We start from the raw sequence: 137,669 nt of genomic DNA, 5'->3' as shown, positions 1-137,669 counted from the left end.
CTACCTGACCCATCTCTGGGCTGTAGCTAGGAGCCACAATAGGCCATGGCAATAGGTAATTTAGTAGCTAGTGGCCCTATCCAAAGGGTGTAGCTCTGGTTTGTGTGCTTGGGGGAGTCTCTTGGCCGTGGGCAATGTTACTTCTTTACAGAGACATTCCTAGAACAGTAACATTAACAAATGAAGGACCACCTGCCACCCATCGTAGAAGAATTATTATTTAGCATGTTTATTACAGTAGGGAATGAGAACTAACCAAGATGGGGCCCCATTGGGCTAAAACACTGCTGGTAGAAGGTGCTGCTTTGATGGTCCTGGGGACTGACATCCAGTACACAGATCAGGTGCAGCATGGGCAGTGGCAGGGCAAGCTTTACCCATGCTGCTACTCCAGGGAGCCTCAGCCCTTATCAGGAGCATCACCCTCTAGAGAATGAATAGGTAAGTAAATCTTCAGACTAAGAAGGCCCTGATCTTGCAGTGTCCAATTACCAACAAAGCCAGACTTCAGTGAGAGATAAGGATGCACAACACTATGCTCTAGTTCAGAGGTCCCCAAATTGTGGGGTGCGCCCCCCTAGGGGTGTGTGGAGGAACATCCATGGGTGGGGCCCAGGCCAGCCCACACACGGAGGGGGGGTGGGAGTACCCTCCCCCAGCTCTGCTCCGGACTCGCTCCCAGCTGTGTCCCTCCATTCCCAGCCCTGTGCCTGACCCTGTCCCCAGCTTCGGTGCAGCTCCGCATCCAGCCGGGAGCCTGGCTGTCAGCCCCCACCACGGCCTGGTGGTGGCTCTGCTCCCATGCTATCCTCCCTCATTGGCCGCAGCTCTGTTCCCAGCCTGGGGCCGAGGCTGGGAGCGGAGCTGCACCTGGCCTGGCTGCCGGCCCCCACTGCAGCCGGCCCCCACTGCAGCCTGGCTGTGGCTCTGGCTCCACTCCCACCACCAGCCTTGGCTCCTTGCTGCGACCGCACTCCCAGTCCCAGTCCCAGCCCCAGCCCCAGCTGTGGCCTCAGCATTGGCCCCCTTACTCCTGTCCACATTTCCTCCCACTCCTCCAGAGCCGCAGCCCCGCTCCCAGCCTAACTCCAGCAGGGTGGGGAGGGTGCTGACGGGGTAAGAGTGGGCATGACTCTCAAAAGTTTGGGGGCTGCTGCTGTAGTTCAAGTATGAATTATTTTAGGGGAGTTCTGTGGCCAGTGTTATCAGGAGCTCCGACTACTGGATGATAATAGTGGTCTTTTTGTCTTTAGAATCTGATCAGCCCTCAGATTGTTTACTTCTGTGCTGAGGCTGTCAAAAATGGGAGCAATTATATCTTCTGTGGTGGTGTTTTTGTAACGTGGAAAGTAGTCCCCTGGAGACTGGCCACCCATACATAAAAGTCAATTTTGAAAGCTCTAATTTTTTTATGAGAACTCTAACAGTGAACTGGAGAACACAGAATCACAGCTGCCCAGATATTTTTTTAGTAAATATCTTTTAGTACAAAATTTTTAGTTTTAAAAGGCAGTACATTACAGAAGAATAGGGCTTTACCTTTATTAGCAAAAGGATAATTTGTAAGCCGAAATTTGTAAACAGCTGCACACATCTATGACCCAATGTAAATAATAATAAAAAGGACTATTTTATTATTAATCTCAGTAGTACAGTGGGAGGAGGGACTACTTTTTCTTCTCTTTCTCCATTAGTGTCAAAACACCAGCATGACAGCATAATTAAAAACTGTGCCAACTTGGTACTCTAACTCTCGGTATGCTTAAATTAGTCCTGTTCTTACAGTGCTGGCCTAAAAGAGATTTCTAATAATCTCACCTATATAAAGTATTGAAAAAGGTGATATTTTAAAAAGGGGAGTTTTTTTATCACTCGTAGTACAGTAACTATAGCAGCATCATTTCTCTGTAAATTGTTAAACTGCAAGTCATCCAGTGAGACTGCAGCCACAAACAGGCAGTGTTCCCCCCTCCCCAAAGCCCAAATAAGATGGCTTTACAAAGGATTCTCTGTGGGGGCTTGGGGCACAGAATATTCTTCTCAGCCTGTGAAGCACCAGTGGAGTTGCTCTATGGCCACTACTGCTAACCTTGCCTTGCGAGGTTGATCTCTTTAGTCATGGATCTACTCACCATGTCTCCACCTTTTCTCCTGTCTGCCCTTCCCTGCTACCTTGGATGAAACTCCTGCAGAGCACAGCTTCCCTGCCCTCCTCCCTTCATGCCTTGTTTCTGTTGCTCTTCAGTCCCTATACACCTGAGGAAAGGTTAGGCGTTTCCCCAGTATGGCTGAGCTGGAAGTGGAACTACAGTGTTTGGGAGGAAAAACTTTTCTAGCTGACATCTGCATGTGCTATTTAACTTTCAACCCACCCAGAGGAGCGACCAGTTGAGCTAGTTATGAATTTACAGATATGAGCTGTAAACCACTGGTTTACTAGCTAATACTATAACAGATGTTTACACATGTGCCGAAGACCTAAGGATGGATTAAAATTCTAGTCCCATAGGTAAGAAATAACTGACAGGGCATTATTCGCTAACTGATCCCCCATCTGTAGAGGGCCATGAAGTTACTCTGAAAAAATCAGGAATATTTAGAGTGATTAATGCTATAATAGCTGTGAGTTTTGCTTCTTCCCTACCTTAATGTGTTTCATTAAAATCATTCATATCTGAACATGAGATGTCAAAGAGACATGGAAGGTAAAGGAGTATTCATTACAATGTGATCATTTTGTCTGCAAGTAATTCCTTCCCATCATCCAAAAAGATAATTTGATTATGGGTAAAATATATGGTTTGCTGCCTTTCTGGCATCCCTGGAGAAATGTCTGAATAAACCTGGAACAGTTCAAACTTGTTACAAAAACAATGAAATAGTATTTACAGGGGCTCTGTTCTTACTCCTAACTCAGACAAAACTCCTGTTAACTTATAGGGACATGGAAATTGCCATGCTGGATTGGACCAATCGTCTATCTCAGGGGTCGACAACCTTTCAGAAGTGGTGTGCCAAGTCTTCATTTATACACTCTAACTTTAAGGTTTCGCGTGCCAGTAATACATTTTAATGTTTTTAGAAGGTCTCTTTCTATAAGTCTATAATATATAACTAAACTATTGTTTTATGTAAAGTAAATAAGATTTTTAAAATGTTTAAGAAGCTTCATTTAAAATTAAATTAAAATGCAGAGCCCCCCCAGACCAGTGGCCAGGACCTGGGCAGTGTGAGTGCCATTGAAAATCAGCTCGCGTGCTGCCTTCGGCACGCGTGCCATAGGTTGCCTACCCCTGGTCTATCTAGTTCAATATTCTGTCTCACAGTTGCCAGCATTAAATACTAGAGAGGAAGGAAGAGAACTGTAAAATAATTTGCCCTTAGGCAAAGTTTTTTCCTAACCTCCATCAGTTAGTGGTTGGCTTATGCCTTGAAATATTAATATTTATATCCCGTTCAACATTTTTTAGTTCCTCTATTTTAACACTGGATATTCTTATTAGCTATATAAACAGCAGATCCTTTTTGGAAACTTGATATTTTGTAGCAATAAATTCTCCAGACTAATTGTGCATTGTGTAAAAAAAATGATTTCCTTTGATCAATTTTAAATTTGCTGGGAGAAGGCAGAAGAGAAGGGGTACACCTTGGGACCCTTCAGGTCCTGGGATTGTCAGTCAGTTTGTGTATCTAGATTTTCCTAAAGTGCCTCTTATCATGGTATCTAAGCACATGTATGAATCATGATGTTACAAATACCCTGTTTTTTGTCATGGCCAAATCCTCCATTGAGGTTTGGGGAAGTTCCTTTATGTGCACAGAGCATCAGTTTTGTTTTACATGTTACGTTTCTTCTGGAGGTGAGAGAAGCAATCCTCTTAGTTCCTCATGACACACCCTAAACCTTCAGAAGCTCTTAAACAGTGGAAAAAGTAAAATGAATGCTCAATTACATGTTAAATGGTAACTGGGATTTTCAAAGGAGCCAAAGAGAGTTAGGTGCCCAAATCGCATTGAATTTTAGGCTACTTTGAAAATCCTAGCCTAAATGGTTAAACCAGGGGTCGGCAACGTTCGGCACACGGCTTGCCAGGGTAAGCACCCTGGTGGGCCGGGCCAGTTTTATTTACCTGCTGACGCGGCAGGTTCGGCCGATCGTGGCCCGAGCACATTGCTCGCCCGCGCCGCTTCTCGCTGCCCCCATTGGCCCGGGAAGGCGAACCGCGGCCAGTGGGGGCCGCGATCGGCCGAACCTGCCGCGTCAGCAGGTAAATAAAACTGGCCCGGCCCGCCAGGGTGCTTACCCTGGCGAGCCGCATGCCGAACGTTCCTGATCCCTGGGTTAAACCCTCAAATGATGGAAACAGAGATTGTATTAATATGATTTTATTTCCTGTTACCTAAAATAAAATACTACAGTTATCTTAAGTAAGATATTTACTGCTACAGAACATAAAAATAAATTGTCATAAAACACAACCTTACTTATATGCTTAAGCTAGAACTTTAGCAGATAATACAGAAGATACTCCCTTCTCTTCTCTTATGCTTTCTCTCTCTTAACTGGTTTGATATTTTCGGAATGATTCCTTCATCCAGAAATAAAACCCTAAGTTCCCAGCAGTGTAACTGTCAGACAATAACCAGGCTCATCAGCCTAGCCCAAATTATCCTTCCATTACAGTCTCTCTCTTTCTGTACCTCTCAATTCTCCCCACCACCTAGTGGGTCAAGTCTGAGAATTAAAAAACCCAACTCTAATCGTGTGAGCAAAACATTTCAAGAGTATCACAACCATTCCCTGATTACTAGGCAACCTGTCCCTATCACTTAAAGAATGTAGCTATTTCTATTGTTTTTCTGCCCATCAGCTGCCACATTACATTAAAGATGTCTTGGGTCTGAAATTCTTGCCCTCCTATGGCAACACACTTCAAAGCTTCCTGCATGTCTCACCAGTTTGACTTGTGCTGAGATGGCTTCATTGCTGTTTTTAAAGTACCTCACACTCCCTTTGCCTTTTGTAAATCTTTTTCCTGTTGGCTTTAAGAGTGGCACATTCTTACCTGCTGGAATATCTCCAAAAGTATAAACAATGGGCTTAGATATATAACTGTGCACAAACGCACCAGGATGTGCCTACATATATTGACCAAAAATAAGGCTGAAAGAGGGCTGGATCAGTTAGAGTCACTGTTCTAACCAAAAGAAATAGCTCTCTCACTACAAAGGGAGCAGTGATGCAAATGAGTCTGCAATATTTTCCCCTAATTGACAAACAGGGGGCACAGCATTGAATACCCAGGCACCCTTCCCCAGTAGTGGTCTTTTCCACTCTTTTCAGGACACAGTGCAACAGGCCATGGTGCCATAATGCACTGGGAACATGTTGCAAGTTTCATAGTTGCTGGACTAGCTGCACCTCTGTCCCCTTTATGGTCTTTGTCTGAGCGCACCCCCTCAGATGGCAGGCCTTGTGCCTTTACCTTTCCTGGGGTGAAAATTTGCAATTATTTTATTCATAGACTGGGCCCAGGGCTACAATATATACCCTGTGTATCATGTGGACTTACCCAGCAAGTCTGACTGAGATTGGACACCTGTGGTTCTTCCCTTTGGTAGTCTGTGATCAGTGGTAAATCTGCAATCAAGCAGCCTTCTTAAAACCCAAACATTGTTTATTTCCACAGTTGGAACAAAGACTGTAGAGAAAAATTATTTTAAAACCACAGTCTACATATGTCTATCTTACCTAACGCTTACAATCCCCTGATGGTAACATAGGCAGGCCTAACTTCTCCAGGCACCTCCAGTACGATGTCATGTATCTCAGTCTGGCTTTCCCCCAAAACTCCCCCCCTCTTGAAAGAGAGACTTTTAAAACTGCCAAAAGTCTTTTGTTCTTCTGCATTCTGAGTGTTGGCTGTTCTAGAAAAAACTAGTTTTGCAGGTTGGTTAAGGAGATGGTAAAATCTTCAAAGCTAACTGTTCAGGCATTGTCCGTTATGTGGTTGTGGAGGGGCGGCTTATCTGGAGCCATTGTTTCCCCTTTCTGCTTGTTCCAGCCCTTGTTAAACTAAATCAATATATTCAGATAGTAAACATCCCAAATAACCAGGTCAACATACAGTATTTACAAACTATTACAGAACAGCTTCAGATCCATCACAATGTACATTTCAAGTTGGAAATAAATCTCATAGGTTTATTTGGGTTTATATTCTGATTGCTGATCTCTGGGTTTGGCAACAGTGCATCTTTGCCAATCAGGGATAACTGCCACATCAGGTTTCCCTGTGTTACCACTCTGGATTCATCACTAGTTTCTCAACAGGCTGATGATGTCATGGAGCATCCCTAACTGGCAAATTCAGACCATTAAACCTTGCTGTTCACTCTGATACTGCTGTCTAGTAAGAAAAACATTCCTCTGCTCCATCAGAGGAAGCAATAGTTTCTTTATAAGTGCATTTAAACTGTTCAAGTCCTAGCAGTTTACTGATACCTACTAATGACATTCCATTGTCAGCCAATGGAAGGATAGCTCAGTGGTTTGAGCATTGGCTTGCTAAACCCAGGGTTCTGAGTTCAATCCTTGAGGGGGCCACTTAGGGATCTAGGGCAAAATCAGTACTGGGTCCTGCTAGTGAAGGCAGGGACTAGACTCGATGACCTTTCAGGGTCCCTTCCACTTCTATGAGATATTTCCATATATTATTAATGGAGTACCTCTCATGCAGCTGCTGTGAAGAGAAGAGAGGGGACTGAGACTAAAGTATCTGTTTTTAAATGCATATTTTTTGTGTGGAGGGAGGATGAATTTCTGTGTATCTCCCTTAATTGTGATGGAGGGGCAGGTTCTTCAAGTGAATGGTATGTTAAGCACTGAAATCATCCTCACAACCTTCAAAATTATATTAGGGTTTTATACTTTTATTGGGCCTGATCCAAAGTGTGTTGAAGTTAGTGGGACTCTTTCCATTGGCCTGTGGTGCATATATATGCTGCATGTTGGCAACACAGTTGGTTACTCCATTACTATTTACATTTATTATTTGTCTGGCTGTAGTGCCCAAATGTTTCAGTCAAGACTGGGGCCCCACTGAGCTAGGCACTGTACAAACAATTCTTGAAAAGCTTGCAATCTTAAGACAAGATGCAATCAGGGCCGGCTCCAGGCACCAGCGAAGGAAGCAGGTGCCTGGGGCGGCCAATTGAAAGGGTCAGCACTCCACCCGTCATTGGGGCGGCACGGCACGGTCTGCGGCGGCAATTCGGCGGCGGGTCCTTCAGTTCCTCTCTTCTTCTTCAGTGGCACTTCAGTGGCAGCTCAATCACTCCACTTCTCTTCTTTTTTTTTTCGCCACTTGGGGCGGCAAAAAAGCTGGAGCCGGCCCTGGGTGCAGTGAGTGAGTGTAACTAACAATAGGCGGGAATGGGGCAAGAGAAGATGAGGGTAACTAAGAAGTATGTAGTTACATAGGCTGGCAGTGGGGACAATGACACAGTCCTTTCCCATTTAACAATTTAGAAAAAACTCTCCTGCAGTATAAATAAATATTAACAATCCACCTATGTGATGCAGTTATGCCTAATCTTTCTGTTGAGTTCTGTTCGTGTTCTTTTATTGCACCCATCCAAGTGGCCTGTGAGTGCTTATTTTTAAATGCAGAAAGAGAGATAAATCCTAGGACCATCTAGATGGTTTAGCAATGTTACACTCTGATGCATTGTAAAACCTAGCAGTTGATGTGGCCCAAGATCTGCTTACAGTTTGTTCTTATAGTATGCCACTTTCTGTTTATCTACTGTTACCTCAAAAATTCAGACAGGAGATTGGACATGAAAAATTGCTTGTGTACTGTATTAGTGCTGAGAGCTGTTCTGTTCTACTTTACTTGAATTGGTAGGTATTAAAGAATTCAGGCAGCAATTAATTAAAATTGGAATTTTAAAGAAATTGTGTATCTGTGAATCTAATATCAGTCATCCAGATGTAAGATCTGTCGTTATTCTCTCTGTAAGGAGATATGACCATAGGCAAATGCTTAGTAATAATAATTAATAATCAGGAATATTAATACACATCCAGACTATTTTATATGTTAAGTGTGATGCTATATGATTGAAGATGACCATTTATATCAGGGGTGGCCAACCTGGGGGTCCGGAGCCACATGCGGCTCTTCAGAAGTTAATATGCGGCTCCTTGTATAGGCACTGACTCCGGGGCTGGAGCTACAGGCGCCAACTTTCCAATGTGCTGGGGGGGTGCTCACTGCTCAAGCCCTGGCTCTACCACAGGCCCTGCCCCCTTCCCTGAGCCTGCCATGCCCTCGCTCTTCCCTCGCCCCCCCCCCCCCCCGAGCCTCCTGCACGCCACGAAACAGCTGATCGGGAGGTGCAGGGAAGAAGGGGGAGACACTGATCAGAGGGGCTGCCGGTGGGCGGGAGGTGCTGGGAGCGGGGAAAGGGGGAAGCTGATGGGGGGCTGCTGACATATTACTGTGGTTCTTTGGCAATGTACATTGGTAAATTCTGGCTCCTTCTCAGGTTCAGGTTGGCCACCCCGATTTATATCATTGTTGCTACCACTGCTGCACAATTGCACTCAATTTGATACAACGTGTATCATGTAAGGTGTCAATGAAAAAGTTACAATCTGTCAAGTATGAAAACAACAAGGAGTCTGGTGGCACCTTAAAGACTAACAGATTTATTTGGGCATAAGCTTTCGTGAGTAAAAACCTCACTTCTTCGGATGCAGAAGTATGTCAAGTATGATTATCCTGGTTAAATCCCTGTATCATGACTATATCTGAAGTTATGAATATTGACTATGTATTTGTATCTCAAATGTGTTTGTTCTCGGGGTGACACATACAAGGTAGTTTATATCCAGTCTCACCAGCCTATTGTGAATGGACTACTCAAGCTTGATAGGCCATTAAGAAAAATCAACTCTCCAGATAGCTCTTCCTCAGAGCGCCTCAAACAGCAAGGAGCCAATGGCCAACCCTGTGTTTCAGCAAAACATGTAAGGGCATGTGATGTGGACATGTGACCTCAGACTCCATCTTTGTCAGTAACTTTCCATACCCAGGGGGTGTGGGCTTTGTTTGGGACATTAAATATCCATGCTCATGGCAGAGGATATAAAAAGTCTGGGGCATCTCCATTTTGCGTCATTTCTACTCCAATTTTCTGGAATGTGGATTTGCAACTAAAAGGATTATTTTGAACAATGGACTGAGGACCTTCCAATCTTTTGGAAGTTACCAGAGAGACTTTTGCAAGCCAGCAGTCTATTCCATCACTGCTACAAACCTGATCTAAAGACTTTGCAAACATTTGTATGTATATGATCTTTTAACCATTTATAACTCTATTCTTTTTTATTAATAAATTATTAGCTAATTTACTAAGGATTGGCTGACAGCCTAATATTTGGGTAAGATCTGAAATATATATTGACCTGGGGGGAAGTGTCTGACCCTTTGGGATTGGTAGAACCTTATGTATAGTGAATTGGGTTTTCAGTAACCTCTCATTGTACAAGACTGTAGTGGGACGGTCACCCCCCCCAAATTAGAAAGGCGTTAAAAGCAGCCAAGGGAGGCTGGTTGGGTAGTCAGCCAAAGGTGTGGTTGCACCCAATTAGGGTCCAGCTGACTCTGATAAAAGGGCAGGTTGAGAGAGTGAGAGAAGACTCTTGCTCTAGCTGGGGAGCAAAGAAGACCAGGCTGCCTGGGAGAGCAGGACTGGGGAAAGGCAGGCAGAGCTGGGGAGTTCTAGCCTGGTGAGTCCCCAGGCGGAAGCTTTGCTAAAGGCCAGGGAGGCAATAGGGCTGCAGGGAGGCAGCTGGGGCTAGAAAGGCGGCAGGTCCAACCCCCTTGCCAGTGATGAGTGGCCATTACAGACTGCAATTTGCCCCTGAGAGAAGGGTCTAGATGATGAATGGCAGTAGCCACTGAGACAAGGTGGGTATAGGGGGTTGGGGTTCCCCTGCGAGGAGAGATCCAGAGTGTGAGGGCACTGCTGTGGGGCAGCATCCCATGGTAAGGGGCACCAGGAGGGACGTGGGGCCTGAAGTGCTATGAGTGATGGAGATCAGGTAGGAAGCACTGGTAGGAAGACACTGGCAAGCAGAAGGCGCTCCAAGGCTAAAACTGAGCTAATTCCCGGATGACCAGCAGAAGGCGCTGTGGTGGGGCATGCCTGCCATGCTACAAAGACCAATTTGGAGGGAAACCAAGAGCTAGAATGCCTAAAGGGGACTGCGTTTGGCTTCTTGTTAACCAGTGTGCTGCTATAGGAGCTCTTTTGTTACTGGCTTGGTGAATCTAATTATAGAATAAACCACCAGTTTTTGGGGTGTGCTTGCCCTGTTTCTTGCAGTTTGCCCTGAGGTGGCATTCTCTGTGGTGATCCATTCCAGGTACTGGTCACATTAAGTATCTCACTAAATAACAGAGAATTATACGTCAGATTAGGCCTGAAGTAAATGATACCCTCTATTGAACACAGTGGAATTACACCTGCTTACACCATATCTGAATGTCACCATATTTTAAAACACATTTTCAAAACGTTACTACCTGCATGGTTTTGTGCATGAACATAGTCTGTAGTCTTATGAGAACTAGCACATAGCTGAGTCCAACTTGCTACCCAACTAGAATGGTTTGTTTAATCTTATTTTGGTCTAAGGAGGTACTAAAATAAACATTGTGTGTGTGTGTTTGTGTGTATTGATGGATGATGAAAATAGACTGGGGAACAATCTCTAGCAAATTTTGCTTTACAAGCAACAGCAGTTTCTGGCACTTGAATCATTTGTAACTATATGTGTGAAAAGAAAGCAATGTGCAATAAAATTTCAAGAGTGAAAAATGGACGGTCTGAAATGTAACTACCATAGTAAAACTTTTAACAGTGACTTTTCCCACCAAACAACTTCATAACAAGTGAAAGTTTTGTAATAACAAAAATTGCAATTGGCACATTCTACTGCACTGAAACAATCCAGGACTTTCAGTCCATTTTAAACTAAAATCCACTAAAACAATCTACTATCACTAGATTGGCATTTAGATATTGACATGATAAGTAATTTAGGAATTACCTAGGTGAATATAGATAGCTAGAAACTGAGTTTTAATATGTCCAACTTCATTACAAAAAACTTTCTATAAATATTATTCTTATTCCATGATGAAAATATGATCATCAGAAAAGGAATGGCGTGCAGTTGGATGGATAGGACACAGAACTAGGATTCGGGAGACTTGTGGATATGTCTACACTGCAGTGTAAACTCAGATTAGTGGGACTTGAGTCAGCTGACCCAGAGTTAGAAAACTACTCAGGGCTTGAGCATCTACACTGCTTGTCAATCCTACATTAAGTATTTCCTAACACAGGTTCGAACCTGGGGCTTTGTTATCCACACTACAGCACACAGACCTGAGTCAATTCAACCATATGCCACACTCTCTAGCACCTTCCTGAAATGTAGCTGCTGTAGCCCTTTCACTGTGGTGCACTGTGGAAAAACTTGACTCTCTACCCTTCATGTTATAGGAAATTTGAACAACCCACCAACACATCCTGCCGAGCAGTCATTTTGGTCTGTGTGTTCCCAGCTACTTGAGCCAGCAACCTGGAGGAGGTGCCTTTTGAACAACGCTGGCTTGCGCTTTCTCTCCTTTGTCAGGAAATGAGTGAAGCTTCCATGAGATGCTGGTGGACATTTTAGCAGCGTTTTCTGGTCCACGAAAGGCACCTGGAGGAAGAGGAGGGGGACACAGATATGGCAGACTTGAACTGGCTGATGCTACTCATGACATTTGGTACCGCCATTGATGTCCCCTACATAAATGGGCTCTTCTGAAGTAGGGCCACAAGCATGGGCTGGTGGGACCACATTGCCATGCAGACCTGGAGTGAGCAACAGGGGGTCCATGACTTTTGCATGAAGAAAGCTACCTTTCTTCATGCCCCAACCCTCAAGCATAAAGACACATTCACGAGGGCAGCCATCCTCGACCAAAAGCAGATTGTGACAACCACCTGGAAGCTTGCTACTCCAGACTGCTACAGGTCCATTTCCAACCAGTTTAGTATTGGAAAGCTAACTGTGGGTAAAGTTGTGGTGGAGTTTTGAGGCAATCAAGCGTGTGGTTTACCCCAAGGTGGCAGGCATAAAAGATATTCCTGAAGTGATCACTGGGTTTGAGAGAATGGCATTTCCAAACTGCACCAGGGCCATTGATGGGAATCATGTGCCCATAGTTTGCCCTCCTTGAGGAGCATGAGTACATAAACTGGAGAGGGTACTACTCCATTGTCGTGCAGGCCCTCGAGGACCACACACAGAGGGCAGTTTGTGAATAGCAATGTGGGTTACACTGGGAAAGTTCATGATACCAGGGTTTTTTTTGCTGATCGAGAGTCTACTTTCATGGACAGGTTGGGACACTGTTCCCACCCAATGACATTGTCATAAATGGAGTTTCTGTCCCCACTGTTATTCTGGGGACTCCATGTGCCCCCTTTGCCTTAGCTTATGAACCTGTACCCTGATTTCAGAGCCCCTACCAAAAGATGATTTAGTCAATTGTTTAATGACACTCTCAGCAGGTGTAGAATGGTTGTTGAATGTGCTTTTGGGAGATTAAAATCCCATTGGAGAGGTCTATAGACCCATTTGGATTCCATCATCATTTGTGCTGTCTGCATTACTGGAGCTTGCTGTGCTCTTCACAATCTTTGTGAAGCCAGAGGTGAGCCATTTCCCTATGAATGGACCTTTGACTGCAAGGGACTAGTGGATGGTACCCTCAGCCAAAAAGTGCACCTACTGCCACAGCTGGATGCACCCAGGGAATAGGAATCAGGGATGCTTTGTGGCACTGCTACATTATGGACTTGCATGGTCCAATGGAAGAGGGGGGAAATGTGCCTGTGGAGGATAGGGAAGGGGTTCACTGATTGTGGGGATTTTAGTGCTGGGAGAGGGGTTGATTGCCAGGCAATGTATTTATGAATGACATGGACATTTTTAAATTATGGCGGGAGTTGATTCACAGTATGGATTTATATAGATAACTGTAGTGAGAAATAATGTATACATACTAATTCCTAATTGTCCCTGATCATGTGTTCACCTTTATTTTAAATACACATTGTTGATGGGACACAGTGATAGCAATAAATTTTCTTGATGAAATAAGTGTTCTAATGCATGCTTATCAATAAAAGTATAATATTCAGCTGTTGCCTGGCAGGCCAGGTGCCATTACCACACCACACCATTAGTAACAACAGAACCTTAAAGACACAAACAAACAAAAAACCCCAACTGAACAAGTGCAAACAGATAAACCATGTACAAGATAGAAACCCCCTACTGTTCCATGGTCCCTGGCCCCCTATTCTTCTTTCCCCCATTTGCCACACATGATGCCCAGGGCAGGGGTGGAGGAATCCACAGATGCAGGGGTCAATATGGTGGGCTGCATGGGGCAAAGTTGCTCTGCTCAGCTGCTCATTGCATGGGTCACCTACCCATGGAGTATTCCAAGCTGTTTCTGGACTGCATCATAGAGTACCCTGGGGGGGGGCATGGGCCATGGTTGATGCAGCAGGAGCTGGTACTCTTGCTGCCATTAGTGATATCAGCCACTCAAACAGTTTTCTGTGGAGCTCCCTTAGCTGCCATTCCTGTTCCAGGAACTGCAAGCAAGTGCCTGCTGCTGGATTGAAACCCCGCCCTCAAGCTGTGCAGCCAGCCTCAGCCTTTCCTCATGCCTATTGCCATGCCTTTGTCTAGCCGTAAGTCCCTCTGTCGCTTTGGAACTGGACCTGCTTGTTTGCCCCATCCAGAAGTTCACGGAAATGCTTCCTCTTGGAACAGTCCAGGATGGTACATTGGCTCAGGCTTCTGCTGCAGTGTGGGTAAGGTGTGGAGGTACTGCAGCCAATAGGGGTTTAGAGGCCTGGAATAGGACAAGACACAGAGGGATCTCACATAGATCAGTGCAGGAGCACAGAAACAATCCTTGTGGAATTTCCAGGATATAAAATGTTACTTTTCCAACCTGAACTTCAATATATTGTGAGAGGGATGCTTCAGACCACAGAAGCTCACTGGATACAGCCTGGTGCAGAGGCAATGGTAAGTTTTTTTAAAAATTCAAAGCTGTTTTTTGCTTTCTAAAAATGCCAGAACTACTTATGTTTGGGGGGAGGGGGGAAGAGAGGGGCAGGACATAACAGTTCTTGTGGTGCCCAATTGGCAAAAGGAGATGTTATTCAAAGCTGCTGGTGAGAACCCTGCAAAATATGCAACTGAAGTATTCAAATATATAGTGACTGAACAGCACATCCATGAGTGGATTGGGCTGGTCAGCTACCCAAGTGGCCCTGGAAAATACATCCTTCCCCAAAATGTGACTACCTATCTGAAGTTCCTGCTCCAGGAAAAGTTTGCAGCTATCAGCACTTGGGATTGGGTCAAAATGTTGAACAAAACTGGCCCCAAGACAGACTCCGTTTGATACCAGCTGCCAACTAGACATTGAGCCATTGATCATTACCCTTTGAGCCCGACAATCTAGCCAACTTTCTATCCACTTTATAGTCCATTCATCCAATCCATACTTTAACTTGCTGGCAAGAATTCTGTGGGAGATCATATCAAAGGCTTTGCTAAAGTCAAACTATATCACGACCACCACTTTCCCCATATCCACAGAACCAGTTTTCTCATCATAGAAGGCAATCAGGCATGACTTGCCCTTGGTGAATCCATGTGGACTGTTCTTGATCACCTTCCTCTCCTCCAAGTGCTTCAAAATGGATTCCTTGAGGACCTGCTCCATGATTTTTCCAGGGACTGAGGTGAGGCTGATTGGTCTGTAGTTCCCCAGATTCTTCTTCCCTTTTTTAAAGATAGTCACTATATTTGCCTTTTTCCAATCGTCTGGGACCTCCCCCAATCGCCATGAGTTTTCAAAGATAATGGCCAATGGCTCTACAATCACATCAGCCAACTCCCTCAGCACCCTTGGATGCATTAGATCCAGTCCCATGGATTTGTGCATGTCCAGCTTTTCTAAATAGTCCTTAACCTGTTCTTTCACCACTGAGGGCTGCTCACTTCTTCCCCATACTGTGCTGTTCAGTGCAGCAGTCTGGGAGATAACCTTGTCTGTGAAGGGCGAGGCAAAAAAAACCATTGAATACTTCAGCTTTTTCCACATCATCTGTCACTAGGTTGCCTCCCCCATTCAGTAAGGATCCCACACTTTCCCTGACCTTCTTGTTGCTAACATACCTGTAGAAACCCTTCTTGTTACCCTTCACATCCCTTGCTAGCTGCAATTCCAATTGTGCTTTGGCCTTCCTGATTACACCTCTGCATGCTCGAGCAATATTTTTATACTCCTTCCTAGTGATCTGTCCAGGTTTCCACTTCTCGTAAGCTTCCTTTTTGTTTTTAAGCTCACTGAAGATTTCTCTGTTAAGCCAAGTTGGTCACCTTCCATATTTGCTGTTCTTTCTGCACATCGGGATGGTTTGCTCCTGCACCCTTAATAAGGCTTCTTTAAAATACAACCAGCTCTCCTCAACTCCTTTCCCCCCCATATTAGCCTCCCAGGGGATTCTGCCCATCAGTTACCTGAGGGAGTCAAAGTCTGCTTTTCTGAAGTTCAGGGTCCATATTCTGATGCTCTCCTTTCTTCCTTTTGTCAGGATCCTGGACTTGACCATCTCTTTATCTTAGGTTGAAAGAGAAATGATTGCAGTCTTGTTAGCTGAAAACAGAGCTAGAGTGCTTTAGTTTGTTGACTGCTACTAATTTTTCCCCCCACTTGAAAAGTTCAACAAGCATTTTGTTGGGATCTCTACAGTCTTTTGAGGATAAAGTATTCGTAGGGGGCTAGTTTTTTGTTGTATTGTGGCTGCCTATAGTGTTACTGATCTGATAACTTGATGCTGCAGAATAATGAAATGTATAGCAAGATCCATATGTTTTCAGCTGGAAAACTGAGAATCAGTTCCCATGGCAGCCTCTCCAGCTGTAATGTCACAATAGGCTGTCAGAGTGTTATGAATCCACTGTTTGCAACAGCTGGATTTTCTCCGCCTCCTTATTGTGAGCAAGAAAAATGCTAACAAGAGGTTGGCTGCCTTCTATTACTAACCCTTGATTAATGAATACTATAGCAGAGCATAAAAGAGGCCAAAAATAGACCATAAATTTAGTTACATGTCCCCTAAAGCCTAAACTTAAAGAGTTGTTCGTTTTGAAAAAAGTTTCATGACAAAGATCTGTACATATAAATTGAGCTCCATGCACATGAATCTTAATGTCTTTAGGCCAAATTTTTCACATGCATAAAGTCCTAACCATTTAAAAAATGCACCTGCCTATAAATAAAGGCCCCTTAAATTCTCAACCCTCTTTCCCCCCCCAAAAATTCTGATGTGCAAGAGATTTCCTAACCTAGAAGGATAGGAGGAATAGTATGTTCTGGAGGGCTGGGGAAATTCTGTGAAACCCCACTGGCTTGAATCTACGTCCAAGTGTAAATGAGTGCAGAGTCCAGTCTATCAGTAGGAGTTTTGCACAATGACTGAGGGCAAAATAGATTTTTCTTGCCCAGTGTGCAGCAGCAGCTCTGAAAGGAAATAGAATACTTTTCTATGTCAAGTAAATTGTGCAAAAAATATTAGCTTCATTGCAGAAAATGGTTATACATCTTTAACTGAAGTGTTTTGATCAGTTTTGGCCACCATTCCTCAAGAAAGATGTAATAAAGATTAAAAAAGGCCAAGAAAAGCACAGCAATGAGTGAAGTGATATTTATATACAAAGTTAGATGGCCACAATATAGCTTATTGTGATTGGAAAAGAGAAGAAGAGATGGACCTTTTATGAACATATTCTAATTGATGGAGAACAGTTAGAACTGATCTGAATTCTTCCATCAGATGTCACTTAGGACACAAACAAGAGTCCACCAGCCCTGTCTATCATGCTGTTTGCAGGAATGGCTAACTATAGCTTAACTTTTTATGAGGGTAGGTTGTTGGCTGATTAATAGTTCTGCAGGTTGGGAGTAGAGCAGACTGCTTTTCATCTGGTCACTATCCTTTTACCTGTCTGGCTTTGCTGGCCCTACCAGGAGTTAAAACTCCTGCAGACATAGCTCTCAGGGTCATTGGAGCACATAAGCCTTCCCACCACATTGAGGTCCAAGGAAGGAGAACCAATCAGTCCCTTCTTTTTAGCCTGTTACATAATAGAAGAATGAGACAACATTAAATGTAATTAAAGAACAATGTTATATTTACGGTAAATAAAAGGAAATAATTCTTTATGCACTGTATAGTCAACATATATAATACACTGGCACTTGTGGTCATTGAGATGAAGGGTGGTTTTATGGCTAAATGATTGGGCTTGAGAAGACTTGTTTTCTATTCTTGTCTCTGTCACAAGGTCCCTATGATGTTGGGCAAGATGCTTAGCCTTTCTATCCCTCAGTTTCTTCGTCTGTAAATGGGTATAAATAATAATATCTACCTGTAAGAGCTGTTGTGAGGCTTAATTCACTAATGTTAGTAAGTGTGTTGAGTGCCTCAGCTGGAAGATGCTAAAGAAAGGGAAAGTATTTTTATTAATGCTTTTCTCTGAGATTTCAGATGTCTTTAGCTGGTTGTGCAAAATCACTTGTCTCTGTTGAAAGTCATACTGTGGCCAACCAGATATTTTAAAATAAAAAGTCCCCCAATTACTCTGTAGAACCCCTAAGGAATTTATACATAAAGCAGGCCCTTTTCCTAAGGAATAGCCTTGTTAAACTATTTCACAAAGAGAAAGAAAGAGAAAGTGCTATTGACCAAAAAATGTAGTCAAATGTTTGATTATACTCGTGGTTCGTTCAAAAGTGTTCGAGATCAAGTAATCAAACTTGGCCAAATTTATTGTCTAAACACAAAATATTACAATACAAAAAGGAGACATACATACACTCCTTCTGGGAAGCAATTCTTATCTCGAAACGTTTACTTTACACAGGTGTGCTTCAAAGGTACTACCATCCACATTAATAGGTATGTGCTACTAGGTTTAACATATGCACTGTTATATATATATATATATGCACATCTCTCTCTCTCTCTCATGTATGTATGTGTATACACATACATGAGAGAGATGTGCATGTATGCATTTTCTAGTGCTAATAATTTTGATTTAGCTGTTAAACAAGTGTGTCAGTCTCTTGGAACTGGAGATTAGCCATGCCTCAGTGTTCTGCTTCATAATGCAATGAGAAAGTAATTAAGCAAATTAAAAATGTCAGTATCTTTATCAACAAACATCATGTACATGTGTAACTCACGATAATTTACATAGTACCTTTCAGCCAGAGATCTTACATATTTTACATACAGAAATCACTGCAGCCACTTCAGGACTCCATCCTCCAGTGCTGGAAAAGAGACATAAGCAACATGTAAATTCAAACTGTAAAGTGACTCAGACTTATATATGTAAACAGTGGGCTAAATTCAGCAATATGTGGATTGAGGAAAGTTATATGCACTGCATTTCTCCATTATTTCTCAATCACAGAGAAGTATAATCTGGATATAATTGTACCCAGTCCATACATGCTCTTCAACACTTCTTAAAAAAAACAACACAGAATACATATAGTTCAGAAATTTACTACACCTAACGATATACATTGCAGCATGTCTTGTAGCAGGCTGCCGAATTCTAAGAAATGCATTTCACCTGCTGGTTTGTGGGCAGTGGCATACCACGTAGCTGTGACAAGCCATAGTCTAACAGCCGGTGTACGGTGTGCTTTTCACTTCACTGACAGCCATGCCATATGTGACAGTGCTGCGAGCCCTTTGCACATTACAGTTCCCATTCCATTATGTTCTTGCCAACAAAGTGCTTTGAAACAGTTAATAAAATGGAGAACATGATCAACATTGTACTTGTCACAGACGTCAACATTACATTTTGGAGTCAGTGTAATTTATTCATTGCTTTGTTTTCTCCAAGTCCACCAGGGAGTATGTAAAATCCACATGAGTTTGCAGTTAGAGCTCTGATTTATTGTACCTAAAAGTTGTACAGAAACCGTGATGGTGATGCATCTTCTATTTGTCTACACATCTTTTCAAGTACAAGAATGCAAGTTATTCCTCACTTATAATATAAGACCTTGCAAGGGGGCTGTGAACTTATAAGGGATGCCATTCCTCTGGGATCAGAAGCCTCCAGCTGGATGCTTAGCCACCCACTGCACCTGAGCAGAGAGCTGGAACTTAATTAGCTGATCCTTATAGGAGAGAGCAGCAGCAGATGGAGGGTTAAGACTGCAACACCTTCCAGAAAGCTGAGGGCTGTGCTCCCAATGGACTGCTACTGGCGCCACTGCAGAAAGGAAGTGATCCAGAAACCAAACGGATAGAAGGGAAACTGTGGAATCCTTGATTACTGAGTCTCTGAGGTAAGAGCCAGGAATTTTGGGTTGCTGAAGGTATCAGTGTGAGGGAAAAACTTGGGGAAGAGACTACCCAGCATGCTTTGAGATAAGAATCTGTGAGGTCTGATTTGTTAAGAAGGGTTAAAATAAAAGCTAACCCAGCTGGCAACTGCTTCCCTGGATTCTTTGGAGAGATTTCAGACAGAATTCTCCAGGGAGTGAAGCAGCTCCCCAGGAGTGAAACCTGGCCCAGTAGGAGGGGGGTGCAATGCAATAGCTCCCAATGCTTCACAGGAGCATACTCACCCTTGGGGTATCCCCTTACACCTGCGTGTAATGTTGCCAGTATCCTCAGCTCCAGTGCCTACTACAGGGCATCTGCCTTTTGCTGGGTCTTCCATGGCTTGGTCCTCCAGCCAAATCAAAGTTCAAACACCTTCCAGGCTATCGTGAACAAGTCCAAATGAATCTGAATAATACTTCTGCCCCCTTGGGTTACCAAAGTCTTCTGTTTCTAGTTACAAATGCTATCTCAGGGCTCCCACCAACAGAAGTCTACTCTGTTCCCTCTGGGGTTCTCACCCCAGGAGAATCTTGCCTCCTCTGCAGTCTGCCCCTAGGTCTTGCTCCCTTCCCAGGGCCCTCCAAAAGGATCAGTTCTGTTCCCATAGCCTTCCTCAGTCTGCCTTCCCAGAGGGAGGGAACTCCCAGGGTTTTCTTATAAGGCCTAGGTCTGCCTCTTCTGGCCACAAGACAACTAGTTAATTAGGTGCACAACATGACTAATTAGGGTACTTTTTCTTTGCCTTGCAGGTGACAGAGGTTAAACCACATCACAGACCTTTTTGGAATAGACTATTTTCCTGCTTGCTTTTACAGTCCCTGGCACACAGTGGGCTACATAAATTATGAATATTATTTTATTATTTCTTTAAAAGTAACTTGTAATTTACATTCATCAGATTGTCTCCAGATTTATTTATTTCAAACAGTAGACTAGGAATAATATAACATTTAATTTTGCTTCAAACATACATCTCCCAAAGCCACATCACCATTTGGAGATCTGGCACTGGATGTGTAGAAGATGTGCAGATCTGGAGATCCATGTGGATTTAGAATGCCAATCTTTCAAATACTGGAACCATGTATTGCCCTCAGTCTGCATATGGTCCATAGAGCATACATTTTTCCACAACAGAGAATGTAGTAAAGCTCTTCAGGGCAAGGACCTCATGTTTTATGTGTTCTGTAAAATACCTACTATTACTTTTGAATGCTGTAAAAAGAATTATGATGATTAATTCAGAAGCTGCAGTCATCCCCTTAAATGTTCACTATGATGCTGATGCTTCTCCCTGCTATTCAGGAAGAAAGTGCTAATGAAAGACATAGTATGGCTGGGTCAAGGGGAGTGATGGTTATACAGTCTGCTCCCCACATTCTATATTGTAATTTAATTAAAAAATGAATAATGCAAAAATCTGCATAGTCTATAGGCCCTGTGAGAAAATGGAGAGGGTGATGGGGCTGGAGGGAGGAGTTGCACTAAGTGGCATGCTCTATCTCAACATCTGAGTGAAGCTTGCAGTAAAATGTGTGGCAAGGTAATGCTGCGTGAACCAGCATTAACCTCTGCTGTGAACACTGCCCCTTACCAAATCAAAGAATGCCACTGGAGCCCAGCAGCTAGCGGTGGCACGGTTTTGCTGCTATAGTTACTGGGAGCATGGAAGGAGAGAAACATGCACTGAGTTCCTGCATGTAGTTGGCTGAGATCTGTGGCTATGTGGCTTTGGGTACCTGGGCTTCCTTGGCCCTATGTTGCAGCTCTTGGCTCTGTCTCCTGCCAGTGCCACACCTCTGCTAGTCCTGTGGATCAGGAGGAAAACCCACAAACTCCATGATTCTTACAGAGCCCCAGAGTCTTCATAATAGTTTGTTCCCAGCTGTGAATTTTTTTGTGCAGGAGAAGACCATATAGGCCTATAACTTTCAGATATATGCTGTGCAGACCTTTTGGTGGAATTGGGGTCTAATAGTTTGATTTAACTATGTGACGCTCACTGGGTCATCTGAAAAGTGTGTAATTGTATGCATGGTAGGGGCTCTTTGCAGCTTAACCACCAAACATGTGATGGGCATGTGTTACAAAATGTCTAGATTAGATTTACATGCTTGCTGTATTTGGGAAGAAAGGGGGACTTGTGCCAGAAAGGGCATTTCAACCCAAATTGCATAAACTGAGCATTGAGTGCTACAATCTAAAATCACAAATCTAGAGACATTTTCGTAAGATACTACTGACACTGAAAGCTGTAACTTCGTCCCTGATCCCTTCTGTGCCATTACTTGAAAACTATGATGCTCTCACATCACCCAGATTGCAAGAGACTGGACATAAATTATTAATGTAAAGAAATGTCAGAATGGATTATGGTATCCAACTCTTGAGGATGTAGCTTTAGCAAGATTTGATGGCTTTTATCTATATCCAGATCATGATGAAGCTCAGGTTCCCCCATAGTTTGACCATTTGGAGCTTGATTTTACTTTCACTAACACCGGTGTAATTCCAGTGACTTCTGTGAAATTACTCCTGATCCTCAGCAGTGTGAGGTCAGAATCAAGCCTATAATATTTATACATTAGAAGTATTTGTTATGAACCTGTCAAATGTGTTTAGATGGGATTGTGATGCTGACAGACCAGCTCAGATCAGAGCAATAGGCCAGTTCACTTTTGTGTGAATAAAAAAAATGTTGTGTACTAATTCACTCGAGTGTTAATTTAGTTCAAAGGAAATGTGAATGATATTGCCTTCACTTCTCTATAACTTGTTGATTGCTATTGGATTACATTATGTATACCCTTTAATTAGATAACCCTAGACCAGTGTGTGTTAGTGCTAAGATGAGAAGATGTTTGATGTGTAAACTGCATGAAAACTAATGAAATGTTACTTGTATTGTTTTCACTTATCTATGCCTATTATAATGTAATGGCAGGCATTTGCATTATGTATATCACTGAACTATATTACCTGTGAATGAAAAGGAAGTAGAATGCTAACTTCAAGGCAAGGATCATTGTGTTCAACAATGGAAATTCAAAGGTTCAATCTGTATTCAATATGATTCAATCAAAGATTCAATCTGCATCAAGTTTTTAATACGGTCTCCCACAGTATTCCTGCCAGCAAGTTAAAGAAGTATGGATTGGATGAATGGACTATAAGGTGGATAGAAAGCTGGCTAGATCATTGGGTTCAATGGATAGTGATCAATGGCTCCATGTCTAGTTGGCAGCCAGTATCAAGCAGAGTGTCCCAAGGGTCGGTCCTGGGGCCGGTTTTATTTAATATCTTCATTAATAATTTGGAGGATGGCATGGATTGCACCCTCAGCAAATTTGCAGATGACACTAAACTGGGAGGAGTGGTAGATACGCTGGAGGGTAGGGATAGGATACAGAGGGACCTAGACAAATTAGAGAATTGGGCCAAAAGAAATCTGATGTTCAACAAGGACAAGTGCAGAGTCCTGCACTTAGGATGGAAGAATCCCATCCACTGCTACAGACTAGGGACTGAGTGGCTATGCAGCAGTTCTGCAGGAAAGGACCTAGAGATTACAGTGGATGAGAAGCTGGCTATGAGTCGCCAGTGTGCCCTTGTTGCCAAGAAGGCTAATGGCATTTTGGGCTGTATAAGTAGGAGCATTGCCAGCAGATCGAGGGACATGATCATTCCCCTTATTCAACATTGGTGAGGCCTCATCTGGAGTACTGTGTCCAGTTTTGGGCCCCACACTACAAGAAATATGTGGAAAAATTGGAAAGAGTCCAGCGAAGGGCAACAAAAATTATTAGTGGGCTGGAGCACATGACTTATAAGGAGAGGCTGAGGGAACTGGGATTGTTTAGTCTGCAGAAGAGAAGAATGAGGGGGGATTTAATAGCTGCTTTCAACTATCTGAAAGAGGTTCCAAAGAGGATGGATCTAGATTGTTCTCAGTGGTGGCAGATGACAGAACAAGGAGTAATGGTCTCAAGTTGCAGTGGGGGAGGTTTAGATTGGATATTAGGAAAAAAAAATTTCACTAGGAGGGTGGTGAAGCACTGGAATGGGTTACTTAGGGAGGTGGTGGAATCTCCTTCCTTAGAGGTTTTTAAGATCAGGCTTGACAAAGCCCTGGCTGAGATGATTTAGTTGTGGATTGGTCCTGCTTTGAGCAGGGGGTTGGACTAGATGACCTCCTGAAGTCCCTTCCAACCCTGATAGTCTATGATTCTATGATTCATTCCTCACTCACAGCCAACAAAGGAAGGCCTATGTGGGTACAGAAACTGTCAGCTTGCTCTCTGTGTAAAGGAGCTATAAATATGGATTCAAAAAAAGATCCAGCATTTCTGTACTATTTGGACCCTCACAGGGAAGTGGGTATCTCTGTCTTGCATCTGGCCCAAAGTTATTTTGGATAACCCTGAGAGACTTATGGAAAACTAGTAGATTACTACATCTCTGCTATCATTTTGGACTTACAAACGTAGAGTCACCTGTTAATGTATTTTACCTGTTTTAACCTCTCAGTAACTCTATCTTCTTTTTATGAGCTAACAAATCTTTAGTTAGTTTACTAGAGAAATTGGCTGCCAGCATTGTCTTTGGTGTAATATTGATCTTATCCATTGACCTGGGGTAAGTGACTGATCTTTTGGGGTTGGGAGTAATCTAATGTGATGTGATATTTGGTATAGAGACCAGTATCACGAAGTCCAGTTTGTCTGGGAGGCAAGGTAGGCTGGAGAGCCTAAGGGGACTGTTTGTGACGCCATGCTAAGACTAACATCGTGTTCCAGGAGTGCACATTTTTTACTGGCTTGGTGAAATCTAATGATTGAATATACCACCAGTTTGGGGTGTCTGCCCTGTTTTCTGACAGTCTCACCTGCGATTGGCACTCACAGTTGTGAGCCACTTCAGACGGCATGACAGGGATATTAAATGTTGTTAACCTGCACTAGTATTGCCCATCTGAACCATGTTGATGAACATGATCTGAAGTCTAGCCCAGGATCAGTGCATAGTTCCAAATACCCTTAAACACAATGCAATATTTTGTATTAGGAGAACAGAAATATACTTGGGGCCACATTCTCTAGCCTCCTATGCTCCCTTTTCCCTGGTCATCTGGGGAAGGTGGAGCTATATGCCACTCCGTACACAGGCTATGCCTAAAGGTACAACCTATGTATTTCTCTAGAACACTAACTTTACAGAGTTCAACCTTGGAAGGACATTTTCACTTTGTTGATCTTGAATATTTTTGACATATGTCTAGCATTTATTTTGTAGACATGATGATAGGTCTGGCAGATATTTTTCTTTTATGATCCACATGGTATCAAGGCTTATTCTTAATTCTATGGGTGGTCCTGAGAATTGAAAAATAAAGACAAAGAAAGCAGTACTGTAAGCGAATGTGGTAATCCAGGCTAGAAATTGGTTCCTTCTGCTAAATAGATTGATATTTGCTCAGAATACACGATGCATGGTTATTTTGTGAAAGATTCAATGAAGAATGCAATAGGCAAAAGATTAAAAATTAATTTTACGTCTGTTTGTTGCACAATGAAAATACATGCAAACCTCTGAGCATTATACTGGGAAATGAAGAATTGTTTCTTTAAACAATAATTTAAATAGAGAGGAAGAAAGTTTACACGTTTGCTATTGCTGAGCAATTGTTTCATAGGGAAAAAATCATGGAAGCAGCTCTGACTTTTTAGTTCCTCCCATCAAAATCCTCATTTCAGAAGTGCAAGAATACTCGCTGAGAACTGTGAACCTCCCACTGAGGTCAATAGTTCTGTGCATAGAGAGATGGCAGGATTCGTCTTTAGAAATACACCAAAAACATCTGTGGCATCCAAAGTTTCTTTGTTTTTAACTGATGATCAATGTGCGGAATTTCACAGATGTGTTTCTGGAAATCTGAATTATCTTCCATAGCTGATTATCTGCACATGCTGGGATCCTTATCACTAATTGGAGTGGTCTATATTGCTGATATGGTTACTTCAGTGTGCATCATAATGGTGCTTTGGGTACCCATACCTGAGTGTCTTGTGACAGAGTAGATTATCTAAATTAGGGATTATCACCCGCAGCAAATGTATTTTGTTCGCTAATTGACAACTCACCTGCAACAGAAAACACTGTAGCTATACAACAAAATGTTGGTATTCTTAGGTTATAAGAAACTTTATTTTTAACGTCTACCTTTGTTTTACTATAAACTGAGTGTGTTTATTAAAGAGAGACTTTTTCACTTTCCCCAAGAAATAGGGAAAAAAAATAAATCCAACAAACAACATGCAGAGATATCCTGTGACCTTTTAAATGCAATCTGTCAATTTTTTCTCTTTGCTTCTCTCATTGAGAGGCACCAGACTAGAGGAATTTTTTTTTCTCCAAGATCTGGATTCGCTAAAGGCTTACACACTTCATAGTTTGTGTGGGCTGGACTCACAGCACACAACAGGGGCTCCTTGTGCTCTCCATTCCTACACAGACTTCCTGTGTGCCACCTTGCCATCCACATCTCTTTCAGGGATTCCTTGCAACCCCCTTCCTTCCCCTCATGCCAAGGGCTCTGTTTATCCTGTGGTAACAATTGGAGCCTGGAAGGCCTATCTCACTTGTGAGCTGTTGTATTGATATCAAGGGCCAAAAGAGTTAAAGGTGTTTAAACTTTCACAGTCCAATATTAAATCAGATACTAAGGTTCAGAATTTTTTACAGAGACCCTGGTTCCTTGGCAGACAGCCAGAAGCTTTCATTCTTAAGTTGGAAGTTTATTGATCAAATACAAGAAATCAAAACAAGCACTTACACTCACAGTGAAATTGAGTAATTATGCAAAGCAAACTTAATTAAAACCTATTAAAGTCTCTCGCCTTTAGGAGGCAAAATATCAGTCTTTTTATTTTCATGAACAACCTTTTTTTGATGAGAAGGAAAGGGTTAATTTTACTCTCAGTTCTGATATGTGAGATGTATTCACTTCTGTTTTTAACAGGCACAAGGTGGAGGAGAGACAGGACAGAACAGTTGGGGAGAAATATGGCTTTGGTGGTGACCTTAGAACACTGGACGGCAGGTCAGTCACAGCCTGTTGCTTGGATCCAGCCTCACGTTCCAATCAGGGATATTGTTTGGTTGGGTCCTTTCTCCTCAGACAGGGTAGAGCTGAATGGGCTGTTTCATCTCGCTGTGGTAATGCGTGCAGTTGATTTTTGGATCCATTGAAAAGCTGAGGGAGTGAGAGATAGGATAGGAGGAAAAAATACTGTGGCAGAAAGCTACGCAAAAAGGAAGGGACACAGACCCAGATCTTATTGCAGTACTGCCAATTAGGTATCCCCACATATGGGCTGAGGCCTGGATGTCATGATGATATGATGACTTTCAGACTAACAGGTGAAAACGAAGTTCCTTGACCAAGAACAAGGCCTGCTGGCCTTCCTCTTGGGAAGAAAATTTTTCAGATACACAAATGAAGACACCTGGTTGGCACCATCACTTCAGTGGAGACTCCAGCTGTGGACATGTGTGATCCTGCTTTGTTTCTGCTTTCCATCTGATCTGCTCCTAAGTACAACTGTACTACCACACGGCACCAGGATAGGTATGTTCTCAACACAGTCCTTGAGTTATACCAGCAAAGCCCTTTTGTTTAGATGAATGCATTCTTCACATGTAACAGTCTGAGTTAGACTTTTGTTATCTTTTTTCCCATCAACATTTGGTACGGATGACTAAATCATTGTACAAACTTCCATACACTTTCCCACAGTTAGGCGCTCAGCTGAATTAGGCCTTCTAGACCCCAATTATCACAATGTTCCCTCCTTCTCCTCCATGCCAGGGACACTGTGTCCCCCATTACCTCCTCTGCTATATGCCAGGTGTTTTGTCCCCTATGCCTCCCTCCTCCCATACCACAATTGTCCATTTCCCCCCCTTGCCTATGCCAAAGGTTCTCTGTGTCCTCCATTCCTCCTTTCCCCTTACTATGGTCTTCCATTCTTGCCCCCATTTTCCCTTGCCTCCCATGCTAGAGATTTCCCTTGTGACTAATCCCTTTTTAGCCTACCCATGTCTAGAGGGTCACACATTTCATTGTGTCTCTAGGTTGAGCTCACTGCATGCATAGTGGTTCCTTGCATCCCTCCATTTCCACCCCACATCCCTCCCATTCCCTTCCATCCCCCTTTATTTCAGGTATACGTGTAAATACACAAATAGTTAAGTTTGTAGAACTTGTAATTTGTTAAATGATTTCTATCTCTCTGGGAGATAAATCATTCTCGGTGTCAACACTTTAAACTCCATTGGGATGATGGGCAGAGTTGAGATGAGGGTGTTATAGCAGAAGAGTTAATAGCTGTCACCAGCTGGTTCTTTAATCTATAGACAATTAGAATCCTTGTTAAAAGCTGGGTCTGCTAACCAGATGCAAGGAGCTCTGTGTGTACCTGACTTTTTCTCAAAAAGAAGAAGAGGAGTACTTGTGGCACCTTAGAGACTAACAAATTTATTAGAGCATAAGCTTTCGTGGACTACAGCCCACTTCTTCGGATGCATATATGGAATTACACCTGATTCACAGTGCTGTGGGCATCCGAAGAAGTGGGCTGTAGTCCACGAAAGCTTATGCTCTAATAAATTTGTTAGTCTCTAAGGTGCCACAAGTACTCCTGTTCTTCTTTTTGCGGATACAGACTAACACGGCAGCTACTCTGAAACCTGACTTTTTCTGACATTCACATAAATCAGTAGTGTTCTGCCCATTGATGCATAGAACATTCCCCCAAATTTTGAAATTGATCAGATACAGCATAAAAGAGTTATTATGTTACATCCAAACAGATAGACAAAAAGAGAGAAATGACCCCAAGTTGAGTGTAGGGCTTTGCTTAAGGATTGGCCAGTCATGAGGCATGAATGTGCTTTTAACTGTCCAGGGTCCTGAAATACACCAAACAGCTTTTCTTTATTTGACACATACTCTTCCATGATTCTGGCTTTTCCTTTCACATCACAGAAACATTCCTTAGGCATCACTAGAATTTGAACCCCCAAATTCCGGAATTTTAGCCATCTACTAAACTGTGGCACTACATATTGCGCTGGTAAGAAATCTTTTGGAGGAAAATGACAAAAGGAAACAGAATAGTGCTGTAAAGTCAGCTTGTTTTTGTTAATCTAGTTTGCTATTTTCTTTAACATACTTGACTTTGATCCAGTGAAAACTCTCCAGGGATAGTTTTTACATGCTAAGAGCCAGATTCTTATCCCACAGCACTGTGAATCAGGTGTAATTCCATTGAAATCAAGTTACACTAAGGTAAAACAGGTGTAAGTGGGATCAGAATCAGGCCCAATATCTAAGCTGCACAGTTTGTGGCAAGGAGATTCTTGTACAGTACAGAAACTTTCCGGAAAGAGCTTAATTGTTTACAGCAATCTAATAAGTTGAATTAATACTAATACTACTATTGTGTATCCAGTGCCAGATATATGCAGAGTGCATTACAGACAGATATTAAAAGACATAAAATGAGATTCTCACTCTTGCCTGAGCCTCCTGTCTGCCATGTAAAGGGGCTGGGGTGATGTAAAGGGGCTCTAAAAGCCCTGGATCCAGCCAATGGAGACCCTCTCTAGCACTGAAGCTGAGGGTGAAGAAGACAACTACAGGCTGACTCTCAGGGACACCCTTATAAGTCCTGGCATAGGGTGTGTGTGTCTGGGGTGAGGCATGTTAGGGGCCAGAGGGGGATGGAGTTGTAGTGCATACGTCTTGTGGAGATCGTGTGGTACTGCTGCCCCCAGGCAGCTGGGGAAGGCTGCCATAGGCAGTGCTCTAGAGTTTGTTATGCCATGAGCTTCTCCAGCCCCTACAGCAGCCTACAGCTGGAAAGGTGTTATGGTGGCTTAAAGCCACTTTAGCTCCCATTTCCCCTGGCCTGAGTCCTGTGCTGCACCTCTTAGAGATACAGAACAGATTCTCAGCCAGGGTCTCTACCCTAAGCAATTTACATCTAGGGGCTCCATCCTGTAAACACATGCTACAGAAGGATAGTATTTTTTGCCATGAGTAGCATCATTAAGTTCAGTGGAACTATTCACAGCAATAAGCATTAACTTCTGAATGTAATGCTTGCTGGATCGATCCCTAAATGAATTAAGTATGTAACATAACACATAGCTACTAAGAAGATGGGTACTGCAGGGAGATGAATAAGAATAAAGATGTGAGGTTACTCTTTATTGCACTGTATATAGTGGGTTTGATTCTCAGTTACTCTGACGTCCCTGTACACCATTGTGGTAGCATGAAAGGGCCTTTGAGTGGGTATAAATGGACCTCTTAGAATACCTGTACAGAGAGGGCTACTCAGCCAATTTAGAACTGGTGTAAGGGCTTTACACCAGACCTGCTCCAAATCCTAGGCATGGGGGAGGGGAGTGGATCAGTGGCATATCACAAGTGTGACCAGAGTGCACTTCACTGTGCTTATTCTCTGGCCAGAGTGTAAATTAAGAGTCCTGCAGCAGCTCTAATTCACACAAGGGCCCTGCATGGCCCCAGAATATGGGGAGAGCAAAAGTGGCTTAAAGCTGCCCTTGCCCCCAACTGCATCCCTGTTACTGAGAATCTGGTCTCTGATGTTAGCTCCCTTACTCATTTTGTTTTGGTTAAGTTTGGTTAAGTTAAGAGAGAGATTTGAGGAGGAATTTGAAGAATGGGCAATGTGAGGTCATGCCAGTTATGTGGGGAGTACAGAGTAAACTTTTTTTTAAATAGATTTTTTTTTCCTCTGTAGCAATGTCATGTCTCCTTTCCTCTTTTTCCATTTCAGGTTTTTATTTTTTAGTCATTTCATTTTGGATTTTCACAACATGAAACAGCTCAGTGGGATATCAGCAGAAGGTCTAGATGGATTACAGCTTTTCCATGACCAGAGAGAGCAGTTACAGCAAACGTGACATATGGAACAATCTTCTCAATCAGAGATGCCAGATTTCAGAAGGCAATTTTATATTTAGTCTTCATATTTGAAAAATGGGCAGATCATCTAATAGCAGTAGCATGATGTCTTAAAGACTGATATGTATTTTAAATCTAATCATGTCTGGTTTTCTCAATGCATTAAAGAAATGGCAGCATTTTATATAGAAATCAACTGTTATTTGCTGCAGCAATAAACCTTTCAGTATTCTTCTTCCCAAATTCACCCTTTAGGATCTAAGTATGAATAAGCAATATTTATTCACCTGCACCACTGCAAATTTCCATATGTTACATCACAACAGTGTCTAAATCACTCATGCCATATTGTTAATGAATAGTAAAATGACACTTAGGATTGTAATGCCAACCCTGTAAGGCATTGAGTGTCAACTCCCACTGCCTCTAATGGAAGTTAAGGGCACTCAGCACCTCTTCCTATTAGGCCTTAAATGAAAATACAGTTTTAAACCCAACCAACTTGTTGAGCTATTGCTATGGGGCCCAATCCTATATACTCTTATGCAAGTAGTAAGATGGATCCTGCACTACTTGAAATTTTTAAAAGACAATGTAGGTAGTAAGCAGTACTAAGACTGCTGCATTTATAGGAGGTGCAACAGCTTGAGGCACTATGCTTCAAGACACAAGCTTGCTCTTTCCTTAGAAATCCATATCACTAAAGGGTGAAAAGTCTCATATTTACATATGATGACTGTTAAGTTCCTATGCAACAGCTGCATAGGCTGTGAGAGGTGATTTCATTGTGCTAAATTCATCCATGGTGTAACCCCCTTATTTTTAGTGAAGTTACATCCAGGTATCAATTTGGTCCCCTAAGTAGAAATCACAGTCCTGAGGCACTGAAATAATTCAGCAAGATTTGTCTGCTCATAACATGGTAACTAATTGCAAAGAAGTTATATGACATCATGTGGTTCAGTATCTGATTGTATTTTTAAATGAACCTTATTGATTTGCCACAAGTCTCTTAAACCATATGGCTGATAGCAAGACAAATGTTTATATGGAGTTTGCAGATGCTGTTTGGGAAGTGCATTTACAACAGTGAGAGTCAGGAGACAGGAATGTGGTATTATAAAATTAGAGTTTTTAAGATACTGTAAGTCAAAAATATATAGGCACTTCCCTGAGGTCAGTTTTACTAAAACATGAATATGAACATATGAAAATCCCTCTTCATAAGATAATACTGACAATCAGGGTCCAGATGTCTCAGGAGTTTGGTAATGGAGTACATGAAATGTTCACCTCTAGGCTACAGATTTAAATCCATCCCCAGCTGGCAGCAATTGAAAGCTGTTGGTTTTCCAGTAGCCTCTGTAAAATGAGTTTGGTGATCTCAGTCTAGTTCTCAGAGGACAGATGTCCACAGCACAGAATCCACCACAGCAACTGCTGGCAGTCATAGCAGAAAGGTGAAGTAGTAAAGGGGCTATGGAGACTGAGATAGCTAAAGGTGGTACTTCTAGTTCACAGGTGTGGGGGTGAAGCTTGCTGGGTTGTTCTGTGGGGGAAATAAAGGCTTTAATCTCCAGGGGTGTCAAGATGGCATCTTTCATGAGTGCTAGAGAGTAAAAGGTAACAGCACAAAAGTTCATTTAAAAACTTTTGCATGGCATCATTAGTCCTTTAGTGATGTGTGGACACTGGGTTTGGAATTCTTCTCAACAGCTTGCCTAAGCAAGGACATACCTGAATCATCAAAAGTTTCTTATTCATGGTCAAAGTAACACGTTTGTACAGCACAGATGTAAAACCTAATTTGAGTTTTATTTCCATTCAGTTTGCTGAAGTAATGTCAACAGGAATCCCAAAGCCTCTTCAGAATGCAGCAGGATTCGCTTTCCCAGGAAATACTCCCTGCTTCTGGTGTCATCACTGCACTCATGTTAAATTCAAGTCTGACTGAACAGGCTCATTATCATTCTCTCCATGTCTTCCCTCACAGCAACCTCCTCTCCTCTTGTTCAACACACCACAAACTGCAGGGGACTTGAGATTAGGGAAAAGAAAGGAAGTCAACGGCCTAACTCCTTGAAAACTTGCTGCGCTACTTTAAACTAGTTTCTTAAGTCTCATTTTAGGGGCTTTCCCCCCCAGACAGACAAAAGAAACTTAAAGAGGTGCCACACTATTGGTTTTTCTTTCTTCTTGTTCAGTGGTGGACAAAGATTCGGGCATTTACAAATGCTTCTGAAATTGATTTTAAAAAACAAAATTCAGGTTCTGTTACTAGCCAGAACTGCAGTTTGCAGGAGGAGAAAGTTTGGCCGCCACACTCTTCATTAAACTTTGGTTTTCTACAACAGGGATTTCATGTTATCACTTACCCAGGTCTAACCCCGGGCGCAGTAACCAGGGCAGCTTCAGCAGGGCAGCCGCAGAGGGGAATCGTTCAACAACAGAGATGGGGCCAAATGAACAATTTCCAGCTTGGCTCAGGTTTGAATTGGGAACCTCTCTCCTGGCAATGGAGGGCATAGGTGCAGGAACTAGGGGTGCAGGAACTAGGGGTGCTGCCACACCCCCTGGCTTGAAGTGCTTTCCACCATCAGGGTTTACAGTTTGGTTCAATAGCTCTCAGTACCCCCACTATACGGATTGTTCCTGTACCCCTGATGGAGGGAGTGGGGGTTCTGATCCAGCCCCTGGCAGAGCCAGGCCCCTAATGATTGAAATCTACCATGCAGATCTAGATTGCTGAGACACTCACGCCCTGGAAGTTTGAAGGCTTCAGGAAGCCAGCTGGTCCCCCTCCCTATTCACCCCCATTTCTTTTCAGAGTATGACTGTTCCGTGCCAACAAGGGGTCGGTCTCCACTGTCAAAGAAAGGGGACAGCGCAGGGTTAACCTCGCGCATGGAGGGACTCCGATCGTTTTCAACCCCTCTGTGGGAGAGTCCAACACAAATATTGTGATTTTAGCTCAAGATCCAGCCACTCCTTCCTGGAGGTGAGTGGGGCCCACCTATCTTTGGCTGGATGTCAAAGGATTGTCACCTGGAGCAGGGAGAGAGGAGGAAGGATGCAGAATTAGCAGGCGAACAGCAGGTGTCTAGTAACTGCGACAGAAAATACAGCCCAAGAGTCCCCGTCTCCCCACCCCGGGGCCCCTCAGGGCGCTGAAGGGCAAAGGAACACACAGCTCCCATCGAGTTCTGCTCACCTCCTCTTCCCACAGGGCTACTCAAGAGCCAGCTGAACCTCACCGCCTGGCTCTGGCTTGGATTTGGCCGGTGCCAGCGCTTTGTAGGTATCTTAAAATGGGCGGATAGGGGAAGGGTCCTGGATGGAATGTGCTCTGTCATGTTGCCCCTGCTGTGAGGTTCCCACCTAGCACACTGGGCTGGAGGATGCACGATAAAGCCCACCCGTTTGCTGCAAGGACTCCCAACGCTGCTCTCGCTCCTGCCATGTGCTGCTGCTGCTAGTAGCTAGTCAAGCGTGTCTCCGGCTGCAAACTCCACCAAACAACACACTGCAGCCTCCTCCTCCTCCTCCTCCAGGGAAAGAATCTAGTAAGTATTCACCGAGAGCCCTCCCCGCTCCACCCGGAGCACCCTGCGATCAGAGCTCCTGGGCTCTCCTCACAAAGGGAGTCGATTTCCCTTTGCCTTGCTGGCTCCCATTCGAACTCACCGAGCCGCTGCCCCAGCCGGGCAGAGAAGGAGCTCCCCGGGATTCCCACCAAAGCCATAGAGCGCTCTCCTCCTCCTCCTGGCTGCCTCGCCTTGGCCACTCGACGAGCCGCTGCTGCATTCAGATGGGATGGTCTCCCCCACCCTCCCACGAGCCATGCTGCTGCAGCTTCCCACATCAGCCGGATGACTTCTCTGTTTGCTACTAGTGCCTGGCGCAGAGCTGGGCTGGTTCTTGGCGGTGCTGAGGTTGGAGGGAGTGGAGTGGGGGCGGGGGTCTCTGTGTGTGTGCGCTTCCTTCTCACCAGACACAGCAGCTAGGAGGGAACAAGGCTGGCTGTTTTTTCCTTGCCACCCTCAGGTCTGCGTCTCGCTAGCCTGTGATACCCTCACGTGTACACCAGTCAAATGTGTAATGCTGCAGTGGGCAGCCCACCACCACTACCGGAACAGCTCCAAATGGACTGGGCGAGCCAGCTGCTGAAGGACCCCGCTCGGGAGCGAACAACACCTCGGCTCTGACGCCCCATCTCAGTGCAGCCCCTGTATTTCCTCTTTCACTCAGACCCCCTCTCACTTTATTCCCCCCCTCCCCAATCTGGGTGTTCCCCTCCCCCACTTTACTCTCCAACCCTAAAACCTCCATTCCCTCTTTCCACCTTCCCTCTTGTATTGTATGTTTCTTTGCTTGGCAACCACCGGTTTCCCTCAGTCAAACGGCGCAGACTGCCCATCATTTGAAATTAATTTGTTTGACTGCAGCACCGAGACAGGAAGGTTGGGAAATTTATTTAATTCATTTCCCTCCCTGTGCAAAAGGAAGCGATGAAATTTCCAATCGAGACTCCAAGGAAACAGGTGAACTGGGATCCTCAAGGTTGGTGTTCCTGACTTTATGATTCTTGCTGGTATTATTATTCCTCCTGCGTGTGATTGGGAGGAAAGTGTTTGGGTCGGAATTGGAGTAGATGCTTCTTTACAGCCTGCTTCCCATGTGCACTGCTCAGTCTGTCTCATTTAGTCTTACCGGTGTCTTGAAGCTCGGAAATGTTACTAGGATCTGGGGGAAGGAAAAGCGAGATAAACCTTTTTTTCCCGATGTGACCTATTCCCCTTCCCCCCCAGTATTTTAGTATTTCCATTTCAAACTTGTCTGGGATAGCTGGGTTCACCGCATTGGTGCATTGTTTGTTTTATTTTATGCGTGGCTCCTTTGTTGTTTCTGGTGATCATTGTCTCTAGTACATGGGTGGTGTAGGGGTGGACACAGAGGTGACGTCTGGCTCTGGTGTCCTCGGTGGAGAATATCTCTCCGCAGGCAGCTGGGGTAAAAGGCTACTGCAATATGCCCTACAGAGTGGGCAGCAGGAAAGGCATGTTAAATAATGGAGCCCAAAGGGACCTTTCTACGCCTGACTCCATCCTATTAACAATCGATCAGCAGAAGCTGGTAGATTGATTAACTCTACACTTAGTTTTTCAGCGTGTTGGTGTGGGGGGAGGGGAATATGTCTACGCCAGTGCGGTGGTTTGCTGTAAAACGATCCAAGTTGTGTGTGTGGGTTTCTTTTTAAATACTTTCAGCGCCCGAGGCAGTTTGTATACGATCTATTGGCTAAGTGACTGAAAGGGTCCTGATCATTAGCATACTGACGTGCAATCTCTCTATAAACGATCACTAGAGGATCTGAACAACTTGAAGCCATATGTCCAGGTTTGCAGTCAGTAGCTGTTTAATAGCGCTCAGAGGAACTATGAAAGGATGGCATAGACTTGGATTATTGGTCTTTCTTCTGCGGGTCTGGTTTTGATTCTCTGCCACTCCACCCTGCTTAGCTACAAAATGGGACATTCAAAACATTTCTCCTAGTTCAGACCAACCAAAATGAGATCAATATCCTCAGGCTGAAGAGTGATGTAGTGTCTGAATAATAGAACATTAAGCTTTAGTTTAAGCACTGTTACCTGCTTAATATGGTGAAAGCTGAAATAGACACATAAAAACCCACCCTGTGGTTCACAACAGGAATGTGAGCATCAGTATCTCTTAAAATATTTTATCTCAATAAGTCCATGTTTATATAGCATCAGGTGTTCTGAAAGGCAGAATTTGGCAGCGTAAGCACTTGTAGAATGAGTGTAACAGCATCTTTGGTTGTTGTTTATTTGCTGCTGTCTCTTTTTTTGAATTTGATCTGACTGGAAATTGCACCAAAAATTTGAAAAAAAAAATCAACAAAAAATCACATATGGAATTATGGAATGGTGCTATTATGATGGCACCCTGTGTACAGCTCCATTATCTGGCAGTCAGCTCTGGGGGCGTGGGTCCCTCCAACAAGTGGTTGGTCACAACTCACCACGTGCATCCAAACCCTCAATTTGCCAAATCGGGCGAAAACCAGCCAGCACAGATGGTGTGTTTCTTCCTTCCTGAGTTGAATCCCTAGTAAGGACTGCAGGATTGGGCCTATTATTTTCCCCAACTGTACAGACATCAGTCAGGCATCAAGGATGCTGATGTATAACAAGGAAGTGAGCAAAAAAAGGCATGCTAATTTACAGCTTAATGACAAACACAGGAAATAGATAAATGTTAGCCCTGTGAAGGATAATATTAGTAGGGGAAAACATCTTGGGTCCAACCTTTACATGAGTACTCCCATAACATGCACTCTGTTGAATAGTCCCATTGAAGAACTAAACATGTGAATAAGGGATGCAGGTCTGAGTCCATAGGGTTCAGTTTTGAAAAGAAGATAAAATAAAAACTGCCCATACAAAAGCTCTAGGTACCCTAACAATTAATTAGACTTATAGCCACAGATGCTGTATGCAGTGTTGTTGTAGCTATGTTAGTCCCAGGATATTAGAGAGATAAGGTGGGTGAGGTAATATCTTTTATTGGACCAACTTCTATGGGTGAGAGACAAGCTTTTGAATTTACACAAAGCTCTTCTTCAGGTCTGGGAAAGGTACTCAGAGTGTCACAGTTAAATACAAGATCAAACAGATATGCTAAACTATGAGACTAAACTATCTGTTTGATCTTGTATTTAGCTATGACATTCTGAGTACCTTTCCCAGACCTGAAGAAGAGCTTTGTGTAAACTCATAAGCTTGTCTCTCTCTTACCAATAGAAGTTGGCCCTATAAAAGATGTCACCACACCCATCCGGTCACAGATAGATGCTATCCATTTGGTGATCTGCATGCATATATATGCAAAAGAATGGCAAGACTTTGAATACCATAATGTTTGTGGAGTTAAAGATAGCACTTTTTAGGATATGTCTACACAGCATCTGGGAGTGTGCTTCCCAGCTTGGGTAAACAGACATGCACCAGCTTTGCTTGAGCTAGGGCACTAAAAATAGCAGTGTGGCCATGGCAGCATGGGCAGTAATTCTGGCTAGCTATGGGACCTGCTTGACCTGCTGGGTACATACTCAGGTGGCTAGCTTGAGATGCCCCCGCAGCCACAATGCTATTTTTAGCATCTCTCTCTACTTACACTGGGAAGCACATTCCCAGCTGCAGTGTAAACATACTTTAAAGATCCACATGTGAAAATCTGTCAGTAAGAAGGCTGTGAAAGGGATTAAGAGATCTTAACTATTAAAACAGGTGATTGGTGTTCCATCAGTAAGTAGCTTCATATATCTAGCTGCATTTAAATGCATGTCAGTTCAATATGCCTTGTTCTGATTGTCAGACACATAACCCATAAGGACCACAGTTTTGTCTAGCATGAATTTAACCAGAATATTGTACTCACTTGGGGTTAGATCCAAAAAGCGATTTAGGTGTCACAATACCTAACTTTTAGGTGCCTGCTGCCCAATTAAATCCTCAGCCTTGAGCTGGGTGCCCAGGCTCCCGTACGATGCATGAAGCGGGTTAGATACTCAGAATGGGATCTCCCGAAGCCAGGAGCCTAAGTTAGTCAATAGGAGATGGCGAGGATTGTAGTTTAGGCACCAATCTCCTCTCAGCATTCACAGCTTTGAACCCTGTCCTGGAGTTAAGTGCCAAAGCCAGGTCTGTCCTTTCTCATTAGAAATCAGAGAGAGTAAGCACCCATTACAGCCAACAGCCCAGTGGCCAGGGAGCTCACCTGGGATATGAGAGCTCTGCTTTCAAATCCCTGCTCAGCTTCATTTGGAGCAGGGGCTTGAACTTGGGTCTCCCACATTCCAGGTGAGTGCCCAATCTCTTGCTAGCTCAATGAATATTTAATTAGTTATATGAAGTGGAACCATTTCAATAGGAGAGACCGAAAGACCCACCCCAGAATACTCAATAGCATAGGGGGGGCTTGGGCAATCACATTAGAGATGGGGACACCAGGTTCAAGACCCTGCTCCAATCAGGCAGAGGGGGGAACTTGAAACAGATCTCCCACATCCCCGGTGAGTACTATGACCTCTAGGCTATTATTCCTGATTTGTGTGCCCAGTGTCATCTTTCGTGTGAGGCCTGATCCAGTAGGCATGCTCAGAGAACACCTACTGGATTGGGCCCCACAGATGAGATCAGCGGCGAGGGGTCGGGAGGAAATGCCTAGACTGAGATTCCCACCACGGTTTAGCTGTGAGACCAGGTGCCAAGCAGCTTGGCAGCATCAGGATTTAAGCAGTTTCACACATGCCTACCTACAGAAACTGAGGCACTTAGGGAATTTAGGCACCCACAGCATTAGGTGGCAGCTAAATAGGGACTCTGAGGATCTCAGTGGTACCTAAATGTTGGATTTAGGGTCCAAAAGTGGCAGTTAGGCACATAAGTACCTTTATAGATCTACAATATCTGAAGTACACCCATTTATGTTTCTTTGCTAGCAAGCCAGCAATTGGAAGATGTAACATGCTATAATGCGAGTGATGAGCATTATATTTAGAAACATACAGTTATTCTCAAGATAATTTTGTAACAAATGATCCCAGATGATGTTTTCCAGAAATGACATATATCTTCCAAAAGCCAAAGAACTTGTAATGGAGGATTGCATGAATCGGGGGCTGGTGAGGATGCTGGTTTGAATCCAGGTCAAGATATTAATCACTTAAATGAATTAGTGCTCAGATACCACAGCACTGGTTGCACTGCAAATATTTAGATAGGTAAATAAATTACCATCTAATGGCTCTTTTTTGGGCTTATATGAAATTGTTGTTCTCTATCCACACAACAAACACCCCCGGCTCCAAATAATGTACCATGAAAAGACTTTCTGAAAGGGTATACAGTGTATACAGGTGGAAATTGACAGAAGAGAAAGCAAGTGTTTAGCAGACAGCAAATGGGAGGCTGTTCAGTTTCTCAGCCATAACGCCAAAGAAGGAATGAATTGTGGAAACTGAATCATACATTTGCTCCTCCAGGTGATACCTCCAGGGGAGGGATGCCACATAATGGTAGTATGGTGCGGGATATTTGTGCTGTCACTGCCCAGGCTGCACCTTCACGCCTCTGCCCAGTTTTTCACACTTTGGCCCCAGTAATCACTTAAGTTCTGGGAATGGCCCTTTTATTGCTTTGAGGAACTCCGTCCAGCATTCCAGGATTTAAATAGGCTGGCACTTTTAGGGAGCCTTAAAATTCACATTAATGAACACATCAGACACCTTCATGAACACTATTTGCTGGGGAAGAGTCAACATGGCTTTTGTAAAGGGAAATATTAGAATCCTTTGAGGGGGGCAACAAACGTGGACAAGGGTGATCCAGTGAATATAGTGTACTTGGACTTTCAGAAAGCCTTTGACAGGTCCTTCGCCAAAGGCTCTTAAGCAAAGCAAGCAGTCATGGAATAAGAGGGAAGGTCTTCTCATGGATCAGTAACTGGTTAAAAGATAGGAAGAAAAGGGTAGGAATAAATGGTTAGATTTTACAATGGGGAGAAGTAAATAGCAGAGTCCTCCAGGGGTCTGTACTGGGACCAGCACTGTTCAACATATTCATAAATCATCTGGAAAAAGGGGTAAACACTGAGGTGGCAAAATTGGCAGATGATACAAAACTACTCAAGAGAGTTAAGTCCCAGGCAGACTGCGAAGAGCTACACAAGAATCTCTCAGAACTGTGTGACTGGGCAACAAAATGGCCAATGAAATTCAATGTTGATAAATGCAAAGTAATGCACACTGGAAAACATAATACCAATTATACTTACAAAATGATGGGGTTTAAATTAGCTGTTACCACTCAAGAAAGATCTTGAAGTCATTGTAGATAGTTCACTGAAAACATCCGCTCAACATGCAGCAGCAGTCAAAAAACCTAACACAATGTTAGGAACCATTTGAAAGTGGATAGATAATACAACACTAAATATAATAATACCACTATAAAAATCCATGGTACGCCCACACTTTGAACACTGCATGTAGTTCTTGTCATCCCATTTCAAAAAGGATAGATTAGAATTGGAAAAAGTACAAAGTAGGGTAACAAAAATGAGTAGGGCTATGGAACAGCTTCCATATGAGGTGAGAGTAAAAAGACTGGGACTTTTCAGCTTGGAAAAAAGGATGACTAACAGAGGATATGATAGAGGTCTATAAGATCATGAATGGTGTGGCAAAAGCAAATAAGGAAGTATTATTTACTCCTTCACGTAACATGAGAACCAGCGGTCACCCAATGAAATTAATAGGCAGCAGGTTTAAAACAAACAAAAGGAAGTATTTCTTCACACAATGCACAGTCAACCTGTGGAACTTGTTGACCGGGGATGTTATGGAGGCCAAAAGTATGGCAGGGTTCAAAAAAGAATTAGATAAATTAACAAAGACGGTCAGGGACGCAACCCCATGCCCTGGGTTTCCTTAAATCTTGGCCTACCAGATGCTGGGATTGGACAACAGGGGATGGATCACTTGATAATTGCTCTGTTCTGTTAATTTCCTCTGAAGCAGCTGGCCACTATCGGAAGACAGGATACTGGGCTAGATGGACCATTGGTCTGACCCAGTATGGCTGTTCTTGCTATAAAATAAGGAAACATAAATCATGTGAAGAATGAATAAAAAAAGGTAGGTACCTCAGGATCAGGCCCTTAATGTCAGTGAGAATTTGGCCCACTGACTTCAGCAGGAACTTGGCTCTTCTCCCTACTTGGCTTCACTTATTTTTTTTAAAATTACTTATCTTGGCTTTATAAAACATCTGTTACCTATTACTGATAGTTGCTTGTTTGTTTACCACATGCTGTTCTCATTTTGGGCAATCAAGAGCCTGATCCAATGCTCACTGAAGTCAGTGGCAAGTCAGGTGATTGGTCTCACACCACACACATGTAAATGTCTTAGACCATCAAGTTGTACATCTAGCTAGCTTTTGCAGATACTTATCCTTATAATTGCGATTCTCATCCTCCCTCCCCCATTCCTCCTGTTTGTTACATGTACCTGTTGTACCTTGTTTAAATTAGATTGTAAACTCCAATTTAAACAAGGGACTGTATTTTCATATACATTTTTAAAAAGGGCAACACAACAGATCTCTGATCCCATTGAGTGCTACCTCGACAAAATTATTATTATTAATAATTAACAGACACTGCAAGGCAATATTTGTCTGTTTAAAACAAGTTTCCATTGGAATAACTGAAAAAAATATTTCCATAGGAACATTTGTATTGATTTAGGTCTGGTAAAAGATAGTTTTGTTAACCAAATCTACAACTGGAACCAAATTTGACTTGACAGTGCCCCTTTCAGGTATTGATTTTAATGCTCCAAAGTAATTTTCCTCTAAGCACCGAGGATCCCTCTTTTTCCTCACCTTCTAAGAGGGGAATGTCCTTCAGACTGAAGAGGGCTGGATGTGACTCCTTTCAAAACCCACCAAACACATCCCTGAATTGATGATGCCTTGCAGAGTGATGCAAGGTGCTCTGTCCCCTCCAGGGGAAGAATGTGTTTCCTTTGTGATGCTCCTTGTAGTCAGAAGGCCAAGCTCAATCTTGACCTTGGAGCTGGTAGCACATTGTGCAGTCATTAGACTGCCCAGCTTCCTTTGCACAAATAAATATAGTGAAACTATAATATACATGCAAATGACAGGGATTGTAAAAGCCCTTTGAAACTCAGGTTATATGTGCAGTTCCAATGCAACTTTTTGACATGCTGGATCCACTGAAGCTATAGTGTAACTCCTTGGGTTCTCTCACAAAGGCAATTTTTGTGTAAGAGTAGTTCATGTATTTGGGAGACTACAACTCAGTAATAAATCAAGAAGCTGAGAGAGCTCTGTAGAGATTAGAGCAGTGACTGAGAGCAAGGATTCCTTGATTCTGCCAGTGACTTACTGCAGGACTTCCAGTAAGTCATATAGGCCCAGATCCACAGAGATATTCAGGCATCTAAACCCCAGCTGTGGACACATAAGTCCCAGTTTTGGCTCCAGTGTGTCAATAAAACTCCTGCTGGACCTTGTAGGCACCTAAACTCACTTGGCACCTAAGTTTTCAGGGCAAAGGTTCCCTGGGTGCCTAAGTTCCTGCCTCTGGGCATGCGCACTGCTGCCTCACTTTAGGTGGCCAGACACCTGTCTCCTACCTAAGGGTACGTCTATACTTACCTCCGGGTCCGGCGGTAAGCAATTGATCTTCTGGGTTCGATTTATCGCATCTTGTCTAGACGCGATAAATCGATCCCGGATCAATCCCGGAAGTGCTCGCTGTCAACGCCGGTACTCCTACTTCGCGAGAGGAGTACGCGGAGTCGACGGGGGAGCCTGCCTGCCGCGTCTGGACCCACGGTAAGTTCAAACTAAGGTACTTCGACTTCAGCTACGCTATTCACGTAGCTGAAGTTGCGTATCTTAGTTCAAAGTGGGGGGTTAGTGTGGACCAGGCCTAAGTCTCAGAGTGATTCATAAACCGGGTGAAGATAGGCATTCCTCCACCTAAACAGTGTGTGGGGTCTAGTCGGATAGGTGTGTTCAGGGGCTGCCTGCTGGATCAGGTCTCATTCAAAATCTGGCTGGAGGAGGAAGTGGTGCTCATCTTATAACTTTTAGCCCAGTGGTGAAAACACTCCCCTGGGATGTGGGAGACCCACATACAATTGCCACCCTGCCAGATGGGGAGAAAGATGTGGGGCCCCTGTTCAAATCCTTTCAGGTATGTTCTCTAACCACTGATCTATGGGATATTCTGATGTGGGGATCTCTGTTTCTCCTGTTGGAGCTGTTCCACTTTGTATTAAATCATGAAAGTGATTGGAGCAGAGGGACTGGACCATTGGGGAAGAGAGAAAATGACTGAAGTCCAGGGTTGGGGCACCCACCAGGGAGGGAGGTGGTAGCTCCTGGGTCCAGTCTCCATATTCCAATTACTCTATCATTATTGAACCTGGGTCTACCACATCCCAGGTGAATGCTCTAACCACTGGGATAAAAGTTATAAGGTGGGCACCTCCTCCTCCAGAGGTTTTGTGTGGAGCAAGACAGACACCTAAGCCACCTGAGCTCAGGCGCCAGGTTCCCATTTGTAGATGGCTAAGCAGAGATAGGCACCTTCTTGTAGCCTGGACTTAGGCTCCTATCTCCAGGAGAAGGGTGGGGCTTAGCATCTGCTTTTGACTAGTTTAGGCAGTTTCCCACCTAGTGTGCTGTTTTTTGTGGATTGCATTCTCTCCCTGTTCATTGCATAGAGAATCTAGGCACCTCACTTAGGCTTTGTGGATCGCATTGTTGATCCTGTGATTTTCTAGGCACCAAAAGGTTAGGGACCGTGATATTCAGTGTTGCAACATCTAAGTCCCTTTGTGGATCCATAACCTCTCAGTGCCTCTGTTTTCTCCCCCTCTTCATCTGTAAAAGTGGCGCTTCTAATACTTACCTATTGGGCAGGGGTGTTGTGAAATATAATTAACTTTTCTAAAGCAATTTGAGGTCCACAGCTGGAAGAAACTGTATAAGTGAAAAGCAGCAGTATTATGTTCAAATGCTACAACAATTCGGAAAGAGCTAAACAGCCTCATTCCTTGCACACTGGAGCCTCCAGATCACAGCATTTCGGAAGTGGGGTTATCTCAGTATTTTACAACGACAGGAAGTCAGTTTTGTTCACACACGTTTGGAGCTTCAGTTTTTTTGTTGGTTTTCTTAATGCAGATAGGAGGACTGGGTTATTCCTTGATGTATGATTTTGGAAGAAACCTCTTGTATTGTTAGTGTTAGTTAAACTAATGTTGACTCTAGTGTAAGGTACAACGTGCTGTGATTGCTGCTTTTTTCTGACGGTTAATTTTAAAGAGGCTGTCGTGCTGTCTGGAGTGGCTCACAACCATGAGTGCCAACCTCAGGGCAGACTGTCAAAAAGCAGGGCAGACACCCCAAACTGGTGGTATGTTCTACACTTAGATTTCACCAACCTAGTAACAAATGTGAACTCATGAAGCACTATATCAGTCTTACTGTGGAGTTACAGACAGTCCCCTAGGGCATTCCAGTCTGTCTTGCCACCGAGGAAAGCTGGAATTAGTGATAAATGGTCACTTACGCCAAAGATCACAAAATATTCAGATTGCTTCCAGTCACAAGAGACCATTCACTTACCCCAGATCAATTTGTACCTTAGGTCTCACACCAAAGACAACTCTGGTAACCAGTCCTATAGTATACTAACCAAAGGTTTATTAACTAGGAAAAAAAGAGTTTTTTGCAGGTTAAAGCAGGCAACATATACACACAAATGAGTTACAGTCTATGATTCCAAAAGGTGACAGAGATGTAGTAATCTTTCGGCACCAAATGTCTTTTATATGGCCCAGGGATCTCTGCTTTTGTTTCCTAGCTCCAGCCCTGTGAGATCCCAAACAGCAAAGAGATGAAGAATGTTCATGCAGCTATCTTTATTTCCTTCTTCCAGAATTCAAGTTGATGAGACAAGCAGGGCCGGCTCTAGGATTTTTGCCGCCGCAAGCAAAAACAATTTTGGCTGCCCCCCTCCCCCATTTTTTTCTTACCCCGGCCCAGCCTCAACTCCGCCCCTTCCCCAAATCCCCAGCCCTGCCTCCTCCCCACAGGCTCTCAAGCCTGGGAGGGAGGGGGAGAAGTGGCACACGCGCCACGGCCACTCAGAGTCTCCCCCTCCCTCCCAGGCTCTCAAACCTGGGAGGGAGGGTGAGTAGCGGCGCGTGAATCAGCTGTTTCGCGCGCCGCGGCCGCTCGGGATCTCCCCCTCCCTTCCAGGTTTGAGAACCTGGGAGGGAGGGCGAGCAGCGGCGCGTGAATCTGGATTGTACCCTGAACCTATAAGAGTTCTAGCCCTACTAGCACCAGGATATTCTGAATGACCAGGATATATAGCACAGTAACAATAGGGAAGCCCTAAGTGGCCATGCGCTTGTTATATCTATCTATCTAGAACTTCCTGCTCGTTCAGATGCTGGATCTGCTGTTCGACTCTGAAGTTATAGTCAACAATTTTTTCTTTCTCTCCTAATGCTTATCACAGGTTATGCTCATGCTGGCAGGGCTTGGAAACAGCTAGTGCACCTTCTCTGAAGCCACTCTCTTGTTCTGCAGGATCTCAGTATTAATTTAAGAGAAAAAGTAAGGTTTCTTCACACCTATAAAGAAAACCCTTTCATTTAAACACAGCACTGAGCTGGTTTATCCAACCTGTGAGGAAGGCAACATGGAGTCTGGTGGTGAAGGAAGCTCCGTGCTCTTTCTTCCCCCACTTGTTAGCTTAATAGCTTTGTTTACCTAATATGTAAAAAAATGGACCTTCATTGACTTTGCCTGAAGACCAAGCTGGTCAGGGAATCAAATACACATTCCTTTGTCTAGGGCAGACCTGTTTACCAACTCCCCCCAACATATCTGGTTTAAACACTCTTTAGTGATAATTTCAGCATATGTCCATAACTCTTACTACATAACATACATATATCACACAAGAATAATATTGATCAGTGAGTTATTAGTTTTTAAATTATACCTCACAAGGCATATTGCAATAGTGTTTGAACACAGGGGTGCTTAGAGTCACAGACTCAGATCCTCTTGTCCTAGAAATTCATGATCCTAGTGCCTGAGCTAAGGGACAATTGCTGTTAGCATCACAGAATTGAACCCATGACACCCAGTTGAACAGTTTTGGATCTAACCAGAAGAGGGCAGTGGTACATATATAGCTTAGTATTTGCATTACAAATATTTGCCTCTTTTTTCCTGTAGTTTATTTGTGGTGGTTGTAATCACAGCAGATAACCCAACACTATATTGTACCTGATCAATGTGCATTTTATGGAGGGAGCTGAAGGAGGAGAGAGTTACACAGGGAGGAGGCTATTGCAAATATAGAGGACTATGTGAGCAAAGGTACAAAAGCAATAGTGAGGAGAGAGGATGAAAGGAGCAGTAAAGTGATGGGATTAGAAGATATTTAGGAAGCAAATGAGGGATAATGGGGAAGTGACAGCAGTGATACATGTGGAGGCAAGATTACATAGGGCCTTGCAGATGGAGGAACTTGAATGTGATGTGGTAACAGACAGGAAGCCAAAAAAGGAGTTGAAAGAGAGGTTGATGAGGTTGATCAGCAGGAGAGGAAGATAACAGTATCAGCACCTTTTAGGGTAGTCTGGAGGAGGAAGTAATGGGCAGACCAGAGAGGAGAAGACAACAGTAATGAAGTGGAGTGGTGACCAAGGCTTGGTCAGGGTCCATTTTCACAATGGGGATAGTGAGGAAAGGGTTAATGTTAGTTAAAATGAAGAGGGAAAAATAGGACTTAATCACAGACTGGATACTAGGGAAAATGGGGAAAATAGAAATCAAAGGTGAGTCGGGGGCTGTGAGCCTAGGAGACATGGAGAACAGTGGAATTGTCTATAGGGATTACCATTTAAATGAAGAATATTATCCTTATTTTTGCCACATGTAGATGAGAGTAATCCATTAATTTGCATTTGGACTGAAAGTCCCCCAGACAATGTTACAAATCCATACAGTGCCATCTCTGAGTGCTGAAGTTAGCTTTTGGGTCTCTGCTGTAGATGAAAGATATGTGAAATCACATGTAGAGAGGCAGCTCTTGATTCACTGAAAATCTGAGGAAGTTATGTATGTTTATGTGTGGGATGTTGTAGCTGGGCCGTTACCCCACTCCTGAGATAAAAGGAGTGACAGCAGCTGAAGGAGGGTGAATGAGTAGCTGGCCACAGCTGGCCCTGATAAGAGGACCGTGAGTTAGGAGCTGTGAGAGTCTCACTCTAGCCTTGGAGTGGGAAGGACGTAGCTGTCTGGGAGCACAGGACATCTGAAACAGAGCAGTGCTGGGGAAGGGTAGACAGAGCTGGGGAGCTGAAGGCTCAGGCTGAAGCCTTGCTGAAGGCCAAAGGAGGTACTGGGGCTGCTGGGAGACAGGGCCTAGAAAGGCAGCAGGTCCAACCCCCTTGCCAATGATGAGTGGCCATTACAGATTGCAGTTTGCCTCAGTGAGAGGGGGCTAGCTGATGAATGGCAGTAGCCACTAAGAGAAGGTGGGCATAGGGGGAGGGGGTTCCCCTGGGAGGGGAAACCCAGAGTGTGGGGGTGCTGCTGTGGGGTAGCACTCCAAGATAAGAGGGCACCGGGGTCTGGGAGGGATGCTGGGCCTGTGGCAGGTGAGACACTGGCCAGCAGGGGATACTCTGAGGCTGAGGAGCTAATTCCTGAGGCAACCAGCAGGAGGTGCCACGCCGGTGAGTCAGTGACCTGTTACAGATGTATTGTACTAATGAAATGTCCAACTATGCTAGCTTCAAGCAGAAGTATGCAAATACTTGACAATATGACTTTAGGGCTCAGTCCAGCTCCTGATCAGATCAATAGTTGTTACCATTTTCTTCAACGGGAGCAGCATTGGTTCCTCAATTTGCATACCATCAAAATTGCACAGATTACAAACTGCCCTCAAATGCTTTAAATAATAAAGAGTTGCCTGGTGTAAATGACAGAAAATAAAGGTTCACAACATTATATGTGAATAAAGTACTGAGTTGTAAGACCAATAACAGAGAGAGAAATTAAGAGGCTTAAGTGAGAAAGAGACAGATACATTAGAGTTCAGTTTAGTAGGACCTTTAAACCTTTATTTTGTAAAAATCTCAATGAAATGGCAAAAACCAAAACAGACTATACACATTGGGTAACATTCAAATTTTTCATGGGGGTTTGATGAACAAATGTATTGATACAGCGAACAATAAGATGTAAAATCACAACTTTTGGCAAATTTTTTCACTGGATTGTCTCATTGTTCTTTGTATCCCTTTTGCAAGAAATTTAACATGCTTGTCTTGGGACCTGGCCTTTGTCCACCTTGTTACTCCTCACTGCTATTATTTGTCTAGAATGCATGTTATAACATATTAACTGTAATGGAAAATGTGTGTCAAGGCCAAGCCACTGAATTTTACAACAAATCTGCTGTGGTGCTAATGCCATCACTCACTCCTAGGAAACAAAACAAACTAAGCGAGCTCAGCCCTTGATAAATACTGCTGTACCTACGAGACAGTTCCATAAGTTAGGAATGTGGTTGCTAGGAGTTCAAATTAGGGATGTCAAGTGATTAAAAAATTAATTGTGATTAATTGCACTGTTAAACAATAATAGAATACCATTTATTTAAATATTTTTGGATGTTTTCTACATTTTCAAATATATTGATTTCAATTACAATGCAGAATACAAAGTGTACAGTGCCTACTTTATATTTTTATTATGAATATTTGCACTGTAAGAAATACTATTTCTTTTGTTTATATTTTTCAATTCACCTCACACAAGTCCACTCAGTCCTATTTCTTGTTCAGCCAATTGCTCAGGCAAACAAATTTGTTTATATTTGTAGGAGATAATGCTGCCCGCTTCTTTTTCACAATGTCACCTGCAAGTGAGAAATGGTGTTTGCATGGCACACCGTTGTAGCCGGTGTCACAAGATATTTACATGCCAGATTTATATGTCCCTTCATGCTTCAACCACCATTCCAGAAGACATGCGTCCATGCTGATGATGGGTTCTGCTCGATAACAATCCAAAGCAGTGCGGACCAACACATGTTCATTTTCATCATCTGAGTCAGATGCTACCAGCAGAAGGTTGATTTTCTTTTTTGGTGGTTTGGGTTCTGTAGTTTCTGCATTGGAGTGTTACTCTTTTAAGACTTCTGAAAGCATGCTCCACACCTTGTCCCTCTCAGAATTTGGAAGGCACTTCAGATTCTTAAACATTGGGTCAAGTGCTCTAAAGATAGTTACAAATCTCACATTGGTCTCTGCGTTTTGTCAAATATGCAGCGAAAGTGTTCTTAAAACGAACATGTGCTGAGTCATCATCCGAGACGACTATAACATGAAATATATGGCAGCATGTGGGTAAAACAGAGCCGGAGACATACAAATCCCCCCAAGGAGTTCAGTAGCAAATTTAATTAACATATTTTTTTAACGAGCATCATCAGTATGGAAGCATGTCCTCAGGAATGGTGGCCGAAGCATGAAGGGGCATACGAATGTTTAGCATATCTGGCACGTAAATACCCTGCAATGCTGGCTACAAAAGTCCCTTGCGAATGGCTGTTCTCACTTTGTGGTGACATTGTAAATAAGAAGAGGGCAGCATTATCTCCTGTAAATGTAAACAAACTTGTTCAGCCAGTCGCTAAGACAAACAAGAAGTAGGACTGAGTGGACTATAGGCTCTAAAGCTTTATATTGTCTTGTTTTTGAGAGCAGTTATGTAACCAAAAAAACTACATTTGTAAATTACACTTTCACAATAAAGAGAATGCACTACAGTACTTGTATGAGGTGAAGTGATAAATACTGTTTCTTTTGTTTATCATTTTTATAGTGCAAATATTTGTAATAAAAATAATATAAAGTGAGCATTGTATACTTTGTGTTCTGTGTTATAGCTGAAATCAATATAATTGAAAATGTAGAAAAACAATCAAAATTTTTTTAATACATTTCAATTGGTATTCTATTGTTTAACAGTGCAATTAAAACTGATTAATTGTGATTAATTTTTTAAATTGTGATTAATTTGAGTTAATCGCGTGAGTTAACTGCGATTAATCGACAGCCCTAGTTCAAATCTTACTGCTTTTAACTGATGTTAAATTAATTTACTACCTTTGTTATTCATAAACATCATGACCGCAACCTCAGCAGTGTTAAGGCAGAAAACCTTCCCAAATGCCTGGAATGCAAGCCGGTCAGATGTGCTGATCTGTTGCAATAAGTGATATCAAAGGATACAAGGTCACTGTCAAGATCTTGCATGAGAGTGCAAGTTTGATGAAGCTGGGGTACCTATTGCTTTTGGGTAGCTGTTGGAGATGGAAGCGAAAGCCTTCTAGCCTTCTGCCACAATCTTAACTGCCACTAATAAATATAATTTTTGTTTGCTAATTTTACAGAGATAGTTCTGAGCCTCAAATTTCAGGTCCATATGTGATATTGGCCAGTTTGGGGCTTTTTGTATCCGGGGTTTTGGTTTAGCGCTTTCTAGAGATAACAGCCAGACTTTCTTAATGTTTAGTAGTGTTTAGATGAGTTTGGGTCTGGGTATGTTGCTTCCGTTTTAAGAGAAGATTTGAAAAGAGATGGAGACCTAAAGAGGAGAAACACAGGGAGGCTGCTCTAAGTGGTAAGAGCTACAAAGGAAAGAGGCTTTTGCTAAAGTGAGTCCATGGAGACTTTGAAAAACAATGTAGGCACAGAGACAGAACTGTTGCCAATAAGTAAAACCTTCCCTTTTCAGTTAAGCTATGCTCCATATTCAGGATCTCAGAACACACGCCTGTAAGAAATAAGCATCTAAGCTAATGCATATTTGGAAAAACTGCAGTATCTGTATGGTGACTGCTAGATCCCCATATTTAATATATTATTGACTTTTTGGTGCCATGTCAGTGCATGACTGAAAGCAGAGGCCTAAAGGATAAGGAATGGGATGTAAATGTCTCCTTATAATCAAACACATTTTGTCTAGGCAGGCTGTAGTTTAAAAATAATTATAAATATTTTTATGGGACTATTAAAAATGTCTGAATTTAATGAAGCAAAATGTCATCTTAGACAATGATCATATTCCTCCTGGGAAAGAAATATGTAGATATTGTCTTCTGCTTATTCCTCGTGCTGCCCTGAAACGTATGTGGGGTGAATTATCTTTCAATTCCTGCATGGTTATGGTTGCCTGAGAGCCACTAGACTGTTGGTGACCAGCTGCAAATTGTTTTGTGTTTGCTGAAGGCAATGGACAATGTAATCAACAAAAAAAGTAACAAGAATTATCCTCCTGAAAAACATCCTATTGAGAAGCAATTTGGCATATATTAGCAACACTATACCAGAGGGTCAGCTTAGTGTTTTTAAACATGATGTTTTGAATACCTAGACTTGCTGGTTCCACATGTTCATATCCCAGCAGGACTGACTAAGCCCTTCTTCTTTTTGAGGAAGACAAATTGAGTACCATGCAGTTTGCTGCATGGGGTTCTTTGGAACAAGACCTTAAAACAGATATTCTGTCTGCTCTGTGAAGACTCTAAAGAGCCACGGCATCTAGCGTAAAAGTAGGGGGTTTACCTGGTGTCCTTGGGCAGTATTTTCCCTCTCTCTACCACTGTTGCATGGTATGCTCATGCTGGCAGGGCTTGGAAACAGCTAGTGCACCTTCTCTGAAGCCACTCTCTTGTTCTGCAGGATCTCAGTATTAATTTAAGAGAAAAAGTAAGGTTTCTTCACACCTATAAAGAAAACCTAAAAAATGTGAGCTGAATGTAACCAAAGGAAGGATGAATCTGCAGAAAGCCTGGGACAATAACTTGGAGAGGTGCAAATTGCCGTATTCATTTCAGTGACGATAATTTAAACATTGATACTGTTAGCTATTTCATTCCTCTTGTAAGAAAGGAGATGGAGAGTTACAGATCTGCACAATTTACTGTGAGTAAATTTTGGTGCCACAAGTGAGTGGAATTTGGTAGATACCACCACTTGTCGTCTCCCTCCACCCCCACAGTCAGGAAGTAGCCAAGCCCAAGAAGCCTAGTAGAGCCAATGGACACACACCTCTACCCCGATATAACGCTGTCCTCGGGAGCCAAAAAATCGTACCACGTTATAGGTGAAACCGCGTTATATTGAACTTGCTTTGATCCGCCGGAGTGCGCAGTCCCGCGCCCCCCTCCCCGGAGCACTGCTTTACCGCGTTATATCCAAATTCGTGTTATATTGGGTCGCGTTATATCGGTGGAGAGGTGTATTTGAACCCCACTAAGGGGGAACCAAGCTCAAAAAGCCCAGTGGAGCCAAGCAGCACATGATCATGTTTTGAACATCTGAAAAATCTACTGTGAGTGGAGTCTCATTATGGCTATTCACATGGGTGGAGCTTATTTTCTGGGGAGAGCATGGAAGGGTGTTGTCCCCCGTCCTCCCCTGAGCACTGGTGCTGATGGCTGCATTTTAGTGATACTGTCTAGTGACCAGATTGTGAAATACTTTGGGATGAAAGATATCATACAGAGGTATGCATCTGATGAAGTGGGTATTCACCCATGAAAGCTTATGCTCCAATACATCTGTTAGTCTATAAGGTGCCACAGGACTCTCTGTTGCTTTATACAGTGGTAAGAGTTTATTATAGTTTATATTAAGATGATATTTCTAATTTGGCCCATAGCATGGGAGGTGAGACTAAGCAAGTTTATGTAAATCTAGAGGTAGTCTTGGTTTGTATCACTTATACCTTTTTTCAGTGCCCTCCATAGTGAAATGGTGCTGGCAGTCCCTGACCAACCCCTTGCAGCCCAGTGTGGCACTCTCAAGTGGAACAGCAATAAGTTTCAGGTTAACAGCCCAGGACAAGGGGACGCCAGCACATATTGGGTAAATGCCATATCCCTTTAATAAACTTCAGGCCAGGAAGCATTACCACCATCAAGTCATAGTACAGGAACCATTACGACAATTGTTCCATTTGGCCCCAGGTTCAGGGCTCCCAAACTCACATTCTGCACCCAAGTCTCATCATGTTAGGTTTGTCTCCAGGTGCTTCAGGGAGCAAATGCCACTACTAGATCTATAACTTACCAGCCTTCTATGTCTCTCTCTCTCATTCTGCTTTCTCTTCCTGTTTACAGCTCAGTCCCTAGGGTGGAGTGGGGCCTTACTGACTAGCTGCAGGCTCTAAACTCTAGCCTCCCTATTATGTGGGAACCTGGGGTTCAGAAAGCTAGAAGCTCTCAGTTTCAAAACTGGTCTCTATTTGAGTGCCTCAATGTCTGAGTGCCCAACATTAGATACCATGGGCCTGACTTTCAGAAATGCTGGGCATCCACAACTTCAGTTGAAGTCAATGGGAGCTATAGATTCTCAGCACCTCTCTAAAACAGATCCCATGCACCTAAAGCTGTGGAACTCCTCTCCTCCCCCCTGCAATTTTTTTTGCTATACCTAAAATTAGAGGCCACTTTTGAAAATTTGGTCTTTAGTGATTTGTCTAAGGTCACAAGGAAAGTATATAGGAGAAAGGGTTGGTGAAACAACCTAGTTCTCTTGACCCCCCCCCCCCCCCCCGGTCAGGGGTGAAAGTAACTTAAAGGACTTACTGGTACGCCAGAGTCCTGAGCAGGGGGTGTGGCCTCAATTGGACGAGGCGGGGCCTTTAAATACCCAGGCCCTTTAAATCAAGCTTTAAAGGCCCAGGGGCTCTGGCTGCGGCTGGGAGCCCTGGGGCCTTTAAATCACCCCCAGAGAGAGCTACCAGCTGCAGAGGTGGCTGGGAGCCCCGGGGCTCAGGGGCAATGTAAAGGGCCTGGGGCTCCGGCTTCCGCTACTGCAGCAGAGCCCCTGGCCCTTTAAATCACCGCTGGAGCCCTGCTGTCGCTACCCCAGGGCTCTGGCAGTGGGGTTTGGGCAGCGCTTTAAAGGGCCTGGGGCTCTGACCGCTGCAGGGAGCCCCGGGCCCTTTAAATCACTGGCCTGGGGAAGCCGGTCCGGTCCGGCATGGCGTAGTGGCTCTTGCCGGTATGCCGTACCGGCTTACTTTCACCTCTGCTCTCAGTCCCATATTGTCTCCGCTCAGTATTAGAACTGGGAATTGGTCCTGCTTTGAGCAGGGGGTTGGACTAGATGACCTCTTGAGGTCCCTTCCAACTCTGATATTCTATGATTCTATGATTCTATGACTGGAAGATAACAAGAGAGACAAGGTGGGTGAGGGAATATCTTTTATTGGATCAACTGCTCTGGGTGAGAGAGACATGCTTTGGAGCCTGAAAGCTTGTCTCTCTCACCAGCAGAAGTTGGTGCAATAAACGTTATTATCTCACCCACTTAGTCTCGCTAAGCTCCTGGGACCGACATGACTAAAACTACACAATTCCACGTCACAGCAACTTTTGAGGGAGGTCTCAAAATTTGGTTTCATTCTGCATTGGAACAAACCTTGTCAAATGTAAGTCCCTGCTCTGCCTGATTCAGAGCAGAGTTCTTCAGCTCAGATCACTCTGTCAGGTAGAGCAGGCACTGGAACCTGGGGCTCTCATATCCCAGCCTAATGCCCTAACTGCCAGGATACAGTGTTTGAGAGAAAAAGACACTCACACTCTGGGGATTGTGGGAGCTTCTGAGCATGAGGTTTTTGCAATGTCAGGCAGTTGGAGTCCAAACCTGGCAACACCACCTTGTGGCAGGAGTCAGCAGCCATATTGTCAGTGGCTGGGGGTAGGGGAACCCAATCCCTCTTTGCTCCACCAACCTAGGGTTCTGTAAGTAGTAGTGAACAGTGCAGCCAGGGGCCTTAGGTCTGCTCCCTGCCACTTCCTACCTTGGCTTCAGTTCTTCCCCTAGAACCTCTGGCTTGCATCTGGATTTACCCTGGAGTTCTCTCTGATCTCACTCCAGAGGGTTTGCCTCTATCAGTTGCAGCCCATCATTCCTGGTCTCTGTGGGTGAAGGGCCTGTCGTGGAATGGCATAGGGCCTAGCCCCAGCAGCTTCTCTGTAGGATCTTGCAGCACACAACTGATCCCTTGCCCTGTCCATCTAGACTGAGCTGAGATGCTCCCTTTTGAGTTCAGTCCCCACTGTGAGCACGCCCAGCAGATGAGGCTGGGTGGGGCCTTCTGGGCCCAGAGCTGCTCATTAACCCGTAGTTCACCAGTGTGTGGCTCACGCACCCTATTGTATTGTTATTTCCCCTCCCTCTTTTCCTGAGGAGCGAGGGGGGTTCACTATGAGATCTACTTCAGAGGGGTTCAGCACTCTGACTTGTAGACATGAGGTCTGGTGTGTGCCTGCTGTCTCCTGCTCTATGGAAGACATGTTCCTGAGGATAGGTGAAGTTATTGACTGTATGAATATATAATCTGCTTCTCTAATGAAGAAATCTATCATGATTTTCCTAGCATAGGAGCAGTTTGCAAATTGCTTGGTTCAGGAGGGACTCTGGGTCAAGGAGTCTTGTTGCAGTTTCCCCTTGATTACTACTGCCACTGAAGTCCCTTTTTCCAGTGTCTTCCTTCATTTGCAATGCCACCCTGGTGTTTGCTCTCTCCCACTGTGGGAAGGTAGTTTCTGCCACTAGATTGATTCTGCTAGGCAATAAAAGTCCAGATGGGAGGCACGTCATGCCATTCTGACTCCAGGTTTATGAGATTTTAAATAGCCCTGAGCAGCCCTTGAACCTGGCTCTAAAGCACCGTAGAGCTGTGAAGAATTGCCACCACAGACACTATGAAATGTGTGGTAAGCTGGGCCACCTGAGAGGTTCTTGCCTGCTGACTCTGGAAGCCCTAGCACAATTACAGGGCCTTGGGATAGAAGAGAGGAGGTTGGGACATCAACGGGCCAGCAGAAGACAGAGTCTATGCCTGCACCACTGGGATCTGCATTCTCTCTTGCCCTAGATCAGAGGTGGGCAAACTACGGCTTACGGGTCACATCCGGGAGGCTATCCCCCCGGTCCCTCCCCTGCTGTCCCCCTTCCCCTGCTGTCCCCCCTCCCTTGTAGCCTTAGCTCGCTGTGCCGCCAGCACTCTAGGTGGCGGGGCTGCGAGCTCCTGTCGGGCAGGGCACCTGCGAGAGCTGCCGGCTGCCCTGGTGTTCTAGACTGCGCGGCAGCGTGGCTGGCTCTGGCCTGGCAGCGCGGTTGCCAGTCCTGGTGCTCTGAGTGGCATGGTAAGGGGGTGGGGAGCGTGTGTGGGGGTGTTGGATAAGGGGCATGGGGTCCCAGGGGGCAGTCAGGGGACAGGGAGCAGGGGGAGGTTGGACAGGTGTGGAAGTTCCGGGGGGCCTGTCAGGGTGGGGGTGTGGATAGGGGTTGGGGCAGTCAGGGGACAGGGAGAAGGGCGAGTTGGATAGGGGGTGGGGTCCCGTGGGGATGGTTGGGGCAGAGGGTCCCAGGAGGGGGCATTCAGGGGACAAGGAGCGGGGGGTGGTGGTTTGATGGGTTGGGAGTTCTGAGGGGGGCAGTCAGGGGGGCGGAAAGTGGGAGGGGCAGATGGGGGAGAGGACCAGGCTGTTTGGGGAAGCACAGCCTTCCCTACCCGGCCCTCCATACAGTTTCGGAACCCCGATGTGGCCATTTGGACAGAAGTGGGTCCTGGACTCTGGAGAGCCCTTTTTCATCAAGCAAGTGGAGTCAGATTCTGGAGATGGGGGTGAGGAGTAGGTTAGTGAAGCAGATTCACCTGGGACTGTTATTAAAAGAGACCATGGAAGCCCCGAGCTGCTGGCTGTGACTGATGATGGAACTATGTAGACCCCTGCAGAACATGATTGTGCCTGTGGCTGCCAGTGGAGGTGTCTCTCCTAGACATGGTGAGCTCTCTGTCTTCAGAGCCTGCCAGCCTGGGGCTGGCCTGTCCCAATGTGATCAATGTGCCAGTCCGTCTCCCTTGTGAGGAATGGGGATACCGGAACAAAAACCCAATGTTCTTCTCAGGCTCCATTAGCTTAGGATGATGAAGGGGATGACAATGACTTTTCTGACTCCTTTCAGGTCTCTAATGTCTCAACCAGCCAACTGGACAGGATGGGTGGTTAATGTGCAGGAGATCAGTGATTTTTTTTGTTTAAGATAGTAGTAAAGAAAAGTAGGGAGTTACAGACAAGGCCTACATCTCTGATTTATAGTGCTTTGTCCATGTGGCTGCCCTTAGTTTGAGGAATGCCTTGTTTGATTTTTAGGAAAAGTTGCCAACTCAAGAAGCCTGTATGGACTGTTCAGAGCATTTAGACTTCCCCATGGCTGCGTATCTGTGGGTGCAACCACTTTCCCTTATTTCTTTCTGCTCTCTGGCTTTCTCCTTCTAGCATCCACGATGCTGCTCAACCTTGGCACATTGCATATTAATAGGTGATGGGATGGTTATAAAAGGGCATGTGATGCGGTATGCACCCCACACAAGTAATAAAAGTATTAATTGGAGAACTCAGTTAAGGCACCTGGGTGGGCCAGTCCCAATTAAAGATGAAGCTTAGTTGGCATGGAGCAGGGTGGTTAATATAAAGAGAGGAAGCCCAGCGGAGGAGAGTTGTAGGAAGAAAGGAATGGAACTTTACTCTACTGTCCCTCTCTTGGCACTAGAGAGTAAAGAGACTGGAAGAGTCAAGGAGGAAGTTCAGGGGAAGAGTTGGTCCAGAGATCCTCTCCTAAGCAGAAGTCTGGCAGGAGGCCAGGAGAGACATGGAACAGTCTCTTATGGTGAGCCCCGATAAAAAGGCAGGATTTGGACTTCCAGGGAGAGAGCCCTGGGAGGCATTCAGCTGAGGAACTGAGCAGGGGAAATGTAAGAGGGATGAAAGGTCAAGCCTGAAGAGGACAGAAGTTCACTTAAGTTTTGTACTTTTGTTTTGGGATTCTGTTGGGGGATTCAGGGCACAGCCCTGTGAGTCATGGCCCTGGAAGAACAGTGAACCTAAGGAGGCTGTGGGGGAGAAGGCCTGAAAAAAGGCTACAGTAGGAAGAAGTCTAGGGAAACATCAGCAAGGAGTCTGATAGCGCAAACCTTGGGTCCTGGATTGGATCCCAGGGTAGAGAGTGAACTTGGGTTTGGCTAACAACCACTGGGAAGGTAGAGTGAAGCCTCTGACATAAGGGGATAAAGGCTATTTAAAGCCTTGAGAGAAGGATGTAGGGACTACGGGGCCAACAACCACGCGTAAAGACATTGGGTTTTCAGTTAGACTTTAAAAACAACAAGGAGTCTGGTGGCACCTTAAAGACTAACAGATTTATTTGGGCATAAGCTTTCTTGGGTAAAAACCTCGCTTCTTCAGATGCATAGAGTGAAAGTTACAGATGCAGGCATTATATACTGACACATGGAGAGCAGGGAGTTACTTTGCAAGTGGAGAACCAGTGTTGACAGGGCCAATTCAATCAGTTAGACTTTGTTACCCTGAAAGGGATGGAACTAAAATGTGACCTGGCTAGAGGGCTAAGTCATGTGGACTAAAATCTGCAAACATTAGTAAGCTTCGGGTTTATAATGAAATTTGAACCCATGTGAATTTTATCTGGTTTGAGTTTCAATCACCTAAATATTATGTAGCTTTAGAATATATAAAATAGTAGTTAGGACAAGAAGCGTATCAAGTAGAGCTGGTGGGAACTTTGTCAACTAACTTAAGTTTCATCGAAATATGCTTTTTTTTTTTTTTTGGTCAAAACCAAAATGCTTCACAAAGAGAGATGTGATGTGAAAAATTATCTTTATTCACCATAAAAAACATCTCGTGGAAACAAAACCAAGCCTTGTGGAAACAAAAGATGAATTATGAATTTTCTGAACTAATTGACTTTCAGAAGACCAAATCCAGAGACTCTGCCTCAGTTTCTATATGCCTTAAAATGCACAATACCAGGAGCCTGAGGACCAGCTCTCTGTTCCCACCTCTGTCACCCACTTGCTGTGTGAGCTTGGGTATGTTACTTTGCTTTGGTCTCCTCACTTGTAAAATTGAGCTATAATGTGCATTGAGAAAGGCCTGCTATACATGTTAAATATTTGTATTGCAGTAATGGATTCAGGTTTGGAGACCCCTTGTACTAGGCTCTGTGCAAACGGGAAGAGTGGGTCCATGTTCTGAAGTGCTTACAGTCTACGAGGTTATTAATTACCTATCAATTAAAATTAAATGCTTAATTAAAAATAATCACCTAGTTATTCATCAAGATGTCAATAAACTGACTTGGGATTTGGTTTGTTGACTCGAATAAGTGTTTTTGCATGATTAATGGCAGTAGGATTTTTTGGCCCCATAAACTTTTAAAGCAGTGAGACTTTTGTTTTCTTGCTTGGAAAGACCCCAGTCAGCTGGTTGTTTGAATTGCTATTCTTGTGCTCCTGAAAGAATTGTGGTGACTTTTTTTAAAATAGCAGCATCATTGGAAGGCATGGTTAACAATCAAAATGTTATTCAGAGCCTCCTATCTCTCTAATTATGTTTCCATGAGTAAAATTAAATCAGACTGCATCCATTTCTTTTAAATCTCTGCAGGGAAGCAAGGCATAGGATTCTTAAATTGAAATAATAGAATTCCACAGAAAAGTCTTTTTAATACCCTGACAAAAAGCTGTCAAAAGAAACAAGGGAACTGGATGGCTCAGTGAATTGGTAATAACTTTAAAGAGAGCTTTTAATCTCTGTCACTTGTTAAAATCGTCACTACCAGGTTAACAGTTAATAGAACTGAGCAAATAACTTGTTCAACAAATTTAGCTTCTTTTTGTAATTGCATGATCAGGGCCGGCTCCAGGGTTCTGGCCGCCCCAAGCAGACAAAAAAAAAACCAAAACGCTGTGATCACCATCGCGATCTGTGGCAGCAATTCGGCGGACGGTCCTTTGTTCCGAGCGGGAGTGAGGTACCATCCGCCCAATTTCTGGACCTGCCGCCCCTCTCCGGAGTGGCCGCCCCAAGCACCTGCTTGCCAAGCTGGCCCTGTGCATAATATCTGCAAGCAGATTATGATTTCTTTGACACTTTTAGTTGTCACTTAGTTGTGATTGGTTAGATAAGTCACATAGTATAGTTTTCTTTTCTTGATTGGTGACAGTATAAGCGCTCCTAGTATGAGAGGTAATGGAACTTTGACATTTGCTTTCTATGAAAATGTGTGCCATTAAAGTCAACTCCTTGAATGTGTACAGAAAGTAAACACAATAAGTGTGTGTGGAATGTGAGAGAAGCAAATTCCTTCAAAAAGCTGAACGATAGCTCTTTGTGCAGTATTCACCCAACTCTAGTAGTGAGAACCAGAAAGTCATTAGCATGTGAAGGCAGTCTGCTGTCTACATCCATGTTCATCACTATAGTTTGAGTGCTGACCTATGTATTGATGGGCCATTACCTAGTCAGTGGACATGTGTCTACATCACAAAAAAGCATCATGTTTGGAGAGCCTTGGAAGAGAAGCCAGAGATTGAATTATCCATATTGAACTCCATTCTTATCTGTACTGTCCCCTCCCAATCTGTAGCTGACCTCTGTCCTATACTAGTGCTTTATGAGCTATGATGATGAGAGCGATGTAAGAACCTATATAGTCTAGGAATAAAACCCTGAAGTCTGAAGTTCTTGGTGGTAATCAGATATGTATTCAGTGTGTGACAGCATTAAGGGATGTTTCCACAGGGCACTCCACTAGTTGGAAAATCCTCGGGGATGACTCCCAGTGAACACACTTGTTCCATGGGAAGGACTACCCTGAAATGGGGAGGGCAGCGCCATTTTTAGTAGAACGCAAGATTCATCCTATGTGCCTGTTGTGTAGCTTCTAAACTGCTTGACTGTTCCAAGAAGGCTTTTATGGCACAGGGTAGGAAACTTAAAATCTCCTTAGCTCTTACAGCCTGATGATTTACCTCACCACCAGTTTTGCAGGACTCCCTTCTGATAGTTGAGAAGCCATCTGAAATGGGATGACAAGCTTTGTCTCAGACCATTGTGCTTAGTTGGCTTCTACTGTACTCCCATTTTTGGCTCTTTGTTTTCTTTTAGTGTCTTAACTATAGCTTTCTAATAAAGAAGCGAGGAAACAGCGCTACAAACAGTGGTGTTTTTAATTTTCCCCTTACAACTGCATTCCAAATCAATTAAGCATTGGGTTATTCCAAGAGCTATTAATTATAGCGTGTCAATTATAAACAATTAAGTGAAATCATGTAGATTGGCTGGAAATTGCTGAGAATCGTATTGTCAACTGCCGATATATCTCAAAAATTGCAGAATTGTTGTACATGACACTTTTCCCCAAAGCTGCTGGCAGGGATGAGAAATTAGGCACTGCTGATATTTCTCTCTCCCAAAGCAAAGCCTGTAACACTGACAAAAAACCACCCTTGGGCAGGAACCTTTGGGGGTAATCAGCATACTACTTTGTTTTTAACAACACACTCAGCCTCTTTGTTTTAAGGTTAGATCACCATTTATACCTCGTCCACCCATCTCTCCCTTTCAGTCCTTAGTTGAATTTGTTGCCACTGAGGACTGCCTTTGCAGCAGATTGCTGAGATGTTGCTGATGTCAGCAGCACTATTACTGCATTAGAGACTCCACGTTAGGTAAAATGATGTTAGACTTCACCAGTGGGATGCTGCTGCAGTGTAAAGCCATTTGCTCTGAGGCATTATGTGCATTCTCCCAGCAAGTGATGTCTTCAGCTTTGCTTTCATTGAAGCAAATATAATACTAACACTTTACTCTTCTAAAGCACCTTCCGGCAAGGTACTTTACAAACACGAGAGTGTGAAATTCTCCCTGCTGTGGTAGGCTAGCACCAGATCCTCTGCTGTGCTTAAGCCCTGCAGTTGGATGCTACTAGAGGTGCAGCCCCAGAGAGTATAGGGTGTCCCTGCCAGTGTTGCATAGGCCAATATGGAGAGCGGGCAGTTATATGGATCCAGTGCCCACAGAGGGGCTGTGGTTGCTATTCTGACTCAAGCTGGAACAACAGTCATGGGAATGCTGAGCTACATTTCCATACATTGTCCCAGCCAGAAGGGAGGATTTTGTCTCCCATGTCTTCATCACAACCTGAATTTCACCTATTAATTATTTAGTATTTGTAGTAGTGCCCACAGTGTGCTAAGGTATTGTACAAACACAAAGGAAGGCACAATCCCTGTCTCCCACAATTTACCCTCAAAGAGCCAGATTTTCAGTGGAACTCAGCGCTCAATGTGTGAAAATCTGGTCACTTATTTTGTTGCTAAATTGATGCTGAGCACTTCACTTCACCACTTCTGGCTCTATAAGACACAGCAGACAGAGACAGAGAGCGGAGGAAACTGGAACAAGCAGGTAAGGTGGCCAGACAGTGACTAACCATGCAATGATAATGCAAAGGACACAATTGGTGGGTTTTTTTGTTTTTTTGCGCTATATGTGTATAGACACTCCTAAATAACATTATGCCTGTAACAACCTCCCACTTCCTGCATAATGTGCTTTCTGCTTCTGTTAAATCCTCACTGCCTTTTCTACTTCACACACCTGGATGAGAAACACATGTAGCTAATAGCTTAATGCACTGGTTGCTTCATTGTTTCCTCCTGCATAACCCTGTCCTAACTCTTCCCCACACGCACAGCTGTTATCTTTCCCTAAGCAGCCAGTTTAGGTGAAATCACTTCAGAGTTTGTTGTGTGTGTGCTTTTTTTCTTTTCCTTTTTTTTGAGATGTGAAAGCAAATGGTACAAACCCGTTTCCCTCGGAAACTTCTATTTGGAGACTAGCCCAGGCTTTAAAGGCGGAAGATCAATGCATTCTCCACTGTTGGGCTGCTCACCTTTCAGTCCTTTCACACTGTTTTAAATAGGAAAATCTTTGGGTATTAATTTTTCAATGCGATGAGTGGGCCACTGAAAAGGAAAACCACTTCTGAAGGAATAAATCTGTCTGTCTTCTGCACTTAGAATAGTCTGATCAGTTCAAATTAAATGTGGCCCTCTCCTGGGGGCACCCTGAACCTCAATGGAGGGGGAGCTCTTTATTCCTCCTTCCTCAGGGGCTGGATGACCCTTAGGACCAGTGGACCCTGAGTTCTTAGTGCTGGGGCAGGGCAGGCCAACTTGGCTCGCAGTCCATGTGGGTACAGCAGAATCTTGGGGCTCAGCCTCTGTTGTGGATCTGGGACTCCAGCTCAGTCTCAGGCCCAGGGGAGACCTCTCCTGCTGCTGCTGGAAGCACTTCTAAAGCTGCTTCTCCCCTGTCTCCCTACAGCCAGCTCAGGCTTTGTTCTCCTGTCCCAGTCGTTTGTAGGCTCTCAGGTTGCCCAGAAGGCATGCCAGTCAGGACCCAGGGCTGTGATGTTTTGAAGGATGTGTTAGAATTGCAGGCTATTGAAGAAATTGTGTGTGTATGGGTGGTGGGGGGTTCCTGGTCATGCTTACAGGTTAGAAAGCTCTGTAGAAAAGGGTCCAATCAGTTAGCATGTGACGAGCCAGCTGAAAGCAGGGTGAGCTGAGTTGTGCCACTCTGCCTTAGGGAACAGCCTGTTTTCTCTCTCTGTATGTTGGGTTCTTTTGTGTCATTGTTCTGAATTCTCAGAAGGAAGGTAGTGTCACATTGCAACCTTCCAGCAGGAGTGTTTGTTTCATGCTGTGAACATAAGCGGGTCCACCTCTCCCCAGGCATCCCTCTAGCACAGGCCAGGCAGGCAGTCTCAGTTTGTGTTCCTTCCAGGCTCATCCTCAGGACTGTTTTTGCGGGGGCTGCTCCTCGGAGCTTCCCTAACTGGCAACGTGCTATGCAAACTTTGCAAAAGATTGTGGTTTTTAATTGCTTCAGGAGGGATGTACCACGTGCATAGGGCAGTGCTGCAGAAGAGCTGTCTGAGCAGGCTTGATGGAACTCGATTTTTTCCCCTAATTTTTATTATTTTTATCTTTAAAATTTTTTAAATGAGCTATTTATTTTAAGGTTGGCTGAAAATTAAGCAGGGGCTAGGCTGGGGACTAGGATTAGGGTCTTCCCCCTCCTCCCGCCTGTGGCAATCAGCTGGCTTGCGGCGTTCAGGAGGGAGGGGGGAGGAGCGAGGAGGCTTTCCCTCCCTTCCCTGCCTCCCGAACTCTGCAAACCAGCTGATTGCCATGGGCAGGAGGCAGGGGAGGGAGGGAGGGGGGAGGAGCGAGGATGCGGCATGCAGAGTAAAGGGGGAGGGGGGAAGAAGAGGTGGGTTAAGGGTGGAGGCTTGGGGGATGGGGGGGCTTGGCCGGGCCGAGGGTTGAGCCCCTGCTGCTGTGCAACGTGCTTCTCCTAGCCTACAGCACCTTCAGCCTCCTTGCCTGCCTCATTGTCTCCAGTGCCAGTGGGCTGTGCCTGTGTGGGGTAAGGTGGGGGCACCTCCCAACGATAGTACTGTATTGTATGATAAATTTTTTTTTCCCTGGAACCTAACACCCCTATTTACATCCATTCTTATGGGGAAATTGGATTCGCTTAACATTGTTTCACTTAAAGTTGCATTTTTCAGGAACATAAGTACAACGTTAAGTGAGGAGTATCAGAGGGGTAGCCGTGTTAGTCTGAATCTGTAAAAAGCAACAGAGGGTCCTGTGGCACCTGTTAGTCTTAAAGGTGCTACAGGACCCTCTGTTGCTTGTTAAGTGAGGAGTTACTGTATTCATTTCATAACAAGTTTTTAAGAGAAGGGAATTCTAAAAGAAATGTATTACTTAAAAAGTGAATGTTGTTGACTAGTAATTGCAGAAGAGCCGACGGATCATACATTTCACCCCACCTTTGTCTAGCTACATTATAAACTCTTTGTTGCGGACTCTCTCTTTTTATGTGTATGTCCAGCACCTACCACCCCGGAGTCCTAATTTTAGTTGGGGTCTCTAGGCACTAAACAATTGTAATAGTAAATAATGTGGAAGTATATGTGTTAGTGAATGCTAGATGTGTACACATGAATACATGTGTGTATCTGTATGTAAGTGTGGGAGTCAGTTTCTACAGATTTATTTATATAGGTATCTGGACAGATGTGCATTTCTGTGGTTGTGCTCTGCTCTATGGATTTGTATTTGGGCTTCAGGAGTGGGCCTTTAATGGACCAATTGCAGCTGTGATAATGTGTGGTCCTAATTCCACACATAAAATTACAATAACTTTAGTGAACAAAAACCATGGAGCTGGTTACGAAAAATGGGAAGAGGGGCGGGAAAGAATCATGAAAACCTTTGTGAAATTTAATTTTTTTTAAATTACTCTTTTGACTATTTTGCTGCCAAATCTAGCATTCTGTAACAAATAAAACCTGAACGTAACATAATACATCTGTCAAAACAATACATCTGCCTATTTGGGCCTTGCAGTGAAAATGAGCATGTGGGAGAGCAAGCAACGGAAGGAGGGGGGATGGAGTGAGTGGGGTGGGGCCTCAGGAAGGGGCGGGCAGTGGGTGGGGCATCAGGAAAGGGGCGGGGCAAGGGTATTCGGTTTTCTGGAATTAGAGAGTTGGCAACCCTAACTAGGGGTTGGGTTAGGGCAGCTCTGATGGCAGGGCTATAGGGGGCTCCCTATACAGCGGAAGGGCCCATGACCCTGGGGTGGAAGGTGCAGGGGGAAGCTGTGATCCGGGTAGCGCAGAGCAGAGAGAGCCCATCATGATTGCATGGAGGAGGAGCCCCCAGCTGTGGGGGAGGCCACCCTGCTGCTGCTGAATGGCTTCATCCTCAGTCAGGAGCCATTCAGCAGTGGGGTGACTGAGCCTGGGGTCTCATCCTCCTCCTTGTGGCCCTGGCCAGGAGTTCTACTCTGCCCCCTCGACTCCCAGGACCACAGTCTTCTTTGCAACAGCAGGGATCTGGTGTCACCAGCCCTGTGGCCATGCAGACACCTCTTTGCAACTCCGCTGTTGAGGGAGTAAGGGCCTATGTGGAGCTGCAGAGGGAGCTCTGCACTGCTGCAGGGACAGTGATGCGTGATCCCTGCAGGCACAAGGTGGGAGGCTGCACTCCCTTTGTCTGTTACTGATTGATATTCTCATGCAATCACTTGCATCCAGGAGCTGGGGATTTAAGAAAAATATCAATAGGAGACTCATGCTAAAATTGTGAGAGTTGGCAACAATGAAGATGGGAAAAACCTTGTTAGGTCATCTAGCTCTTCTCTAAGGGGCCAGTGCAGGATTGTTCCCTACTGTACATTCATACAGGATATTATTCCCTGAACTTTTTTCTAGGCCCCAATCCTGACAACTCCATGACTGACTTTAGTGGAAGCAGGATCAGATTTCTACCGGGCAAAGTTCTCTTACTCATGATCTGTCAGGGAAGGGTTCATGTTCTTACTTGGCACATAGAACAAAATCTCCAAATCCAAGCATTCAAGTCATTAACTACTTAATCCTTAGCCACAAATAAATGATTAAAGCAGTAGATCCAGAATACCTAGGTAAAAAGCTCTTAAGCCAATGTCCACAACACAGTGTGTATCCTTTTAGTAACAATATTTTACATTTCACCCTTTTGCCCTGCCCTAACCTGCTTGCCCATCAGTGGGCAAGCAGGTTAACTCTCATCGAGTGCAGGGCCGTCTCCAGCGTTTTTGCCACCCCAAGCAGCGAGGGGGAGAAAAAAAAAAAAAAAGCCGTGATCGGCCGCAGCTCCACCGCGCCACTTTCTTCTTCGGTGGCAGGTCCTTCCCTCCAAGAGGGACTGAGGGACCCGCCGCGGATTGCCGCCGAAGAGCCCGACGTGCCGCCCCTTCCCCTTGGCTGTCCCAAGCATCTGCTTGCTGGGCTTGTGCCTGGAGCCGGCCCTGATCGAGTGTTGTTAGAAGCCTCATGTGCAAGCACCTCTGTACTAATGAAAAGCCTGGCTATTCTGTTCATGTAAGTGCAGAAGGATTTCCAAGGCTTGACTCTCGTAGATGGCTCTTTCAGAGGTTAATGGCAGTGCAGAAGCAGACATTTATTGCAGCTGGTAACATTAGTGTCTGCTGCTTGTTTTACTCTAAAGCTTATCCAAACAAACAGGATCTTGCCTTCCCCACTGGCATCCTCTCACTGGGAAAAGGCCTGTGTCAAAACACACACTTTCCTTTGAGGGCTGCATTTTTGCCAGTAGTGTGTGTGTGGGAATGGAGATTCATCATTGCTTTTAATGAGGCAGATTAATTTGCCTTCAATATGATTTAACAAACATTGCCCTGGGAGAGGTCCATTTTGATAGTGGTTTATTTTGAAATAATACAATAAAACAATAAGGGATTAAAGGACAGGGATTTTGTTTTGCATTTGCTAATACACATTCCCCTGTTCTTGTGCACTACGTTTGTCTTATAATAAAATAATAGTATTGCAGAGCCGCTTGTGAAATGAATTGATTTATTCCCATGCAGTCAACCAAACACATTATAAGTAGAGCTGGTAGCAACACCTATGTTGAGCTTTCTTGACATTACAAGACCATATTTTCAGTTGCTTATAACTTTGCCAGCCTTAAATTGTTGAGGCTGAAATTTTCGATATGGAATAGCTGCCTCACACTGAACTTTTTTGGGAAGTGTCCCCTAAAATGGGTGAGCTCTATCCAAGAATGAAGTGAGGGGAAAAATACATTTTTTTTCTTTTCTATTTTTAAAAAGACGAAACAACCCATGCCCCCAGCATTCTTACAGTGGTTTCATTGAGAAGCTCTGGCCTCTCCCTGCTTTGAAGCAGGGACTTGAAATTAGTCAGGATGAGTTGCCCTGGTGTCGGGGATATGCCTTGTGCTGTCTCCGTGAAAATCCACTCATATTTGATCAAGTTATAAGCCTTTGAAATTGCAGTTCATACATGCTCAGCAGAGCCTTGATAGGTTCTGGCAGCTGAATTTTTTGATTCCATCTGCTTGGGTATGATCCATCCCTTTATAAATCCTGTTTGCTGACTGGACTGCGCCAGTGTCACTCCGGTCCAGGGCTGCAGAGGCTGAGTAGGATGTTCTTTGTAATTGCTCCTCGTGACTGCAAGGGGCCACTGTGATGTCGGGCACCAGAACTGAGAGCTGGGATAATGGACCAAGCTTTCGAGCCACACAGAGCTCTTCTTCAGATCCTTCAAGCTCTGTGTTGCTCGAAGGCTTATCTCTCTCACCAACAGAAGTTGGTCCAATAGAACATATTATCTCACCCACCTTGTCTCTCTAATATCCTGGGACTGACACAGCTACAACTACACTGCATATAGCTGGGAAAACATATCTCTTGTACTCTCAATGCTCCCCTGATGGCATCCAGAGAACTAAGGTCAATGGGACCTGTGCTCTGGATATAAAAATGCTGAGTACTCTGAAAAAATCAGGCCCTTGGCTTCTCGGATGGGGAACTTGAAATTAGTTGACATTTTTGCCCTTACTTTCTGTGCCTCCATTCCCCATGTGTAAATGGGGATAAAGCCACAGCACCTTACAGGGGTGTTGTGAAGATAAATTCTTTGATGGTTATATAGGACTCAGATTCTATGATCAGAGCACCAGAGAAAAAAACCATGGGGAAATTAATAATTCTGTATCCAGAACAGGGTGTGCTGAAAGTAGTACATGGGACCAGACACTGAATGATGAAGCTAAAGAGAACTATTGAATGGCTACCCATTCAATGAGCACCACTGTCCTATACACTGAATGAGATCCTATGTAAAAAGCAGTATGTGCTCATGTAATCTAAGACTGTATCATAATACATATGCACAGGCAACCTTAAGTCAGGCACTTCCTAGCTGATTTTTATATCTGTTAGATGGATTCATGTAGATCAGAGGTTCCCAAACTGTGGGGTGCGCCCCCTCCAGGTGGCATGGAGGAACATTCAGGGGGGCATGGCTGGGTCTGGGCCAGCCCCCATGTCAGGGTGGGGAGGAAGTGGCACCCAGCCCTGCTCCACCACCAGCTCTGCTCCAGCCCCACCTCCAGTCATGCCCGCTCCGCTCCTAGCCGCGGCCCTGGTTCCTGGTCCTGTGCTCGTCTCCGCTCCCAGCCTGGTCCCAACCCCCAGCCTCAGACCCCGGCCAGAGCTCCACTCCCAGCCCTGCCCTCAGACTTGGATTGCAAACGCAGCCTTGGCCCCAGCCACGGCCCCAGCTGTGCCCCCAGCCTTGGCTCCCTTACCCCTATTCATGGCTCCGCTCCTGGAGGGCGTGGACCAGGGTAAGGGGGGGGCATGACCCTAAAAAGTTTGGGGACCACTGGTTTAGATCATCCATCAGTGAGACATCAAATAGCTCAGCTGAGATAGTTTTATTAAGTCATATTGTTCTAACTAAAGACAGCTTAGCACAAATACAGAAAGGGGGAGGTCAAGATTGCTCTAATTTACTCTGCCGGGGATGCAAGTTGCAGTGGTCACTGTTCCAAATTGGTCATAATTTCATGTTTTATTTTTGGTTTTTATACTCTACATTTACTTCTTTCTATAATGTGCAGTTAGCTACACACCTAGCACCATCCAATCACCATCTAATGTCATCCTTGCATTCAATAGTCTAGAGTCTAGACAGCATTGGTTCCATTATGCCTAATACACTCCAAGTTTCCAATTTATAAAATATCATAACAGCTGTGGCCTATTCAACAACCACACTATATTGTGTGGCTAGCTGTATAAAACCTTTTAACCAATTGTTTCATTTTGCCCTTTGCAGTTGGAACACCGTGTACCTCTGCAAGACTTATTCCTTTCTTGTGGTTTTATAGTCGAGCCAATCACAAGCACAAAACCAAAACTTAAACTGCTGTAAAAATCAGTTATGCCATAGATCCCCTTCCATTTCTTTTAGGCCTGGGTACCTGTTGCATAAGTTTAATATGCTCAAAGCCAAATATATCTTTTGTTTCTCTTGACACAGCCGTGAGGGACGCTGGGAGCTTTCCATATGGCAACATTCCTTTCAAATGACATGTAAAAACCTCATGGCCAGTTTCTGTTACTAAAGATCCCATGTCACCTTTTTGGATAAATGAGGGTGTATATCTTAATTTCCCAGCTAAATTCCAGTTTGGGTAATTGTGTGGTAATTGGGTAATGGAATTTGCTGTTTCAAGTGGGTATGGAATTTTTCACTTTCCTAAACTGTTTTGTAGTGCTGCTGTGTATTGTTAAACTATCTCTCCATTTCATTCCAGAGGTGATTGTATTTTAGTAAAACTCAGCATTTTTACAGCCCTTTATATACTGAAAGTACCATGCCGGCACTAATTCTCACAACATCCTCGTGAGGTAGAAGAGCAAGCAGCATTATTATTCCCATTTTACAGATGGGAAACTGAGACTAAAAGGTGAAATGACTTGCCCCAAAATATAGGGAGGTTGCAGCAGAGCTGGGATTAGAATTCAGGATTTTGACTCCCCACATTATGTTCATGCCAACAAATCCTTGGGTTGTGGGGGAAAGTAGAGGGGGTATTAGTGACAGAAAAGCTGCTTTCCTTCTGATTCCTGGATGCAAGCTGGTTTCGTGTGCTAGCTCAGTATTAAACTTATATGTGAAGAGAATTACGTTCAGTAGGTTTCTGTAGTGTGTTGGTCATTCTACAGGCTGAGGAACCATCCCCAAAGTAATGCTTAAGCAAGTACCTGTTTTAGGACAATTTGATTTTTAGTAGACAGCAATTTCTGTAAATTATTCTGTACCCACAAATTGTTCTTCTGCTGGGAGAGAATTGTAACCCATTGTCTAGTTAATGGTATAATCACGCTGGTATGTTCAAATTGTTTGTAGTCAGACACTTCACCTTCCCCCTAGATGCAGTAAACATCTAAGTATAGTCCTCAATTTGAAGAGGCTAAGATACTTGGAGGGTAAAGTCAGCCTTGGTTTAGCACCAGAGGCTATATTTTTGTCATCTAGTTTCATTTCATTTGTGACTTAAACCAGTGGTCTTCCAGGGTATACGGTACACCAATTCATCGAGATATTTGCCTAGTTTTCCAGCAGGCTACATAAAAATCACTAGCAAAGTTACAAACTAAAATGTTATACAGACAATGACTTATTTATACTGCTCTGTATACTATACACTGAAATGTAAGTACAACATTTATATTCCATTTGATTTATTATTGTATGGTAAAAATGAGAGAGAGTCAGCAATTTTTCAGTAGTAGTCTACTGTGACACTTTTTGTATTTGTCTGATTTTTATAAGTAGGTATTTAAGTGAGGTGAAACTTGGGGTACGCAAGACAAATCAGAATCCTGAAAGGGGTACACTAGTCTGGAAAGGTTAAGAGACACTGAAAAACCAATGAGGTCTCAAAGTGATTATGGAGTAATAATAGTGGCACCATAGTTAAGGTTGCAGCAGAGGTTCTGTTTAAAATGAATGTAGCATCTAAAACCCATATGGTATCCTATGTATATAGTCAAATCAGCTTGACAAGTAGCATGCCAGTTCAATAGGGTGACCAGACAGCAAGTGTGAAAAATCAGGACGGGGGTGGGGGGTAATAGGAGCCTATATAAGAAAAAGACCCCAAAATCGGGACTGTCCCTATAAAATCGGGACATCTGGTCACCCTACAGTTCAAGGGCCTAGGTAGCCCTATTCTGAGGGCTTAAGCAGGACTTGCGTGACACATAGGCTTTGTGTTGACTCTCTGCATGGTGGTGAATTTCACCCTTCACGAGCAGTAAATGTCTGGCACAGAACATTGGATGAAGCATGTTTCCTGCTAAAATCTTTAAAACTCTCAGGATTCACGAACATTTTCACAAAAACCCGGTGGCTTTCTGAGTAATTATGAATCATATGGTCCCACAAATCCTAGTAAATCAAACTCAGCCTTTTGATTTGTCAAGATGTTTGAAAAGAAATGTTTTACTATTTTACCAGGTCTAATTCTAACCACTTCTGGTCACTAATGACTCCATAATAATAGTATCAGAGGGGTAACCGTGTTAGTCTGAATCTGTAAAAAACAACAGAGGGTCCTGTGGCACCTTTAAGACTAACAGAAGTATTGGGAGCATAAGCTTTTGTGGGTAAGAACCTCACTTCTTCAGATGCAAGTGAAGAAGTGAGATTCTTACCCACGAAAGCTTATGCTCCCAATACTTCTGTTAGTCTTAAAAGTGCCACAGGACCCTCTGTTGCTTCTTCCATAATAATAATTCATAATTATGTCAGAATAGGATGCTAATTCCAGTGTTCCGACAAAACTCCATTTTGCGTGATCTGCATTCTGCCAGTTTAAAATCCCTGTTGGTGTTCTAATTGGATAAACTCTTCTCCAGTTTTTTCCTAAATTGTTACATCAGCTGGTGTGTCCTTAGAAGCAATGGGTGAAATGATCTCTGTGAATAATTTGTATGAATATGTGAAATGCTGATGGATCCTTTGAGGGAAGGTGTCCCTTCAGATTGAGATTATCATTACAACGTAACAAGGTTCTTCTGTGTATCTTGGACATAATACTTTATGTATCTGCAAATATAATTTTGTAAAGATCCCAGCTATGCTTTCAATTGGAGATTTTAATTTTTAATGAGGTTTGGAAGGATTAAATTTTGTATTGGTAAATGTTGATAAAGATTGATTTTACCATACATACACAATCTGATGAAAATTAGAATTTTACAGATAGGCAAAGTTTAAAAAAAAAAGCAGTTTGAGAACTTAACATTTGATTTAAGGATATTTACTTTGTATATTTTGACATATGATGTTGACAACTTGTGTTTTAAAGGACTTTTTGAATGTCCATGTCTATTGTCATGAAGTAATTATTTCCTGTAACCATGAAAATGTTTTTGGATGTTCTTCTACATTTTCAAATATATTGATTTCAATTACAATGCAAAATACAAAGATTATAGTGCTCACTTTATATTATAATTTTATTACAAATATTTGCACTGTAAGAAAGATAAACAAAAGAAATAGTATTTTTCAATTCACCTCATACAAGCCCATTCAGTCCTACTTCTTCTTCAGCCAATCACTAAGACAAACAACTTTGTGTACATTTACAGGAGATGAAGCTGTCCGCTTCTTATTTACAATGTCACCTGAAAGTGAGAAAAGGCGTCCACAAGGCACTGTTGTAGGTTGGCGTTGCAAGGTATTCACATTCCAGATATGATAAACATGCCTCTTCATGCTTCGCCTTGTAGGCTCTAAAGTTTTACATTGCTTTGTTTTTGAGTGCAGTTATGTAAAGAAATATCTACATTTGTACATTGCATTTTCACGATAAAGAGATTGCACTACAGTACTTGTATGAGGTGAATTGTAAAATACACCTGTACCTCGATATAACGCGACCCGATATAACACAAATTCTGATATAACACGATAAAGCAGTGCTCCGGGGGGACGGGGCTATGCACTCCGGCGGATGAAAGCAAGTTCAATATAACGCGGTTTCACCTATAACGCGGTAAGATTTTTTTGCTCCCGAGGACAGCGTTATATCAAGGTCGAGATGTACTATTTCTTTTGTTTATTATTTTTACAGTGCAAATATTTGTAATAAAAATATAAAGTGAGCACTGTGTACTTTGTATTCTGCATTGTAATTGAAATAAATATATTTGAAAATGTAGAAAAACACCCAAAATACTTATAATTAATTTAAATTTGTATTCTATTGTTTAACAGTGTGATTAAAACTGCAATTAATTGCAAGTATTTTTTAACCTTGCAGTTAATTGCAATTATTTTTTAATCGTTTGACAGCCTATATATATAAATAAATATATATATACAAAAAAATTAAAAAATCTATTTCTACCAAACCTATTTTTAACATCCTTTGTTTTGCATTTCAGTGGTTGTTCCCTCAGCCATGTCAGCTTGTGAGCCCAAGACTAACGGGCACCATCCAGCTCCACGACTCTCTGTTTCTTCCCGAACCACTGTGGTCGCCACCATGGAAACCACCTCCCAGGGCTCGCAGACAGTCATGAAGTGGAAAACAGTGGTGGCCATCTTTGTTGTGGTTGTAGCTTACCTGGTAACTGGAGGTCTTGTCTTCCGTGCCCTGGAGCAGCCTTTTGAAAGCAGCCAGAAAAATACAATAGCCTCAGAGAAGGCGGATTTCCTTCGGGAGCACGTTTGTGTGACCCCAATGGAGCTGGAGACTCTGATTCAGGTGAGATATGAGGAAGACAGCAACTCATGGTGGAGGAGGAAATATATATAAATTTTTTTTTGAGCCTCTTCCTGGAAGTTCTGAGAAATGAGCTTAGTATTTCATTGCTAAGTCCCAATCACAGGGTGACTGGATGTCTCAGGGGGATTGGCAATGAGGTAGGGAGCCTTCCAGCTTGAAGTCCCTGGTTTGAATCTAACCCAAATGGGTAGTGACAGAAGTTATCAGCTGAGAGCTGTTTGGTGGCCTGTGTGAAATGAATTGGTCTCATTCTAGGTTCCACTCAAGAAGTGTCAGTATTGCCAACGTTCACCATCCCAACTGGCAGCCTCAACAGAGGGGTCAAAGACCAAATGGGTATAAGGACTTGATAATCCTCTTTCTGTTCTTTAGGTGGTGCCTCCCAGTCAAGATATTGTGAAAAGGTCTGCATTGCTGCTGGCTGTGCAGTACATGTTCCTGTTTGCAGTGCTTTTAATCTGGCAGCTTTCACCAATGCTGAATTCACATTAAAGCATCTAGGAGCTACTTCATTTATTTGTTGTTAGGCCTGTGCACACTAATGTAAGAGCATTTCCTGCTGGCTTGACTGACAAAGCTGGGGTTCGTTAATAAGATGGCCATTCATTTAATAAATGAATCCTACACAAAAAGTCCAGAATTCTTGTAGTGAAAATCTGTTTTGATGAGGAAGATTAGAATTTCGCTTCAGAAGAGTGACAACACTTGCTCTATTCTACAGTAGTGTCGAGGGGGCCATATTCAGTGCTGGTGTGGATCATCTGAAGTCAGTGAAGGTACACTAGGGTTGAATTTGGCCTGATGTGTTTGGCATTTCAGTCTGAGAATGTTCTATCCCCATTTACTGGGAGCAGCTCAAATTGCAGCACTGAACCTCAATATTGAGGTACATGAGTGAGCTTTATTGATGAGGTCTGCAGTGCATAAGTATTCACACACTAAAGCATAGCTCCCAACATTTCAAGTAGCTAAAGTGGGACACAATGCTGCTCATGTCTGGCTCCTCTCCCGCTCCATAGCTAGAGAGAGAGGTGTGTATGGACCAAATTTGATTGGCATTGCAATTTAGCACACTTTGTTGCGGTGCCACACAAATTTGGCCGGTGGGCCCCTCCATCTGCATCTATGGAGGGGCAGATGGGCCAGTCCTGAGTGGTGCTGCAATCCCATGTGCCAGGTCACAATGCCACTTGATTTGGGGGCCCTCTCCAACAGGGAAACTGGAGACTCCAGCCTCCCATCCCAGGTGACCCTGAATTTAGAAATGTTCGCTTCAACTGAGGCAGGAGGTTTTGGCGGTCAAAATGGGATAGTACTGCAAAACCTGGGACTGTTGGGAGGTCTGCTAAAGTCCTTTCCTAACATTCATTAGGCTCAGTGCAAAACCTGTGATGAATTTCGTGGAGCACAGCCTCTTTTTAGTTGTCCAAAGTTCTGACCTGGAGTCTGGAGAGAATGTCCCCAAAACATTGTAGATGGAAGTCCAGATCTATTCTCGAATGCAGTACAAAATGTTTTCAAGCAAACTTGAAACTATTTTATACTCACCTGGATTGGAGTTTTGTGACGGGTCCAGAACTGAAGCAAGAGGCTTGCTTAGGTTCACAAAACTTTTGCATGAAGTTGGACCCAATTCCTCCTGCCTGGTTAAACTGTTGAGAATCTCACAACTCTATAGGTCACAAGAGGAAACTATACTTATTTTAATTAGGACTGTCAAGTGATTAAAAAAATTAATCACGATTAATTGTGCTGTTAAACGACAATAGAATACCATTAAATATTTTTGGATGTTTACTACATTTTCAAATATATTAATTTAAATTACAACACAGAATACAAAGTGTACAGTGCTCACTTTATAATTTTTATTACAAATATATTTGCACTGTAAAAAAAGAGTATTTTTTAATTCACCTCATACAAGTACTGTAGTGCAATCTCTTTATCGTGAAAGTTGACTTACAAATGTAGAATTATGTAAAAAAAAACCTGCATTCAAAAATAAAACAGTGCACAACTTTACAGCCTACAAGTCCACTCAGTTCTACTTCTTGTTCAGCCAATCACTCAGACAAACAAAGGTTTGGTTACTATTTGCAGGAGATAATGCTGCCTGCCTCTTATTTAGAATGCCAACTGAAAGTGAGAACAGGCGTTCGCATGGCACTGTTGTAGCTGGTGTTGCAGGATATTTACGTGCCAGATGCACTAAAGATTCATACATCCATTCATGCTTCAGCCACCATTCCAGAGGACATGCTTCCGTGCTGCTGATGGGTCCTGTTTGATAATGATTCAAAAATATGTGAAGTTCTTGTTTTTCTAACAAACACTTTCCCCTGCCTATTAGGAATTCTATCTCAACAGGATGCTAAAGAGTGCAACATCAGGATATTTCTTAATATCATGTACTCTGAACCAGGTTTCAGTTTTCAAGTGTACACAACATTTCATCCTTTCTTTTACCTCAAAGGTGGTGGCCTTTATCTCATATCCAGGCAGGTTGTGTCACTGCAAGTCAGATATTCTGAACAAATCTTCTCTCTCATGAATTCAGTTTGTCCTCAGGCATTTCACTGGCTAACTGGGAATCATTTCTAAATAGTAAATTAAACCGGTTTAGCAGTTTGACATACTGAATGGCTTAAGGCCAGGTAGTGTAAAATATTAAAATGTATTTTGTCAATAAAGAATAATTTCTATTTGATTCTTATGAGTGACTAGGAATAGGTAAACATGGCTCACAACTGTGGTGAAATACAATGATACATTATAAACTGCACTTGTAACTGAGCTGAGTGTAAGAGCACAACACAGTGTTTCAGATTATTGTCAAGGGGTTAACATTTTTGCTTTCTACCTTTTATGTTGATTTTAAAAAGTGACATCTTCCCTAGCTGGCACAATGGATTACTGCATTGCACCAAGTGCTGGCCCGTCTGAAAGACCATGAGATTAGAATAATGGGGTAATCTCCTTGGGTCTTGGCGATGTTACATGTTTTCATCGCAAAGCTACACCTAGGGGCAATATTTATTAGATATTTATTCAATTGGAGTCCACGGGTCGGCAACCTTTCAGAAGTGGTGTGCCGAGTCTTCATTTATTCACTCTAATTTAAGGTTTCGCGTGCCAGTACTACATTTTAACGTTTTTAGAAGGTCTCTTTCTATAAGTCCATAATATATAACTAAACTATTGTTGTATGTAAAGTAAATAAGATTTTTAAAATGTTTAAGGAGCTTCATTTAAAATTAAATTAAAATGCAGAGCCCCCTGGACCGGTGGCCGGGACCCGGGCAGTGTGAGTGCCACTGAAAATCAGCTTGCGTGCCACCTTCGGCACACGTGCCATAGGTTGCCTACCCCTGAATTAGACTAACTTATATTGTGTTAGATGAATGCATAGAGCATACTCCCCAGAGTTACAATGAGGACTCAGCTCTGAGCTACTGGAGTGCATTCTCATGGAACAGATCCAATAGGGGAATGAAAGGGAGACTTTAACCATAGGCCAGGGTCTATGCTCTTTCAAGCTGGAGTAGCCTTTGTTAGAAGGGGGCAGTAAGGAGAGGTTGTAAAGAGGAGATGAAGCCTGTGATGAGTTTGCAAGGTCAAACTTCTGACCTGAGCCCTAGGTCCTATGTCTCCTGGAAGGGTCTTGCCTTGGGGAGACAAAGCATAGAAGGAAGACACATGGTAGCTGCGTGAGTCTAGGAGAACCTCGGTGTGCTGAAAGGTGGTCTCCATACCGATCCCCTCTTCTGCCTTCCAAAAACATTTGTATAATTGGCACAAACACTACTGGTTTTATTGCGAGTGACCAGAGATGATCCCAGGCTGTGAAGTTTAGATGTGCAGGTGCTCAGAAACGACTGATAAGTGCAGTATAAATGTCTAGATAGAGGGGAATCCAGATCCAAATAGCCTCAAAGTTTATGCCTGGTCAGATATAGGGCTTTTGTTTCAACTGTTGTAGAGACAGGCCCTGTCCATGAAATTCAGGGAAAGATGTGAACTTCTCAAAGTTTATGTTTGCCAATGGAGTTCAGTTCAGGCCCATCTCAACTACTGGTGCCTGCTGCGGTACAGGGTACAGAACAGTTTCTACTAGCAATAACTACATTGTCTCACTGCACATCTGGTGTTATTCCAGTTTGCCTGAAGTGAAAGTTTGTAGTTTTGTCAGCACCCATCTGCTTCTTAAGATAAATTTAAAAATTTGATGAATATACTGCAGTGAAAATAACTCATTAATTAGTGTTTCATGCAATCTATGACCTGGCTTCAATGATATTATGAACTATTGTAAATATAGAGGAGTGAGGGATGGACAAAACCAGCTATGCACCAGTTTTTAATTGCAGCCCTTTTGGATGAGGGGACTTTCATCAGATTGATCTGAAATTGAATTTTGAGAGGAAAAAAAGAAAGAAAAAGGTCTGATATAATAAAAAGAAAACAGACCTGACTGCCTCCTTTGTGTTTAGCTCTCTGATTCCCGTTTGGCCAAAGTGTTGTAAGATTCAACAAAGGATTAGACAATTATTTTAATAAAAATAAGATCCACAGTTATACTTGCTAAGGTACAATTACCAGGATTACTCATCCTAATGGTTCAGGGATAAGATGATCAGTACCCTCTCTTTATAGTGTTATAGCTGACTGTAGCAGCTCTACCCAGGATGGTAACAGGAAATAGTATGAGAACAGAGAGTTGGTAAGGAGGGAGGCTAGTCAGTAGTTACTGTCTGGGGCTCAACTATTTGCACTGCTAATGCTGTCAACCCCTGAGGTGTGCTTTGAGTTTTTTCCCTAAAGAGCAGAATTAGTAAAGAAACTTTAGACGCTGTGGCCTAGATCCATAAGAGTCCTTAGGTGTTGCAAGGCTGAGTGTTGCAATGCCTAAATTTTAGGCACTTAGAAAATCACAGGAACAAAACTATGATCCAGAAAACTTGGCTAGGCTCCCTATATAATGAATGGGGAGAGAGAAGCACCATAGAATGCGATCCACAAAAGCCATCATGGTAGGCAGGAAGCCACCTAAGATAGTCCATGGGACATGCTTACAACAGCAGGGGTGTTATGCCCCACCGCTCTCAGAGAGAGAGGCACCTATCTCTGCTTGGCAGTCCATGAATGGGAACCCATCTCCTGGAGTCAGGTGGCTTAGGTTCCTAACCAGTTTCTTGCAGGAATGCATTAGACAGCCACCTCACTCAATGCAAAAAATATAGTGAAGGAGGAGGTGGAAGTGACTGGAGCAGGGGACTAGGCCCTGGGTCACCCACCTCTCTGGTGGATGCCCAACTGAACACTGAACTATAGACTCATTTTCTCTCTTTCATTATTTAGCCACAGTGAAATAGCTTCAACAGGAATGATTAGAGGAGTCCTGTGTCAGAATATCCCACAGCTCAGTGGTTTGTACATGTGCCTCAGAGGAGAGAGAGCCCAGTTCAAACTCCTTTCTACCCTGCTAACAGAGAGGCAGAAATTGTATCTGGATCTTCCCCATTGCAGGTGTAGTTCCTAACCCCTGGGTTATAAGTGAAACTGTTTCCATATTTTGAATGATCCCTGATTCAGTAGGCAGCCTTTGAACCCACCTACTGGATCAGGCCCCACACGCAAGTTAGATGGCTGAATGCTGATCTTCCCTGTTTGTGAATTGCTCTGGGGCTTAGGCAGGAGATAGGCACCAAGACACCTAGAGGGAGTGTAGTGGGCGGACTGCCCCACTCCCTGAGAGTATGGGCTGCGGCAGGCCAGTGGGCTTGTGCAGACGCACAGCCAATGGGAGAAGGGCATAGTGGGAGCCAATCAGGGCCCAGGTTGGAGACAGCCAATCAGGGCCAGGCTCAGCCCTATAAGAAGGCTGCCCAGGAAGGGAGCAGGTAGTCTGTCCCAGGCCTTTGACAGGGGAAGGTCTGTCTCCAGAGTAGGTAGACTAGCTCCGTGGATAGTGCAGTGCTGGCCAGGCTCGGGGAGCAAAAAGAGAGCTCTAGCCTGAGGCCTGCAGGCCCTGAAGGGAAGGGCCTAGTGGATGCAAGGGGCCATAGGGGAAACGGCCCAGGGAAGTAGACAGAAGGAGGGGAGAGAAGGAGGACAGCGAGGCTGCCGCCAGAGGGTCCCAGGGTTGGGACCCAGAGTAGAGGGTGGGCCTGGGTTCACCCCCCTTCTCCCCTTGCAGTACACCCAGCCATTGGCTGTAGGGAGTGGCCATTACAGACCATGCCAGGTCCCTGACAGAAGGGATTAGACTGTGGGGTGTGTGGTTGACCACGGTGGCTGGACATAGAGACTGCTGATTGACCCTCCCCCCCCGGAAGGGGGTGTGGAAGGACTAAGGGGCACTGCCACAGGGCAGTGGTCCTGAAGAGGACGCTGTGAGTTGGTCAGTGACGTGGGCTCAGAGCCCAACTGAGAGCAAGACAATGGGCGGGATACCACCGAGAGGGGACGCTCCACTGGACTGAGCTAATTCCTGGAGTAACCAGTAGGAGGTGCCCTGGTGGTGAGTCCCAACCTTGTTACAGGGCAGCAGCGGTGGGCATTCCTGGAGACTGAAACCAAGGGACTTTTACTCTGAAAATGTAGGCACTGACAGGGTTCGGCAGGAGTTTTGTGGATTGCAGCAGAGTAAAAACTGGGACTTAGGTGCCTGAGCCTTGGACTAAGTCTGGGATGTAGGCCCTGAAATACCTTTATAGATCTGAGCCTACCTGCCTGACCGGAGCACTGTTATAAGCCAACCGGCCTGTGCTGGCCCTTTGACAATAGACCAAAGATAAATTGGATGACTTGAATAAGATGGAAGAAAAAAGCCCTAAACAGAGCAGAAAGAGGGACTTTTGAACAAAATACTGAAGGAGGTGTGGAAAGACTGGCTGTACAGTATAGAAAAGCAATTGTAAACTTCTGAGAGTTGACTCTCTTGTGCATCCTGTTTATGGAAGCTATTTTCTCTACATGTCCTCATCTCCTCTCTGTTCCTATTCTTCACTTTTTAAATGATAAACTTTAGGGGAGACAAAAAGAAAACTATTAGATTTATCCAAATGACATGTGATCCATTTTCTATAGGAGTATGGGGACAACATTCAGATAGATTTATAATATTAGATTCTAAGTAGTGCTTGGGTTGTGAATTCTTGCAGGGAACATGATGTCTGGTGGCTAAAACACAGGATCAGAAAGCAGGAGATTTAAATTTAATTCCTGTTTCTATCACTGATCTCCATTTCCTTGGGAAAAGTCAAACATTTTTGTCCTGCAGTCTCCCTTTCTGTAAAATGTATGTAACAACACAGGGGGCTGTGAGGTTCAGTTCATAAAAATTTGTCAAAAAAGCACTTTGAAATTCTCAAATAGAAGATGCTGTAGAAGTGCAGTGTACTAGCAGCCAGAGTCAGCCTCTGGTTGGAGGGCCCAGAAAAGTAACCAGGAATGTCATCTTTCATTCTAAAAGAAAGGAACTTTCTAAAACTTTTTTCCTTGTGAGGAGTCTTGAAAACGTAGCCAGTGAAAACTGGTGATTGAGACAGCAAACTTGGAACTGATTGTTCCTGAAGATCAGACTCCTTACGCTTGAAGTTTGGGCTGGCCTTAAAGTGCTCTGCACTTCTGATAATCAAGCCACTTACGGTATCTGGGTGTCTAAAATATGGCCTTGAGGCCCAACTTTAGGCATACGTTTTTGAATATCTTGACTTTTGGCTCTAACTTCTCTATGCATCAGTTTCCACATAGCTAAAATAGGGATAATAATTGTCTATTTCCCCAGGGGATTATAGTAATTTATTAGTTAATGTTGTAAAAGACTATATAAATCCTAAACTCGCCCAGCTGTCCACAATGTTTCAATGGTTGGTGATCTTACAGGTCCCAGATCAGCAGCTTATTTGGGTGATTGTCCATTGCAAAGCTTTTCTAAATGTTGGCCACACCTGGATGCCATTCCTGCAGCAGCAGAGCTATAACACTTATATCTATTTTAAAAATTCTTAATTAGTTTTTAAATGTCATTTTTTCATTTTCACAGAGTGAATACTTTAACAGTGATACCCCAACATGAGGTGTGGCAGGGTTATAATTTTTTCATTGTATTGTATTGCAGTCAAGATAAAGCACCTATAGAAAGAATATATTACGTGAGAAACAATCATTAGGATCAGGAGAATGAGATTTCCAGGAACTCATTTTATTTTACATTTTGAATGACCATATCTTAAAGAGGAGCAGCTACTTGGTCGTAAGTATCAGGAAAGACCAGGGCCGGTGCAACCCATTTGGTGACCTAGGCGGTTGCCTAGGGCACTAACATTTGGGGGCCGGTGACCACGGCAGCCGGACCTTCCGCCGCCTCTGTTGGGGGCAGCATTTCAGGGGCGGGACCTTCTGCCGCCTCTGTCGGGGGTGGCAATTCGGGGGTGGGACCTTCTGCCACCTAGGACGGCAAAAAAGCTGGCAGCGCTCCTGGGAAAGACTAATATCTACTTAAAAAAAAATCCGTTAGATCTCATTTTCCTTGAGATGCTTGTGGAATGGCAGCCATACAATATCGATATCACCTTGTGTCATTAGTTCTTGTATCCTGGTAACTTTTCCATTAGTAGCTCTTCCTAAATCCTCTCAGGTTTTTTCTAGTCTAAGAACAACTTTGTTTCCATGTGGCTGTAATTTCACATAGCTGAAACCTAACAGATTAGAGATCATCTGACATTCTGTTAATTATACTTCCCAGTAGCTGAAAGGTCCAGCAAATTAAACTATGAATCACACGGAAGTTTATTCCCAGTTACATCCTCTCTTAGTTTAAGGATGGCTTCCTGAAATAAGTTGATCTATGGGGGACTCCAGAAGATGTGTGGGAGACTGCAGGTGATACCACATAGGGCCTGAATGTCCTTTCACTTATCCCGGAGTAAGACCGGAAGAACTCCAATAGCCTATGGAGTTACACCTGTATAAAACCAAGATGAGAGGAGAACCAGGCTCATAGTCTCCACCAGCTATCACAGGCGTTCTAGTGCAGCTACTGAAGAAATGCATGCTGAGACAATGTCCTCTTGTACTTAATCATTGACAGATCATGTCCACATTGGGGACACAATCATCGACAGGGTGAGCAATGCACCGGGGGTATGTATCCCACAGTGCAGTGTTGTGGGAAGGAAGAGCTGATCGCTGCATATTTTGGGATTCTCTCACAGCCCCCCTCAGCTGCCGAGAGCATCATCATCATGAGTAGCTCTGGGAGCTCGCCATGTTGAGGGATGGCAAAGCAGCACAGCAATCTGTCCCCCTCCCCCTGCAGCAGTCTGTCCCCCTGCTGCTGTGTTCCTAGTGCCGGGCAGAACAGGAGCATTCCAATGATTTGCTCTTTGTTTGTTCCCCAAAGGGAGCAGCACAGATACTTCCCAGAGCTTTGAAAGAGATGGGGCGCATGCCTGCAGAGCAGCAGAGATCAAAACACTGAGCAGAGCAATCAGGACAGGCATTGTGGGATACTGACAAAACAATCAGCAATGTCTACACTGGCTCTTTGTTGACAATAAAGGAAGGGGAAAAGACAAGTCTTTTGTAGGGATGGAAGTTTTTTGTCTCCAAACCTGGATGTTTTTCAGGACAAAAGTTCCATTGCAGTGTGTACGCTCTAGCAGTTTTCAGAGTAGCAGCCGTGTTAATCTGTATCCGCAAAAAGAAGAACAGGAGTACTTGTGGCACCTTAGAGACTAACAAATTTATTAGAGCATAAGCTTTCGTGGACTACAGCCCACTTCTTCAGATGCATATGTGGGCTGTAGTCCACGAAAGCTTATGCTCTAATAAATTTGTTAGTCTCTAAGGTGCCACAAGTACTCCTGTTCTTCTTCTTGCAGTTTTGTCACCAAAAACTGCCTTTTGGTGACAAAACTTGCCAGTGTAGACAAGCCCTCGGGTTGAAGATAAAAGTGAAAGCTCATAAAAGGTGCTCATTGCCACAATGATCGTGCTCATTCCATTTTGTTTTAAAATAAATTCATATAGTGAAATTGTAGCTGGAAAGAAAGTCAAGTTGGAGGTCAGCAAAGGAGGGTCGGTTGTACTTGCTCTACGGTACTTGGGTGAAAACCTGATCAATAACCAACTTTTATTGATGTCAACATAGCCAGGATGTCACCCCTGGGCTTTTCCTCTGCCTAAGCATTGCAGGTTCTTGGTTGGGCATGATATCCATAGAGCGCCATGCAGCATGCCAACTCAGTAACCTTCAAGGAAAAGTCTGATTATGAATGGGGCCTTAGCCTGTCATTCTGTTTCAGCTTCACTTGGCTGCTCCCCTGGGGTTGCATGCTGGGAATTCATGAGACAGATTTGAAATATGCAGTAGAGATGATGGAGAAGCTGATTGAAGCAAAAATACAGAATTTATATGGAAAAACTTGGGCTAATGAATTCCCACTCTCATAAGACAATCAGGAAATGACAATATTAATATTTCACTTATATGGCACCTTTCAACTAAGAATCACAAAGCACTTTACATGCACTGGACAAAATTACTGAGCTCTCTGGCTGTTCTGCCTGAGTGAAGACCCATTGATTTGGCCCATTGATTACTATTTTTAGTACAATGGGCCTGATTCTTACATACACTATGCCCCCTTAGACTCTGTCAGTGTAAAGGGCCCTTAAATTGGGTGGACATTTCATTTATGTTCACTTTAAGTTCCCTTTACATGGCTAGAGCAGTATAAAAGACCCTCAGTGTAAATGAGAATCAGGCCTTATGCATGACAGTGTTTTTTTATGCTTTTTCCCGAATTACTGTTTTGTACATTGTTAAACAGCTGCCACTTGCAACAAGGGTGGCAGAACTTCTCTGATGGGTCACATCATTTATAGCAGGATGACTTGGGCATCATCTTCATCTCCAGCACTGCTCCATTTCTCTTGACTTCCCTCATTGCTATGATGCAAGGTTATGCTCCTAGCTTATAAAAATGACACTACTTAGCTCTTTTATTGCACTTTTCAAGAGGAAAATGACTTGCCTAAAGTCACTGGCAGAGCCAGGTATAGAAGTCAGCTCTCTTGAGACTTAGTCCAGTGCTCTAGTCACTAGGTCACCATGCCTAGGATAGTGGATAGTAGTCTTGGATTAAAGGGATTATTTTTCTTATTTGGTTAGAAAAAACCCAAGCAACCACAAATACAGTAAATTTAAAATATGTTTTTGTATTTCATAGAGAGAATTATAAGTATGATTGCATGTAAGGCAGATTTTTTTCCCCCTAATAGATCAGCTCTTGTATAGAGGCATTTTAAAGAAGTAGCTACTGTAGTTAGTATAAATCTAATACTTCATTCATTTTAAATTGTCAATTAACAAGTTTAGACTCAAAATTAGATGAAAGTTTGTAACTATCAGAGGAGTGAAGTTCTGGAACAGCCTTCCAAGGGGAGCAGTGGGGGGCAAAAACCCTAACTGGCTTCAAGACTGAGCTCGATAAGTTTATGGAGGGGATGGTATGAAGGGACTGCCTACAATGGCATGTGGCCCATCGGCGACTGCCCGTAGCAAAAATCTCCAATGACTGGAGACAGGACACTAGATGGGGAGGGCTCTGTTACTACAGAGAATTCTTTCCCTGGTATCTGCCTGGTGGGTCTTGCCAACATGCTCAGGGTCTAACTGATCACTATATTTGGGGTCAGGAAGGAATTTTCTTCAGAGTCAGATTGGCAGACACCCTGGGGTTTTTCGCCTTCCTCTGCAGCATGGGGCCTGGGTCACTTGCAGCTATAAACTAGTGTAAATGGTGAATTCTCTGTAACTTGAAGTCTTTAGACTTGAGGACTTCAGTAACTCAGCCACAGGTTAAGGGTCTATTTCAGGAATGGATGGGTGAGGTTCTGTGGCCTGCATTGTGCAGGAGGTCAGACTAGATGATCATGATGGCCCCTTCTGACCTTAGTCTATGAGTAATCTATGCTGGGATTCTTGTTCTATTTAAGTGTATTTTTGTACTGGGCTAAAGCTTCACAAGACAATTATATTGTCTTTATTATCTATTTATTTAATGAAATAACAGTGCAAAATTCCACCGCTTTGTTCAGAGACTCCAAGCATCAATTCACTTGGGATGTATGACGTGGTTTACAATTTAGCAAGACTCTTCTGATGCTAATGTCTGAGGCTTAATCCCACTGCATATTTGGTCCTTGTCAGGTTGATATGATTCTCTTGCTCCCTAATAAAATAGTCAATGTCACATCCTACCAGAAGCTATGAGGCATGACGTTATCTCTGCTGTATAAAGCACGCAGTCATCATTAGGTCCGTAGACAGCACTATTACTATTATTTGGATGCATTCGTGATTTGGCCCATGAAAAGCAATCATTGAATTGAAGTTGAGATAAATTGTTTTTCAGGCAAAAATTAGAGCATGGTAATTAATGTGGCCATAGCTCCAGAAGCTGAACTGACAATTAAGGATGTGAAATTCAAAGAAAGAATTTATATAGGAAATGTAGGAATGCAAGAGGAAAGCATTGTAGACTAAGTTAAAACAGTGTATTAATCTTCTACATATCATTTTGTTTATGTAGTGTCCAATGTGTGTTGGATGCTTTATGGGCAAAGACCAGGTCCTCATCCCTAAGAACTTAACATTTAAATAGAAACATAATAGGACAAGAGAATACAAAAATAAAGGGAGCTGGTAGGTAAGTGAAGGACAAGAGTTACAATTATAAGGTCATGAGTTGGCTTTGATTCTATGCACATCCTGTTTCTTGTTTTACTGGGTTGGTTAAGGTAGAACTGGCAAACAAATAGATTGTCTAAAAAAAATGTTGGCAACTTAATGAGTCTTCAGAACATTATTGTAGGACTGGGAATAAAAGTGAATCTACAGCAAGCATCCCTTAACAATCACTGAAGGGGGAAAAAAACAAGGAGAGGAAGAGTCTAAAGAAGAGTTATCTTCCTAATGAGAAGTCATTATAATAGAGAAACAAATGCAGCAGGAACATCCTTTTGTCTGCTTGATGATAGGAATCCATTTGGAGGAGAATGATGGTGAGGGAGGCAGTGACAATAAAGTTAAACACAATCCTTGGAAGGGATTTAATAGAACTGGAAAGGAAGGAAAAAAGTGGAAGAGTGATATTTTTGACTTTCTCCTCCCTCCCCAAATTTCTGCCCTTGGATACATTTGGGCTGCTTCCACTGAATAACCCTCCAAATGCTGAAGAGGGTTTGTGTGTTGTATTTGTCCTCTGTTGATAAGGAAAACATTTTTTCTTGGTTTTGGACTCTTTTGAAGAAGCAAAAGGAGCTAGAACACTAGCTGAGCCAAATAATAGCACTTCCCTCCAAGGAACCCAGAACCAGTCCTCATGACATCCTAGTCTACTTATCCCTTGCCTTCAAATCAACAGTTCATAGCACCACCTCCTAGCTGTGCTGCTGCCTATGGGCTTGTATTCATTAGACTTTTTTAAATCTCAAATTGATTGGCAATTATATGAAGGCAGTTAACATATTTATAAAGACTAGTGTGCACAAACATGTTTACAAATGTTTGTAGCCTAGATCAAATGTTGGTGTGGCACAGCAATACTCTAGTGATGAGTGTCACAGAAACGTCTATAAATAAATCTCCCCAGAGCTTTCCCACATAATAACAGGAAAAGAAAACCAAATATCAATAATGATTAGACTGCATAGTGGGCCCAGGTAATTCTGTAAGGCACCCCTGGAACAATGATGAACAGGGTATAAATAGAGGGCAATCTGTATGCCTCATCAGAGCCATTTACAATACAGGATGATAGAAAAGTGAGTATGCAGTCTGCGAGGGGATGTGGTGTGTGCTATTATGAAAATGAAACCAGGGAAAGAACTAGGATATTTAACGTACCAGCAGAACTGCTAAAAGTGGTTGATGACTGTGGTATTGATCTCATGTGGAAAAAATTGCGATGACATATGGATGACTAGAAATTGGCCAGACAACTGGATGAAGGAAATCTTTCTGCCCTTATCAAAGAACACGGATATAACAGAGTACCGTACCTTCAGACCATCTCCTTGATATCATACATGAGTAAAGTATTGCTCTACATAATTCAGGGTGGCATGAAGTGAATTATAGAAGCAGATCTACCACCACCAGCTGGTTTCAGAGAGGGACATGATTTAATCATGACTATCTGTGTCAGGCACTATGAGTCTTGAATCCAGACCCAGGGGGTGGCCAAACAAGAGCCTTCCCCTCTGCTTTACCTCACAGCAAGGCCAGATGAGGGAACTGTAGCTGATACCTCACTGCCAGAGGCTACACCTGTTGACTCAGCAGGGTCAGGTGACTAGCAGCAGGCTTCTGATTGGATACCACCATGCACAAAGCTTCCTGGTTTTGTCCCACTGTTTGCCTGAGAAACTAGTTGCTAGGTCTGCTGCTGACTAGACCCCTGAGACCAAATTCCTGCCTCCTTGCCTGGTTTCTGCTCTTTGCTCCTGTATTGCTCCTTGTTCTTGGTTCCTGCTTCCTAATCCTAATTCTAGAGACTGACTGTGGTTTAACCCTTGGCATTACTTCTGACTGTGATTGTGGCTTAATCCTTGGCATGTCTACTGACTCTGACACTGGCACTGACCCCTGATTTGGCTTCACTCTGGCTTTCACCTTTGATGTGACTTCTGACAGTGACCCTGACTCCGCCCCTGTCTCTGACCACTAGGTCAGAGCAGCCTATTATGGGCAATGACAATCTGTCATATCACTGAAAAATGTAGAGTATAATCTCCCCATTAATTATGTTTCATTGACTACTTCAAATCATCTGATCCCTCAGACATGACCATCTCTAGGGGATACTAGCAGATGTGGCGATGCTAAACATTTAATAGAACTCATCAAAATTCTCTACTGTTAACAACAGAGTACATTGTGAACAGCAGCAGGTGACAGTGAGTGGTTGGGCCAGGTGTGGGACAAGGCTGTACTTTGTGCCTAGGTCTTTTCAACACGTATGCAGAATTTATCACTTGACAAGCCTTGGAAGGTTTCTATAAAGTGAATGGAGCTGACGTTTCCTTTGGTGGACACCTCTTAACTGGCCTCAGATTTGCTGAGGATGTGACGCTCTTTGCTATAACCATTGATGCAATGCAGTGAATGTTGGAGTCTGTAAAAACAGTTAGTGAGGATATGGACTATCCCTGAACATGGCAAAACAAAATGCATGTACATTGATACAATCAATAAAAACAGGATGAAAGTAGACATCACAATCAATGGTCAAGCTGTAGAGGAGGTATATGAATGTATTTATCTGGGATCATACATATCCAACCAAAGAAGCTGTTCCCTAGTCTTCTTCAGATCTCTTTGGATGGCTTACCCAGCCATGGCCTCCCTTACGAAAGTATGGAAAAACGGTGACAGCTGGAAATGTATGAAAGTTCGACTGGTGAAAGCTGCTTCTTTTTCCATAGTGACTTAGGGATGTGAATTCTGGGAAACGAATGCTGCTGAGAAGAGGAAATGTGAAGCCTTTTGAGATATGCAAGAGTTCCCCAGCAGCACATCTTCTGGATGGGAAAGACGATGAACACTTAGGTTAGAAATATTATTGGAGAGACGTGGACTCTGCTCTTGGAAATCAACAGACACAAACTTAAGTACTTTGGTCACATGATCAGGCATAGAGGTGGAAATAACTTTCTCAAAGTTGTCATGGAACGAATAGTGGTGGATCATCATAGTAGTAAGTGATGAATAGGAGGTGTGCAGCATATCAGTGGGAGGTCAGCTGTAAAGTTAGTGATGGATCAAAAAGGCTTCTGAAAATTCTTCTGAGGTCACCAGGATTTAGACATGAATAAATGGACTTTACTTATTCTTTTGCAGGTGAGGAAACTGAAGTATAGATAGGTTAAATTAGTATCCCAAGCAAACAACTGCACCCAGTTCTCCTAATGTCCAGCCGTGTGCTCTGAACACTTGACAGTGAATCCTATCTAATATCCATCACCACTCTTAAAATTCATAGACCATGTGAGAAAAAGCTATTTCAGTTACCCTTCCAGCCAGTGTATTCCCATATAGTTGTAATATAAGCCAGGTTGCTGAGTGAGGTCATCCCATCACCACCACATCAGTTGTGCCCTTGAACAGCTTTTGCTGTTGTATGTATCTGAATTTCTGTAAAGACACAGCTGTGCTAAATATCTTAGTCCTGAAATGCCTTAATCCTTGTCTTGAAATGTCTCTTCTGATTTTGGAGAAGTGCTTTGTACTGGTGCCTTATAGGCCAGGAGTAAAAAGCATAATTCCACAAGGACCTGGAGCCAAGTTTAGATCTGTGAATAAATGGTGAATGTTTTTCTGTAAAATTGTGTGAATATTTTCAGCTTTGTTGCAGGCATTTTCCTCCCCCTCTAATTTGGCTTTTGAGCAAAGGTTTTGAGCACATGGAATATTTACATTGGAAAAAAAGAACATTGAAAATCTGAACTTCTAAGCCACCTACCACTCTGAAGGGGCCTATTTTCAAATGAAAAGCCATTGAAGACTGATACCTTTATTTTGCCAACATGGGACCTTTTTTCAAGTCTATAAGAAATTAAGAGAAACCTTTTTACTGTATGAGTACTTTCTTTAGAGGTAGAAAATGGTTACAAAAAGTGTAAATGTTTCAAATGGAGTTTAAAGACTTAAATGGCTTGGATTCTGGGTACTTTGGGGACCCACTCTTTCCTTGTGGGACACTACAGCAATTGAGATCCATTGAGGCATTTGAGCTAGAATCCCTAGCTTAAATGGGAAGGGGTTGCTGACAGAGCCGCCTTAGTGAGGGGCCAGGGCTGGCCCACAACATTTTGGCACCTGAGGCGGGGAGCTCAAATGATGCCTCCACGCCCCCTCGCTTGGGCCAAAACTTTGAAAGGTCTCAATTCTGCCTTCTTCCTGTTCTACTCCTCTCATGGTACTGCTCTGCTACCTACCCCAATAAAGGAGAACTAACAACTTAAAATGCCTTGTTCAAAAATTTTAAGTAACACTTAACTTTCAAACTCCTGAACAGCAAATGTAACTTTTCTTGTCTGCATAGTAAACACTGGCATTTTTATGTGTTTGAATAACCAAAGTGGTGCTTTCCGTGCCTTCTTGGTTGCAAAGATTTGAACTGCTTCCTGCTGAAGGTCTACAGTCTGGGCCAGCTCATGCTCTATTGAGATGGTTGCAAGGCCGACCAGCCTCTCCTGTGTCATTGTGGAGCGTAGATGTGTTTTTATTAACTTCAGCTTGGAAAAGCTGCATTCTCCACTGGCAACTGTTACAGGAAGTGTTAGATGTATGCGCAGAGCAACAAAAGCATTTGGAAAGAGGGTGTTCATCTTATTTGTGCACATATATTCCAGAACAGCCTTCGGAGTTGATCCTGCTGAAATGTATTTTAAAAGGGCTTTCAGTTTATTACCTAAATCACTTGCATCAATATCACTCATGTCATCATGTATCAACACTGTCTCTAGTTCCCTGCATTGCTGGTGTAGGTTTTCAGGTATAGTGAGGAGTTTTGGAATATCCTACAACATCCCAAATATACTACTGTGTTCCTTGAGCTGCATGAAACGTTCTTCAACTAACTGTATTGCACAATCTAGCACCTGGTTAAAGAATTCAACTTTGAATTGTTGTTTGGGGTCTCTTATGGGATTATCCCATGCCTTGTAATCAAAATGTCATCTTCTTTGGTGACTCTTGTATTCTTGAATGGGTGGGAATATAGCTTCAGTGTGAAGTTCCTCTGCCAACTTCTGTGCACTCTTCAGAACGTTTTGAAATCCCTCATCTGACCAGTAAGACCGTAGGTATGACTTTGCTTTGTCCAGTTATTCCATTGCTCCAGATATATCAAGGTCAACACCTTGGAGTCTCTTGCTTACAAAATTTATTTCAAACAGTATGTCATGCCACAACAATAAGCCACACAGAAATTTGAAGTTATATGTTTCTGGTGATTCCATTTCCCTCCACCACTGTTCTCCCATGAACAGTTCCTGTCATAGCATTATCCTCCATAATGGCAACTATGGCATCATCTATCTTCCCAATTTGGTGTTTGATAGGCTTTATCGCCTGCATTCAACTTTCCCATCATGTGGCACTCAGTGGTTTCAGTGTCAGAGGATGTTCCCAGATGTTGCTTCAAAATTTGCTATCGATGAGTTGATGCAGAGAAAAATACATAGATGCTTTGAATTACATATAAAAAATTCAGCAGCCAGTCTGCCCTGGAGGAAAATTCCTTCCCGACCCCAAATATGATGATCAGCTAAACTCTGAGTATGTGGGCAAGACTCACCAGCCAGACACCCAGGAAAGAATTCTCTGTAGTAACTCAGATCCCACCCCATCTAACATCCCATCACAAGCCATTGGGCATATTTACCGCTAATAGTCAAAGACCAATCTCATTATACCATCCCGTCCATAAGCTTATCCAGCTTAGTCTTGAAGTCAGATATGTCTTTTGCCCCCACTGCTCTCCTTGGAAGGCTGTTCCAGAACTTCACTCCTCTGATGGTTAGAAACCTTCATCTAATTTCAAGTCTAAACTTCCTGATGGCCAGTTTATATCAATTTGTTCTTGTGTTCACATTGGTACTGAGCTTAAATAATTCCTCTCCCTCTCTAGTATTTATTCCTCTGATATATCTGTACAGAGCAATCATATCTCCCCTCAGCCTTCTTTGGGTTAGGCTAAACAAGCCAAGCTCTTTGAGTCTCCTTTCATAAGACAGGTTTTCCATTCCTCGGATCATCCTAGTAGCCCTTCTCTGTACCTGTTCCAGTTTGAATTCATTCTTCTTAAACATGGGAGACCAGAACTGTGCACAGTATTCCAGATGAGGTCTCACCAGTGCCTTGTATAACAGTACTAACACCTCCTTATCTCTACTGGAAATACCTCGCCTGATGCATCCCAAGACTGCATTAGCTTTTTTCACGGCCATATCACATTGGCGGCTCATAGTCATCCTGTGATCAACCAATACTCTGAGGTCCTTCTCCTCTGTTACTTCCAACTGATGCATCCCCAGCTTATAACAATAATTCTTGTTACTAATCCCTAAATGCATGACCTTGCACTTTTCACTATTAAATTTCATCCTATTACTATTACTCCAGTTTATGAGGTCATCCAGATCTTCCTGTATGATATCCCGGTACTTCTCTGTATTGGCAATACCTCCCAGGTTTGTGTCATCCGCAAACTTTATTAGCACATTCCCACTTTTTGTGCCAAGGTCAGTAATAAACAGATTGGTCCCAAAACCGATCCCTGAGGAACTTCACTAGTAACCTCCCTCCAGCCTGACAATTCACCTTTCAGTACAACTCATTGTAATCTCCCCTTTAACCAGTTCCTTATCCACCTTTCAATTTTCATATTGATCCCCATCTTTTCCAATTTAGCTAATAATTCCCCATGTGGAACCATATCAAATGCCTTACTTAAATCAAGGTAAATTAGATCCACTGCATTTCCTTTGTCTAAAAAATCTCTTACCTTCTCAAAGAAGATCAGGTTGGTTTGCCATGATCTACCTTTTGTAAAACCATGTTGCAATTTGTCCCAATTACCATTGACCTCAATGTCCTTAACTACTTTCTCCTTCAAAATTTTTTCCAAGACTTTGCATACTACAGATGTCAAACTAACAGGTCTGTAGTTGCCCAGGTCACTTTTTTTGTCTTTCTTAAAGATAGGAACTAATATTAGCAATTCTCCAGTCATACGGTACAACCCCTGAGTTTACAGATTCATTAAAAATTCTTGCTAATGGGCTTGCAATTTCATGTGCCAGTTCCTTTAATATTCTTGGATGGAGATTATCTGGGCCTCCCGATTTAGTCCCATTAAGCTGTTCGAGTTTGGCTTCTACCTCGGATGTGGTAATATCTACCTCCATATCCTCATTCCCATCTGTCATCCTACCATTATCCCTAAGCTCCTCATTAGCCTCATTAAAGACTGAGGCAAAGTATTTTAGATATTGGGCCATGCCTAGATTATCCTTAACCTCCACTCCATCCTCAGTGTTTAGCGGTCCCACTTCTTCTTTCTTTGTTTTCTATTGGTTTTAATTCCCTTTGCAAGGTCCAACTCTACATCAGGCATCTCCACACCACTCACATCCTCACTGGGGCTGGAAGGCTCACTGTGAACATGTGTCTATGTATCTCATGAGAGCTCCTTCCTGCTTAGATAGAAAAGCTTCCTTTGCTTTCTTTTTTTCTGACTGCTGTCCCAGAGGAGCGTTTTCTTCTTTCACTCATGACTGCTGTTCTGTACCAGCTATAGTGGCTCTCAACACTCAATTGAAGGGGACAAATAATCAGGCTGGTAGCAGGGCCTGAGTGAGGGAAGATATCAGCATCTTAAAGGCCTAACTGGCTCCTACTACTTCAGCTGATTGCCTGTTCTCCTCAAGTGGGTTCAGGGAAGCAGTAGGAAACAGGAAGCTCCCTGAGAAGCTGGTGTTAATCAGTCCAGGCTCCTCGGAGTGCTAGAGAGGTACAAAAGAGGCTCCTCCTCCTTTCTCTCCCTGCAGCTCCTGCTGCTTTCTGTTATTCCCTCTCGCCTTTCCTCCTACCTGCCTGTTATGTCTCTTCTTGTGCCCTCCTTCCTCCAGCACAGCACTCCAGCATCTCTGTGCATTTAGAGCAGAGAGAATACATATGCACCAGCAGCAGACCCAATTGGTCCTAGTGGCACCCCCCCCCCCAGTCTGGCACCTGAGGCGGCTGCCTCAGTTCTCCTCATGGTAAGGCCAGCCCTGTGAAGGGCTCTTGACTCTGGAGCTTGCTTCCCTCTACTCCAGAGGAGCCAGAGTCTGCAGATCTTCACAGCATGTTGCAAAGCCTGTGCATGCTTTCACTGAGGGGATGGGGAGAGAGTTCTCAGTCCTGGTGGGTTGGGAGAGCTTTACCATTGAAAGTGCCCCTTTTTTAAACCCTGTGTGTCCCTTATGTATAGAATGTTATATGTTTCATGCATCAAGAGCATGGATAGTTGCTTGTTTATAAATCAAAAAGGTCAATCAGGTTTTAAAGATGGAAACAAATGCACTGCTGAGATATGATAGCTGGAGGTATGCACTCATGTGAAGGATCGAAGACTAAGCCTACGGGGCTGTCCTGCACCACGGCTTCCAGAGGGGAATTGCAGACAAAATATCAAGCATATAGGTGTGGCTGACAGTGTTAAAAGCAGCAGAGAGGTGAAGGAAGATGAGGCTAGAGGACAGCAGCAGAAAAGTCATGAGCATGGTGGATCACAAACCATGGAATGGCTAGTTGGTTGACGGCAGTGGGCAGTGTTAAAGCCGGGTGGTTAGAAAGTCCCAATTCAGATGGGGACAGATGAAAGAAGGGGCAATGTTTAGTGAAGATAAAGGCCAAATTATCAGTTGGTGGGAATGTCGACCTTGAATTGAAGGAGGCTGAACAGGAAGTGAGGTGGGAGGCCAACAAGCCAGACAGGTTGCCAACATGGAAGTTGAAGTCACCAAAATAAATATCAAATTGTATTAAGAGGGAGATGCAAATCAGAGGGGAAAGAGATTGGAGGGAGTCATAGTGAGAGTCCATAACAGCAACATGGAGTGGGAAAGGAGAATAGAGTCTAATGGGGCTCCAATGAGAACAAATGGGAAGAGATAAGAGGAGGAGTTGAAAGTGGCAGGAGGAGGAAAGGAAAAGCTTGACCCCCTCATTATGATTCATTTGGGGGATGATTCATGGTAACAAGGGTTTGAGAAGCAGAGATCATGGTGTGAAAGCACACACCATGACAGTGGGGGGATATAGGTTACTGTGTGTCCCAGGCAATGGAGAACGTGAGAGATGAAGGAGTCGTGGATAGTGACCATCTCTTCAGAGATGGAACAAATGTTCCAAAAAGAGAATGGGGGAGACTGCCAAGGGGCAGAGGTGGGGGTCTGCCAACAGAGGTGCCAGTGGAGCAGAGGTGGGGTCAGAGAAAGTACAGAAGGGGCAGGGAGGGAAGGAAGGTTACAGTTGGGTGGTGTAACTGGATTTGTTAAGTAGTACTGGAGTTATAGTTTAAATGTATCAGTCCAGGTATTTCCCTGCTACATGGGCAGACTTCACACCTCAGTAACCCCCAGATGCTAAATGTCCTCTAGAGTTGTGAGTATTCCCTCAGGCTACATGAAGTCACATCATTGTACTGATATATAAATATGCAGAGACTACAGTAATCTGAAGGGGGTTTCTGTGTTAACTTCCACTGCAGTTGTAATCCAATCCCAGTCCTACAGCCAGGCCACTTGCACGCTTTTTATTGGCATGGCATGGAGAACGATCCAATGACCATGCATGAAAAGCTCCATACTGCTAGTGTTTATATGCAACACTGCCATCTACAGAATGGGATTATTATACCAGATGGCAGGTACCTGTGCTATTAGGACAGGAGGATCTACCACTAGTACTGTGAAATCCCAAGGGTCCATGGTGTGCATTATAGTGGCAATTGGGAAGTCCTAGGTGGTCACAGATTTGTTTCAATATATTTTTATTAAGGAGTCCTTTTTTGTTTGTTTCAAATTAGGTATTCTGTATTTTATTTGGTATCTGATATTAACAACATAATGTAATTTATTTAATTGCCTGATAATTAAACCTTTGACTGACTAGATTCAGTTGACTCAATGAGCATTATTTCTATTTACCACCTTCACTGTCGCATTTAGCATCCATCTCATCCCCGTCCACCATTAGAGAGCCTTTTCCTCTGCAGCTTCTGCCTCTGGAACAGCATTTCTGCATCTCTCTGCTGTATCAATTCTCCATTTGATTTCAAGCCTCATTGCATCTTTCCTCACTTATCTGTGCCTCTTCACTTTTCAATAATTATCAAAGGGGAAGAACTCTGTAGAATACTTTAGGGATTCAATTTGTATGGAGGATGCTACTGTACTTACAGCATCAATTACAGAATTCAGATCCACGTTTCCCCACTGGTGTGTGGACCTGGGGTTCCTGTCTCTAACTGTACCATATTTGAGAAGGCACTTTGCAGGCTGACTTGTTATCTCTTTCCTTGCAGCATGCCATTGATGCAGATAACGCAGGAGTCAGTCCCATAGGAAACTCTTCTAACAACAGCAGTCACTGGGACCTTGGAAGTGCCTTTTTCTTTGCTGGAACAGTCATCACAACCATAGGTATATTTATATTTTAAGGGAGATGGTGACATTGAGAAGTGGAGAACAAAATAAGTTTCATTAGATCTCAGAGACAGGCAAAGCAGCAGAACTGCACTTTTGGGGGTGCTTGACTGTATCATTATGTGGTGTATCTGACACTAAGCTGTGGGGTGCACTTCAGGAATTACTTATATAATGAGGCCAAGAAAGCAAGACTGAACCAGAAAGCAAGTAGTACAGAAATTTTCACAGTTCTGTAACCCTGTTACTACTAGTACAGGTGGCCGCCTACTTGGCCATGGCTATGCAAGCCAATTCTGTCTCTGAGGTCAAGCACAAGAGCCAGATACTTCACATGCAGCTGCAAGAAACCCTGCAGTGGTCACTAATGGAATAACTTTCCTACAAGGGTAATTTCTTCCTAACCACATCAATCAGTGGTTGTCGTAGGCCCTGAAGCATGAGGGTTTATATCCTTCATAAATTTTTCAAAATAGCTATTATAACCGGGGCTATACTTGGTGTCCATATAAATGTCTAATCCTTCTTAAAATCTAAGCTTTTGGCCTCAATGATACCTGGTGGCAATGAGTTCGTCAAGTTAATTATGCATTGTGGAAAAAATAACTTTTTTACCAGATTTTAAATTGTTGTTTTTAAATATCACTGAATGTCGTCTTGTTCCTGAATTATGTGAAAAGCTAAGTAGGAGCGCCAAATTTACCTTTCCTATGCCACTAATATTTGTATTAATCTGTCAGGTTCCCTCTTACTTGTATCCTCCTAAATAGCCCCAATCTTTTCAATCTATTTATGAATGAAATCTTTACCCCTCTAATGACTTTTGTCAGCTCTCTCTGTACTACTTCTTCTGAGGACACTCAATCGATGATCTTTGCCTTTACCAGTAGCTTATATTTCTCAGTGACTGAGGTGTTATTCATATGGATTCATTTTTATATGAAAAAATATTTGGGAACTTCACAAATAGCATATTACATTCCATAGCCCTGATTTAGAAAAGTATTTAAACATATATTTAGGCTCTGTTGACTTCAGTAGGATTTAAGTTCATGCTTAAAGTCAAACATGTACTAAAGTGATCTTCCTGAAGAGGGATACTTTCCTGAATCAGGCTCTGTCGATTGCATCAATTAGGGTCTTGGTTATGAAAATCAGCACTAGGATTTATCAGTTAGAATGTTGAATCTAATCTGATTTTTTTTCTTTAAATAATTCATTTGTAGGTGAGTGCTAATTTTCGGAGTAGTCAAGCAACGAACCACTATAATGAAAGGGTTTTAATGGAGACCCCAAAATAATCTTAACTGTAATGGTGCGGGTGTTATAATTATAATTCTTGTTTCCTCTCTTTAATGGTAACCATGCTTCCCAAATAGAGACATAATGGACACTGAAGTCTTAGAGCACTATATAGAGGCTCATGGACAATTGGGGAAAAGGAGGTGTCTGCAAACTGCAGTGGCTGTAGGTGTTTCACTTGTTTGCACAGAGGCATTATTGTTCTTCCTCCCCTAGAGGGAATGCACTCACTGTCAGCCCTGGCTACACTTTTAGAAATGTCACAGCATGTTCTCCTCTGCACACCCAACGCTCCTGGCACCTTCCATGGGCTAAGGGGACAAGTCCTTCCCTATGCTTTCCTGGCACTCCTCTCTAGATAGTCCAATATTTCTGCCAGGACTAGCCTTCCACAGCCCCCTTGCACTCTGGCTGTAGTAAGATTGTGGAAACCTTTGGGCAAGGGGCTTCCTGCACTTTACAGCAGTTGATAAGAGTTGCTGCCTGTAGAAAACTGTATCCCCAAGGACTCCTACACTGACAATGAAAACCTTATGTCTATGCAAGAATCTCAGACACTTGGGTGGAGTTCTGAGGTTTGGAACCAGAACTGAAGCCCAAACCAAACTTGCCCAAAGATGTTCAGACTGAACAGAGAACAGGTAATTATGTGTTAATTAGCGTTTGTGCTCTGAGGCAGCTCTGTGAGTTACCTTAACAATGGGCAACATGAAGACATATAGGAGTCTTTATTACCACGTTAACAATGCTATTTAAATGTAAATAATCTCCAGAGGGAATTCTCAAAGAGCTGCTTGTGAGAGCCCATTAAAAATCATGAAAAATAAAACTTAGGCTTTTTTATTATTAAATTGAAAAGAGTGAATAAAAGGAGTCCTTGAAGCCTCATGTTAGCACAGCAGCAAGGACTGGAAATGGCAATTCGTATAATCTGCAATAAAGAGCCTATGTAATTCAGAGCTGAAAACTGGGAATGAGAATATTCAGGTGAGTCATCCTCCCATCAGGACGCAATTGACAGAGTTCAAATGCTGCAGCAGCAGCATGGAAGAGATAGGCTAGGGCTCTAATCTAAAGGTTTCCTGTAGCTTATTGTGCAGCTGCCATGCTGAGTAAAAGTAGCCCAGTTACTCAAACAGCTTTAATTAGGAAGATGAGTTCAGAGAGAAATAGTAGTAACTGAGGGTTACATGTGAATAATGCTAGTTTCCAGTGGGCACCACTAAAAAGGCTGGACTGACTGACTTCTGTTCAACGGCCATAATGTGGTGGAGAGCATGTAAGGAACCTTCCTCTTCTTGCTCAAACCATCTGCAGACTGGGTGTGGCATATAGGCACCTGCACAAGAGGCCATGTCTGAATTTGAAGTTATGATGATGATTTTTCTCTCCAGGGTATGGGAACATCGCCCCAAGCACTGAAGGAGGCAAAATTTTCTGCATTTTGTATGCCATCTTTGGGATTCCACTCTTTGGCTTCTTGCTGGCTGGAATTGGAGATCAACTAGGAACCATCTTTGGGAAAAGTATCACAAGAGTGGAGAAAGTTTTCCGAGTAAGATCATGGTTAAAAGTCTTTGCTGGTGTGGCCTGACTTGTTTAATCTCAAATACTATTAACATTACAGAGGATCTTAGAAAGTTTTGCATGTTGGGCACAAATATCTTTAATTGCATAGCTTGTTTGTGTGATCTACGTTTCCTGCATTGAAAATTAAGACGTGATACAGATTCTGTGGGACCAGGTATACAGAGTAACCCTCAGTTGCATCAGTACTGAAAACAGAGTTTTGGAAAGCCTGATTTCTGGGGTGAACTATATAGATACCTTTCAGCTACCTCTCTCCCTGAGTTCTATGTAGAGAATAACAAACATTATTATTCTCTAATAATAATAGGGGCCAGATCCACAGTTGCTATAAATTAGCATAGCTCCACTGACTGTGATGGAGCCTGCTGAGGATCTGGTCCATAGTTCTCCCCTTCTCTGTGGCTTTTATCACATTTGGGTACTAATTATACATTTAATACCAATTTCTAATTATACAAAATGTTCTGAAGTTGAACGGACCAAGTGCAATGACCCCCAACTTACTGTCACTGGTGTGGTTCATTCTGTTGAATTACATCCTCCATGGAAGTATATCAAACACTTCACCTGGGAGTGGTATCACAGCACTGGCTAATGCTGCTTTGCTAACATGGTGGTTTCACTTCAAGGATTCCCCTTTTAGATGCAGGACTTCCAGGAATGATGTGAGTATATCGTAGTTCCTTGGTATGTGGCATAACTGGAGGTAAGTCCTGTCTGGGGGATGGGGTAGATGAGGGGTTGTTCAGGCAGACTATTTTAATAAGCCTCCATCTCTAAAACATTCCCACAGATACAAGGCAAAATACTTGTAGCTGATTTTGGAACTAAAGTAATTGAGCATTAGACTGGAGTATGAGTAATTTCTCAGATTAAACTACCTGTGAAGAGACCCAGTCCACACCTCAGGAATATCTTTTGGCCTTCATTTTAAAAAATGACTAGTGATTTTGGATGACTCAATTTTTACATGCCTGACTAGAGACAGCTTGAAAAGGCCTGATTTTCAGAAACTGCTAAGCATCCACTTTCTGCAAATCTGATCCCTTGAAGATGTCTCAAGTTGGGAACCCAAAAATCAAGGGACCCAAAATTGCTTGTCACTTCAGAAAATTTTGACCCCCCTGGTCATATTTTCTATTCATTCCAATTTACTTCAAATCATTCCTGGGAGCATTCCAATGTGGTTCTTCCAGAGAAAGCTTACCAGTGGGTAAGATATGGATTTGGGAATCTAAAAAACTTGGCTTTATTCCCAGCTCTGCCATAGACTTGCAGGGCGACCTTGGACAGAATCCTTAAACTCTCAGCATCTCAGTTTCTCTCTGTAAATATGATGATAATTATATGTACCCATCTTTTAGAATTACTTTGAGATCTAAAGCTGAATGGAATTGCCACTCCTGCCTTTGGAGTATTATTCTCACACCCTACCACAGTACCTTTTTCCTTTTCTTGATTTGATGCCTTTGTTCTCTCTCTCTTCTCGCCCCCCCCACCTCCCAAACCATTCCCCCTGTTGGTATTTGCACCTTTCCAAAACCTTGCATTGCAGAGCTACACAGATTTAATCCTTATACTTTTTTCCTCAAATTCATCATTTCAACTGATTGATCATTTTTGTTGCTTTTGTTGTGACGTCCTTCAAATTTGTCTACACCTGTGTGGTGCTGAGGTGGGACAGCTGAGTACAGTATTCTAGGTGGAGTTCTAGAGTTCCCAAACATCCCAATAACATCTAAACAGACTAGTCTGAGGAGTCACCTGACAGCAAAACTGACATTTCATGTTACCAGGCATTTTGAAACTGTAGCCAAAAGGGTGGGCAGAATAGAGATGAGGGAGAATTTAGCTCAGCCTAGAAACTCTTAAGATATTTCCCCCCTCCTTAATGGCAAAGTAACTGTAGATCTCACAAGCCCTAAGTTAAGCATTTATTCCTCCCAGTACACCCCTTGAATAGATGGGCGGTGCGCTGCAGAGCTCTGTTGGTGATGTGATCCTCTCACCACTGTAGTTGTTACTGCAGTCTAGGGCTACAGTAGCCCTCTGCTCCTTCTGTTTACTATCCTCTGCAAAGAGAGGATGATGGAGCTGTGTATTCATGGATGCATTGGCTCCGCCCCTCAATACTCCCTCAGCATCCCCCAGGTATCAGTGTGCTAGGATCCCCCCCCTACAATTGTGCTCCAATGTGTGTGAGTGTGCATGGTTTCCCTGAATCCTGCTTCCATTCCCTGTGCGGTGGAACTGCACTGGTTCACCTGGATGTGGGTTGTTTTGTGGCTGTGTAGAGAGCTGGGGAGGGTGACAAGATTTACCTGCAGTGCAGAGTTCTTATTCAATTCCTTCTCTTAGCACTCCTGTTGCTCATTGCAGCATTACCGTGAACAGCCATCCCACAACATGTGGCAGGCAGTTCACCTCTGACATCCCAGAGCATATCTGGAAAGGTAAAAGGAGGCTTCCTTTCCGAGGAATCACACTAGCACAGTTCGGTTGTCTGACAAGACCTGGGCATCCTCACAAAATCTCATTTAGATCTCAGCATAGATTAGAACCTGAGAACACCACATTTCCCTCACACACTAAACAGCCCATGTGCACTGCACTCAGTCATTTCCAGAACAGTTCACACTACAGGCTGGGGGTGGAGGGAAGAAGAGAGTTGCTCTTATGGAATGTGCACAATGCCCACGTTATTGACAGAGTGTTTCGGCAGAGGAGTTGGATGCATGCCACTCTTCAGCTGGTATTTCAAGAGCAATTTTGGCACTACATCTGAACGTATAAATAGCAACCAAAACAGCCATTCATTTGCTTGCAATGTATAAACTTGTTGATTCCTCTTTAAGGGTCTTAATTATCCTTTAACAGCACATTCAGTTCGGGTTTGACAGGGAAGTCGCTGAAGGTTTAAAAAAAAAAAGGCTAAATTTTCCTCTGCTGTGTGGGTGCACTAGTGAGCAGGGGGCTATAGGGAGTCTCTTCTCCCCTATACAGGCAGCAGGGCAGGATCTCTCCTTAGTGCTGGAGAGCACTAGGTGGTGGAACCTGGCTGCTGGGCCATTCTCTGCAGAACTCAGGAGGTGTGGTCTGCTGGAAAAGGGCTGTGTCCAGGCCTACCACCCAACAGGTGTGTATGCTGTGGTCACTAGCATTCTTGCGCAGGGTCACCTGCTGCTTCAAACCAGTATTAAAATGCACCCTGTGTAATCACCTCCCAGGCCCATCTGAGGGAATTCCTGGATAAATACAATTTCTAGTAATGAAGGTAATAACAATAATCACTTTTATCTGACAGTGCTTTCTAGGCACTTCAGAAACTAACTTTGAGTCAAGGTGGCCATAATCTTAATAACAACACTCCTACATTCTGTGCACAGCCCAAGGTTGCTTCTGCAATACACATCAGTGATTTAAGAATCCTTAGCATTAAAAACAAACGATTTTCTTTCAGTTTGTTCCTATATACACACAGACTATGAGCTACTAAAAGTAGAAGGAAAATTATTCCACAGTTTGCCTTCTACAGAATGTACCCTTCGCCATTATCATAAGGTTAATTAGGGCAAACTAAATAGTTATCAAATTCAGATCTTTAAAGACAGTTTAGAATCCAAGTTGAAAGAAGATCCGATGAGTATATTGGAGTAAACCTACTCTTAGTCTTAAAATTCAGTAAAAGAACATTAACGTCCATGAGCTGTGTTATGCCTCTAAGGCAGTGGTTTCTCACTTTTTTTCCTTTTTCATTTGCGGACTTCTAAAAAATTTTGAAAGGAGGTATGGACCCCTTTGGAAATCTATTGTCTGTGTAGTTGAATTCTGTTCAGTCAGTTTTCAGTCTAAGTCTTTCACGGACCCTTTAGACATAGTCTGCGGACCCCCAGGCAACTGCAGTGTCGCAGACCACGGGTGAGTGGCATAGCACTGCATTAGGAGTGGTGCAGAGGTCCACTACCCCAGATTGAACTCTGGGACGTATTATGTGTAGGCAAACTGTTCCTGATTGACATGGAGGGACTTAACAGATCTAATACATCTGTTATCTGTTCTTCAAGGTTTCAACTTTGATATGCCCTTTTGATCTTTCCTTATGAAGTCTGACATAGATACATGAGGTCTGGCCTCAAAGTTCTTTGAAAGTAACATTCACTATTATTCTCTAAACAATAGTAGGTTTAACACAGAGTTGCTCAAACATCTTGTCTGCACTTGCATTGAACTTTGGAATAACCCCATGAAAAGTACCTCCTAGTAAACAAATAAGAAAAAATCATACTAAAAACCTGATGAACACCTTTCTTCTACTGTTTCCTAAACAGATAGCATTTACTTCACTTTCTGTGAACTTGTTTCTTCTTTGTCTTCATGGATACATCAGATCTGTTCTCCTTGCTCCACTCTCCCTACCCCCACTGCCTCAGCTTCCCTGTCAGTAGAGATTTGTGGCCACTTTGATCTCATTTTCTATCGTATAACTCTTTAGTACTCTTGAGAGTAGAAAATGAGGTAAAAGTGATTGCTGGAGGAGACACTACTACAGGAAGGCAGCTATTTCAGGGGTGAAGCGGTTTAAAACCACTGTTATTTCCCTCCTTTTAGTACCTCCCCTCTTCCCTCCACATTTGCCTTTTTATCTGTCCACTTGCTCCTTTTCATTCTCTCATTTGTTTCCTTCTCTTCCTGTTCTCTCCGTAACTCCCACTTTAAACTTGCAATATTATTTGAGAATCAGATCCCAGTGGAGTTCTTAAGCAAAGATTCATTTCAAATGAGACCCACAACTTCCTCAGCACTGAGTATTGTAGCCAGGCTGGGGGGAAGTGGTGGTTACCTTTGAAGTGTCCTGGTTGTCTCTTCTCTAGTAGTGTAATGTCAGGATCCAGAGACCCTGCTTGTTTCCCAGCAAGCAAGAATTACTCACTGCTTGGACTTCTGTCAGATCCAAACTTGCATCCATTTTCTTTCTCTTTGAGGAGCTGAACCAGGCACACAGATGGGAACATTCTGAAACACAGAAGTTCAGATCCAGGTCAGAACTTAGCCATGACAAGGTGTCTCTGTGGATTTACACCGATGAGATCAGAAAGTGACCCAGAGTTAATCAAATACAAAGTGGGGAAATCTCAATTCTAACCTATACTGATACATTCACTAGGAATCACCTAAATGCATCCTTGAATGTCTGAAGCTGGATGCCCTTTCCTCCAGTTTATTTTTCAAAGTAGTAGAAGCTGTGCCCTATGCTTGACACTCACAGTCCAGGATGGACTGAATTAGTGTTTAAATAAGTGGGAGCTTAGTATGTCTACTTCCCAAGTAGATCTTGAAATATAGAATAAATCAACATTTACCTGTGTTTATATGAAGTTCAATTACACTTATGTTTTGGGCCAGTATCAATGTATATTAAACCACATACTCAAAAATCATCAAAGGATCAAATACTTTTTGCAACCTTCTTTTAAAAACCATGTTACTCACTGAACTTTCCTGTGAGTAAAAGTCACATCATCTATGTGAATTCAAGAACTGCAACAGCAGGGTGAATCAGAACAATGATCCCTCTCTCTAATCCAGTATCCTGTCCCTGATGTTGGCTGATGGGCAGATGTGTCTGGGCAGGTATAAAGCCCAGCATAATGCCCTGAATGTGCAACGTTATTCCAGGAGGGTATAAGATTCATAAATTGAGACTTCAGTCGCCTGAGCTGTTAGTCTGGCACTTTCCACCAACATTTATTTCAGCAAAAGAAAATCATTGACAAAAGTTGGATCAGCCACTATTGAAATGAACAGCTTAAATCGTAGCATTTAATCTCAACATTTTCATTTCTGAAAACTAGTTGTATTAGCAGGATCAGAAAGAGATGCCATCTATTTAATCCACCAAAATAACGAGTGCTGTGATAGTTTTAATTTGAATTCTCTCCCACGGGTGAGAATGACATTTCTTTTCTTGATAAACTTGTTAAGTCAATTGTAGAAACCTTTGAGGTAGAGATGATGTAAACCATAGTCTCTGGGAAGCAAATACTTCTGGCAGACCCAAGGTTACCTTGCTATTAAAAAACAAAAAGACGATGTAACCCTTGGAGAGAATCATTACACAAAGCCTTGAGGTAAACTGACATGAAACGCTTTTAATTTGGGTTCTATGATTCTGTTTCTCTATAGCAGCAATTGGAGATTTGCTTCTTTGAAGTTATTTCTTTTTTTGATTCCCATATAGCAGAGTATTGTGCTTAGAAAGAGTAAACTGCAAGGAGAGAGCTTATATGGACAGAAGGAAGTTTGTTAGTGATCAGATTTATAAGACCACGCACCAAGTGGAAGTTGTTTTGAACACAGTTTCACCAGACTGTATGGTCATGTGTTAACTGTCTACCAGTTTAAAAATCTGCCCTAGAACATCTACACTACAAGTCTATGAGCAAGGTCAGATGCATTAAACAGAAATAGGCCTTAGAAGGTTATGTGAAATTCATTCAAACTAAAGATGGTCCTGAATCCCAACCTCAGATCTGAACACCCCTGAACTCTGGGGTGATTGAAAACCAAACCTAGATACAGATCCAAGTTCTGCAAATGTTCCCTTGTCTTGAAAATTGGCTAAATCAAAACCCTGGATCCAAACATTTCCAAAATATCTAAGAATTCAAAATCCAGATGGGATCCAAAATTCAGAGGTTCAGATCTGAGGTTCCAAGTCTGAGCCATCTCAGATTTTTATATATGATTGCCACGATGCATGACACACTTCCTCTATTTAAACCTTTCTTATTCCTTCCCCAGTCATGGATGCAGAGGGGCTCCTCTGAATTATTAGCACTGGTTAATCTAGTTCAGTAGTACACAAATGGTGTGAAATTTCTGAAAGTAGTACTAGTGCCTGGACTGGATTGGTTACTGACTCTATCGGTTAATCCATCCATCCCATACTAATCACCTTAGTGGCTGAGCTTCTGATAGCCAAAGCCAGGCAGTTTTCCAGATAAATCCAGCAGGACTGAAGTAAAGTTCCAGTAGTTTCTTGAAAGGTAAATTTCATTGCAGAAGCAGAATATGACACATCACCTTTTGTACTCTGAGATTTTCTGCATTTCCATGAAGAAGGTTCTGTGGCTTCTTGATTTTACAGTTCCCACTGGACCACTTCATTTCTTGAAAGTAGTTACCTTATTCTAACGCCTTGTCTGGCATGTGCACAGGGCAAAAGTTTCTTCTTTGATTTACACTATAGATCTTATTTTGCCCTTGATCCTAAGACAAAACTTCCACTGACTCCAACTCAGGTTTCACAGAAAGGTACACGTGGAGAACAGAGAGATCTGTAGTGCAGGTAGGAGAGCTGCAGTGAGGTGGTAAAAGAGTTGTTCCTCCATATGGTTTGTAGTTGGACAGACACTCAAATACTAACAAAAATGGTCCATTGCTAATATGTTAACCTGCATCATTCTGCAAAGGTGAGACCTAATAATGCACTTTGACACATACAATAATAATACCTAGCTCTTATCTAGTGCTTTTAGCAGTAGATCTCAAAGTGTTTTACCAATGAAATCAGGACCATTGTCCTCATTGTACAGATGGAGAAACTGAGGCACAGAAGGGAAGTGACTTGCCCAAGATCACCCAGCAGGCTAGTGGCCAAGCCAGGAACAGAGCTTGTGTGTCCGCAGTCCCAGTTTAGTGCTCAGCCCATTAGACAACACTGATTCTCAGAAAGAAACAGCTAGAGCTCTATCAACCTTTAAAACGGTTTACTGGGTCATATTCTGATCTCAGTTATGCTGTTGTAAATCTGGAATAATACTTCTAGAAATCAGCCACCAATGTAGGTGCTTCAAGATGGATTTAGGTTTTCAAAGCGTCTGATGCACAGCGCTTCCTGGTGTGCTCTTCTAATTGCCCTGGTGTCTGGCTGCGCGTAATCAGCAGCCAGGCGATTTGCCTCAGCCTCCCACCCCGCCATAAAGGTCTCCCCCTTACTTTCACAGAGATTGTGGAGCACACAGCAAGCAAAAATAACAATGGGGATATTGGTTTGGCTGAGGTCTGAGCGAGTCAGTAACGATCGCCAGCGACCTTTTAAACGTCCAAATGCACATTCTACCACCATTCCGCACTTGCTCAGCCTGTAGTTGAACAGCTCCTGATTCCTGTCCAGGCTGCCTGTGTATGGCTTCATGAGCCATGGCATTAAGGGGTAGGCTGGATCCCCAAGAATAACTATTGGCATTTCAACATCCCTAACGATTATTTTCTGGTCCGGGAAGTAAGTCCCTGGCTGGAGCCGTTTAAACAGATTAGTGTTCCTGAAGACGCGAGCGTCATGAACCCTTCCCGGCCAGCCTACGTTGATGTTGGTGAAACGTCCCTTGTGATCCACAAGTGCTTGCAGCACCATTGAAAAGTACCCCATGCGGTTTATGTACTGGGTACCCTGGTGCTCCGGTGCCAAGATAGGGATATGGGTTCCATCTATCGCCCCACCACAGTTAGGGAATCCTATTGCAGCAAAGCCATCCACTATGACCTGCACGTTTCCCAGAGTCACTACCTTTCATAGCAGCACCTCAGTGATTGCTTTGGCTACTTGCATCACAGCAGCCCCCACAGTAGATTTGCCCACTCCAAATTGATTCCCCACTGACCGGTAGCTGTCTGGCATTGCGAGCTTCCACAGGGCTATTGCCACTCGCTTCTCAACTGTGAGGGCTGCTCTCATCTTGGTATTCTGGCGCTTCAGGGCAGGGGAAAGCAAGTCACAAAGTTCCAAGAAAGTGCCCTTATGCATGCGAAAGTTTCGCAGCCACTGGGAATTGTCCCACACCCGCAATACTATGCGGTCCCACCAGTCTGTGCTTGTTTCCCGGGCCCAGAATCGGCGTTCCACGGCTATAACCTGCCCTATTAACAGCATGATCTCCAAAGCACCGGGTCCCGCGGTTTGATAGAATTCCATGTCCATATCCTCATCACTTTCGCCGCCGCGCTGCCGTAGCCTACTCCTCACCGCCTGGTTTTGCAGGTTCTGGTTCAGCATAAACTGCACGATAACGCGCGAGGTGTTTACAATGTTCATGACTGCTGTCTTGAGCTGAGCGGGTTCCATGCTTGCCGTGGTATGGCGTCTGCACTGTTCGCCCAGAAAAAGGCGCGAAACGGTTGTCTGCCGTTGCTTCCCTGGAGAGGGGGGAGGATATACCCAGAACCACCCACGACAATGTTTTTGGCCCCATCAGACATTGGGATATCAACCCAGAATTCCAATGGGTGGAGGAGACTGCGGGAACTATGGGATAGCTACTCACAGTGCAATGCTCCAGAAATCGACGCTAGCCCCAGTACATGGATGCATGCCAGCGAATTAATGTGCTTAGTTTGGCCGCATACATTCGACTTTATACTATCTGTTTCCAAAATTCGAATTATATAAATTCGGATTAATCCCGTAGTGTAGACATGCCCTTATACTCTAGGCAACATGCTAAATGCAACATGCAGACACTATTTAATCATTCTCCTCAGTTTTCTAAAACAGCCCTGATTGTCAGAAATAATTACCCAACTACCCTCAACCCTTTTCAAAATCTCACCTGTTATGCCCCCCCCCGCTCCTTTCCCCCAAACCTGTTATCAACTCCACGTACATTCTGCTTCAGTTCATCAATAATTTATCCATTATACAGGAAATAATTAATCTCCATGGACTTTATACATCCTTCGCTCCTCTTTATCTCATCCCACACCTGGCTCCCTGGTGCGCCCTTATTAACAAAACTTTCACTACAATCTCATAACAGCTCTTCTAATTGCTTTTCTGGTGGCAAGCTCATTACAAAGCCATGGCCACCTGGACACATTAAAGAAGGTTCGGCATGTCCAGCAGTGGCAGGAGTGGGACAACTGGTTTTTCTATGGGAGAATCCAGAGTAGATGGCAGGCAGGAACATTCGGTTGATGCTTTCTGGCTGAAATACCTTCCAGGCTGCGTCCGGTGCTATGTTCCATGGTGGTGGAAGGATAGATACTGGTTTTATTCTTGCTTTTGAACATTACTTCCTTTGTTGCTCCTTGTGAAATGATGGTTAGGGCAGGACACTGGCAAACTGGATTCCTGTGGGCCAATTAATCCCCCTGTGTATGGTGGTGCAACTCCACTACATTCAGTGATATTGCATCCACTTACACTAGGGCTGAATGTGGCTGCTGGATTCTATTTCTGGTTCTGCTGACTCATGACATGCCCTTGTACAAGTCACTTAACCTCTTTGCCTCACTTTCCTCCACTTGTGAAGTGGGGATAATAAAATGCACCTAATCTACCTAGTTATCAAGAAAATTAATTAATAGCTGTAAAGTCATGTTGATATGTTTGGATCCCAAACCCAGTGACTCCTGGGTGCTGATTCTGGAATTTTATCTTCACAAATTTACTATTTAATGAGGTTAGGGATGGGGCTTAAAGCTTATTTGTTTTTGGAGCAATTAACTTTGGCATGGTGTGTCCTTCACAGTTTTGTCTTTAGCCAAGTACGTCAGTTGCTTATTTGAAGCTAGTGAATTTATTGTCTACTGCTTGGCTCAGCTGTCTGTGGGCCACAGTATTAGAAAGTTTCCCTCTTCCAGTTAATCTTTGACATCATTATTTAATCCAACAGGTCAGCGAACAGTTGTAAATTGAAATGTATATCAAAGATTAATATTAACACCAATGGTTAAATACAGATCATACCAGCTCCTAAAGATTCTCTGACACTGCTGACTTTATCAGCAATATCTGGTGGGCCACTGGGGCATGAGAAAGGCAGCAGTAACCTGTGGCAACTTCAAAGACAGCCCTTGAAGAGAATCCATCTCTTTCTCTATGGAGAGCCCAGGAGGTGGTGAGCTTGGTGGTGGTTGAAAGGTCAGTCCAATAGCTGGTAGAAAGAGAACAGAGTGGGACTCAGAGGGGAGAGAATGTCTGTTCTGCCAAGCTCTTGTCAGCATCAAGCAGAGAGTAGCACCACAATTATTGTTTCACTTTTGGAAGCACATCAGTCCTTTCCTGTACTGGGGAAAAAGTGTAAAAAGAAAAGGAAAAGTCTTGTTGCACAAGACATTATAGTTTCCCACCTGTGCTAGAGGGAATTCTGAGTCCAATCTCTCTTTGTCTTATACCTCTCTATTCCATGTGGAACAGAGGGTGATCACCACTGCCTTCCATCTTTGCTGGTCTCCTTTGCAGAATGAACTTCTTCCCATGTCATTTTTGGTAGCTTTCAATTCTGCTTCTATTGAATGTTTCCATGTTATCCTGGGTCTACCTTGTTGCCTCTTGCCCTGGGGATTCCAGTTCAACAACTGTCTTGTTATGTCATTTGGGTCTTTCTTCCATGTATGTCCTAGCCATCTCCATTTTAATTTCCTGTCCTGTCGGTTTCTGTTTGTCTTCCTCAAGAATTCTTCATTCGTGATTTTTTTTCAGGCTATCTGAAATTGAGGATTTGTCTAAGGTAGCTATTTATGGATACTTGGAAATTTATTAAGACCTTATTAGCTAAACTCCAAGTTTCAGCACCATATAGTGTCTTTACAATGGTGTTAAATATTTGAGCCAGCTCAATAACCGATTCTCAGTATTCATTGAATTCTATTTGCCTACCTAATGGTCTATGGTATTCCTATACTACCTAGCCCTATAAAATTTAAGCATTGAACAAGGTGATTGGGAACTGCAAAGCATTATCTACCATGGATGTCAGAGTGAATTATGTTCTTTGCTTCTCCAGCCTCTAGGACGCCCTTCTCATCTTTATTTTGTTGAATTTCTTCTTCAGTATATAAAATGACTAAAGGTGCATATCTCCAATAACTCTCCTCACCAGAGTCACGTTGCCATCATTTAACTTCTATGCCCCTGGTATTTTATGACTCTTAAAAATAGAATCCCTGCAAATCTGAATGAAGAATCCATGATTAATACAAAGGGTTTTCCTTTATCACAGGTCCTATTCTCCCCTGGATTACAGTAAACTATAATAAATATTTTTCTCATTTGGGAAGCAGTCTGCATTGCATTGCATTGCCTCCTGTTTGTGGATATACTATAGCAGTCCAAGCCTGAAAATCCCTTGTAATAAATATTCCCCATACTCCTGTTACCCTTAGGTCTTTCCCTAATTTATTCTAGCCTTTCTTAGATGCCTGACACTGTAATATCTAAGTACCTTTTGGATGTGTACTCAGAAATAAATTAATAAATAAATAGTGACGAGTTTACCAGGCACCTGCTGGTTACAAAGATGCCAGCTAGATCAAGGATCCCATAGATAGGAAGCTGGATTCAAGTGTAGAATAAGTTTCTCTGCATTCAACAGGTTATAGGAAGGAATGTTTTACAAACAGGTGTAGCTGATCTGGCCCCTTCCCCTCTCCTGTCCCCCAATTCAGTGCTCTAAAATGAGGTTTGAAGGCCAGAGAAGCAATAGAGGCTAGGGAATTAAATTCTCAGGCAGTGGGTTTCTTCCACTGATACTTTTATCGGGTCAGGCACATCAAGCTTTAGCCCTTGGTATTTGACTCTGTCCTCTTCTCACCTGGTATTCCCCACTACATGCCTCTTTCCATGAATGTAGGTCCCAGCCTAAATGCTGAGGCCCAGTGCTGTCCACCTCCAGTTTTAACCCAGAGTGATACATGGCATGCTTCAAATCCTAGAGTGTACAAGACTGGAGTGCGCAGCAACCTACGCGACACCATGGATTTGCTCATGCACAAATGAATAGGAATCAGCAGTGGTGATGAATCACAGTCCAGACAGAGCCTGAACATGAAGCTCCCATTAAAAAAAGGGAATGAAATGGTCACTGACTCCAGAGGAAGAAGGACAAGAAGAAGATGTGGACAAATTGAAGAAAGTCCAGAGAAGAGCAGCAAAAATGATTAAAGGTCTAGAAAATATGACTTATGAGGGAAGATTGAAAAAATTGAGTTTGTTTGGTCTGGAGAAGAGAAGACTGAGATGGGACATGATCACAGTTTTCAAGTACATAAAAAGTTGTTACAAGGAGGAGGGAGAAAAATTCTTCTTAACCTCTGAGGATAGGACAAGAAGCAACGGTCTTAAATTGCAGCAAGGGCGGTTTAGGTTGGACATTAGGAAAAACTTCCTAATTCTCAGAGTGGTTAAGCACTGGAATAAATTGTCTAGGGAGGTTATGGAATCTCCATCATTGGAGATTTTTAAGAGCAGGTTAGACAAACACCTGTCAGGGATGGCCTAGATAATACATAGTCCTGCCTTGAGTACAGGGGACTGGACTAGATAATCTCTTGAAGTCCCTTCCAGTTCTATGAGTCTATGAATATCAGCCTCAGGGGATCTGGGGTGAAGAGGCTGCTTTCTGGTACAGGTCTCAATCTGGCAAATGAATACAGAGGCCTGAAATCATTGAGATCCCTTGTTCTGGGGGAAAGTAATTGTTCAGGCTAACACCTGCATGACTCCCTGATAAACGTAACTGTTAATCACAAAGCTTTAAATCTCAGCGGACTGCACTGAAAAGGAGCTCAAAGCAATTATCCCTGCTGTGGAAGTAGGAGACAAACAGGATTTGGAAGCATGATTAACAGTTTACAGAACTGCTGGAGTTTCTTTGCTATTCTTTGTGAAGTTTGAAAAAGGAGGCGCTGGAACGGAAACTCCAGAGTAGGGAGAAAGAACTCACTTTCTAAACGGTCATCGGTGCCTGAAAGTTTAACTGTCTCCAGAGCAATACCAATGATCATTCTTCCTTTTTTATTGCCCTCCGTTTGGTCATATTACCATGGCAACGTGTCTGAATTTCAAACAGTATGGTGCTGAAATGCAATAGCTATGTTCCAGGATGTATATCCAGATCACTGTTACATTTGAAAACATCATTTATATCCTGGGGAAAATCTCGTTCTGTGTCAAGATAATTTAGGCTGTCAGTTTGGAGCACATGATCAGAAACCACCCACGAAGGAGATAAAACAAGAAAGGATGCAAATGTAACAGAAAAAAGAAAAGTGATCAGTGAAAATACAATAATCTGCTGCCCCCTAAATTAAGGCACAGAACCATCCTACTACCTAGGTGTCATACTGCAAAAACACCCACCACAACCCCCTGATTGGCAGGCTTCGCAGCAGTGCCATGAACTGAACTAAAGTCTCACTTGAGAGATGATTCTCTAAAGTTAAGTAGAAGTATTTTGGCATGGCTATAGGTGGGAAACATGATGTGATGCTGCCTGTGATGTGTCTGTTCTGTGGACAGGGACTTCAGTCTCCATGGTTGTCGACTCAAAAACTTTAACCAATGCTAAATAATTTGTGTGTACACTCTCCACATACTCTGCCCACAAACCAAATAAAAATCACTTTAAGAGTGGAACCTGTAACATGAGTAGGACCTGAGAGAACAGTCATTTGACATCTTATCAATAACAACTAGTGTTTTGCCCAAACCAGACCATAAATCTGAGAATCAAGGACTTTGAAAAGTTTGTAACTGGATTCAGATTTGAATGTTGGGGTGTGGCTCCATCTCTAGTAAGAGTGCAATAATGGAATGTTTTTAGTACTGAAAGCTAGGAGAAATCCATAGCAAATACAGATATAAATGCCGAAGATTTCAGCATCAAATTCCCAGAGGGGACTGGAGAATGTTGGACAATGATTCCAATGTAACCAGCTAAAGAATCAAAGACTGCAGGTTAAAGGAAGGTGAAGATGAAAATATACAGCAGCCCCACCAGTTTCTGCACAAACACAATCTATATCAAGATGTCTAGTCTGGAGCATAACTTCTTTTTGATGTCCAAAGGTCACTGTTTAACCTTTGGAAATCTAGTCCAACCAAGTCTCAGCTTTCCTGCAGAGCATAGCTCTGTTGCTGTTTTTACTGCTTTGTTGGCTGTCACTAGGGAATTGTGCAGCAAAAGAAAAGCTCCTGAAAATACAATCTGAAGAAACCTGAATGACTTATTTCAGCTGGTAGTAAAAGCCCTATTACAGCTAACAAAGAAGAGGTAGAACTTTTCCAGACCTTACACAGGAGAAATTTCCAGGGCCATGTGCAATATTCTATTTCTTGCTAAGATTTTGGAAATGGCTGTGTTCATGCAATGGCAAAAAAGGAATCTTTCATTGATGTGGCAATGCTGTCTGGATCTCTCTGGGTTGGCCTAGCTTGTGGCAGTGCATTTCTAAATTAGAACCAGCAAAACCACCCTTAGCTATACAAGTTGGTCTATAACCTTGCTATTCATTTTCTTTACAATATCAGAATGTGCCTTCTCTAAATTTCATCTATGATCTAGATGAAGGCTTAGAAACCACTCTAATCAAAACTGGTGATACCAAAAGTGGGAGAATAACATTATGGCCTCTGTTCTGACATCTGCATGCTGTCTCTGCTAGCATTTCAAGGCTGAAAAGCCAGAGGATCTTCCTTCTGGGGACATTCTGGTGTAAAAGGTATTCTGCAGTAGGGCAGTCCTATGCCACCCCTCACAGCCCCTGGTTTAGGGGGGCGTGCAGGGGGCTAGCTGGCGGAAGGAGGGGTATTCCAGAAGAAGAAAGGCATGAGTAATGCATTCCAGCTGTTGCGTCATCCTTGAGGCTGCTTAAGTTTGTGCCAATGAACCAGCCCCTTGGAAAGTGCAAAGGTGAAATAAAGACACCTTTGCCCCGCTCCCTCACTATTTCTGTGCCACCCTCAGCTCAGCTAGAACAGAGATTTGGGGCCATTATTATTCCTCAAATAATGCACTAGGCTTGTACGGCAGTTTACCAGCACTGTGTCAGAGAAGGTCCATGCCCTGAGGTGCTGATTGCACATTGTGTTTTGGACAGACATAATCAAACAACAGAAGGATTAAAGTGCAGATTTACTGGAAAAAGTAGCTATGAACAAATGTTATCTTCTTACTCAGATCTACCCACCACAGTGTGTTCAGGAGAATATCTGCTGACTTGCGTAACAAATACGAATTTCTATGGCTTTTTACTCCTGTTCTCCCTGCTGCACTAACACAGCTGAGAAAGCATGAGCTAGATGCTACCCCTGCTTGCACATCATTAGCAGAATTGTGTATTAAGTTCCTGTCATTCCCAGTGTGCAAACTCATTGAATGCGGTGGCATTGTGTGGTGTCATTTAAGCCCTGGCTGAGTGTTGCAATGCCTAAGTCCCTTTGTGGCTCTGGGCCCGTGAGGTTAAGGGCTAGATCCACAAATGTACTTAGAGATCCTGCCACCTGGTGGAATCTACAGCCCCAAGTTAAGTGCCCAAGCTCCCTGTGTAATGTGTGGAGAGGGTTAGGCTCCTAAGAATGGCATTCACAAAAGCCAGCATGCTGAGCAAGGAACTGCCTAAATTAGACAGTAGGAAATGCCAAACAGGAAATTCCTCTCAGGGAGCTAGGCACCTAACTCTCGGGCAAAGGGAAGTGCCTCCCTGCACTTGGGATTCACAGCTGTGAACCCTCTCCTGGCATTCGATACCTAACGCAGATCAGTCTTTTCTCACAAAAAAGGAGGACCCCCCCCCAACTCCTGTACAGCCTAAAGGCCAGTGGTTAGAGTGCTCACCCAAGATGTAGGAGACCCAGCTTCAAATCCCCACTCTGCCTGATTTAGACCAGTGACTTGAACCAGGGGTCACCCTCACTTCCCAGGTGAGTGCCTTAACCACAGGGCTATAGGGTATTCTCAATCTCTCCTATTGAAAATGTTCCACGTTGTATGAAATACTTAAATTTTCATTGGAGCAGGGAGAGGGAGGCTGTCCCAAGAAAATGGGAGGCAGCCTGAAAAGGGCATGAAGTCAAGTGTGGGTAAAGTGGACAAAGGGAGCAGTCCAGAGGGAATGATCCTAATTCCAAAGCGCCCTGGAGACAGCAGGATGGTGAGCTGTTGCAGTAACATGCTATCAATGTGAAATCACACACCCAGGGAAGAAGATAAACAGCATGGTTAAAAAATTGCAGAACATCTACCTGGAAATTGGAAAAGAAACAGAAAATCTAAGAGTGATATGTGGTAGTATTTATACTGTATGAACTCAGAGTGATAATGGAAACAAATGTGGCAATACTGAATATTGAAGGGGATTTTATGTAAAGCTAGAGATTGCACTACAAAGTCTTGGAATAGTGGGTATCATTCTGTATACTTTAAAGTGTAATTTTATCTGAAAAGTGACTGTAAAAATGGCACCATTTGGTCCTCTATTGATTGTCTCTTGGTGATTTCTGGATCATATCTGCTCAGTTTGCAAAGGAATATGAGTTCCTTCTAGGTGCCAGTCCTGCAACTCTAGCCTGGAGACTGAAAACCCACTTGGGTTCTTTCACCCTCAACAATAATGTTGTAGTAATAGTTGTTCTGTAGGACCTCGGAGGAAAAAATAGTAAAAAGATATTTCAGTCCCTAAAGTCAGCAGACAAGACTCCGAATACATAGGGGGGCTCAGATCAGTTGAGTGAGAACATGCCATTTTTTACATATTCCCTTTCCACTGAACTTTAAGGCCATTGAAAATCAAGAGAGAAATACAGAGAAGGGCAATGCAGCAAAGATTGGTAGAGATGGTACATAAGGAGTGAAGTCCCCTTAATGAGAATGCACTGTACCCGGCCTTCCTGAGATTATACGAGGGTGGCAGTAGGTTGTTAATTTGACTATCTCAACTGCAATAATATCACATGGGGAGAAAGGTGATTTCTAACATAACCAGCGCTCAACCTATTTAAAGTAAAAATCAATACTTTTATTTGCTCATGGAAATTGACGCAGAAGCCAGTGCCGGTATCAATGTAATGTGATCCCAGCAAGAGAATCCTTTAAGAACTTGCATCCTAGAAATACCTCCTATCCTCTCTCATCATTTTCTTTCTTCAATCTCTCTCAGATTAGTTCATTTTGAATTCAAGTTGCAATCTTTCTCATTAGCAGACACTAATTTATTATTTGAGTGCCTCACAAACACTTAACCTGCTTCCTCAAATGTTTGGAGGATTTATTGGGGAAACAACAAAGAAAATATTATTTCTCTTGAAAGTGCTCTCAGTTTATTTAAAACTGAAAGTAAAGGGATCTCCTTTTGCAGTTGGACTGCTTTGATAGTTTCACTACCACACCATGCTGGGAAATAGGTTAAACAGCTCTACTGAAGCCATTGGCAGTAGGTCAGCTATGTGCCTCCTGCTGTTAGGGTCTAGCTTGCAAAGAGCGTTTATAGGGAAAAGTTCTTCCACTTGTTAGAATCCTGTGTGCACATCATTTCAGTTAAGAAAACCACTGAAGACCTTGAGAGCAGCTTGCATGGGGGTATCAGTTCACATATTACAGGAACCTAGGATTTGTCATCAGATCATTGATCTGTCAAATCTGTTACCCTGCAATACCTGATGTTTCCTGGTGAAAAATTCCTATAATGCATCTGGGTACTTGTGCAATGCTGTGCAGAAGGAGGGACTGGGAGAAATGCCTTCTTGATCCTGTGGTGATTAGCAGACACCCTCAGTGTATGATGTAATTCCCATCATTGGTCTGTAAATGAATGCTCTTTTTTGGTGCAGGCTTTCATTAAGCACTTACTGTTCTTGCTTTCACTGCATTCAGTGATGTCATGCATGTGATGTTACTTCTTTAATTCTCGTGATTCTGCCACATTGGTGTCCTCGTCTCCCCATCCTGTTCTGAGGGTTAAAGAAATGTGTGCCACTGGTTAGAATGGTCGCTACACTCTTTTTTTGGTGTTTCCACCCATGATGGGAAGCTATTCCAAGAGCCAGAACAGCTGTTTACACAGTATGCAGTTGCATTAAGCTGCACTCCATGTTTCACAAGTTGCTACACTACAGTATGTAACACGCAAAGTAACAGGCATAAAAACAACGGCGTATGTTTGAATGCTTGGTAAAGCATTCTTGAACAGATACCTTTCCTAGCCCTCTGTAACAAGGCCCAAACACTGGGCAGAGTAAAAAACCCTCACTCTCTTCTGGCTTTATCAACAACACAATATAATGTTTAACATAAGCTTTCTCCACAAGGTTGGCTGCTTTTAGGGTTCCTCCGGTCCCACAGGACTGCTCAGCCCCTACCCTAGATCTATTCTCTAGAGAGCCACTCTCCTCATTTTATTATACCTAGCACTTACAGCACTTTTCTTCACGACCCCCATTTTTACAGATGGGGCAGCTGAAGCACAGAGAAGTGAAGTGACATGTCCACTATGCCACACTAAGGTAATAAGCCAGTTGCGTTAGTGAGTCAGTAGAAGCTGCTTAACCTTTACCCAGCAGGTTCAATACCTGTTACCAGGACCAGGTGTTTCAGGAAAACATTGCTAGTCTGTTACATAGTTTTTATAGACTAAGAATCTACCTGACCCTTCACTCAAAAGTTGTAACAAACCTAAATTGAAATTAGATGTCACTGTTTTTCACCTTCTCACACCTCCTGGTGCTGGTTGGGACTGGATGCAGAAGTGCTGACAGAGCATGAAGACAATTGTTTCCAGGGAACTTCTGTGCTGTGTAGAGCTGAGTGAATTTTTTGTTGGAAAAAAAAATGTATTTGCCAAAAAAAAAAAAAAATTATGAAGTTTTGGGTCCACAAACTATTCACGAATTTGCCAAATAGTTTGTCAGTATTTTTTGGGGGGTGTCTAGATTTAAAAGAGGACTTAGGTACCATTCGCAAAACTGAGGAGGGGATGGTGCTACCCTTACATAATAGCCCAGTAATTAGAGTACACACCCAAGTTCAGCTACCCATACCGTCTGAGTTAGGGTATCAAGTATCAGGGGGTAGCCGTGTTAGTCTGTATCTACAAAAACAACAAGGAGTCTGGTGGCACCTTAAAGACTAACAGATTTATTTGGGCATAAGCTTTCGTGGGTAAAAACCTCACTTCTTCAGATGCATAGAGTGAAAGTTACAGATGCAGGCATTATATACTGACACATGGAGAGCAGGGAGTTACTTCGCAAGTGGAGAACCAGTGTTGACAGGGCCAATTCAATCAGGGTGGATGTAGTCCACTCCCAATAATGGGAGGAGGTGTCAATAAAGATGAGGAGGTGTCAATTCCAGGAGAGGAAAAGCTGCACCTGCACATCTACTAATGTTATATATGCCATCATGTGCCAGCAATGCCCCTCTGCCATGTACATTGGCCAAACCAGACAGTCCCTCCGCAAGAGAATAAATGGACACAAATCGGACATCAGGAATGGTAACATACAAAAGCCAGTAAGTGAACACTTCAATCTCCCTGGTCATTCTATTACAGATTTAAAAGTCACTATCATTGAACAAAAAAACTTCAGAAACAGACTTCAAAGAGAAACAGCAGAACTAAAATTCATTTGCAAATTTAACACCATTAATCTGGGCTTGAATAGGGACTGGGAGTGGCTGGCTCATTACAGAAGCAGCTTTTCCTCTCCTGGAATTGACACCATCCTCATCTATTATTGGGAGTGGACTACATCCACCCTGATTGAATTGGCCCTGTCAACACTGGTTCTCCACTTGCGAAGTAACTTCCTGCTCTCCATGTGTCAGTATATAATGCCTGCATCTGTAACTTTCACTCTATGCATCTGAAGAAGTGAGGTTTTTACCCACGAAAGCTTATGCCCAAATAAATCTGTTAGTGTTTAAGGTGCCACCAGACTCCTTGTTGAGTTAGGGTAGGAACCTGAATGTGTGTCTTCTCTATTGTAGGTGAGGGACCTAACCATTGGGCTATAGGATATTCTTGAGTAAGTCAATCTCTCTCTCTGGCCCAATGAATACTTAAATGTATGCAGTGGAATAACTTCAACTGGAGAGATGGAGGCTCTCCCCCCACCCTGCAATGTTCTATAGCCCTATGGTTAGGGCACACACCTACACTCAAGAAATGAAAGTACAGATCCATATGCCAAATCTGGCAGAGTGGGGGGCTGAAACTCAGATCTCATACATCCCAGGTGAGTGCTTTTAGCTAGAGGATGGGGGAGGCAACACCCCCTTCACAATTTTTTGCATAGCCTTTCCACGTTTTCTTTACTTTTAATAAAGAAGTGGTTAGACATGTCCAACATTGAAACAAAATGTTTTGTTTGACCTGAAACAAATTTTTGTTTCAATTTGATCTGTAACATTTTTTTTTGGTTTAGCCAGCAAACAGAAACAATCAGTTCTTTGCACAGCTGTACCCCTGAGCATAAGCAGGAGTTTCTGGAGAACTTCAGAGGATCTCTCTTCTTGTGAGATTTCCCACCCAATTTAGCAGATTCTGTAATTTCAAAAAAAGAAAAAATCTGAACTTTTGGGCATTTGTATGACTAACCTGAAGTCTGAACTTTTTGAGGCTTTTCCATCACTAATGTGTATGTGTCTTGTTTTTTCAGCAATAATCCAACATGATGTACAGTGTTGTAGTGGTTTAGTCTGTGACTCACCTAACTGTAGCTTGATGTAAAAGCTGTGGTCCATTAGCCCCAAGAATCAGAGCAGCACAGACCGCAGTGGAGTTCCTTGTAGGAAAATGACAGTGCCAAGAAGGTTACTCATGAGAAGAATGCAAACTATCGATCATTTTTGATGTAGAGTTACTGCAGTTTTGTAGCATTCCAAATGTTCAATGAATTTGATACCATAATTTTTCATTGACATATAATGCTTATACCGTTACGAGTTTCTTTACAGGGTCAAAACAATTGCCACACCAAGCAAGGAGCAAAATAAATCATGCATATAATTATTGGTAGAGATGGGCTGAAGATGAAAAATTTCAATCTAGATCCACATTTTGCAAACCCCAACATTTGGGAGTGTTAGATCATTGGCTCATTATAAAGATAGAAGCCAGTTGCAAAATACAAATCCATATTCTGATTTCTAAATACCTGCAAAGTTCAAAGAAGTTTGGTTCAGCCCTATAACTAATTCCTATATAAAATATAATGTTTATACGTCTCTTAATGACAGTGTAATAACTGGCACTCAACACTGGAGTGCCTCTTGTTGGCTTGATATGGAACTGCAGCTATGTCTCTGCCTTGGTTTCCCCAGCTGGCTGTCAATAAATTCAATGAGATTTACATACAGTGAACTATGCCCCTTCAGGGGTCTAATCTATTTAAACAATCTTTCGCCTTCTGCCACAGGTCCCCGGGCTTCTCCGTTGTCTGGAGCTCAGCAGTCTCTCCCCTGCTGACTCAGAGTATCTCCCAGGCCTCCCTGCCTGGAGAACTTTGCACTTTGTCTCCTCTGGAGCTTTTTCTCTCTGTGTTCTGGGGGCTGTTCCTCACCCTGAGAGCCTTTGCTCACCAGAGAGACTCCAGCAGGAGTAGCTTCCTACCCAGCTCTCCTGAGGTGCTCACTTCCTCTCTCTTTTCTGGCTCCTGCCTGAGCACTCATAACCTTTTATTAGGCCCAGATGTTCCTTAACTAATAACTACCATCCGGTTAGACATCCACAGGTGGATCTGGGCTGTCTTACTCTCCTCAGCAGAACCTGTCACTGGGAGGTGGGGTGACTGACACCTCAAAGGGCCAGCCACCATGACCTATCTTTCTCCCCCTGAGCTGACCTGTACTCAAAGGCAGGCTTGACAAAAACTAACTCTTGATCATGTCCTGCAGCCAAGGGGGTACTTCCTGCCCTGCTGTCACAAGGAAGTCTACAAGACCTCTGGCGATCTTTGTATTCTTGTCATTGAAGTACGAAGAGCCCAAGAGTGTTGTTCCCCAGAGTCCTGTGTAGCTCAAGTGATGAACCAAATCCCCAGTAGTCTTTGGCATGTCGTAGTTCAGAACAGCCTGTGCTCCCTTGGAAGTCAAGCCCTCTGGCAATAATCAGCGATCATCAATAGCATTGGGCTTTCACGGTTGGTAAGTCACTGTAAAGCTGTCTCGTGATCTCTTCAAGAGCAGCTGCCCAGAATACACTCACACACATACCCTTCAGAGTTACGGGACTCCTTCATCCAGACTAGCGCCTTTGTTAGTGTTTCAAAGTACAACTGACTGCAACAATCTTTTCCCCCCACAGTCTTCAGTAAAGGAACAATGGGAGCCCATTTCTGATCCTCTTGCAGCCACATGACTGTGTGTGTGATGTTATCAGTTGAAGAAGTACTTTTATGCCCCTCTCCTTGTGGGGTTGTCTTTTCTTTAGGCTGGATTTCTGTTTAGCCTGACTCCGGTAATGGCTTCGTATTGCTGTTCCCAGGCCTCTGGGTGGGGAGACGACCCTGTCTCTTCGCTCTTTATTTCAGTTTCCTCTTGGTTGCGTAGTTTTACAGCACTAACATGGTGGCTTTTCCCTTCAGTGGCCCGAAGCCCCACCTCAAGTACCCAATCCTATGCAATGTGCACATTCACCATGAATACTGCCCCCTCATGCCTGGAGGCAGCATTGCAGAAATCCAAGCCAAGTCACATACAAGTTCAAATGCCTTCTGGAGTAACACAAGGTCAAACTGAAAGTCCATGACAAATGCTCAGACTAATAATTCTTGTGCCTCTCTCAGGCTCCCCTGAAGTCCTATTTGTGGCCCCTGCAGAGCTTCTCTTATGTTTGTTCTCCCCAGCAGGATTCCTTACTGTCTCCCTTCCCCCGGGATTCTGGCAGGGACTGCCTACAAGGAGCAGGAGGAGCCGTATCTCAGGCATCACCCACTGGATCCTGCCCTGCTCACTCTGGGTCTCTTCTATTTCCTGTTGCCCTTGCAGAATGCCAGCCTCAGGACTGTCTTCATGGATGCTTGCCCCGTGTTCCAGGGGTTCATCTTAGGAATTAGCTCTACTCCCATGGCTCTGCTCTCTGACTACAGCCAGCCCCAAACTGCTGGACCCTCCTTTGCAGTCTCTCCCCTCAGAGTGAATTCCCAGCTCTGTTTAAGTCATCCTTCCTGACTCCCTGCAGCGGGAGTAACTAATTATCAGTAAGCTGCTGAATCACCATTAGCTGGGGGCGAGGCTGAGCCTGGCCAGCCAGCCAGTGACAGTCAAACTGAAGGATCCAGTTGTGGTCTATTTTGGTGGTTTCCAAGAACTGGTCTGCAGAGCATTTGCTGGTGGCTCAGAGCGAGCTGGGTGGTCATATAGTGCTGGCTTTCCCTTGTTGCTTTCAGTTGCTACACTGCATTAAAAGACAGGAAAAAATATTAAATTCTTTTCAATGTAAACTGTTGTTGAAGTTGTCACAGGGATGCTGTGCAATCATGAATGGAAAAGGAGGTTGCCCATGCAGTTGCAAAAGGGACAGGACATGGGTGCACACAACTGTGAATGAGTAGGGAGGTATCTATGTGTGACCATTGGTGCCTGGTGGGGGGCCACATTGAGATTGCTCAATCAGGGCAAACTGCAAAGAATGGGGCAGATGATCCCCCAAATTGGTGGTTATTCTAATAATTAGATTCACCAAACCAGCAAAAAACAGCTTCTACAACACCTTACTGGTTACCCACAAGCCAAAAATACAGCTTCCTTAAAGCAATTCAGTCTTGGGCTCCCACACAGACAGTCAAGGCAAATATGAGGATTACTGAAAATCTTGTTAATCATAAAGTTCTACCAATCCCAAGGGATCAGACACGTTACCTGCCAGGTCCATGAATATTTCAGATCTCACACAAATACACGCACGCTTACAACCAATTCTATTAACTAAACTAAAAAATTATTAAAAAGAAAAGAGAGAGAGAGTATTGTGGTTAATAGGTCATTATATATACAGGTATGGATAAAGTTCTTAGGTCAAAAAGAACAGGAGTACTTGTGGCACCTTAGAAACTAACAAATTTATTTGAGCATAAGCTTTCATGGCCTACATCCTACTTCTTCGGATGCAGAGAAGAAGTGGGATGTAGCCCATGAAAGCTTATGCTCAAATACATTTGTTAGTCTCTAAGGTGCCACAAGTACTCCTGTTCTTTTTGCGGATACAGACTAACACGGCTGCTACTCTGAAACCTGTTCTTAGGTCAGTTTCATAGTAGAGATGGTGAGCTGCTGAACTGCAAAAAGTTCTTTCCAGAATCAGTTCATCAGGTTATAGTCCAAATAGGCAGTCCATATACAGTGTTTATTGAATTTATTCCATGAGAGTTAGCAGGGTAATCCAGACTGGAGCTGAAGACCTTGGTCTTGTGACTCAAGCTTCCCCTGACCAAGCTTAAGCAGATCTGAGATAACAGGATCAGGGCCCTAGAGTTCTTTTACCGATCTCTGGCAGGCTGTCAATAGTCTTTGGACAGGAGGTATTCCTTGGGTGAAGCATTGTGGCTTTGAAATAAGACCTCCTATTTCCTATGTATACACAGGTAACTAGTTGCATTCATCAGCATAAGGTAATTATCCATTAAGCAGTTCATAGACAGTTTGCTACAAACTTTAAAGAGAAATATATACAATGATATTACACCCAAGTTTCATCTAAATGTTAAGATCCCCTTTCGATCTCTCAGTTAATAGAATATAGTAACAGACAGGAACGTCTGGTTACATTGCTAACCTCTAACAAGATATAGGTCAGTGGTTCTAAAACTTTTGTAATGGTGATCCCTTTCACATAGCAAGCCTCTGAGTGTGACCCCCCCCTTATAAATTAAAAACACCTTTTTATATATTTAACACCATTATAAATGCTGGATGCAAAGCAGGGTTTGGAGTGGAGGCTGACAGCTCGCGACCCCCCACGTAATAACCTCATGACCCCCTGAGGGGTCCCAACCCCCAGTTTGAGAACCCCTGATATAGATAAACACAGACAAATACAATCACTATCTTCTTCTAATTCTAAGGAATGGCCTTAATTACCATTTATATATTTTTCTAATATGTCTTTAAAGGTTGAATTTGCATCATTTAGCTTGCTAGTCGCGTAACCCAGTCTGGCTCTGTGTCACACCATGAGACAAGCTTTTGACTAGGATGTTAGTCCATACTGTGAAAAAAAATTCAGTCTGCCTATCTACTTGTATACTGGATTCCACATATTATTGTCCAGCAAATAATGTAACGGGGGTGGGGGAAGGGGGGAGGGGATTTGCTTTTGTGCTATTTTCACTAGCTCTAAAAATGATGGGCCTGATTCATTATTGTCCTTGTATAATCATTTATGCTAATGCACAGTGAATGTACAATACTACTATTCTGGTCTGGTGGCATTTTACCCTTGCTTTGCCTGGTGTAAATGGTGGTGCAGGGTAGTAGTGAATCAGGCCTGATGGCTCTCCATCCAGTTGTGTGGTGCACATTACCTTTATATGAGCAAATGGTCATTTTTCGTTTCTCTTAAAAACCTTTGGCTGTGTTTATTGTCCATGAAATTGAGGGAATTATAATGCTGGCTTGAACAAGCAGATGTCCCAAGTGTTTCCTGGTCCTGATCTGTAACACCCAGCATCTTCCAGTTATTGTCCTATCATAAGCAGAGACTGAATTGTCACTCACACTGAAATGCATGCTGACGTGGACATATGGGGACTAGGGAGAGAAGCTACACGTCATACAAAACAGTACAAAGTGGAATCCTGCAATTCTGGGTTTATCTCAGCAAGAAACAATTCCTAATGAAGTTATATCGGATTTTAATGTTTTCAGAAAGCTCCTCAAAGCAAAATAATTCCCCAAAGGAAAAAAATAGAGAGTAAGTTTGAATACTCTAGCGTTGTTTATCTGCTTGGTATTTGAGTATGATTTTTTTTCAGGTCTTGCATTGGATTAGTCATGTTTACTGTAATCTTTTCCTGTTAGCTCTCCGAAAATAGACAAAGGGTAAACACAAGTGTTCAGAAAAATAAGTGAGGGGAAGAATAGCATACAATATTTGTTTTAAAATGGCATTTATGAGACATAATGTATTTAGGCTATTACCTGGGTGTTGTCTGCTGTGTCTCATATTCAAGCAACCTTTCACAATTCAACTTTGCAGGCTCCAAGGAAATGCAGTTTCTACTCCTTCTGAGAAGAACAATAGGACTGTGCACTGGCTGGTTAGATTGATAACTGTCCAGTTTAGTCCATAGCCTCCAGGGATATTATAAAGACAATTTCTGAAACCTTATTTCCTTTCTAGATGATCTAATCTGAAATGAGACCTCAGTTCTGGATTAAGGCACATAGTTTGGAGAACTAATTTGAAAACATGTAATATACATCTTAACCTCCACATTCTCTCTATAGGATAAACATATTAAATTTAAATTGGAGTTTAAAATAATCTACAATAGACCAGTGATTTCTTGGGCTGTTGTACCAAATTCTGAGTTCATTTATAGCATAGTAAATTTGGAACAATTGCACTTAAGTCAACAGAGTTAACTGTTGACTGTTGAGATAACTGAAATCAGAATCTTGACCCAGTGACCTCAGCTGTATCAACCAGGGTTGAAAAAATTAATATTACATCACTGATGTAGGTATTTAATTTACAGCAGCTAGAACTTTCTTTCTCTTCCAGCTTAAAGGCTCAACAGCATAGTTTTACACAGATCCCCATGCAGTGTTGCCAGCTCTCAAAATGTTATCTCCAGGCTCACGATATCTAGTGTTTTACTTGGAGCCACATCTCTTGGAGTCAGGGGATTACATGAGAATTCCAGCCTTCATTTAAAAAAATAGTGAGTTTCTAGCCCTCGTGGTTGTTGTGAAAAGCTGGAAAATATGACCTGAATGCACCCTAAAGGCTCAGAAATCAAATAAAAAGACCCCCCCACAAGTATTATTATTTAAAATGTTCATGATTTTTAAGCCAATTTTATGATTTTTTTACACCTGACTCATGATTTTTGACTGCTTGGGGTTGACAATACTGGTATTTTGTGTGTGTGTGTGCGCACGCATGTATGTATGTACTCCCCATTAATTTTTCTGAACCTGCAATGGATCCTTAGCTACTCCAAGTCACAATCTCATTTGCTCTGGGATGTGGAGCACTCCAAGCTTCATGTAGGTTAGCACACATGCCACTGACTGGGAAATAGGGAGCAGCATTGCACTGGAGCCCAGCACAAAGGGTAGATGTTGTGGAGAGGTTCAGCCTAATATAGGGAAAAAGGCAGAAGTACCAGCAGGAGCAGCAGTGCTTTGGGACCAGGCACAACAAGGATTGTTATTAAGGGCTTGTTTACAGGACCAGTCCTGCAATGTATGTTAAATTCAACAACTGGGGGAAAAGCATCAATAATCTATCAAAAATGTGTTCTCTCTTGTTGTTCCCTTTTCTAGAAAAAACAAGTGAGTCAGACAAAGATCCGGGTGATCTCCACTATCCTCTTCATCCTCGCAGGGTGCATTGTCTTTGTGACCATCCCTGCAGTCATTTTCAAACAGATTGAAGGATGGACAGCCTTGGAGTCCATTTACTTTGTGGTCATCACTCTGACCACGGTTGGCTTTGGCGATTTTGTAGCAGGTAAGTAATCTGAGCATTGAAATGTCACCCTCCAACACATTTTTCTAAGGTGCATAGCAGGCTTTTAAAAACATATTGAATTCCATTGAAAATGATTCCGAATGTCTTCATCTGTGTCACTGTGCAACTGACAAATAACAGCAGTACAAGCTAATTTAAAATCCAGGTGTCTAGCCATCTGACGAGCACAAGCTCTGAGCAGTGTAAGCAAAATGAGTATCTTCCTCTTGGAACCTCTTACTGTCCTTTATCAGCTATGAATTGTGCATGAGTGAAATTAATTTCCTATTGAATTCAAGACATTATTATGCCTTTTGCATCATACTGATAAAGGCTTTAATAGGTGAAGCAAGTAGCTAAGGGGATGCACTGATGAGACTTTCCCATTGGATGGCCATGTGTGAGCTGTGCAGTCCAATAGAGCTGATAGCTGCTGTAACAGGAGCACAGCTTCCATGGCATGAGCTGCAGCTTTCTAGGAGACAGTTCGCAGGATTTTACTCTCTAACCTCGATAGAAATTTTGATACTGCAGCCATCCCATTAAGGAAAACTAACATTAGAAGTGAAACGGGACTAAGAGATGTGCATTTGAGTGTTATGTGCATACGGTGTATTTTCTGGGATGAGTGCAGTCCTAAACAGATACCATAAATATTCATCCCCATCAATTACCAGCAAAGGGGCTGTCCTGGGATTGGTGGTCACAGCAGCATTGCTGAGGAAAAGGTGGTTAGAAACCGAGAGAAATCTGTTCTCCCATTGGTATGTGAGCTCCATTCCCATTAATGTTTACTGGCTATAACAAATGTGTTGAGACGAGTCTGGATCCCTGTGTTGCAAAGACATGTACTATGCAATTGTCCTGTTATCTCCCATTACACCGATGAAATCTGAGTGAGTTATAACAATTCAAATTCAACCAGTTGGTGACCAGTTTGCTTGCTAAAAGTTGTTCTTTTATGAACAGTCCCCTCACCCTCCCTTTCTTATTTTGGTAGGGAAGACATGAGTTATCTGTGCAGATGGGCCTGAATCAAACCCCAGATCTGAATACACCTGAACTATGGGAAAATTCAGATCCAGATCTGAATTTTTTGACTTTGGTCCATCTTTAACTATTTGAATGTGAAGAATATTGGATAGAAGAATCTACTGATGGTTGGGTTTTTGTGGTATCATAAGAAGGTAACCAAAGAAATGTGGGTGTTTCACAATATTTTTCCTGGGTCTGTGGAAGTTTCCCTTCCTCACTGTTTTTTTTTTTTAATTTAATTCTAAAATATTAGATCTTTAAACCTAAAAAAAAAAAAAAAGTCTGACAGCTAAAATGGCCAGAAGAATAAAATCCAAAATCATTCAGCAGCCCACAGCTGATGTTTTACTAGAACCAAATGGAATGTAACCCAAAAGCCTCAAGGATGATCTCATGATAGGAGCGTTGGAGCGGGAAGCAGGAGATTTGTGGTTTATTTCTGGTCCTGCCACAGATTTCCTGTGAGACCATGAGGAAGACTCTTTAATCGCTCCCTTCCTCAGTTTCCTTATCTGTAAAATGGGGATAAAGATACACTCCTGTGAGGTAAAGTAATAACAAGGGAACTGCACTGATTTATGCCATCTGAGAATTTGGCCCAGTGTCTCTGTAAATTGGAAAAAGTGGTTGCTGTTGCTGGACGCAGTGGAAAATCTGATAGGCTGGGAAAGATAGTGTGGTACTCCATCCATTGCCTGGCTATTCAATGTGACAGACCACAGCAATCCACTTTATAGAATCTTCCACTGAGACATGTGTGACCAGAGTGGCCTCCTTGTACTATAGCAATGACAAACCTCCCTCTGGTTCACATGGTGGAGGACTGGAAAGGCAAAGTGATTCATAGTGTGTATGAAGAGAGATTAGAATCAAAAACAATATTTGGGTCCTTGCCAGCACCCGAATGCCTGGGCTTTCAAGGGAGTGTTCAATCATTGTAAGTACACTCATGCTCAGGCTGGGTAAAACTCATTTTAAGGGCTCATTAGAATGTATCAGATTGCAAACAGCCTGTAAAAGCTCAGGGGGAAAACATTCAATTGTAGCATGGGTTGTCAGTGGGGACAAATCCTGTGTTCTGTCTCTGGCTATAAACATATAGATGTGTAACACTGGAGTGCATCTTCCTTAAATAAAATTAAATATGCTAATTAATGGCCAAAATGTAAAACAGGAAAATTAGATTCTGTATCTGGATTGAAACTGTTTAAGATAAAACTGAAAATATAACAAGTGAAGAGCCCAAATCCAAACTCTGGATCTAGATGGCCCTGAATAGTCAGAAGGGTCCCTCTTTCTAGACTGGACCAGGTCAAATCCCCAGATCCAAACAGGCCCCAGCTTTATGGAAGTTGGGATCCTGATTCAAATATGATGTTTCAGGTTGGGCTCATGTGTAGAATTTAGTGAAATGTGCTTCAGATCAAAATATTTTCAATAATGTATATTCCACAGGGGGTTCTTTTACTGGTCTATCACTGATTTAAATATAGTGTATGGTATATCAGAAAATGATATTCTCTACCTGTATTAGGCTTAGTCTTTGAAAAGTTGTTTGTGCCCTTAAACAAGCAGTAAAACTGGGGATCCAATACCTTCCTCCACAATATTATTTAATGCAAAGAAAAAACTTATGGAATATTCTGATCAGACACACAGCAGCAGAACATTAAACCATTTTAGGACGGGGCTTGGGGATTCCAGTGTAGGAAGGAGCTTGGGGATTCCAGCTGTTTCTCAGACCAGACAAACTTGTAGTCATTTCATAGGACAGAAGGAACCTATTAATGAGAACCAGGAAATACTTTCATGAGTTTCCATGAATTGTAGAAGGCCTGGTGCTAAATATTTTTGCCATCTCATGGTTCCTACGCACGAACAGAACCATGTATGCTTATTTCAGGGGGAAATACTGATATCCATTATCGGGAGTGGTACAAGCCCTTAGTCTGGTTTTGGATCCTCGTCGGCCTTGCCTACTTTGCTGCTGTCCTGAGTATGATTGGAGACTGGCTAAGAGTTCTATCCAAGAAGACAAAAGAAGAGGTATGACTGCTAGTTGATCAATGATTTATCACTTTATAAGAGAACTTTAAATGCCAGATCACTGCTGGCCAGGGAGGGATGGTCCCTTATTTGAACTAATGCTAAATAATCCCTTGTATTTACCCTTTTGGCTGCTTCTTTTCAAGCCTCTTCCTTTTTTGTATTCTACTGTGTGACTTAATGGCTCTGATCTCTTGATCCCTTAATGAGAGAGGGAGAAAAAAAAGGAATTGACTGACTCAGACTCTATGTCATTAGCATTATAGCCCTATAGAGACTGCATGATCTTAGGATTTATAGCACTATCATTATGGAAAAAGAGAAGAGAGCCTCCACCACAAAATTAGAAATTGGCCACAAAATCAGGATCCAGAATTTAACTTCCTCTCACTTGCAAAGGACTGGGGATTCATAGATTTTTTTTTTTTTTTAGGCCTGGAGTGACCATTATGATTGTCTAGTCTGGCCTCCTGCATAACACAGGCCAACATACTATTTCACCCAGTAATTCCTACATCAAGCCCAAAACTTCTGTTTGAGGTATAGCGTATCTTTTATATTTGACCCCAGGGTTTGGATCAGCCTATTATAAAGCAAGAGTCAAACTTTAATCTGTGGTGGATTTTGAACCCCGCTTCCCCTAAATTCAGGGATAGTGGTTCAGAGTCAGGGTTTGGGTTCAGGCCCATCTCTGTGAAAATGAAGTAGAAATATACTGTAAAAAAACAGAGGAAACTTTAGCCACTTTTGGCAAGAGCAGTCAATGTCCTAGTACCACTTGCCCTTGGTTAATTTCAGCCAAAACACTGTTCTCCACAGTTCATAGGGAAGGGAAAACAATATACTAGTGACTCACTAATAATCAGGGTGGAAAGTGAGGGTAGCTGCCTTGGCTCCAGCATTATACTGTTAAGCATAATGTGGTTAATTTCACCCCGCCTACATCCCAACAAAGGCCTTGGCTACACTTGGGGATTAACAGTGCTGCCGTGGCAGGGCTGTGAAGCGCCAATGTAGTTGCGCCGCCAGCGCTGCGAGAGAGCTCTCTCGCAGTGCTGTATGTACTCCACCTCTCCGAGGGGAATAGCTTGCAGCGCTGCGAGCGAGCGTGCAGCGTTGCAGGCACTGATTACACTGGTGCTTTACAGCGCTGCACTCGCTGCACTTGGGGGGGTGCGTTTTCACACCCCTGAGCGCAGCAAGTTGCAGCGCTGTACAGCGCAAGTGTAGCCAAGGCCCAAATTCTCTTTGGCAGATTAGTTAGGGAATGCATAACCAACAAGTTGTTTGCCAAATTAGTACTGCTGTTCATTATCAAGAGTTATGATAATGACTCAGCTGACTCAGTGAAGTCAGCTGAGTCACCTGAGGCCAAATGTGTCTCTGGTGTATCTCCAAGGACACAAAGTGAGATGCATTATGGAAGAATTTGGTTTGTGTTGGTGGGCTGATCAGATGCGATATCAGCTTAAATCTATTCTCTTTTCAAGTTGGACCTTGGGAAAGGCCTGGACAGGCTTCAACATCAGTTATTCATTTCTCTCTCTTTTTTTCTGTCAGAAGAAATATTTATACAACACAGTAGCTATGTGAGCTCCCTGTTCCTAAGTCATTATTCTGTATTCATGTGCCTGGAGCTAGAAACATAACATAACAATAAATCACTTAGGGACATTAGAATGGAACTGTATGGCTCCTTGAAGCACCCACAGGGAATTTCCCAAGTGTTTTCAATCCTTGTGCTTTAGGAAACAAACTGATCAGCAGCTGGCATTTGGAAGAAATTCCAACACTTTGGTATATAATGTTTGGATAGTTCAAGTGAATTATGGAGATTTTTACACTTCCCGTTAAAGACTGAAGCATTTGGTAACTTTCTGAGACAGGATACCAGACTAGATGGACCATAAGTTTCTTCCAGTATTTAAAATACTTTAATAAGAATATAGATTTTACCTAAATTAATCATTGCAGGGTTCAGTACAGAACCTTCAATGGGATTGCACAGGTGTAATTGTGATCACAGTTTGGGAAATAGGTCTCTATATAATTATGTTTATGACTTCTTAGTTATTAAAGACCTCAAAGCCTCATATGGAAAAATCCTTGGTTGCTGATGGTTCTTTGAGTTGCCTATCTACTGGACGAGTGCACAGAGGTTATCAATTAGTGGTTTTATTGTTTCCCTAATGAAGAAAGGGTTGGTCAGAGTGTGAGAGTATCCTTCTGACTTGCAAGCTGGACATAAAATGTCCACTGGTGGCAGCCAAATGCAAGAAGATAAAGAACTTACTATGTGAGATACAAGTCATTAGCCCGTCTAGACATAGTATGATTAAAGCTGAGCCTGATGCTACCCCTGCCAAATTTTGGGGAAGTTTGGAGCAGGCTCCAGCTCCAGATCGAGTCTTTTCAGCTCTGACCAATCTCTAATTCTATGACATAGAGTAAAAATGTGTGTTGTTATTCTACAGTGAGAATTTCCCTCTTTCCTTAGCATGTTTTTGTTTGTTTGTTTTCTGGAAGGTTGGTGAAATAAAAGCCCACGCGGCTGAATGGAAAGCCAACGTGACTGCTGAGTTCAGGGAAACCCGGAGGCGGCTCAGCGTGGAGATCCATGACAAGCTTCAGAGGGCAGCCACCATTCGGAGCATGGAACGTAGGCGCCTAGGGCTGGATCAGAGGGCCCACTCACTGGATATGCTCTCTCCGGAAAAGCGCTCTGTCTTCGCTGCCTTGGAGACGGGACGCTTCAAGGCCTCATCTCAGGAAAGCATCAACAACAGACCTAACAACCTGCGCCTTAAAGGGACAGAACAGCTCAACAAGCATGGGCAGGGGTCATCTGAGGATAACATCATCAACAAGTTTGGCTCCTCGTCCAAGCTGACCAAAAGGAAAAACAAAGACCTGAAAAAGTGCATCCCCGAGGATGTGCGGAAAATTTATGAGACCTTCCGACACCTCTCCTTGGATGAAGAGAAGAAGGAAGAGGAGACTGAGAAGATGTGTAACTCAGAGAACTCTTCTAGCACAGCTATCCTGACTAACTGTATTCAGCAACACTTGGACCTGGAAAATGGAACCATCCCCATTGAAACCAAAGAAAGGGAACATGAAAACAAAACATTACTTGAAGACAGAAATTAAATGTAAAAGATGCTTGACTTTAATTAACTTATGTTAGTGTTTTTATATACATACATATATATATATATATATATATATTGAGACACGTGCCTTATACAGACTCCTTATTCAGTCTGAATTACATAGCATCGAAGAATATTTCACTGTGCCATAATGACTGAAGCTTGCTCTGCCAAAATGAATCAGAAACACAGCACTGGAGAATGGCAACAGAAAGCAACACATGGGGAACTTCAGCCTGTGTAAGATGACAGTGGCAAAATGCAAAGGGAGAAACTTACCATGGCAATACAACTGGAGTGCTACCACCATGGCATAATGTTTGCAAAGGACAGCTATGTTAGAAGAACCTGTGGGAGGGTGAAAAAAGAGGCGAGAACTGTGTGTCTTTTAAATTGATCATGGCTTCATTGAGCCTCCCACTGGTGATTGAAAAGAGGAGAAATAATTGGGATGAACTAGCAACTTTCAATAAGGCTGAGTTTACATTTTGGCACGTGATCCAAGCTAGATTTTTTTTTTCATTTTTAAAAACAGATGCATTATCTTTCTAAACTCCAAAAGCATGTCCCTGGACTTGGAAGCCAGTTGGACATTGGTTGTGAAATCAAGGCAGACATACTGAAGGATGTGATTGCTTTTTTCATTTAAAAAAAAAAATACAAAAAAAAATTGTTTTCCTTTTCCTCAGAGGAAATATCTGATATAAACTTGCAAATACTGAATAAAAAGCAAGTTCAAACACTACATGGTTTAAAAGAGGGGGGGAAAGATATATACAATGTTTTGCTTGACGCATCAAATAGTGGGCCAATTTTTTAACAATTTTCTTGTTCACACTTTATATCACTGAAGGAAGTTCAGTTTTAATGCTGTAATACTACAGAGACAGAAAGAAAGCTATAGCCTTTGCATGATGTCAGCAACCGGCTGTTCTCTGTAGCCGAATTGGAATTTTAAAGAATAGACTTAAGAGCATTTACAATACTAAAATGAGGACCAGAGCAACCTTAGAATCTCAGGGCTGTATGTCCCTTTTGGTGTGTTAGGGTTTAGACAGGAGCTGGTCATACCCTCCAAAAACAAGCAAACAAAAACAAAAACAAAACAAAAGTTAAAAAAAAAAGAAAATAACCAACAAAAAACTAAAAATCAGAAGATGATAAAATACGATGGAAATATTTTAAGTGCTTATAGCTTTAAGTGCCATTAACACCGTCTTATTTTGTAACTTTTAAAATAAGTATTTTGAATAATGTATTTGATTTTTTTTCCCTTTCAGTTTATTTTCTTTGTTTGGTATTTGCTTTCTCTAAGTCCCTTTTCTCCATAGACTCCGAACACAAACTCTACGTGTTTTGAGACAGACAACGAAACACAACCAAACTGTGAGAGTTTCGTATCTGTCGCTGTGACTGGACGTGCGAATATGGGAAGCACAAATGTCTCCAGACTTCAAAGTGAACATGAAGAGAAAAGACTGTGAAATAATTCATGGGAACTGCAAACAACACTTAGGCCTGGTGCATTCAGTCTGTATGTGGTGCACTGCTTGCCATTACAAACGAGAGGTTTTTGCATGCTGGAAATGAGACATACATAATAGCACAATTTATCCTCCCCAAACCCCACTCTTCACAAAATCCTCAAATTGCCCATCATGCAAAGTACTCCAATTCTAACAGCATTTCTTGTAGTTTTGCTGCCAATATAAATGTGGAGATAGGCTCCAGACACATTTTGAGTCTTGCTGGCTATTCATAAAACCAAGCACTTCCCAGTCATGCAGGCAAAGATTTTCAGAAGTGAGTGCCAATAACTGTCTGCACAAAAATGCAAACATAATTTTTGTTTGCATTTTCTGAGATATCACGTGCAAATGGACACTCAAAAATTTGACTGGTCATTTGCATACACAGTTACCATGGCTATGAATACGTACATGGTAATTGCACATGAAAATTATTAGTGTGCATATTTGCATATGCAGTTATTTATGCACAATTTGCAACTCTGAGCTAAAAGTCACCGCTGCAGGAGGCAAAAGGAACTCTGAGTATGTCCTTTCCTTACAGAGTCACAGCACCTGAAAAATTGTGTTCTAACTCAATTTGGTTATGAAAACCAGCTGTCCTAAAATTAAGGATGAAAAATCACTGGTAGAGAAATTGCAGTCATTTCAGACTGGTTTAGCCCAACAAGATTGAGTAAAAATTGGATTTTGCTTAGTCCCCTGATGAATCTGTTAAGATACAGGGCTAGATTCTGGTTTGTGTGGATGAGACTTGCTCTGTAGCCTTGCACTGTAGCCAGAGGCCTCAGGAAGCATTGTGGCTGGTTTTGCTGGAATTCCTCCTGGAGGCTCCAATGGTGCACATATCAGAGCAGCAGCTCTGCCACCCTTTGAATGG

General features: G+C 43.1%; 1 protein-coding gene and 1 long non-coding RNA gene across 2 annotated transcripts; one reads left to right on the top strand and one right to left on the bottom strand.

Moving 5' to 3' along the window:
• Positions 1-31,693: 31,693 nt before the first annotated feature.
• On the bottom strand, positions 31,694-34,537 carry LOC122174518 (uncharacterized). Its single transcript, XR_006176479.2, has 2 exons — positions 34,265-34,537; positions 31,694-33,625 (listed from the first exon to the last, which is right to left on the bottom strand). It is a non-coding gene; the product is annotated as an uncharacterized LOC122174518 (long non-coding RNA).
• KCNK10 (potassium two pore domain channel subfamily K member 10) lies at positions 34,530-135,402 on the top strand. The gene is made up of 7 exons (XM_005285359.5): positions 34,530-35,140; positions 74,063-74,385; positions 97,560-97,677; positions 100,377-100,537; positions 128,841-129,027; positions 131,966-132,108; positions 134,635-135,402. The coding sequence occupies exons 1-7, from the start codon at positions 35,089-35,091 to the stop codon at positions 135,256-135,258; spliced, it is 1,608 nt and encodes a 535-aa protein (XP_005285416.1). The 5' UTR covers positions 34,530-35,088; the 3' UTR covers positions 135,259-135,402.
• The last annotated feature ends 2,267 nt before the right edge of the window (positions 135,403-137,669 follow it).

The sequence above is a fragment of the Chrysemys picta genome, chromosome 4 (genome assembly GCF_011386835.1).
Source record: "Chrysemys picta bellii isolate R12L10 chromosome 4, ASM1138683v2, whole genome shotgun sequence".
Taxonomy (NCBI): Eukaryota; Metazoa; Chordata; order Testudines; family Emydidae; genus Chrysemys; species Chrysemys picta.
The sequence above is the reverse complement of the archived record's forward strand: the minus strand, read 5'-3'. Positions and strand labels throughout refer to the sequence as shown.

What these genes read in the sequence shown, in the direction of transcription:
- KCNK10 (XM_005285359.5), top strand. Translation starts at nt 35,089, where the DNA reads ATGAAATTTCCAATCGAGACTCCAAGGAAACAGGTGAACTGGGATCCT. An exon ending in AGCTGGAGACTCTGATTCAG is followed by an intron (nt 74,386 to 97,559) that starts GTGAGATATGAG and finishes CTTTCCTTGCAG; the next exon opens with CATGCCATTGATGCAGATAA. An exon ending in CCAAGAAGACAAAAGAAGAG is followed by an intron (nt 132,109 to 134,634) that starts GTATGACTGCTA and finishes GTTTTCTGGAAG; the next exon opens with GTTGGTGAAATAAAAGCCCA.